This window comes from Polyergus mexicanus, unplaced genomic scaffold (genome assembly GCF_030449975.1).
Source record: "Polyergus mexicanus isolate NDT 795.1 unplaced genomic scaffold, iyPolMexi1.0 SCAF_5, whole genome shotgun sequence".
In the NCBI taxonomy this organism is placed as follows: Eukaryota; Metazoa; Arthropoda; class Insecta; order Hymenoptera; family Formicidae; genus Polyergus; species Polyergus mexicanus.
This window is the reverse complement of record NW_027223325.1, coordinates 10,695,683-10,839,861: the sequence shown is the minus strand read 5'-3', so window position 1 is coordinate 10,839,861 and position 144,179 is coordinate 10,695,683. Positions and strand designations below refer to the sequence as shown.

The following is a 144,179-nucleotide window of genomic DNA, read 5'->3' as shown; positions in this document are numbered from 1 at the left end:
TAGGATCAGGCTTTAATTTTTTTTTTCTTCCAGAGACGAACCGGGTACCATACGAAAGGGTTTAACGAAGACGCGTTTCCATGAAACTCGAACTAGCGACTGTAGGGGAGATTATACAATATGTACTTCGTGCCGGTAACTTGAACTACTTCGTGAATAGGATTAATAAAATCTTACGGAGGAGTCGTTGCCACGAAGACCTTAGGAAATGGTTCGCGATAACTTTTCATTAATTTACGCCTCTCGTAAATTAAGAAAGTAATCCGCGTCGTAACTCTTCCGGAAATTCATACCGCAAGTAGAGGCATCCGACAATGTCAAATTTAATGATAAAGTAGTTTGTCAGTTTCTCTGACAAAAATTTTCGCAAACTTAATCGTGCTCGAAACAGATTAATTAATATTCTTTTTCTTTCATCGGATATAAAAGTCTCTCAAAATCATCATACAAATCTTTCTCTCGTATATACTTATAACTTATGAGATTAGCTGTATTAATCATTAAGTTAGCAATATATAAGAAATTGAAGCAATGTTTTTACAAATTTTTATATAAATGATAAAAGTTCATCTTTCATGTTTCATAATTCTTATAAATATTAATTGTTAAATTAATAATTTGAGTAAGTTTAGCAGTTTTCAAAATTAACGAGTTTGTAAATATAGCTCTGTTTATAAATCACTCCTTTTACATACCGTATTATACTGAATTAATTCCATACAGACAGACGATACTTAATGTGATTGAAATCCTGGACGAATACACGTCGAGACGTTTCAATGGGTGGTGGAAATGGCGAACGCGAAGAAAACAGTCACTCAAAGGCCACAAGAGAAACGGATAGTGAAGGGATAGAGGAGGACGACGTTTGGCCGGCAGACGGATTCCTTCGATTCAGTTCGGTTCGAGTTAGCTGGATTTGGCGAATACGACTCGTTTGTAGTCCGCCGAAGGCCCTCCGGCTACTGACTGTTCTCACTCTCTCCTTCTCTATTTCTCTCTTCCCTTCTTTCTCGAATGATTCGAACCACGGAACAGAACGAAGCAGAACGAAACGAACGAGCTACCTGCCAGTCTCGCCAGACGGATGCTGCGTCTCGGCCGAAGGAGAAACTGAGTGGAAACGAAGCGGTAAGGAAAAGACAAGGAGGACAAGGGGGTGAAAAGGACGTAACGGACCTGTTGTTCGTAACACGTGTTCGCGCGAACTCGTCCTCCGGGTCTGTCCATCTATAAGAGACCAGGCGAAGGCGACGATGTATTATCATCGGTGACAGTCCATCTCCTCTTAACCTCTCTCCTCCCGTCTCACCTTCGTCTTCTTCCTCTATCCGCTTCAAGAAAATAAGAAAATAAAGGCGGCACCGGCGGGCGCGCTCGCCTCGTCGCGTTTGCTCCAGATTTTGGAATGCGGGATTCGAGATCAGGCGAAAAATGTGGGAGACTTTGGCAGGAGTTCGTTTAAACGAAAAATTATAGGTACCGAGAAGAAATCTGAGAAGAAATGCCATTGTCTTCGGTAAACCAGCCAAGATCCTGATTATATGGATCCGAAAAAACTTACAAAGAATTTTGTTTAAAGACGAAGATATATAAAAGAATATAAAAATATTATGCATAATAAAATAAAGCTACAAAAAAGTATCGTAATAATAAAATAATTATATTTATTTTTTTTATATTTATACGATTTATTTATTTTTTAATTAAAGACTGTCTGTAGAATATCTATAGAAAGTAATCTAAGAGATGGAAGAGTTTGGAGTTTTTTGAGAGTTTGTGAGTGCAATTCGAAATCTTGCTTTGTGCAAAAGAAAAAAGATGAGAGCTTCTTAAGAATGTGGATATAGACAATAAGTGCGTCAGATGTGAAGAGAAAAAAAGAGAGAGTTGTAGGACGCAAAAGGAAGGGATGTCTCGGCCAATGAGAAACCTCCGTCACGGCGGCCATTTTAATGATCGGATCCGAGGTAAACAAAGAGAGGAGAAAAGGGGAACCGAATGACTTTCCAGCCCTATCTCTCTCTCTCTCTCTCTCGTGGGGATGCATGTTCGCCCTGAGTACAGTAACCCCTTAACAACGCGTAATGCATACGCATGTGGGCGTGCGAGGGGTGCCGTCGACCAATCATTGGCCCGCGTCTTCTTACTTGAAGCTTGAGAGAACACCATGGTGTTCTTACCTTTCCCCTATGTACACGTGCGAGTATACATATTGCGTATATATATTCGCATACGGGTGCATATGGGGTCTCTCTCTCTACAGGGTGTATCGTAAAAAATAGAAATTGATAGCAGGAATATGCTATTTGATGAATTTCAAGACCGAAGATGTTTCCCGAATAAAAATTTTATTAATATTTTTTTCTGACGTATATTTCTCTTCATTATGCAATTGTTTCAATATATCTTGATACTTACTTAGATACACTTGGTAATAAAATCTTATCACCAATTTTATTTATATGAACAGAAGCTTCTAAATTATGATGTTCAGTCAATTAGCAGATAAGAATGCGCCCTATATTTTATTAGTATTTAGATATTGCAATTTTTGCTGTTTTTTCACATATAATATTCAATAATAAATATCACGCATAGATTTATAGATTTTGCATATAAAATGTTAAGGGAAAAAAAAAAAAACTTATTTTATTGCAAAATTGATTTACGTACGATATACTATTACGACTCGATGCTACTGATATTTTCAGAGTTTACGATACACCTTATATATTCGCGCATCGCAGTATGTGTATGCATCGTCATCGTCACCCTTTCTTCCGTTCTTGGCAGCTCGTTATACATTTTATCCATGCGAGAGGAGGAACGGGGCAGGAAAGTTGTATCGCGGGACAAGTCGCGATTTGCTGATGAGACTCGCGAACGAGGCGAGAAAGAAGTGGGCGGGTTGAAAAAAAGTATCAGGGGAACGGGCGCGGGGCAGGGAATAATTAATGCACGCGTGTCGTTAACGAGTGTGGGACAAAAATCATCGAGCGGCCCATGTCTCGCGATTGAAAGACCCCCGGGCATATATATACATCGACATGGTGATCGGTGCGTGAAAACAATTTCTCGCTCGCCGGGTACATTGTCCCGCCTTCTGCTGAATAATGACTCGCCCGCTCGCTTGTTTCGCGATCAGGAAAGAGAGAAGTCCTGCATGTGTAAATTTTCTAGAGTAGTTTCTTGCAATTTCCAAGAGTCGTACTATTCGCGAGCCGTCGCGGAGGAAAGTAGGTATTTATATTTCGATTGTATGCGGGCATTCATTCCTCGCCGGCTGCTAAATATAATTATAAATATAAATCGTGAAACGCGCATTCATACCTGTCCTTAAACAAAGTTATTTTGAATTAATATGCAACTCTCTCTTCCTCTCTCTTTCATTTCCATTGTCTATATCGAGACAGATTACTTCACAAAAATATTTATCATCGCTGATGGCAATATAGAAACCGATAAAATATTTATTTGTATAACAATAAATTGAATTTATTTATTTTGTATGGCTATAAAAAAACTTTATTTCCACGTATTATTGCATGTGTTTCAAACTCTACGCGATCATATCAAAAATGAAATATTATTTTACATCGAGCTATTTATTCGTGTAATGCAACGAGCAATATTAACGCAACAACTTGACAGATGCGTTTAGCGTTAAATCTGTGGGAATAAAAGCCCTAGAAATATGTATACTGCTTCCAGTTTCGCACTATCCGCAGTTCACTTTCTATGCTTTTGACAGCCTGAAAACGCCACTGGCAAGTCGTCTAAAAAGCGTAAGCTGGGGAACAAAGCGCGATATATTTTACACAACCTACCGGAAGTGCAGCGGTGCGCGCCAGGATGAGCGAGCCGAAAAGCAGGAGCTGCCGGCACACATGGAAGGCTTCGAGATAGAATACGCGCTTCGTGAGAATGGCCGGGAGGGAGAGGGTCGCGTAAGAGAGGAAAAGAGTAGGAAGATTTCCTCGTCTTTTCGCGACTCTTTAATCTTTCATAACGAATATCCGATATAAATTGACCACCTTCACCTATGTCGTTTTTCGGCTCAAATCTTTAGAGATCATGACAAGATGCAATGTATATGTGTGTACATTAGTTATAAGCACGCGAAAACAAGACATAGGTTGCAGAAAGTGGAACGCGTAGAATATCGCACATTATGTGATTATGTGTATATCATTAAAATACTTTCATATACCGGCTATGTGGCTCGACGAGAAATTAGTGAAGGGAAGATGGAAGGGCTGTCGTGGAATTCTTCCTCCGGCCGAGGACGTATCTACACACACGCAAAGGAGCGTGAGGAATAAGGGGTTTCTAAGGAACGCAAGTCAATTTTTTTTAGCATGTTGGCGTGCAGAAGTGGTATCTTGAAGGGGCCGAGAATTTTTACACTTCTGTTATATCCGTATGAAAAATGCTAAAATCAAGAGGTGAATCTATGTTTCGCATTTATATCGAAAAATAAATGTAATTATTACAATTAATTATGAATATTATTTCGCTATTGAAATAATGAAAGGATAGAGAAGAATATTGAAAAATAATGAATGAAATATTCTTATACGAAAGTACCTTCTGTTAATGGAAGTTTTCTTTTCCGAGTATCCAGTTTATTTAGTTATGAATTCTAAACGAGGGGAGAGAGAAGGTCTAATGATACACGTATCCATAATAAATGACGGGATGAGGCCGAGGAAAAGGCCGGTGAAAAAGTAGGTTAATTCTAATCGAAAGAATTCGTCTTGCGCATCTTTCCTCTCGTTTTTTTTAAACCGAGGTCATACCGTTTGGCCTAACGAGATGCGATTACAAATTAGTTGGAAATAATGAGCGATGATATGTCCTTCTATTTCGACCGGTAATAAATTCATATTCCGAATTAATTAACGGGTGATTTAATTATGGCCATTTTTAATTTCTAATCGACATACCAACCGTTAATTCTAATAATTCGAGACTCGATAAAATATATTATACGAAATATTTCGCTGATAAACGAGGATTAAACAGAGTTCTACGCAACTTCTCGCTTGCAATTAAAAGGCCTTCCTCGAAACAAAATTTTTCGAAATTGGATAATGTAGACATATTTCACATGTAACACGTAAACTTTTAAACACATATCAATTTTTAACAGACCGGCCTGCCGGGTGCTGGCCGCATGCTTGTTGCGTAACTTGTCATTTTATTACAAAATTCGATATGAAAAGGATAATTACATCATTCAAATCTTGAAGCATGCGCACGAAATTTCGATATAATAGTATTTGTGTTAATTTGATTAATGTCTAATCGCTTAAATAGAGATCGTTAGAAACCGCAACATTTATATTTATTCATAAATTGGCGAACATTATGAGAATTCATTTTAAATACGGTAGTATCTAATACACAATAAATATCCTTATTGTCATTTTCAGTTTTGAGAATAATAATGTTAATATATCATCTCTTTAAGTATATTACAATACTATTAATAATATTCATTTCATATTCATCATGGACTCGAATCAAAATCCATAAACTAACATGAACAGGAACAAAATGTGCGTAATTTATCGCGGTGGTACTGGGCACCTAATTTGCAATATCTTCGTCCGTGGCTGGATCAACAAAAATATTTACGTTTAAAATTCGTCGCAAAAAAAAAAAGAGAGAGAGGTCGCACATTTAATTAAAATCAATAGAATCGATTCGACTTATTAACTTGTGATTTCTAATCGGTCAGCAATGTCGACGGGGAACTCCCGACCAAAGCGATAGCGATAAAGAATCTCTTCGTGCTCTGTCTTTTCTCCTCGGTTGTACCCTTTCGTACCCAACAAAACCGTCTGCTGTCCGCCTGCTTACCTAATAAATCCCTAATTTATCTCACTAATAAATCCCTATAGATGTGGCCCTCCAAAGAGCCACGAGAGAAAGTTTCGACGGTCGGTGAAGCGAGAAAAGGGAACGAGAGTTGCAAGCTGTACTCTTCGATATACGAGTATTTAAATTTTGGAGTATGTGCGCATGATTCGATTTAATCGCGCATCCGTATGTTATTTTTTATTAATTAATATAAAAAATTTTTTTGAAACTACGGAACAGAAATCATAACTAAACTATATATTAATTAAAAATATACACAATTAATCCGCTTCTCCTAAACATCGGATATATTTGTGAGATCGATCCTAATAAGCTCTCGAGAAGGATAGATATCCCTATTGCTCTAAATCGATGTCTTTCGTGAAAGGGAGCATGATAAGAAAATAGGCATGTCAGCGATATCATATAGAATTTCCGAATGCTGATATATGATCGTACTTATAACTCGCGTTTATCAACCGTATAGACACCTCTCCTAACTGAAATGAAACGGACAATGTTAGATATGTAATATCTAACGTTATCCGGTTTAATATCGCAAGAAAGTATGACGAATTTATATCAGTACCCACATAGCGAATTTCACTGTCCTTAATTTTATTTGTTATTAAACATTAATATATAAAAATTTAGTTATATAGAAAAATGTGGAATAGTACAGTAATATGTTGATCTTGTCTATTATCTGATTATGTCTTCTTCTTCAAACTTTATATCTAATTGTGAATAAGATTGTATGGTATGTTCTCATAATTGAATTTTGAGATGGATTAACGGCATATAACAATAATATCCATTTTAAATGGACGTTTGCCCATATTTTTCAAGAGATCGCGAAGTAGGATAAATACTTTATAAAAAAAAGTATGTCTTTCATAGATTGGCAGAATCGCTGATTCAGAAACGAGGTGTTGAATGGGAATCGATTTCAAGATCATCTATTTAATCATCGCTTAACATCTCTGCACTGAGAAAAGAAAGTAGCGTAAATCTCTGTGTTTTCTTGTAAGTGTTCACCGATGCGGATCGTGGCAAATCGATTCTAGTCTCCAATATGGTGTGAACTTGCTCGCGTTGTACGGAGACTCTCACTCTCCTTGTGCCTTCTGTTCGTCGCTTTCCGTTCGCACAGAATGCATCGTTAAGTTTTATTGCGACAAAATCTAGCATTAAATTAAATGTATCGCTGGTTGATCGACACTAGTAAAGAATAATATACGCAATAAAGAAGCACATATTCAAGATAATTACCGAGTAAATGAGACCGAGAAGATATTTATCTCCTTTGCTGAAAAAACCCATTCTTAATGTTATCTCTAAAAAGAACGTGTTAAAGATAAAATAATTGCGAGTTATAATGACGTTTAAAAACTAATGTTTAATTAAAAACAAAAGAAACGTGAATTCATACAAATTATATACGTACTTAGTTGATAAATTTTCATGAGAAACTCGCGAGAGAAACTTTAATAAAAATTACTTTAATTGAAATAAAATCTTACAAGCAATCTCGCAAACTTAAATTACAATTTCATAAATAATCACGTATTCATTTGAAAACAATTCTTGATACAATTGTTTAAGGAGTTGAGGCAAGAATGTGGAAATTATTTTATTATTCATAATTGTTTCTATTGTACCTTGGAAAAAGAAAGAATTTAATATTATTTAAATTGTCCATAAAATTGGAAGCAATTCCCCCATAGCGGAGAAAAAACGCCGAGTTCTACATTGCACTTAACGCATCCACGGCCTGGCCGCGCGGCGCCGCGAGACAGGAAGCATGACAAACGAAAAACACCGGAACGGCGATTTCCATCTGGAATGTGGCCGCCCGTGCATCCTGACTTCAACGTCGAGACCACGCCATTTGAAATGAGGAACCTGCCATTTGTGTTATTACGGTGTACTGCGCGATATTCCAGACGAGAAACAACCGACCGCGAGAGCGGGTCGTTACATATGCGTGCTGTAGATCGTGCTTAATAGTCGCGCCGTGAAATTAGTAGATGAATAGAGAATGCGGTAAGAGAACAGAGGGGAGGGGTAGTGACACGGAATTCTCGAAGGGAGCCGCCCGAAAAAAACGCAGCCCGAAACGGAGACGGCTCGTTAATTCCGTCTCATTACCATCTGGCGAATCGACAGAAAATTCGCGGTTCCGCCTCGGTGTGTATTATAATTTGAATCCGACGCGTAGATATTCCGGTCAAAATGAAGCAAAACGGCCGCACCGTATTTTTTTTAATGCACCTGCGAGCATTCGGAAACGAAATCGAGAGAGCGAGCGTTGTTTCGAACGTGCATTTATAACTTCGCGGTCGATATCTTGGGAAATAATAGAGAGCCATTATCGATGGAGAGAGCGCGGTTAATCTCGATCTTTAAAGTCCGAAGAACGGAACGATTTCGATCGGCGCGTAGAAATACGACGCGAAAAAAAGTCCAAGGTGCGCGCGAGACTCGGGCGGCCCTCGTTGGGGGCACCCGGAGGCACACTCGTAGCGATAGCCGACGATTTTCAGTCGTCAAAATATACGTCTATGCCATTTTTATCGGCCGACCATCCTCGTAGCATCCTATCGAGACATCGATACCACAGTTATTGCGCGGGCCGATACCTGTTGCTGCCGATGCAACCGGGTAACCCCTTCCGCCCCTTTGTCCTCTCTTTTTCCTCCGCTCTTCTCTACCTTCCGTCCTTTTTCCGCTTGCTATTGCGTGGCCCGCGGGTCCACCGCGATTAGACACTGGCTCGAGATTAGAGCGTGCCACGCCATGGTCGTTTCTTCCTTTCTTCCCGTCTTTATTTCGTCCGTTTCGTTTGTTCCGCTGTAGCAAAGCCGGGAACAGAGTAAACGGGGATCCACGAATTTCGAATGTCTATTATGAAGCCCCCGAGACGAGTCACTCTCAAGCGATCCGTGAGAATCGACTCGGCGTGCTATGTTTTTCGGATCGCGGCGAGCGAGTTCTGGTTCCCTTTCGAAAAGTATTCTCCGGAGGATCATTAGACGTGGGGGGAAGAATTCTTTCTGAATTTCTAATAACACGTAGCTACTATTTAACTCGGGTGGCGGTAGCAGTGGAATCAACCACTTAACAATATTCGCGAAAGTGGTGCCACCGGATTTTCTTGTAGATTAGAGGAGAGAGAACTCGGGGACAAATAGATACGAATAATTCGCAAAAGCGCTGCCGTTGACGAAAAAAGAAAAAAACCGAAAAAATGTCGATAAAAGAAATATGTAATTATTTTCGCGTGCAATGTTTCATATAAATTATATATTGCGCGAGAGAAATTGCTTTACTTAATTTTTTTTTTTTTTACAAAGTTTCTGTCTAATTTTTAATATAATTATATGCCAGCGATATGTTTCGGGGAAATAAATATGCACATTATTAAAAACATATAAGATATTTCAAAAAAAGATAAATAGATTATATTTGTTCTTGTAAGCCGTTTGTGAAAGTTTAATGTATAATATCCTATTTGATATTTGAAAACATAATTAACTTACATAAATTATTGCTAACAATTGACTTTGAATTTGTGAATTAATGTAAAGTATTAATATACATATAGTACGAAAGAAATGAATAAGAATACACACGGTAATGATTTTACAAAATTTATTTAATATCTGGCGCTTTGATTTCAATAATGCAGCAAATATCCTACGCTATATGTAATATTACAAGCCGTTATTACATTCTTATGTTTCCAAATATTAATTTTTTTAAATATGTCATATAATTTTTACGAGATTTTCAAGAGATTGAGAAACTCGTAAAGAATTAACGAATGCTATGCAAATTCATGTATTCGCTAATTAATAGTGTTGACGTGAAGGTAAAAATTTGTCAACAAATTGCGCGTTGCGTGCGACACAAGGGAAAGTATAATTGAACGTTGCGTAACTGGAATTCAGCAGCGATCATTAAGTTAATCGGTTTCTACCGTATATATATATGATCGAAGGTTACATTCACATCGAGGTGCGGGTGCGGGACAACGAAAGAGAGAGAGAAATACGAAGAGAAAGATAGAGGCTCCCTCGCAATTAGTGTCAACGAGCCGGTGAAGGGAAATTTCTAATTGCATACGTATTGCACGAACGCGAAAAGATATTCCGACGTCGGAAACGGTCTGTATACAGTCGAGTGGGCAAACGATAGTTAAATCGACAATTATCCGTGATCGTGGGTTACGTGGGAAGAACCCGTAGATTACCCCGAGTGCGGAGACAGCTATCAGAAACAAAGCTGCTCCTATCTCCCACATCGATGGAAAATCATTCTTTTCTAGTTCTGCGATCTCCCGACTTCGTATCCGGCGACTATCCCGCACGAGAAACACCACCGACGTCGCGGTATCACGCATCGCGTGTGTCACGAGATAAATTATCGAATAAAAAGATCGCGCGACTTGACTGAAAATTACTAATGCTCCTTATTAAAGTTTTTATAGTGCATTAAGAGACACGCGTTTATCTTATAATAGCGTATTTAATAACTAACCGCAGTACGAAGAAATCAATGAAACGCGGACACGATATAAGGACATATAATTATATTCAAATCTTGGATGATATTTTAAGAATTCAAAGAAAAAATGATAACAAAATCTCGGCGGAAATTTGCAAAATAATTATAGAAAAAAAAAAAAAAAAATCAAAGATACAAAAAAGAAAAATAATTCTATCAGAATTAATAAGACGAACAGAAATACCAAGAAAAGAAGAAACGATTCGAGGTCAGATCGATCTGCATTATTAAAAACGTGTGATTATCGGCTGAATTGTTTATGTGAAGGCGAGTTTTTACGTCAAATAGGTGTGCCATTCGCTCGGCGCGAATTACGTCGAGCGCAGAAAAAGAAATAGCATTCGCGTATTGACAGACAGCCGTATTATTATATCATTTCAGGTGAAAAAAAAAAGAAGTAAATGCCGGATTTATCTGCTGGAACGGAAGATACGATTTAACTAAACGCGCGCGCACACACGGATGTCATTACGCGAATCATAGTTAAACTCAACGTCGTGGAATCTCTGCTGTATCGTGCGAGCGTCTGTAACCATAGGTTTAGTTGTCTGAAATCAATGACTAATCTTATACACGCACATCGTCGCTTATCTTGCCACGTAACAATGGTCAAAACAGCGAAAATGTTATCGCTGAACATAATGTCAGACATTTTAAGATTTATAATATTATACTTAATATAATCCTAATATAAACTCGTAATTATTAAATAAAATAAAATATAATCCCAATATAAACTCATAATCTATTAAATTAAATTAAATATCTTCCATTTAAAAAATAAATCGACAATTTAAGATATATACTTAAAAAAAAAAAAAAAATTATCTTCTTTATATTATTCTATGTTAATTTTTATTTTTCTGTTAATCGACACGATTAAGTTTCATATGTTTTATCATATATTTTTTATAGACAGATTAATCTAGTTTTATCAAATTACATTTCTGAAAGTTTAATTTGGCCGTATCATCCCATGTGATAAATCAGATAAACGTAATGAGTCATGTATTATATAGACATAATAGTGTTCTGTTGAATCATCAATATATACAGCCCACAGCATCTGACAATCATTTAAAAGTATTACGAGTTTACATTAGCAGAATTTGCGTATCAAATGTGCATGTAGCATGGCAAACTGATTAATTATTATGCGTTGACAAACGATGCGTATGCTGCACACCGTAATATAATATAATAATTAATAATCGTCGCATACACAATCATTAATAGACAGAAATTATAAACACACATTGTAAGTTAATATCGTCTTTTATCATCAAACATATGTTTATATAAGCATCTATGACCTACAAAAATAAATAAAATCTATAAAAATAAATTGAAATTTTAAAGAAAAACGTCTCCTTTTCAACCTATTTTGATCTTCTTATTTATCAAATTTTTTAATCTTAAAACGCTCATAATTCAAAAATTTTTGATATTTTAATACCATGAAGGAGAGATATACTTTTTAATTCGTCCTGTAAAATTTATGACTGGGTAAAAACGCGATAGCTTTGCTTTCTACTTTACCACCAAAAAGAGTCTTAAGAATTTACGACATCGTACAAAAGAAATAATCCACGCACACGCACACACACACACATACACATACAGAAGGAGAGGATATATTAAACTGTCCTCGTCTTTACTAGCTTCGAGTATCTGGTCACAGAAAGTGTATTATAGAGCACACGTGTTACAACAATATAAATATATTTAAGTTATGACTTGACTAGCGGACTCTAACCAACACGCATAAACTGTATTAATATTTCGTTGCACATTTTGATTTATGACGGCGAAAGTGAAATTATATTAACGCAACTGTTTCTTACGACGTAAGCGTATTTTTTAATAAGTTGTTTTGTCATTTTATTTTGTTACATTGCGATAAGATCACACGCGCATAAGATTACGCGTTCAGTTATATTACTATTCAGTAAAAAAAAAATACTACAAATTATAAGAAATTAATAAGATATAAATTTCATACACTATTTGTAAAGAAATTTGTTTACAATTTATTTCAGCAAATAATCTCTTATTTTCAACTGTCGAATATTTCGAAAACTGTTTGTGTCTCAATATTATAATTAAAAATCTGTATCAAAAATAAAAATTAAGAAATTAGGAACATTCTGTATACCTTAATGATATTGTGTTATATATATATATATATATATAATATGTTAAATTAAATTTGCTGCATTCTGATGTATACAAAGATAACAATGTCAATCAAGCCCGACGTATATGGCGATACAATCAGCATCTTGTTATCGTGAGGAACATTATCGTTTCGCGGGCGAACAAATATCGTAATCAGGCTCAACCAGCCACGCGGTGGCGAAACGCATTACTTGGCGTATATTGACAAATCAGCCAAACGTCTAGATGTATCTTTGCCGATCTGACCGGTCTCGAAAGTGTAATTATTAATAACTGTCCGATGGACGCTGCGAGCCAGTTTAGCACGTGGTAGGCGTTACTTACAAGTAACGAGACGACATTATCGATTAATTATCGATATCGTTATACGAACTCGCGGATGCACCGAACGTAGAGAATGAAATAGTATCCTGAAAATCGAGTCATGAAAAGTAGAGCGCGTCCAATTTCCTCTAATCGATCAGAAATAAGTTTCAAGTTTTAAAATAAAGAAATAAAAACAATATTTTACATATAAAAGCGAGTATTAATATATATATATTTGCTATTTCATATAGAAAAATGATTAAACTAATAAATAAGTGGAGAAGATTTGAAAAAATTAGAATGCGATTTCTTTAACAATGGCATTTATTAAATCCAATAAGTTAGAAAACAGTTGATTATTCGAAGACGATCAGAACTGAGTTACGGTTAGATCGTGAATCGTTGATAATTAAGAAAATTTGCATAACTGTAATGGCAACTTATTAAAGCAAAACGCCAATATCCATCGATTAGACGCTACAAAATCGGTAGTAACAGCAGTAGTAATCAACATAAAAACAGATCGCCAATTTCAAAAAATTTCAATAGTAATCTAATTTCCCAGTCCTTTCAACGAGTTATCGAGCTCGAGCGTCGATTCTCGATCATGAAAGCGTAATCGCTCGACGACGTTTCCAAGGTATAAACATGCCTGATTATTCGATCATAGAAAATTCATCGCAAAGTCTAATTGCGACTAATGGCACAAGATTAAGATCAAAGATCAAAGAGCAACGCTAGCATACCGAGACAAAGAATTGCGAATTAATAGCTCAATAATGAATCATTTAACTAAGATAAAATGTGTTTTATAACATTTCGGTACTCCAAATAAATATCTTTATCAAAGTTCATTGAATATAAACAAAAATTAATCTGTGATATATTGAAAGTTGCTTACAGACCATAAAGAAGTTATTATCGAAAAATTGGTGATAGTAATTAAAATATTTTTGTAGTAATTTACAAAGAAAGATTTGCAAATAATGCATTTCCTGTAAATTTCATGGAAACTTTTTACATAAATCATATAAATTATCTCAATGATTACTCTCTGATAATACGATACGCGTATTGTGTACAATTAATTAGATACGATAGTTTATTAACGGGAATTATATTAAGGGAAGTCGCGTAACAAATAAAAAATTCAATAATTGAGAGAATTAATTATCGCCACTATTATTTTAACAATTCGTTTAACATATATGTGTTTCATCTCTATTTATATAATTCTATGTAAAATAATTTTACATAAGATTAAAATAATATTTTATATAAATTTAAAATATTTTATAAGAAAAGATAAGAGAATTTTAGAATTTATTTCTTAAAAAATAGTCTTAAAAATATCTTATTAAAACTAAAGATTTGTCTGATTTAGAACAACTAATTAAAACATTGTTTTATTGTCACACACCGATCTGCTAAACATTAGACATTAAAATTAATTCTCGAAATCGTCGAATTAACATCGCGGCATAATAGTTTCCACGAATTAAGCAGAGACACTGTCTCCAATTAACATTTCATTAAGAGTTAACGAGCACTTTCCCCGTCACGATGCGGATTTGTCTCCCTTCTTCGGGAGAAACAAAGCACAGCGGATCCGTCGCGAATGCGGCTTAAACCAGATTCGTTATTACGTATATACATCCTTGTGTAACAAGGGGATTGCGTAATCGGGTCAACCTCCTTAGGTCGAGCACGACATCCATCCAGTTAGCGTTTGGAGAAGAAGAAGAAGAAGAAGAAGAAGGCTATAGAAGTTATCCACAGTAGCGCTTAAATATGGCGCTTGATTGTCGCTCTCTTAATACCAATAGGAAATGACTCACTCCTTAACGCCGTAATGATATCATTCGCCCTAAGGCTGGGAGCGAACGCCGCGATGCAAGATCATGATTCGATCGTACACGAGGTAAATATATATAGGTAGATAGATAGTTGAGAGCGTGGGCTAAATTTCTATACCGATTCGCCGCCGACGTTTCACGTTTCGCTCATTTACAATGTTATCTAATCCCGTTCTCGTGGACTCGTAATTGCCCGACTGTACCATTTGCAAGTACTTACGAGCCTAGGATGCTGGCTTTCTTCGGAAATTTCGACAATTTTTAACGTCAACTACAAATTTACAAGATAAGAGAGAAACAAGCAAATGTCTTTTTTTGTAACTGTTGCATGTTGACAAATTATAGAAGCGAATTAAAACTTATAAACACATAATTCTATTCTATAATTTACGATAATTTCTAACTGGCAAATTATTGTTAGAAGCCAAAATCAAGGGTTATATAAATAATTTAGTAATTATTGGTAATGATATTCGATTTACCGAGTGCAGTGTTTTGAGATATATTATAATATATTTCAAAAAGACAGATATTTTTAATATCATATCTTATGGTTAAATACATTGCAAAAATATATGTAAAATTAAGATTTAGTTTGACAAGCTCTTATATTTTTTTTTCTATGCAAAATGTTTTTTAAAAATTAAATAGATAATAAAATATATCTCGAAAAATGACATATTTCAAGTGAAAATAATCAAAATACAGATATGACTAAAAATTTCATTCTTATAATATACATACCATATCAAAATATAACAAGAATCCGTAAAAATCGATCAAATTATGTGAAATTATGAAACGAAATTTGATAAATCAATATCAATACTATCGATAATATCGATATATATATCGAGTTTTATAGCATAGTCTATTGGTAATCTTTGTCCTCCGTTTTAATATATGCGGTATCAATGACAAGAGATTGTCCCATGAACATAGAGATCCAGACGATTAGGAGCGTATACAAGTCGATGAGCGCAAAATCGTGGCTCTCATAGACGTCTCATTGCCGACGTAGGCGGTTCTTATATAGGCGTCGGAATGTCGATTGTGCACCCAGTATCTATAATTATTTAGGTCGCCGACTGCGTTGAGCAATGAGAAACTAGTCGCGCTGGGCGGTGATACATACGGCAAGATGGTTAAGCGTCGCTGATAGTTTTATTAGCGCATAAGTTATCCCCTATTAACGAGGAGAAGCTTTATTAATCCGACGACGGCAGCGTTCATCAAATTACTACGTACCGAGCTTGTAATCGCACGCGTCTTTTTCCATCGTCAGCGCGTAAAAGTGAATAATTTGCTCGCGCGCGTAAAGTAAACGCTTATTTAAATAACGCATAAATAAAGATCTTTCCTTTTGTTTCCGTCGCGTCGCGACGTCGCGGCGTTCCGAGGCGCCGGAGTTATTGCTGCGGGGGCACGAAGACTGCGGCTCGTCGTCTTAAATTATATTCCGCGATTCTTAACGAGGGGGTCCCGGCGAATATGGCGGGACCAAGACACCGGTGGGCGGATACCGCGCGGTAATAGCGAGTTAATAGCAAGCGCGATTTCGCGCGAGCCCGCCGGGCGTCGATCGTCGTCTCCTACGCCCGGTTACCGATTCGCTATCTCCACGCTGGAGCACTAATATCGGCAACGATGATGGATGTCGTGTCGGGGGATAGACCGTTTGCGAGAAACCGTGCGTTGCGCGGCCCGGTTGCAGACCGGTTTTCTTCGTAGCGGGCACAATTGTGAAGCATGTACAATATTTTACCGCGAGCAGATCAAACCGTCGATATTGTATCCCGCTGTCATTTGCCAAAAAACGGTATGTACAATAAATGCATATGTGTCTACTCCGACTAGTCAAGTACTATCTAAATTATATTCGTCTATTTGCATAGGAAACGTAAATAATTCGGTTGACTCTCAAAATATGCTTTATGCTACTCTTGGGGTTCGAGTAGTATATTATATATAGAAAAACTTCAATTATATAACTTTTTTAAATAAAAAAATTGCATTTATTAAACCCTAACTTTAATACGTAATATTCTTCATATATTTTAATATTTTAAAACTATAACTTATTTTTTCTTTAAATATAATAATTATATATACAGGTATATCTCAGTTTATAGGTGTAAGAGAGTTATTACTAAAGTAACTGTTTCTAGTCTGCTTGTATAGAGTATAACATCGCTATCTAGTCTGCTTGTTAGATTTACGATGCTTCGGAGATACTCGAGAGACCAACATACGTACAACGAGATGCGAGAAAGCGTGTCTTCAAAGATCGCGGGTGTATATCGTAACGAGGTGATAAGGTAAGAGAGCAATACCGGAGCAAAGGCGACCGTAGAGGAACATCGGGAGAAGGTAAAAGAGAAAAGGAAAGTGGAAAAAGTGGATCTACATAAGAGATCACGACTCGAGCCGAGTTTCGCTCGTGCGGAGAATCGGACAGGAGAAAGTTATTTCTCTCAATGTAATCTCCGTTGTTAAAGCATGTTCTCATCATATCGTCAATACGTCAAGATAATCCGTATGATTTACGTGAAAAGAGTCTTCCACCATGACGTTTCTGGAAAATGCATTATTCGAATATGGGAAAGCAAACAGACTTAAATTCGTGTGACATGTTTCAACGTTTACTTAGCGTGACAATTTCTTTTCCAAAATATCGGTGTCTTTGACGTTTTCTGTTATCGACATACGTAAATAAATCTCATTATTACGCACGCACGTTGTAACGTGATATGCGTAAATGTTCTTTCGCGACATGGTTATTTCCACGAGGCAGATATATTACGAAAATTTTCCTCTCTCTTTATTTTAACCGCATTGTAATCCATATGCAAAGCATTTATTCATTACAGCGTAAAGTACCACGCATATGTTTACGATTGTGGGAATTATTATCGCACTCTTACAATTTACATCGCCTTAACGTTCAAACAGTAACTTTAAGTTCGCGTTATGGCGCGTTGTGCTGCAGACATGTGCGCTTACCGTAAATTAACATTATCTCCGCTCATTTTCTGAGCTCCCTTCTTCCTCTCGTTTCTCTCTCTTTCTCTCTATCCACGCATCCGTATAAAACGTAATTAAGTTTCCAGTTAGCCGTGCAACTGGATTGCCATGCATATTACGGTAACGGAGCGCTCGTAAATTTGCGCAATAACTTGGGCAAAAATTAACGGCCGAGGTGCGCGTCGCGACCTTGGGCAAGATAATACGCCGTACGTGCGTGCGAGAAATCAATTATGTCGATGAATATATATTGGCTATTAGATAGTGGGCGTCCTGTCCGTCGCGTACGTTAATAATGTATGACATGTTCTTGCCGTGCTGTACCGCGGGCTCTTAACCCGATCGTTCGAGGCGCTGGCGCTCGGCAACAGCAGCAACAGCAGCAACAGCAGCAACAGCAGCAGCGCTAATGGGATGCACCCCACGAGACCTCACCATTGTTGTTCCGTGGATGCGTGTGTCTTCTCTGACCTGCGACACGAGTTTGTACGCAGTCTTGATTTCCCTCGACAAAAAGTCCACTCAGCGATTACGCGGAACGTGAGAACCGGAAAAGCATCGGAATATGATCGAGAATGACGTTTGTAAAAATTTTCGAAGCTAGACTTTGAGCGATTATCTTCATATTTTGCAAGGAAAAATTAACAATTTATCTATTGTTGCAACATTAAGCGCGAGCGTATAAATGCATGCTGAGCGAGTCCTCTGTACGATCGAAGAACTAAAAATAGTTTTAACGAAAACTCTTTTAAAGAAAAATGCGCGCGATGCGAAATAATCTGTACACATCAAATATTTTTGTCTAAGTAACTAATCGATATCCTCGTCGTAAAAGCGCGCTAGAGCGCTGTTTTATAGTAGACCGAAGACGGGTGTGTCATTCTGGTGATAACTCAAATATCTCTCGAGTCGTCAAACTGTCACAGCCGCGAGTATCTATGTATGTACGTTTCACTCGTCACTATCTGCCCTCGTAACTCAACGGGGAAAGGGGGAAAAAAAAACCACTACGTGAAAGATTTCTATGCGGAAGAGTGAAAGACAACTTGTCTTCTAGTCAACAGACGGTACGCGAACGAGGAAGAATACGCGATAACGGAATAAACCGTCCGACCAAATATCTAAATGAATAATATAAAAGGTATGTAATACAACTAAATTATGTATGCAAGGCATATATCGCATACGTAATAAAGTACATATTATTTATCAACTGATATATATATATGCACTTTATGTGATTTATATGTAAGACCGTAAAAATATTAAATAACTTAATAAATGACGATTTATTTTACTCTTCTAGTATTAATATTACGACAATTAATATTAAAATTGTTTTTCTCTATCTTTTTTCTTAATTAATAAAACACACGCACTCATACATTCAAATATTCTTAACTATATTCAATTTAGTTGCAAGTTTTACATCGATATTATTCATCTAATAATTATTTTTCAGACTAATAATAAGCAGTTTTTTTTTTTTTTTTGGTAACCTATGATCGATTTTGCTACGCCGGCAAGATCTTTGGAGTGCCATTATACGGTTCACGGATGGACTAATAGACGAATGGATAGCTTAAGGATGCCGTTATCGAAGGAAGGGTTTTAGAGCCTAATCTAGGTTCCAGTCGAGGATAAGGAGTATCAGGGCTTTAGACTCTTGGCCACCTAACCTGATATATACGCGCGTATACGCGTCCAGGTATCGAGATAACCAGGTATGTATAACCTTAGGTTCGACCTATGGAGAACCCATTTGTCACTCCCGAATTGATGCTGCTGAGACAACGAGAGATTAGTCTCGATATATATAAGCATTCGTGTCCCGGGTTTCGTGATAATTTATACCGTATTCGTGTAAATCGCGTGTTCTCCATCGCCCCGCATATCGAAAATTAAAGTGCGTGAACAAGAACCAGCACTAGCTCTTTCAAAACTGACGATAGCAGGAATTAAATATGCTAATAAAATATCAAAGTGTGTGGTATTTTATATTATAAGAATCCGTGTAGTACCGCCGTCTCGGCAAGATTGATATTATTATCAAAGTTTAACAAAAAGAAAGCGCAATAATAATTATTGCTTGCAGTTTTTTTGATACTCCATACAATCTTAAAAATATCATATGTCAGAATCTCGAAAAAATTAAAAGACAAGATAGAAAAGATTATAATGTAATTTATCGTGATTCATCTATGATATCGTGTTAGGTTCGATATATAATGATTTATAGATAAAAATAAAAAATTTTATTTTATTCACAATTAAGTATATTGTTAGAATTTGTATGATATCACAAAGCAATATATTATTTCTTTAATTCTATTTTAATAGTTAATATTTTTTAACACTTTAGATCCCGATATTACATTGCTAAAAATTTTGAGAATTAAAATAAAAGTAGGACGTTAAATTTCAATAATTATACGATAGATTTTAAATATTGCAAGGCAACGCGGATATAATCTTTTCTAAAATTAATTTTGTACGAAATTCCACTAGCCTTCAACGAGGTCAGGACGAAAAATCCCACTACAATCGAGAACGAAAGCAGCCGCAGGGGGCTTCAATCGGCTTCGTTCGATGATCTGGAGAGAAAGAACGGTTTGCCTGATTAATTTCGCCTTTCCACGTAGAAGTACGTAATCCGCCTAGTCACGGAAGTCCATTCGTGTTCCCCCGATTTTCCATCCAGGGGCCGATGACGAGAGCATAATAACCCAAATCATAGGGGAACCCGTGCACCCTACTTGAACAGGGAAAAGAAGAGCGTTCCTGAAAAATAGGCTCGCCTGGATGTGTTCCTCGAGGCCGTAAGATCAAGGACAAAGGAAGAGATTTCGCCGGCGGTCGCCATGCGGAAGAAGGGTAAGAGCGGGGCGGAGCGGAAGTCGACCAACAACGACATCGCTCGCTAGGGCGTACCTAAGGATCGAAGGGATAATCCCACGAAATCCACCCGCGGTCGTTCCAAGTGCCGCCCGTAGGTCTCGATGTTTTTCCCGAGAGAAGAAAAAAAGAAAAGGGAAGAGACTCTTGCCAGCCATCTTGAACGTTGTTCAAAACTTTTTCAATGGCCCGGCAGGCAGCGGCGTGGATAAGTCGGGATGCTGTAGCCGGTGTGACGTGTACCGCTCATAACGATGCCTTGTTAATGTCTCGAACGACGTCGGCTTACCCGGAGGGTGGCTTGAGATATTATGGACGCTTGTTTTGAAGCGTGATTGGCCCGCGCGATTCCTAAAATATTTAAGCTCCCGCTGTTGACGATGGGCTCTGGACCGGACTCTCCTTCTTTGTCTTACTGTCGTGCGCTTAGACGAAGGAAGGGTCGGAAAATCTGATAAGGTCTTCCTGATCCTTACCGCGCTGATGCCACCCGCCGGCTATGGCGATCAATCTGACCACAGACAACGTCGGCGACTTAGATTACACGTTGCTCTTGGAAATTACGTACGAAATCAATCATATTTTTTAAAAATAAGATAATAAATTAATTATATTAAATGATAGTTTAAAATTGAGACTCATATGTAAATTTAATTATGATACATAAATTGCAGGAAAAAAAAAAATTAGCAATCATAGTTTAAATTCACTGTTTCTCGCATTACTATAAAAAAGAAAACTTTTCTATGGCTTTTTTACTAAAAATAATAATATCGATATATAATTAAGATTTAAAATAGACTTTTTGAAAAGTATTTCTTTAATGAAATGAATAGAATGAAAAGAATATATATATATATATAGGTATATATAATTTATTAATAAAATGAGTAATTTGGGTTATTTTATGTATAAAAAATGCTACTTAAATAATAAAGCATTGCAACTTTGAACGGTGGGGTATCAGCTGATCGATATTTATCGATCGCTCGAGCGAAAATAAGAAAAGCTCAAAACAAGTGGTTCGTACGCGTTTCACGTGCGTAGACGTGACAACAATCGCGGTACACTCATCTTAATTAATCTCCCTGATATTCTTTTATATATGCACCAGCGTGTTTGGTTTTTGCCAGCGATTCATCTCAAGTAATGGGAACGACTCGAACGTACGCTGAGCGAGTTGGCACAAGGTGATTATCCGCTTCTTACCCGCGGATTTATTAGCCTTACCTATTTGCGAAAGCGAACGATCTGTTGCGCGCGAGGCGAATCCGCGATAAAAAGGATCGCCGCGTCGCGAGTAATGGAAGTAGTTTCTTCCACTTACTTGCGGTTCTGTTTGTTCACGCGGGGTTTCTTGCGACCGCGTCGACGTCTCCTTTGGATCGCCATGGTCGAACGAGCGCTTGAAAAGCGCCAGCGGGATGCGTTTAGTGCGGGGTACGGTTCCGCAGATGCGCTCGTCGTCGGGACGCCTCGCTCTCTTTCTCTCAAATCTTACTCTCTCTCTTTTTTCTCGTTTCTCGTTCAAGGGAATAACTGTTATAGGGAATCGTGATAGAATGCCGCGCGAAGACACAGTAAAGGAGGGAAGTTAATTAGCCGTTACCGATGCGGGGCCGACGCTCATCGAGCGCTTCAGCCGATCTGCGCTCCTACGATCGCACGTAATGGGAACGAAGTAATGAATTGACGCTTTTAAACAATGCATTTTTATGATAATACTTATTGGGTAAGAGAAACTTTGTGTGAAGTATGCTAGAAGATAATCGTGTTAGTAAAGCGAGAGTTGGCTTGCGTATACAATACATATATATGTTAGAGCAGAAAATTTTATATCAAATAGATAAAAATTTAACAATACACGTATGAATAAATCAAACAGTTTTAATAATTAATATATATCATTCTGTGAAAATGTTTTCTTAAACTCGTCACTTTAATATTGTATAATTTGCGACACTTATACTAATATCAACATTTACGTCGGACAACAACACGTTTTAATTCTGATCCCCAGGTAATTAGTTGTAGCAATGTAATTAGTTTCCAGTAATTACATATCATCGTAGATATATATGCAATGAAACGTCGAGTTATAAAATTATCTCAACATATTAACACGAGTACACGCCATCATTTTAATAAACCGTTCGCAACAGATCCCACGGATCGTGAAACTAGCTTAAAATTCCAACCGTTTCGCCAACCGCAAACTCTGACCTGTCATTTCGGTAGAAATTTCCCGAGCGTACTCGTTTCAAGACCTGTTCCAACGAGCAATTCATTAAGACTGGATTTCGTTGCGACGATTATTCCTCGTGTTCAGCGACGATAGCGTCGAATGTACATATAGTCGTATGCTGTAATCCACGCACATAAGCCTCGGAGAAGCTATTCTGCATGTTATTCCCACTCGAATCCAAATGAAATGCCAATGAATGGCCAAGGCATTAGCAGTAATTTTATTATTAGACGTTATATCTTAGAATATAATTATATTCTGTATGCATAAAGATTTTTAATAAATTTGAAAATATAATTAAATGAATATTTCCTTCTTATATTGTATATAAAATTAATATAATACGTAGTTTTTTAAATAAATATTTTCATTGCGCGAGGATTTCAAATACGACTAACTAAGAGTATAAAAAATTCTCAATTTTGATTCCTCTGATATGTAAAAGAATCGTCCTATTTGTTATTACAACTCGGAGATCGCGTTTACTTCACGAGTAACATAAATGCACGAAATCGTTTTTGTATATTTAGATTTATTTATTCTTTTGCCGCTAATGTTCGTATGTAAAATTCACGATAAAAACAGACTAATATAATGCATTATCGAAAAAAATGTGCTGGGAAGAAAGAACGAAAAAGAAGAAGACGTCATGCCACTCGCTAGAAATATTTTACATACGATTAGCAGAGCGAGTGTACACAAACCGATAAATTCTTGCGTACTGGTTTGCATGGAATACAGTTTTCTTACTTCTCATATTTACCTTCCGTTTTATTTCACTTCTAGAGCAATGTGTAGCGTATCGCGGCGCAATCTCTTTTCGCATAAATTCCCACGAGCCTGGCGGCAACTTTGCAGCTGGTCGAGCCAGGACTTCGTTCTGGCTCTTCGAGTCCAGTTAGTCCGAGTTGCTTAGCGCTCCGTTAAATATCGCGTAATGATACTAGAGCAAGCAGGCGGTTTACTTTCGGGATCGCTCGCGCATTGCATGGGACCGTACGCGTACGTTCGTCCAACGATCCGATACAGCCGGCCGCGGATTCCGGTTTCGATTACTGGATTCTCGTACTGTTAATGCTATTAAGTACCGTAAGTAATGCCGACGTCCGGCACTTCACATCGGATTCATTTATAATCGTCGTTTTGAAGAGATTCAGTTATCTATCCTCTGCCAATATAAGTTAATTTATTCTGAATATTAATTCTTAATCATCTATCAAAGCCTGCTAACAATATTGACCAAAGATAAGGATAATCAATATTAATACGTAACGACAATTATAAAGAAAGCATTATATTGTAATAACGTTTTCGTAAAAAAATATTACTTTTTTCGCAAACAAACGCAATATTATTAATTCATATTGCGTAATGCATTTCGATTAACCTTTCTTTATCTCTTATCTTATATTATAATCTCAAATTTTCACCTCTAATTATTTTATTTTAAGACTGCAATAATGCGGCTAATATAGAAATAACCATTTGCTAATTTTGAATCAATGTATAGATTTATTTTTAAAAATCCGTAAAAATAATTTCCGTTCTGTATAAGGCAATTAAGCGTAATAAATTACGATAGGCATTCAGGAAACGATCGGCTGCGTAAATTTTTACATTAGTGGCTTTGCATGCTCATAAATTCCCTAATTAATCTGCGAGTACCGAATTATATATAAAGTCGCTTACACAACCGCGTGGCGCGTGAAAAGAAGAATTTGCCTAACCGGTTAATATCTCGCGCGCAACCTCGTGAAATTAATGCCTGCTCTGGGTGTTAATTCCCTCGGCTGTGGAAAAAGTGCGGCGAGACCGGACTGTCCGGGCTGTCGTCGGGACACGAGCCGGACGCGTGGGTGCGCCCGTATTTGCGCGGTGCTAATTTCGCGTAATGAAGATCATACAAGCCCGGCAACCAGGCTGGAATGTCTCGCGGCGTGAGACCGGCTGGTTACGGGAAAAAAGAAAAAAAGAACCCCCCACCTGGCGGATAGACGTGCGCCGTCCATCGAGGCGTTAATTTGCAGCGGAAAGAGAAGAAAACTTTTTAGTTGTAAGCGCTCCCGCACGATGATGAAAATTATTACATTTCAAAAACATCTGTCGCATTGACATATGAAAATGTGCAAAAAATATTGTCAGAAAATTATCAATTGTCCATTATATCCAGGGTTGGGAAATAACGCGTTACTTGTAACGTCGTTACCGTTAGTTATTTTTTTTTTTTTTCCGGTAACGATCGTTACTTTTTTCTGTTTGTAACGGTAACGGTAACGAATTAGCCGTTTTACTTTTATCGTTATTTTTTGGTTTTTTATTATCTTATATCTATTCAATAGATGTATGTTTTGAAAAATATTTTGTAGCCTTCTATCATAGGCTGCGTTCTGATAAGTCGCTGCCAGTACTGAAAATCTATATTAACGTATAAATTATAGATTTTACAATACCGATAATGAATATTGGAATACACTCTTAATAATATCAATATTTCTCTTATCAATATTTAAAAACAATGTCTGATAAAAATTTTCGACAAAATTGAAATTTGTAAATTACAATTTAAATTCCTATAAAGATAAGTGTAAAAAATAAAGATATTAACATAAAAAATTAGAATCATAAAATAAATTTAATATAAAAAACGCATACTATATAGAAACTAATTTAGAGTTTTCAATTGTAACATAGATTATCACATTTAATATTGATTATTAAATAATTTTATAATATAATAGCTTATTTTAGTATTACAAAAAAACAAAAACATAACGAAAAAGTAACGAGTCGTTACTTTCCAAGTAACGGTAACGCGTTATACTTTTTAAAATCAGTAACGAGTAACGGTAACAAGTTACTTTTATAGAGTAACATTCCCAAACCTAATTATATCTTAACCAAAGACCAAACCTTGAAACCTATTCAACTTGGACGAATATACAGAAATATGTATAATGCAATGTAAAACAAAACCTAGATTCAATCCCGTACTCGAGGAAAAGGATTAGCTTCGCAATGTTTTTCTCTCGGGAGCTTTGATACGCACGACCGCGGGAAATAAAGTTATCCAGACATTCGCGTAGTCGTGCCAGCGGTAAAAGTTCTCGAAGCAAAAAGTCGCCATCGCTATCATCGATGGCGACGGCTGCGGGAAAGTTTACGCGAAAGACGTGCAGGAAATTTCCTATATAACGGATCGCGAAAAGGAAACTCGTTGAAATAGGTCAGAGCGGATTCAGCATGAAATCCACCTGTTGCCCGTTCATCTATCGGTATATCTATATAACCGCGGCCTCGCTGGAAACGATGGAGGAGGTAAATGATCGGAACGTGTGTGCGGGCACGCTTAGACCCGGGCTTCGGATTGCCATCGATCGAACTCTTTATACGATATACGATATACAAGCGAGCTTTGCCTCGTTATCCGTCACCGCATCGCATGAATGCTCGAGGCTCGGGTGTATGAAAATGCGCGTCAAAATTCCTCAACCGAAATGCATAACGAGAATCGTTTTCACTAATATTGATTAGCTCTGTATAATAGTTAAAAGAGATAAACATATAGAGAGTTGTATTTTAATAAAATATTTAAACTAATTTTTATATCCTCAAATCTTATCGCGATGATATCGCGCATCTACGGGAGGCAGAGAAACTTAATAAAGATAGCAGTGGAGTTTAGTATCACTCCGGCTTGTCGCTGATGGATAATTAAATCATGATGCACGAGGAAAAAGGAGAGACGACTTAACGACGTCAACTCCTCAGATCCCGTCGCGTCCACAACGATTCTGATATGTTCCGATGCTCGACGCATATCGTCTGTCGCCTTTGTTGCACGCCGATAGTATCCGAATATCATATACGTGTGACGAATCAATTTTAAGTTCGATCCAATCGTGCATAACGCCGCGTGTGCTCGCACGCGCGACTTAAATAGTTTAATAAATTTATTTCGAAAAAATTAATACGGATTGATGTAAGTAAATCTGTCTTTGTTTGCCTTTTAAACTTTGAAAAAAATTTATAATAAAAAAATGTTATATTATATTTGGTGCGAGAAACAATTATCTCTTATTTAATTTTTACATATTGCATTATTTAAAATTATATTTCAAATTAAATCAAGAAATAAAAAACTCTAATTATTCATCGAATAACGCCCGAATAATCGCTCTCGTTTAACATTTTTTTTTTTTTTTTTACGTTGTTCCATTCTCCAGTAAACAGTAATGTATAAAGTTTTACGGCGTTCGAGAAAAAAATTCAGTCGCGCTTTTAAATCGTTCGTTATAATTTTTCGCCATTAGCGAAAGAGTCGCGATCTCGATGGTCACCACGCGAAAGGATCTTTTTCTTACGTTACAAAATCACGACAAGGCATGGCAAGAGCAAAGGAGGCCCTATGAGTAATTAGAGGTAATTAACGGCGGTTCAGTGGCAGATACGACCGTTTTAATTACTTCGCAAACGCCTAAACTCGCATTTCCTTTCTTTTCGTGGTTGATCCCACGCCATCGCGCCGATACGGTAACGAGAAATTAAGGGACCGACCGACTTGGCGCGGCGGTTCGACTTGATCTCTCAAGTACGCAACGACTTTCGACGTGTGGCGACCGAAGCCTCTCATTAATGGCGGCCTGGGTAATTTGCGTGGATGACTTCGGTGTGCTTCGCCGCTTCGTTCGACTCTTTTTCACGTCGGCCGCGCGACTCGCTCGCCGATATTATACGCGGCAACGGGATTTCTGACGCCCACGTTGACGTGCACGATGTGACGCGCGCGACTGACCGATCATTAGTTTACGTCTCTCCGACAGCCTACACACGATGCCATTCAATTCGCGATCATCCGATCTATGACTCGGTCCTCGTGGATCAACGTACCACTCCACGAAAAGTTGTTATATGACAATTATCTTTCGTCAGCATATATAAAGTTACGAAAGAAAATGATACAGAATATTTAATTTTATAGTTTCTATTATAGAAACAATAATAGTGATATCAAATATACGTTTGAAAATAGTAATGCACTAGAAAGAAACCGGGAATATTTTATTTCTATACTTTTTCTCTTCTACGAAAAGCCGATTTAGATAAAGCAAAACTATGTGAAAAGAAAGAATCAAGGAGTGAAAAGGGAAACGTGTAGTTTACGATATCGTAGCTAAAAAGATAATGTATGCAATACCATAAGACATGTTAGTGACATGAATGCGATAAAGGAGCGCTTTTTTCATCGCTGCGAATTACACGGGTGAGAAAGTTACGCGGCACGTCATTTGTCGAAGGAACGATTCTTTAACGGAACGAGAAATTCTCGCGGATTACCAGACGTCGACGTTCTGTCACCAGCGGCTACGCGTCGATGATAAATCACCTCCTCGTAGGTAACTCGTTCACGAAATTCGCGCGGCAACTCGCCGCGAGACGGAAGACGGAGAAGAGGTTGAGAGGCGCTTGCGAGCCGTGAGTTTAATACCGTTAGTATAACGAGAGAGAGGCCCCCGATTATCAAGCCTGCGATCGGCCAATACTGCCGGCGAATAAATGAAGAGGCGCAGATCCGAGGCGAAACATTACAGTAACGAGACATTAAGCAGATAAGAGAACAGACGCCGGCCTTCGGCTCGTATCTATCGCGCGCTGCAAAAATATATATATATATATGTGTGTGTGTGTGTGTGTTTATGTTTAAATGCACATACGGCTGCGCGCATCCACATATGAGTTTGTAACTTACGGCGAGGTATGCGAACGGCCGCGAAATGGAATTTTCGTTATTAAAATACGATTCTCCCTTTCGGCCAAGTGGATCGGGGAGTAAAATTGTTCGTTAAGATGTAACAGCCGCTCGCACGATTAGATCCATCTTCCATGCGTATCGCGGCGATTCTTCGACATATTCGATGCTGCAAACTGCTCGTGTGTATCCGCGATACGCTATTAAACCGTATTAGCATGCCGTTAGATCCGCGATTACATTGTACGTCGCACGATCGCGATCGCATTTAATGATTTAGAGAGCGACAGGACTTTGACGGGGCGAAGGAAATCCTTGATGTTGAGTCAGGGAGGCTGCTGTCGTGATCCGGTTCCTATAGTAGATAATGCCCGCAGATATTACGAGGCGATGTAAACTCTGTGATTAGCTGCGAGCAATTATCGACTGTTTCGCCACTCATCATGACTTGTAAATCATTTTATCGCACGCTGTTATTAGCGCCTGATATTAATGCAATCGTATATGTAGTCTCATACTATGACTATATATATTATATTAATTATCGACAGCTTGCGCGCTCGCGGAAAGTAATCGCGCAGAATGAATTAAATTCTATTAGACTCGACGTGCTACTAGAAATGTATATATTTCTAATAATATACCGACAATGATTTCAAAGTATAGCTAGCATTTTCATTCAAAGTATTAATAGCGTGATTAATAACGTTAATAGCTTTTCGTCAACAACCTCGCTATCTGATCTCATATTACGATATAATGACTCTTTTATTATTCAAAGAGAAATCTATTTGTCATCTTAGATTTTCCTTCACTTAGAAATTTACTACGCAAATATTAGCGAACGTGCTTCATTTATTAACAAAGATTCGTTCAACGTGAATAAAATGACTATTAATAAATTGCCTATATCGAGAGGTATTCGTGTGAGTTAACATTAACAATCCGGCAATCAATTCTCGATCTGTGAGTTTTCGATGCTAGAGCACACTCGTGCCGCTGGTTTATCACCGATTTACAGAGGTAGAGGTTTAAGAACGAAGGAGGAAGGGGGAGGAGAGAGAGGAGGGGGAGGGGGGGGGGAAGATCGGTAAGAGGGCCGTGGAAAGAGCGGAAGGGTCAGGCAGGTGATCTTGTTTGCTAATGGCGTACTCGTGTTCGAATGTAGTTGCCCCGCCATGTCCATACGTCTTCTGATTAAGATTAAAGAAACCGCGTATCTCGACGAGCCGCGAGCTTAATGTATTCACGCGCCCATGTAAAAGTTAAGAGTCGCCCCGGTGCGGCGCGCACACGATAGAACGCACGAAACCCTTTCCCTTCGTCGACCGTGTACGTACCGTCGTATATCGATCCGGCTGCGTTCACTCACCGGAGTGCGGCGCGAAGGCGGAAGGTAAAATCGTTGTCCCGCTTTTCGCGTAATTGCGATCTATGTTGCGGCCAGCGCGCGAGAGCGCGCGCTTTCATTAAGATTGCGGCGCCTCGGGTGTAATTGGCGGCGATCACGACAAAGAATAATTAATTCGTTTATGTATGCAAAGCGCGCGCGCGTGTGTTATACGTTCGAGTCTCTTCATTGTCAGGCAATACGTGCACTTAGGGCGAGGGAAACCAATACGCTTCCCTCAAAGTAGATAGAGGAAGCCTTAAGTATGTCGAGTATCATTGTCACTTACTGACGGAGGAATTGAGATATACAGCCTGAATAACGATTTTTCATCTTCGATTGGAGAGAATATAATTTCTTGTCAAAATTAAATTATAATTGCGTCGATTTAAAAAAAAAAAAAAAATTTCTTGAAATAGACGATAAAAAGTTAAAAATTCGATTTAATAAAAAATTTAGAGATCAGAAAATAAGCTACATTTTAGTTGCTTCTAGAAAATTGTTTGAGAAAATTACGAGCAAATGCGCAGAAGAAATGTATATTGAAACAAACGCGTTTCTCTCTCTCTCTCTCTTTTTAGTAGCGGATATAAACTTGGTAGCAAAGTGGACGCGGATGAATATGCTAGGTGTGCCCGCGGGAATGCTTACAGCTCTTACAGTCGAGTGTATGCGTCTCTTTCTCTCTCTTTTCGTATTCCCATGCCGCAATAAACCGACATAATGACAATTAGCGTTGCGCGCCACGGAGCACCGCGATTATCGTGCCATATTGAGAAAACGCGGCTAAAATTCCTTTGCGTGCGCAACAGAAGAGTTCTCGGTAATTGACAATAAAGGTACACTCTACACGGTCACGCTTATTTTCCGCTTTCTGAAGAAAACGCCTCGTCTTCGCAACGATTCATTTGCCTCTACAGCTAGACGCTATTTTTAGAGCTACATTAACCAGACGATGAAAAACATTCGGCAACGAAACTGCTTGCGTGCTACGTTCAATTTTTATGACATGGAATATCTTAGAATATCTAAAGAAACCTTATCAATTAATCTTTTATTGAATTTTTGAGACACATTTTAGAAAAAAAAAATATATATATAACTTCATATTAATTAAAAATGTGTGACATATTTTTATATTACAAGATAAGTATTAAGTTTGAGTTTCCAGCTATTTTCAGCATACCTTAACATTTTCCAAATTTAATCATTTTATGGAGAAAAAAAAAACTCATAATTATATATTATAGTAAAATTTTTTATAAAATAAAAAAAAACGTAAAATTTTTTAATAAAATTTAATCAAAAGTGTCTATATATAAAATTATCTTTAAAACATTGCAAATAACATATTCATTAAAAAAGAGAGATATATAAAGGTAAAAATATTTATTAAATTACCCCACTATGTAAATTGAGTCACATTTTTCGCTTAATGAGGAAACCCACTATAAATCAGAGCTGAAATGATCTTTTGTAATAATGTATTCGCAAAGACGCGTATCACATGCATTCGAAGCAATCCGTGAATAATATTTAATTACGTTTTATATGCGCCTATATATATATATATATATATATATATATATATACCATATATGGTGAATATGTCGGCTTTGATAATATGCGAAGAAAATGACGCACGGGACCCGCATGACATATATTAAGAATAGATGTTACTGTTTTCGAGGCATCAATTGCAAATGATGACGAGCAACAATTGCGACAATAGTAATCTCTAGGCAATTGGGCAATTTAATGAACCGACGATGATTCGTCGATAGAGCTGAAAAAAGTTTCGTGCGCCAGATTTGAAACTCGAAATAACCCGCCGCGCGGTTATTAAGTTCACTCAAAGGATACGACCGGGGATAAAGTATAACGGGAAATATATATAACAAACGCGCGCGCAACTTATTAAAAATCGAGCAGGGCAAATAAAACAGAATGGAATTGATACAAATATCGTTGGCGCGAGATCGGGATTTGACATAGTTTTTAGAATCAGCGAGCGCGCCGTTAAGATTATTCTGTAATAACGGGAGCTCTCGTTTACACCACGGTGGTTATTTCCCGATATCGATCATAAAAATTGAAACGACATTCGAACATGGATTCTCGTATCGGCAGTCGCCCTCGCCGTCTATCTCGAACGTAGAGAATGGATTTGGATTAAAAAAATAAAATAAATATTAATCGAATTCGACTTTCTCTCTCCATGTCTCACGGCGCGTTACCCGAGTGGAAAAATGATTAACGGGGAGAATGGAATGGAGATGCAAAAATGTATTAACGGCGCCGGACAAAATCGAACTCGTTAAACGAGTTTCGCTTACGAGCGCGTACGCGCCTTTGCTCGTTCGCGTATAGTATATTAATCACCGGCGCGATGGCGACGACGACGAAGACGAGAAAACATTCCCACATAGGTCGCGCGCGCCGCGCAATCATGAATCGGCATAACGTCGTGACTGCGTAAATACCGCGCCAGTAATAAGACAAGCTCTAAATTGTAAGAATAATTAGTCGCTCCCTCGTACACCAGCCGAGAAGAGGGCGAATGAGAGACAGAGAGAGAGAGAGAGAGAGAGAGAGAGAGAGAGAGAGAGAAAGGAGGTAAGGCTCTTGTCTCGGTATAAGATACGCACGAACCGTCGTCTCGAGAGCCGATATCGATTGCAGACGATGACCAGCAACAATTCTCTAGACGGATCGATGCATGCGAGCGCATCGCCGTGCGTAATGATCTAGCGATGATTCGCCAACGTATGTGAAATCATCGCGCATCCTGACTGCGAATGGATGGATAGATGGAGTGAGAAAGGAAGGATGAAAGGTGGCAGAAGAAAGGTATAGGTGAGAGGAGAGAGCTCCTCTCTCCGAGCGAGAACGCGACTTGAAAGTGACGTATATCGAGCGGGCCGGCTCCACGACTCTAATTACCGCTATTAGTAAATCCCCACCATCATACCAGTGTCGGTGAACATTAACATAAGAGACAATGACAAATGACAATGACGCTACGGGGTTAACACGCCGTCGGTGCCTTCCTAAATTGCGCGTCGCCGTAATCTCTCTCTTTGCGTCTTCTCCATGTTAAATGGATATATATTTTCCTTTTTTTTATTTTTTATTTTTTTTTTTTATTTTGGGGACTCTTATATATACTTCGCAAAATATAACTGCATAGTAATTGTGTGATCATGTGAATCTTAAGATATCAAAGCTTATTTGATGGCATAAAGAGATTTTTTATTCATATGAGAATATTATACGAGAGAAAAGTAACATAATTTTTATAAAAATCACTGTGATCAAATGAGAAAAAAAAAAAAGAACACTTCGCAATATTTTTTAATAACGTACTTATGCAATAAATCCAAGCAAAATTGTATTAAGATATACCATATATGTAATCAATGTGTGAATAATTACGAAATACCTATTATATAATAATTGTATCCTACAACGCCCGCTCGTTTACACGACACATATAATCCACAATGTTATCGATGTTTTACGAACTATCGCTTTTATGGTACTTGGTAACGAAATTGCCCATTAAATCACGATCGGTTTTGCCGTTTTTTGTCCAGCCATGGTATCCCCTTCACCTTATCCTTCTTGTTTCGTCACTCGCGCGATCTCTCGACCCACGAATCTCGCCGTCCGTCGGATCGTAAGTCTGCGGGAGGGAAACGTGGCATGTCGAAGCGATTTCCGCGTGTTCCGACAAACAATTTGTTTGTCGCAAGGAGCGGACAGAAGCGGACGAAATTCGGAGAAAGGAACGGAGAACTCCCCTTGCGTTCTTCTCTTGTCGGACGGGCTTCTTTTCGATACCTTTCGTCGCGCGGAGACTTAACGAGACCGCGAAATAAATCAGTTCTCCGACGAGAATGCGCTCTTTCCTCCCCCCTCTCCCTCTCCCCCTCCCCCCTCTCGTCTCTTCTCACCGCGTACATTTCGTTTCCTGCCTCCTTTCTAGTCCATGGCGCACAGAAGCAATCTGTTGCCGGAGTAACTTGTGCACGAGGATTAAGAATCTTTTTGGCTGTTTCGCCGACGAAAATGCATTATAGTATTCGCTATTTTCTTTTCTCAAAAATGAATAAAATTATAATAATAGATACAAGTAATTGTTAAATAGTTTTGTGTTATTAACTGAGAATTATTAGTTTCATAAACAAGCGTTCTATCGAGAAAGAGTTCTTAAACAAGAATGATTCCGAAACATTCCTTCATCTATGTACGCTGACAAAAAAGTTTTGCTGTTGTTCCGGAAGTTCCATGTTTGTTTCCACTTTTAGAGTTTAGACCATTACATTGTACGATTTATCGTTATTATGAGAAATTCGCAAGAACCTTGAAACCTCAACAGGATGCGATCGGCATAGCTAGTTGAGCCTGTTCGAATAAAAAAAACTCGGCGAGTATAAAAGTTGCTTTATATTATATATATATATATAGAAACCCGCCAAGAATCTAGCAAAGCTCCAGTCACGTTCAATCGCTATTGATAAGCCCGGCGGGTGCTCGCGTCACCGTTGGGTTACGCTCGCAAATTGATTCGTCCCCGATACTATAGACGGCGATCATAATATTCACGCGTGTAAATCACTTGAACGATATCGCGAACGTCGACTTCTCAAACGCGATTAAGCCGCTCGATGGAGGAAATGCGCGCACAAAGGAGCGTCACGTACAATCGCGAAAGAAATGCGTGACCATTAAAAACACAACCGGGCAGAGTTTTAATTAATGCTGTAACGAGGAAAACAAGCGGAACGCGAGCGATATCGCGGAGGACGAGTGCCACGACGAGCGAGAATAAGATGGAAAATACACTTCGTATCGCAGCGTGCCGTGAAAAAGACTATGAGCACCATCATCGCGTCCACCAACGCTATTGATTAGGATGACTCGGGCCTCTTCGAGATAAACCGTTCTCGCTCTTTCTTTCTCTTTCTCGTCTACGCTCGTCTCTACAAAAGCCCTTGCTTATCTTTAGCTTCGCGTTGATTGAGTTCCGATGGGTGTGGCGTATTTCAAACGCCTCCGCATTAATTATTAGGTGGATCGCGGGTTTCTCGCACACTGCGTGCATCAAAAAACGAGTTCGTAGTTGCTTATTCTTCCCCCGACATTACGTCGTCTCTTAGACATTGATAATCCTTTTACGTCTTGACGCGTATTGGCGTCGGAAATATCTAACTACAGGGTGAGATCGCTCCTTCAGAGCTTTGAAAGACAAATATATAATTACAATCGAGTATTTTATTTTAAAAAAGATGTATCAATAATAAAGGTATTTTGAAAAAAGTATTTTTATATCAAGAATCTTTTTATACGTTGTTATTTTTAGTATGTTATATCTTTCGATGTTGATAAAAGTATTTATTTATTCTGTTTTCAGAAAGTTTATCAGAAATTTTAGAAATGTAAAAAAGCTTCTTAAGAGTAGATTATGTTTCGTATTAACTGTATAATATTTATATGGAGATATTATTCGGAATAATTAGAGGTTTACTATGAATTATTAATTGGTATTCTCTTCTCCGCGTGTTCCCTTTAAAGCGGATGCTTTTTTCCAATCAATCGCGGAGATACTAATGGCGATTCGGAGTGCCATGGTAAGACGTGCCAGAGGTGGAAGAAAAAGACGATGGCTCCCGGACGGCAGGTGGAGGACCTTCCACCGCCTTCCCTCTTCTTCTTACCGTTTCCTTCTACCGCGGTCCTTTACCTATATTCTTGCGGACACAGCACGTTATTTCTGCTTTTATCATTATTGTTATTATAATTTCAGTGGATGGATCTCTGATGAAGCGAAGACTCGGGCGGCCAGGCGAGATTCAAGAGGTAAGGGAAGAAGGAGGAAGAGTCGATCTCGCGGCACAGAAAAAACAGCAAGAAGCATAAGTTGGGACCATACGGAGAGGATAAGACGAAGAGGTAAAAGAGGAGGAAGAAAAAATGATTACCAAGCGAAGGAGAAATCGCGAGGAAAGAAGAGGGCTCCCATCGCGAGTTTCGTGGTTGGCCTCCTGGTAATTTGTAGCTTCGATATCATCGCTTCCAAGTTATTCGGAGGCGCATGAATATACGTATGAGCGAGCTGACTACCTACTATCCACCGATAGCACCTACCCGATCCCTTTCGCTCGAGGTATCCTCCTCTCTTGTCCGGATTTTTTCAGAAAATATTATATCGTTGATTTGATTGTTTCATCAAGTTTCATATTAAAATAAAATGTTAAAAAGACAAATGTCTGTATATCAAATGCGTTTAAAAATATGCGAGAAATTAATAGATGATATATTTCGCGCGATAATTTAGTTTCAGAAAATACAATGTGGTTTCTCGCACACGTACAACATAATCACATGCTATTTATAAAAGAAACTATATTTATTTTCAATTCTTTTATTTTCAATCGAAAACTATTTGCCCATTTGCGACCCATTTTTATGTAAAACAATTCCATTTCATATTAGAAATTTCATTATAATTAATCGCAAGTCATTCAGTCGACTACCATCAAATTTTACTGCAAAGTTTACACCATAAAGTTTTCATACGCTCGGTATTCTGCAATCTCGGTATTCGTTTAATTAATTGCAACGTGTAGAAACGCGAACAGCTGTTTTCGCCAAACCTGTCACTCACGATTTATCTGTTTAATCTCAAAGGCATATATCCATCCAGGAATTTTCATAATACGAAAAGTGACAATACTAAGAAGCGGATGAAGAAATTCGACCAATCTGCAAAGTACGTAAACTTTGATTTATCCGTAGAACATTCCGAGTCTACTAATGTTTTTCGACAAGGCTCCCTCCTATTTCAATATAAGCGCTAAGAGATCCACTTTCGAGGATCTCGGCGTATCTCTCTGATGTCTATACGCAAGATGGAAAAAAAAAACAAGCGGCCGCCATCTTCAATTTCTCGTATATGCATGTGTATTATTATACAAACACATATACATGTCTTTACACACGACTCCGTCGTTCGGTCGTTGGCCGATTACGCGGCACTCGAGCGTATATCGACGCATTGAATACGCAAATGCACGCTCCAGAATGCACTTCCAATCGGACTGCGGTACTTGGAAATACGAACAACATGAATGCAACGAACCCCACGCACGTACATATTCAGATGTGCGCGCGATTGCGTAAGACGATTGCGAGTGGTTGCGGGATCACACCTCGGGCTCCAATGATCCCGGAGGCTGCTTTGGTTGCGAAACGAGTGGTCGCGGCCGCGTAATTGTGAAGGACAGGCAGAATTTCTCGCCTCGCTAACAAAGACGCGAAGGAACCTGTACTCGAGCGAATGCGTTTGACAAAGCGGGCCCCGTGAAATATAAAGGAGACCAGATCCCCGCCGTCTCTCTTTTCCTCTTCTCTGTCTCTCCATCCCGCTCTCGGTGCTGTGCGGGCCTATCAAGAGGGCACAAAAAGAAAGGAGGGGCGCGGGGAAGAAAAAGCAGGGAGGCTCGATGGCCTCATAGGTGTGCTTATGCGTCGAAAACGCCGCGGGACAGAGCCATGAAAAGAAACCCCGTTCCGTCTCCGCTTCGGCAGCGTTGTGCGTGACATCAATGGACCGATGCCCGCGCGAGAGGAAATGTCCCACTAACCGATGTTGACAAGCATTGCGACAGCATTGCAAGGAAAAAGCCGATTCATAATCCACGACTCGAGCGAAAACGGAACGGACACGAGGAAGCGAGAAAGACATTACCAAGTGTGACATTACAGGTATGTGAAGAGAGGTATTGTTTTTTCATAGACGGACAAAGTGAATTCCTCTTCAGCATCGAAGATTCGCAATAGGTTCCTTGTATTCTTGTTGTCGACGTATTATAGGCACCTCTCTCGACATTTCGAGAGGGTCGAGACGGATTATAAAGCCGCGATCGCGTTCCATTTTGACGATTCGCGTACAGTCGCTCATTCGCCGAGATTATTAATGGAACGGAACGCGGGAAAAAAATTTAAATTTAGGCCATTGAATTAATCGTCGCAAGCATTATTGTTCATCGACAATTGGATCGACAGCGTGTGATTGTTAGCGCTCGATTTATCCTAATTTTATGAATTTTTCTTGGAAGAAAAAATTCTGCAGTTCTCTCTTACCAGTAATGTTCTCGCGTTACGCAGATTGCGCGAACAAAAACGACCAACGGAAACGAGAAAACAATAGAGGAAAAGAAAAAGGTGCGTTTTGATAGCGATGGGCGTGCGATCACAAACTTCACTACGCAATCCATAGTGCCGTTTTATCAGATGGCCGTTTTACTCCGATGACCGATCGCTAACACCTTCTGACGGAAGGGACCCCATCTGCTTCATGTTTCTTCCGGCTGTTGCGCGAGTGCGTGTCTACGCACATTTCCGCGTTCAATGCTGCGATCTTGTTACGATTAATTATTATCCAAATCGTACAGTACCGAGAAATAATTATGTCAAATAGACATGTTAATTTGAGACAATATGTAATCTAAATTATACATTATCTAAATTAATGCCAGTTTTAAATTATTTTTGACAATATCACAATTGTACTTTATTCTGATGATTGATTTCAATTTCCGTGAGTTAAGTATATGTATATTCGTTATTTTGTAATATTTTTTGGAATATAATTTTCATTGTGAATTCATAAATTTTATTGTAAATTATAAAATTAAATAAATTAATACATATCAGTCGGTCTTATGATAAGAAAATTAATGTTATTTAGATAAAATCCATTATCAAAAATCTTCGAAAAATTGATATGTAACTACGCGTGCGTCATGTATATTTCCAGCTATACTTTATCACGGCCGCGTATTCTTTGAATAGATTTAATAAAGACGCGGTGGGATATTTCAAGTTCTAAATCTGGCGCATAAAAAATTTTCCGATCTATCGTCGAATCATCGTCGGTTCATTAGATGGCCCAGCTCGTCCCAGCTGCTTGGAGATTACTATTGTCGCGATTGTTGCCGGTCATCATTTGCAATCGATGCCTCGAAAATAGTATAGGCTCTTTCATTAATGTATACAAGCCCCGTGCGTCATTTTATCGCACGATACCAAAAGCCAATAAATTCGCCTTATATACATGTATTGTATATATTCGCATTCAGTCCGTAATTAAATATTTCTCCCGTGACGGATCGCTTCAAATGCATGCAGTATATGTATATGTGTCTGTATGTGAATATGTGGGTGTTCAAAAGATCCTTTCAGTTCCGTTTAATAATGGGTTCCTCATTAAACGAAAAGTGACTCAAATTACACGCTTTCGGGTAATTCAATAAATATTTTATCTTTCATTCTCTTTCTTTCAATGAATATTTAGCTCATAATCTTTTGGAGAGAATTTACACGCTTTTAATATATAAAGATCTTGAATATGACAAAATGCCAGATGTACAATATGTACGTTAAATTCAATCTATTATAAATTCAAAATATTGAATTTTCTTTCGCCTTCTATCTAATATCGATATCCGTTTGTTCAATATTCAGTATTATATCCGTAATTAAATATTTTTCCCGTGACGGATCGCTTCAAATGCATGAATTTTATTATACGCGTACACGTTCGTTTAACGTAGTTTTTCTCCGCAAAAGAATGTCGCAAAAAATAGCGAATTACTCGCGATCCTCCGGATACCCATGTGAGGAGAGGTCAACGGATAATATGTATGTGGGCGAATATGTCGGCAAACTGAGTCGGCGCAATTAACGTCTGAAAGAGAGCTCGGTAGTAAAATTTCAGACCTCCCTCTACTACGTTTATTACATTTTACGGTACGGACGATGGGGATGATGTCGGTGTACTGCTCTCTTCGCGCACGTAAGTGGCGATTTTCCATCATTATGGCCGACTAAGTGGATCTCGAAGGAGCGATTTCGACGGTCGAAAGTATTGCGCATAACAAACAAATATAGGGATGACCGTGTCTTTTTTTTGTCGGTGCGCCGCTGCGCGCGAATCGTTTAAACCAATCGAGTGGCTCGTAAAAGAAACGTAAAAAAAATATAGCAAGAAAACGAGAGAGAAAGAGATGTTAATGACCATTCACCGCCGCGACGGATACAATTACAATGTTATATTTTACGTGCGGCGCGTATCATGAATTCTTTAAATTGTTTTCTTTATCTTGACATATGATATCGAGCAAACCACGATGTATAATATGTATATTCGCAAAAGTAAATTTTGCACCATATAAAGTTACGATATGATATAAAAAGCTTCATTTTCTTCTATTAATAGAGAATTAATAAAAGTTAAGAATATTATAATAATCATAGATAATTTTTAAAGAAATGTGCAAAATTACATGAGATTGACGACGAATTTCGAAATTACGCGAATCAAGAAAATGCATGAGCATGCGAGGACTCACACTGACAAATAGGCGAATAACGATGTTTCGTTGTATAATACATATGATTCTTCTTAGATACAGTTAACATCGTACTCCTCCAGTTACCTATATCTTCGTCATACGTCATATCTCGAGTCGTGCCCGTGCGATTTTTTTCATTATTATTTTTCTTTCCCCACCAAATACAAATGTTATATTTCGAATGTAATTATCAAATTAATAATGTTATATGATTTGATTATTCAATAATTAAAACATCATTCAAGCAAAACCTATTGCCTGACGATTTCATTATGTCACAATTCGTAATGTCTCTATCAGGAAAGCAATGTTTCCGAGTTTCTTCGAGATAGACGCCATGTAAATTCGTCACGAGTATGTAACAAGCAGAGCCATAAGAATCTATCTTCGAAAATATCCCGAGAGCTTAGTTTTTTTGAAATGGCGATGCGATATTTCCTCGTGATTGATGACGCGCGTATAAGAAACACTTTCCAATATTTTATGAAGCGTGCATTAAGCGCGTCAGAGACTGGCTTATCTGCCGTATAAAGCATATACAAAAGGGCGCGATCGCGCATATCGCACGGGACTTTCAAAGGTACATCTCATATGCCGAATGAAAACTCAATGACGACCACGAGATTTTCTTTCGCGCGGAAAGGATGGGATGGGATGGCGAGCAGGCCGGTCGTTAAGTAAGACGGTTACATTGAGAGACGGCCAATGTAAATTGTGACGGCGCGGTACGTATGTGTCGTGCGGCTCGTGTAACGATACATCAACGTCAGCAAATTGTGATAAATAAAGCGCAATTGAAGGCGCGAGGACGGGCGGACAGGCAAGACAGCCACGGCGTGCGCGCGGCTGGACGATGGTGAATTTACTTTTCAGCGGATGTTAAAGCCGTTCGCGAATCCTTATCTCATCGGAGCGGCGCGCGCGGATGCACGCGCTAACGACATAATGAGTTGTTATTAATTAACGAGGCTCATTGGCGTAACGTGCGTAATACGAATCATCGGATATAATGGACGCGAGACAGCGACGAGACAAGTCGTCGACGGACAAAGGAGAAAGCCAACTCTTGCAGGACATTATCGCTTTTACGTTCGCTATTCTCAAGGACGTTTTGATGCAATGACAGAATAATATATATCACGTATAGTGTATAAATAGATATTATTATATTAATTAAAGACATTTAATAATTTTTTTATTTATATTTAAAGTTTACAACACTTTAAGAGATCTGTGCCTAAAATTTATTTATTAATGAATCTGCTATTACTTCGATATAATTATCAATGCATACGATGACGTTGTCTTAAATAATGATTCGATACGAGCGATGAAATCCAAGTGCTTCTATTATACAATTCGGCAAATGTTAAAGAATCGTGACAATCGAAATTTTCAAGTTGATCCGTAATCCATCGTCAATCTGTTAAACTCGCCACAAACCGTCATTAAATTATTACGCGGTAGCGGGTTCCTAAGGAGAAAAAAAAAGAGAGAAAGAAACGCGCGATTATCAGAATTATTCGGCTGTATATCGTTATTAGAACTAGAGAAGCGTGGGGAACTCTCCACGTATGTCGAAATGCGACAACGAGCGTATGAGCCTGTCGAGAGCCCCGCTCGTTATCGTAATTGGATAATGCTTATACTAGACCTGCTTTTTTCTTCGTCAAAACGCGCCGTCATAACGGTAACAGTAAACGCAAATGAATAAATATGAAGCCGCGTAAGTTTCTTCGATTTTCTATCATATTTTATTCGTCTTTTCTATTTTTAGAGACAAATAATGAGATTTTTCGTGTTCTGATAATAATTTTTAATACACACCTCCGATTTTTTGAGCGAAACAAAGTATTAAAAAATCATGTCCACATATTCTATGCAATTCTTAATTTTTGAAGATAAAAAATATTTTACGATTCATTCATCAATAATTAGAGATTTCAAATCCAAGTTATATGTATATTTTTAATTTCTCTAAATACCCTTGGGTATTTAGGGAAAGCATCTTGCGTTATATCCATGCATAAATGGATCGGCAAAGAAGTATTTAGAGTCCACAAAGATTCTCGATATCCCTGAACGTAAAAACGGATAGGGCATGAAAAGTAAAGAAAAAAAGGAAAAAAGCAGAGGAAGAGGCCACTGCCACCGTACCACGTCTTGGCCGCATGGCGAGCATTATCGTGGGCACTATAGAAGCAATCGGCAAGCGATGGAGAAGGGATGGAGAAGGAGAATCGTCGGCGCTATCTACGTAATATATCGTGGATTAATTAATCGTTTAATGAAACAGTAGTTAGCCGTGATGATTGTGATATTTTATTATTATCCCTCGGCAAGGGAGAGGCACTCGACGAGAGGATCCCGAGGTTCGATGGGACCGACGACCTTAAGGAACGCATGGACGAAGGCCTGGGATAAATAAGGAAGAAGAAAGAGAACGTGGAAAAAAAAAGAGAGAATTTTGCTGGCTGATGATAAAGAAAGAGACAGAGAAAGGGAGAGAAAGAAGGAGAGCGAAAGAGGTTTGAAGACGTGGACCAAGAAGCAATTTGCGAGGAAATCTTTGCTGCCTGCCAGAGCAGCGATTGTTTGTGCTTGATGTATGGAATGTTCACGAATAGTTTTCGTTCCGTTATCATGTGTGCTGTTGCGCGTAACGAGATTTATGCCGCAGTTTCGCAAAATTACTTTCTCAGGATGGTGGAGCCAATTTTCTATTACATTTCGCCGGAATTGTTCTCGCGGTGCAATTAAAAACGATTAAGTCCGACTAATTGCATGATATGAAATTTCGGAGAAAGTAATAGAAAGTTGATTTTTTCAAGATTAGCGCTGACAAGTACCGATTTAATTATATGCAACGTGTGATGTACAAACATCGTTATATTTTGTTATATTTTCTGTAAACAGCATATCTCTAAATTTCTATTATCACATATTATACGCGTGTCATTTATTCAATTAATCAAATATTACGCAAGATTATCTGCGATTTCTCTCCGTCTACGAAATCTTTGATCGATTCTGAGTCATGCTCAAATGCGAAATCACAAGTTTTGATAAACATCCTTAGATAAAAGAAAATTATAGAAAGACCGATATATTACGCTCGATATATGGCTTTCAGTTTAGTTCTAAAAAAAAATTAGATGTTTACCGCGCTTGATGAGACTATCTAACGCAAAAAATCGCTTCTCACCGCATCGCAAAGCTATCATTGGGCGCTCTCGTTGGGTGATAAATCAACGCTGTAAAGGGCCGAGCGATCGCCGTGAAATAAATGCAGGCGGCGGCAGCGGTGTTTTTCTTTTCTTACGCACATCGTTTCGCGAACGTAGAAATTCCGCGCAGACGACGACACGAGTCAAGAATTCGTGTCGGTGGCCGCCGAACGCCGAACTGCGCGCTCGTTATAATACACGGGAGCGCTCAACGAAGCGTTTAATAACGATGATTTCGTAACCGAAGATCTCGTCGGTTAATTTCTATCTCCTTTCAATTTTTCCCTGCTCTCTTCATCCCCATTATAACCTGACCCTCTTCGTCATCGAAATAAGACCGCGCCTATCGGGAAATGTAATTTTATATATGTATTAATTTGTTCCTTTAATCCAGATTTTGTTACTCGAACCCGTTTAGCAAGATAGCTCCTTCGCCACTTTGAACGTGAATTCCTGCTAAACGATTCAATCGACGATATCCGGATTAATGCAACAAATTAACACATAAATAGCACTACGTTTTTCGATAGGGGTGCGATCTTACTTGACGATAAGATTATTTTCACACGAACGCTGCAAGCGAGAGAGAATCGCGACTATAATAAAAAAGAAGGAAGAGTTAAACGAAATCCCATCGAATCTTACTCGACCGCGGCTTTGTTCTTTCATTCTTACTATTTAGACCGCGTCATTACATTGATGGATAATACTTTGATCGAGTCGAATCGCTGTGTCGTGTCCTGACTTTGAGAATGGGTAATTAATTAAAAATAAATTAAATGTATTTATATAATTCATATTTATATTATACTCGTGTGTAACAGTATGCCTTTATAATGGCTATGCTTTACAATATAAAATAATCTAAAGTTTTTATTAGCGATATTACTCGCGTGAAATAAATAACGCGGTTATCCGGAATAAATAATGCATCGCTTGATTCAAATTCGATCGAATAGTCGCGTGCTCGAAATAGAGCTGTACTCATCGCGAAAACCTCCGCACCCATACAACCCGCGTGGCGATCTGGATAGATAGTTTCTAATTAGCGAACTTCCAACCCAAGCACGAAATTAACATTTAACTGTGCGGACACCTGGACGCAGATGGACAGCTAACTAATGCGCGAGCCCGAGGAAGCCACGTCGAGTTGTATCCGTTGCACGCATGTCGTGTGTATGCGTTTTACACACACATATATGTTCATAATATTAATAATTATATATATATATATATATATACACACTCGTCCGTAGGAGCTTGTCGCAACGCGCATTGCGCCTAACCATCGAATGTTTTTCCTCGTGTGTGTGGTACTAGACACATACGGGATCAAGAGAGAAACCAATACACATACATTCATAGGCGTACATTCGCGAGACAACGAGAGAATAAAGAAGGAGAGAAGATGCTCGCAGGAACAGAAGGCGGCGCGGTCCAGGACTTTGATTTACATTCTCCCTAATTACAAATGAAACGAGCGCGCTTATTGGCGCGTCAGTAGCCTCAAGAAGAATGAGACTTTAGTCCTTTAGTGAATGCGTGCGTGCGTGCGTGCACGTGTAGCATACGCGCGCGCGTGTGTGTGTGTGTGTGTGTGTGCGCGCGACAACTCTTCTCGATATGTCAGCAAGCGCGCACGTAAGTACGATGCACGTGTGTAAGTGTGCGATATACACGCGACGCGTGCAGGAGGTAACGAGCGATCCGCAGCTTCGGAAGGAGCTTGCAGCATGAAGAAGGGAGAAGGAGAGAAGACGAGCGATGTCGGCGTGCGAATCCTCTTCCCTCCGGCATTTATCACCCGGCAGCCGCGCCAGTTTACGCGCTTTTAGATCGTGCATGTATAAGTCGTGCTGTCGAAAGACAAATGAGGAAGAGATGGAGGAAGGGGGGAGATGACGAAGGATACAAACGGGAGTACGCGAGGTAGATTGCGACTGTCTTGAGATTCATTCGTCGTCAATCGTTGCCTTGCGAGATACGTCAGTTATATTGATAGCCGAAATTTGTTCGGATCCGGATATATCGATTCGAGGTAACGAGAATTTCGAGGAAAACAATTTAGCAAATTACAGGGCACTGACTTTATCTTCACGAAACATATCAAGACCATATATTTTTATCAATTGATAGACGAATCGTGCAAACATTGATCCCCAAATCTTTTCCCTCGCTGTACAAAATCGTCGCCGCGATTTTATCCTATCTCGCGACGCGTAAAATAATAATCTTCCACCACACGGCAAATGAATCGACGAGTCTCCGCAATAATGCATGATGAATAATACATAACCAACGGGCAAAGCAACTTTTTAAACGACATCGATCGGAGAAACGCAGATCCTCCTCTCTCTCTCTCTCTCTCACCGAGAAGGGAAAGGAGAGGAGAGGGCGAATCGACTCTCGAAGACGAGGTGCGCGAATTCTTTTTCTCTTCGGCATTTATCGCTCAGCTACAGTGCCAGTTTACGCGCTTTTAGGCTGCGCCTGTGTGTGCGTGAAGACGAATGAAAGAGGAGGAGAAGAGAGAAGCATCGCGCACGACCGCGAGCGTTTAATACTCGCGCAGGAACGCGCGAACGGACGCGAGAGATGAAATGCAACGTGCAAGCGGTCGATCGGGCTAATGAATGTAGATTTCGCGCCACGGCGAGCAACAGGTATCGATAGTCGGAAATTTGTCTCTGCGCCGCAATATTAAGTTACCAGCGCCGCGTGTATGGGTAAAACATCGTACGTATAATCGAATCTGCGATTACGCAACACACGTATACGAGCCTTCGATCACGCGGCCTTTAACAGAGTATAAGGTTCTCTTGAACATCCGAAATACGACATTTACTTTATTCGAAATGACGATTCACGGCGATATCACATGCGTTGTATACTTTTATTTAAAGATGTGTAATTTGGATCTATCCGCGATTACGGTCATTCTGTTATAGATAATTTTGTTTTAATCTGTTTTGAGAATTATTGCATCATAAAATTACAACGAAAGGTGACAAGAAATTAATGAGTAAATTTTGTCGGATTAACTTCATTAATTTTAGATTAAAGAAAGAAAAAAGAAATACGTTCGTACACATACGGTCATGTACATGTAAATAGATAACACCGTATACGTATACACAGAAATCAGTTAGACACTTCCTTGATTAGCTGCTATTGTACCAAATTAAGGTGAAAGTTATGTCAAACTTAATGGGGATGTGTGCGAAAATGTCACTCTCGCGACGGCGATAAACATGTGCGGGAATCGGTCCAACAGGACAGACGAATGGAAGACCATTCCTCGCGCGTAACGCGAAAGGTGGAGACGGCGAGAGCCAAGGGGGATCGGACAGGAGACAAAAGACGTGGGGTGAAAAGCAAGGAGAAACAAGAGGAGAGAGACGGAGGACGTTTCTCGAAACCGGGTGCGATTCGCGCGCGTCCCGCGCTTCTCATGAAGCGCGCATACTTGGCCGCGGAATGCGTGCTCGCAGAAAACGAGGGGGAACAGCTATTGTCTTGTCAGCGGTGGCCGTTAAATCTACCCGCGGATCTCTTCACGATCGTACCCTGTCCGCCGGTCCTCTACACCCAGCCCCATCGATTCCGCCTTCTTGTCCCGTGTCCTTCTTGGTCGTTTTCGCCGCGTTATTTTGTTATTTCGCCCCGATTTTTCGCGGCTTCTTCTAAAATGATAATCGTCCGAGGGCGAAGAAGAGACGACGAGATAGATATCGCTATTATATTTATCGAAAGTTAAAATAAAACAAATCGTTTTTTTTTTTATAAGCGATATTGTCGTTTTAATTTTTTTTTAATCGATTTTTTTGATCGACTTTTTTTATTTAAAATCTTCACATATAAATGCATCAGCAGATAAAATTAAAATATAGAATTTAAAAATATCTGCATTTTTAGCATACATAAAATTAAAATAAAACAAAATAATTAGAACATTATATTAATTTACGGCAAATGTATTAAGTGGCGAGTAAAGAAAAATTATTAATTCAGAAAATTGAATTGTGAATATAAATAATCTCTTGATTTATATAGGTTCAAATTTTTCATATGAAGTCTCTCATGTAAAAATATTTTTCCTGAAAGTTTTCATATAGAATTTAAATTGTTTCAAAACTACAAAACAATCAATTCCCATTCAGAAGTTTATTAAAAAATCCAATAATATTCTTGTATTCTGCTTTATCAAATATTTCTCTCAATAATTAATTTATTGAGTAAAAATCAGATAGAAAATTATTAAAGAATTCTTATGTACAAATTCATAAGATATCTATTTTTCTTTCAATAAATAATAATGTGAAGAGGATGGTTATATATATAACCGACGAAATATGCGAATAGGTCGATTACGATTCAACAAACTGTCGAGGACGTGGCTAAAATTCGGAAGGACGTTTCCCTAAACGCAAAATTATAATCGATGCTAAACGAAACTTTATTGCGCTGGTGCTTTGACGTAATTGTGGAGTAGCATGAACAATTTGACAACGCGTAATCGTTGATAACGTTTATTGATTATTCCGAGTTTTTAATATCCGGATACTCAAAGTCCCCGGGAAAACCTGCGACAGCGACTATGATGATGTCGTGTTCTATACACCTGGTGTACAGCAGAAGTAAACGCAAAGTTATTGCATCCGTTTTTGTACGTGTACGAAATATAAAGGCCGATTACCAACGCAACTCGCAAAGCTTATAGAAAATATTGAAACACAGTAGGAGAGCTCGTAATGACCGCGCATCCGTCGACTTTACCGCCGAAGGATTAGCTTGTGGCTCGTAAGAACTTTAGACTCGGTAAAAGTACGTCAAGTAACGTCAATCATATTGGTTACGTACGTACTAAGGTGCCACGTAGATAAGAAAGCGTGAGAGTAGCGGCGAGCGCGAGCGCGGGAAAGAGATAGCTCTAGAGATAATAAAACGATCCGAGTCTCCGGAAAAAGCGTTACACGTGCTCTCGTATCATATTACTGTACACGTGCGCGCAAACATTCTGCTCTCTAAGTCGCCGACTACTTTCTCGTTAATGTTCGACGATTATAAAGCGATCTTTCAATTTTATCTAAATTATCACGTATCTCTTTTTTAATTGATTTTGAAACGTACATAGAGATCGCAGATGCATCTTTAATCGACTTTAAGAATATGTGCGGACTTTATTCGATTTTTTTTTTCCAACAAATCAAATTTTATACCGTTCCGTGACTTTACATAATGATTAAAGTAAAAAGAATAAAACGCGTCCATTGTAATTCAAATGTAATTAATATAAAAAAGGCTATTTACATCGATATTATGTAGTTAATCAAGTAAAGATTTCAATATTAATGTTTTTTTTTTTTTTTTTTCAAATTAATAGATCATTATCGAATATTAACAACATCAATAAATCATAATCATATCAATAAACAATAATAGTCGATATTGCTTAAATTAATGTAGAAATTATCCTTTAAACAATAATCAAATTATAATTAAAAATAACAATTATTACAATTATTATTATTTAAATAGAATTTTAATTTTTTCAGAGATGCTTTACTTTGCTTTTCTGCTCTCCGCACTTTTACATATGAAAATGAGGATAATATATGCGTTCTCTATAATTACAATGTTATCCAAAATCAATTATTGATCGAATAAGTAATACTATAAGCATAATAGTATTAACTCCAATCTGTTTATAAACGGATTATATAGAGTAACCGTAATAAACATCGGCGAGCAATTAACGTTTACTACATTACTATTGATTAGATCAAGTTAACACACACTTATATATTAGCATTTGATAATAATACTATTTTTTAATGTGCGATTTATAAAATGTAAAAATAAATTTTGCATATTTTTTTTACAATATAAAATTTAATGTGTCGATACAAGCTAGTTATTTTTTTAATAAAAAATAACGTAATATCAAAATTATGAAAATTTACACATAAACATATACGTCTCACTCTCGACGGATATTTTTAAAATAATTTGTTGTCGCATATTATTCATAAATAATTTTTACTAATGTATCTATCTCTAAAGAAATTAAATACAGAATTTATTATTATGCAATTGTATCACTCGTTGCGTATGGATTAAATATGACCTAATTAATTATGATCATAATTATAGACTCACCAGTCGTCCCGCTGTTCCCTTCTCGTCATCTGATCAATTCATCTTTCTCCCAAGCTTCGATCATCGACGATTGATGATTCATCGCACATGTAACTAGATCGGTCAATTACTATTGTATATCACTCTCACGGTAGTTGCGATATTTAAAATTTGATGATCGCGCGATGTTTTTTTTCGACACTCCCTGATATCGACCATTATCGAAAAAAAAAATTCATGATATATTTTTTCTCGACATTCACGCGCGGCGATATACTTTCGATTAAATATTGCTCACACGGTATATATTTACGCATTCGCGCGTTCACGTAACTGTCCGAGACTTTTATTCGATCCTTCCAATATCATGCGTGCGATACTCCTTTTCCGGTACTCTCGAAATTCATGTATACATATAGGATTATCATTCGACGACCAACGAATGCGTAAACGTTCATATTCGTGACACTTCGCGTATATAATCATGCGAGACGATTATCATTCGGTGACTAGCGGACACGCAAACGTGTAATGGATTTACACGCTGATAATCGAGACGTCGAAAAATATCGAGGAGAGATGCTCGACGAAGAGAATCGCGATTTTGTATAACGGTCACTATATTCGCCAAGTAGTTAACCTCAAAATCATCGCTCGATACTTTACTCGAGACGCCCGAAATTCAACTATCGTCATCGTTTATCGTGTATCGTCAACTTCGTTACGTACAGAGTCGCGACGGCGCCAGCGGCAGTCGCGTTTCCCCCTCCACCGATTCCGGGAATCGTCCCGGCTACCCGGCGAGAGTTCGTGCGTTTATTTTTCAGAGATCGCTTCGCGCGATAAATATGTCCTTGGAAAATAAGAAATATAATGTTTATGTTATCTTCCTTCGCTTATTGTTAGCGTTTTAGCAGTGATCAAAAATATGGATATATTGAATATCGCGTAAAACGATTCTCTCTAGTTCTAATATAATAGTAATTAATAATAACCCGTTGATCTATGACGCATAATTAATTCGCGCATTCAACGAATATTCAATGTATCGGAAATAAATGTACCACCGGCCAAGATGTTTGTCGAAATCTCTGTAATTCGCTATTCACGTGCGAATTAATATCTATTATTATTATTATTATTCGCGATTATTTTCGATAATTATAATTGTCGATAATTTTTTTCTCGGCACTCCCGAAATCTGTCTAAGCGTCATGGCGGCCGTTCGGCGACTAGCGAAGACGCGCGCGACTGCATTAAAGGGGCGCACACGCGCCACTCATTAAAGCGTCCGTCGCGGAATCTCTCTCGCGCCTGTTAATCGCGATACACGCGTCGATTAAGTTGACATCGCTATCAATCGCGAGAGGCTTTTCGTCTCAACGTAATCACGACGATATTTGTTCGATAGTCCCGAAATTCAACTGCTCGTTGCACATTCCGGCGACCAACGGAAAAGTGGTAACTTCAGTGGTTTACGCATCAATCGTCACGGCCGGCGTAATCTCGACAACGCGTCCGATTGATTGCGCATGCGCGACTACGTTCGTTCGCGCGCATCATCCGATCAAATATTAATTCTATTAAATTCAAAATTTCCATAATTACGACCTAATCGGAGTGCGCGATATTTTATTTCAGTGATTAATTTCTCAACTCGACGCGTCTCTCGTATATTCGTGGCGGTTAATATTGTGAGATTAAAAAAGACGCGAGATGTCTTTTCGCGAGGTTCACATATTTACCCGAGATTGCGTTCGAAAATTTACTCCTTCAAGTAGAGTTGCATTTGATTGACCAATCAGGACGAAGAAATTTTTATTTCCTTTGTCTTGATTGGTCAATTGATTTTTACTCCAAGAAGTAAATTTTCGAACGCATCCCGACAGCAGTGCTAGTTGCTTACAATCGTGCCAAACTTCTCGTCGGTATCTAGTGACACGACGCAACGACACGTCCGTTAAACGCGGTTCCAATATCACAATTCTTCGTCGATCGTGAAAGGTAATTGCTAATTAATATCGCGTCTTTTCATTTAGCTGTAAGTATGCGTAATTAGATTTCTATACAGATAAGTAAAATATAAACGAGTAGCTACAGACAAGTCGAATATCACGCGCGTTCGATAGGCTCGTCCAATTCGACATATTTGAACGACGTGAACTTGGTTGCAATTTCGCAAATCGTCCATCGAGTCTGTGTTTTTCGAATAGTACGCTTCGCGATTTTCCTTTAAATAAGAAAAGTATATCTATATTGCGTATCCTCGCATCGGAATAATTAATTCCAGTAATGTTTCCGCGTATTTTTCTCATCATTTGCCTCCGAAAACGGATGCCCATGGACGGTGAACGAAATATTTGCGTAACCTTTCCCCCTCTCTTCCTCAATATGATAGTAATTAGTAATTATTCATTGATCGACGAAGTCTAATTAGCCGCGTAAAGTATAAATATCGCTGACAGTTTTTTCGCGACGATCCGGAAATTATCGGTGCGTTTCCCGCGTACTTTCCGCGTCGAGAATGAATACGTAAATGTGTGCAAATTGAAAGTAAATACATTTCGAAAGTGTAATATTGAAATCGTATAAATATTCGTGTAAATATTTACGCGCAGTCGTAATCGAGGGTGTTTTCGCAATTTATCCATACGTGCATGATGCGAATAATCTTCATCGTGGAACTTCAAAGCAAATGGAAATTGGCATCGATGAAGCATCGAATATGCCACGCATCGAGTATCAACAATTGGTGAGTAAATTACTCCATAATTATTACACAATTGTTTCGATAACTCGAATAAAAACGTCACAGAACGCATTGATATAATTTCGAACTGATATTCGAAACATTCAAAATGTGTGCGTTTTATTTTTTAAACAAATCGTATCGAGAGAGATTTCATGAACATATCGAGAGAGGGAAAGAGAGGGGGAAAAAAAGTCAAAAGATTCGCGTCATTCGACATTTCGATACTTCACTTTTAATTCTCATTTATGAACAATATATTCATTCGTCTAATCCGTTTGCCGCGCGTGTTTCCGGCACAAGATCCTTTCCTATTTCCGTTGCATTTACGAGTCGGTTATAGACGATCGAACTTGTACCGATCGATCGTGCACAGTTCGACGATCAGTTAATCTGACAAAGCTCGAAGATGGAAGTGTCCCGGGGAGACGAACGAAGTGCGGGACGTCAAGGAGGAGACACGTACTACGAAGAACAGACGTGGACATGGACGTGGAGCAGGACGAGGACAATGAGCGTTGAAGAGTAAGAAATCGTTCGGCAAAGACGTATCTCTTCGACGTACGAATGGAATATTTTACCTAGGTGATCATGCGGCGTCTAATGGGGGCCCGGATGTCTTCGTCACGGATGTATCAGGGCACCGCGAGGTCTCGCATTTCTCGCATCGATGGAGTACCGTATCGTGTCGTGTACGAGAGAGCGAGAAAGAGAGAGAGAGAGACAGAGAGAAAGAGACGAGTTTGCTTGGCAGCCTACGCCTCGCTGAAGAACGTGCTCTCTCTTTCGTTTCGTTAAAAATCCCGCTCTACCTCTTTATCGGTCCGGCTCTCTTTGCTCGTTGTTACGGTACAGCACCGCGAGCTATATTAATTTCTACACCGAGCATTGATTAATGCCGGTGTCCCGCGATCGTGCCGACCATTCTCGAGCGATGAACGAGGGAAAGGGGAGGGGGCATATATTCGCGGATGCCGGGACCGAGGGGCGACGCGAGATCGCGTGACGGCCAGATATTTGTGGGACACAAAACGTGAAATAATAGAGGCACGCTGTGCCGTGATAAGTCGGCATCCCGAATCGTTCAACAAATCTTGGAAATACGGCGGGAGCGGGCAGTATCGCGAAAGGGACACGAACGGGCTCGTTGCGAACTGGTTTCGTCTCATTCGGCGATTAACGTTAATTAATCGCGGCTTGGGACGCTCGCAACCGGCGCGCAGTATCGTCGATTATTTCGCGCCAGAGTGCTTTTGCGTGCCTGCGAAGTATTAGCGACGATCGGACGAATCCTGGAATAAGAGCCGGTGCAAATATGATATGGGTATATATATATATATAAGTTCATTATTTAATTATCGTGAGTGAATAATATTACAGAAAAAATGTTAGATAATACGTTACATACACAAGTTTCGAAAGAAATTCTTTTTTCACATTTTAAAAATACATTAGGTAAATGATTTTTTAAATATTAATATATGCTTCTATTTTAGTGGGAAAAATATTTATAATGTTTTCATAAATCGTGCACATCTTCAAGGTCTGGTTCTGACAATCGTTACAAGTTCTATCATTTGTAATTAATTTGCAAATACAATGGAAAAAGAGAGGGATTCGTCGTTTTGTGTATGTTAACATATTAGACAGATGAATGTATTTGATCGCGAATGAAAAAAAATGAATGAAATATCAAGGTTGATATCTGTCTTATAATAAAAAAATTCGTTTGTTTAATTATGTATATATATAATATATAAAATGAGGGGAACGTTTTTTTGCGTGGATTCCAATATATTGTATCCCGAATTAAACTGGCGCACCCATACAGAGCGCTGGTGTACCTGTGATTACGACACGGTACGTTTTTGCCAAAGTCAGTCGGATTTCACGCTTAGAATAAGTTAACTTTTTTCGCGCGCGGCTGTCAGAAGACAACAGAGAAACGAACCGTACCGCCAAGTCGTGAAGTCGTCGGATGAATAATCGATCGATCGTTTTGAATCCCGTTCGCGGCAACGCAAAAGTTGCGGTTCTGTATATTGATGAATGAATGTGTGAAACTGATTTTTTACCAATTTCGCTTTCTTAACTTTGATCTATATTTTTAAGCTTTTTATAAATTTTCAAACTTGCCACTTGTAGAATAAACTTAATACATCCATCAGATGAATTAATATATATTTTCTTGTTTAAAATAAATCGTATCTATTCTTTCACACTTAATAGTCTCAAAATAAAAATTAATCAAATTAATTTAATTCAAACCAAATCTGAAATTAATAAATGATATAATTGTTTAAGGATATTTAATAAGAGTTTTATAAAGAGAAGTCGTAGCTTAATAAATGAATCTCTCTTTCTCGATCTCGTAAATCCGATGCTTTGAGCGGCTGTATCTACGATCTCGTGTTAAACCAGAGATTATACGCTAGCTCATATATACACATAGTTTTACACCAAAGTACATAATGTTTCACAACTATAAAATCGATTTAATGAATAACAATCTATATTATTATTTTGATTTCTTGATATTCTCGAAACTTTTTTGAAATATTAAACATATATCTTTTTATAAGGGAGCACTTACTAATTTAATATAACATATAGCTTTTTAAAAATGTTTAAATATATAGAATGAAAGAATATTATACGATATTATTAAAAATAATAATATGATACAATTGGAAAAGGATATTTTTTTCGCAGAATTTCGATTGGACCTCAATTAATCGTTCAATCGGTCAATTAATCGAGAATCGTACCGCTAATATTTTCGCACCGGCAACTTGCCCATGACGGATCTATCGTTAAGCGCGCCTTGCTTTTATCCTACATATACATTGACGCATGTACGCGTGCGTCGGTGGCGAGAGCTCGCGAAAGATAAAGGATAGAGAACAGTAGCTGGCAATCAAGCCAGACATCGGACAGTGACGAATGCCCGCGTATCATCGCGTATCATTAGCCTCGACTTAAGGCATTCCCTCTTTCTCTCCCTCTCTCCCTCTCTGCACATCCCCCTTTCATGTTCGCGCACCTACGTCTCTCGTTGGCATTGAAATTCGCCGAGAGAAAAAGAGAGAGAGAGCACGAACGCGCATTGGTCGGCAGGCGAACGTATATGCGCTCTCCTTCGAGGACGATGATATAAGCGCTCGTTCCAGCCTGAGCATGAAACGATACCGTAACAAACGTACACAATGTATGTACACGGGGCGCAGGTTCCGTGTACGTTGCCGGTAACACGGGCGACAAGTAAGCCAGAGGGACGATATAATCTCTGCATATACGACTTTACTCTCGATTATTTCGCGAAAGTACGCGCGCGCCTTTTCCCTCTCTCCCTATAAAAAAAATTTAATCTTTCGCCGAGCGTGCTCTGTCACTTGACGGTCCGCAATTTACTATCCGCACGTCACGATTTACCATTCGCAGAGGCCTCGGAGGACTTTCGGCTCTCCCGATCTCTCCGACAGAGGTATTATTAATTATCATCGCGGCCGATGCACTCGCTTTGTCCGTGCGAGACAAACGAGCGTGCGAACTCGCTCAATTACAGCGGTATCGTCACGTTTCGTAACTATTCCGCGGTAGCGGCATGCATAAGATTCTTTCGGGAAAAACCGTTCGCAATTATGATCTTAATACTGCTACTTTTATCAACGGGTATGCCGTAAATGGCCCGTAGAACTAATTATAAGACGATATGAGTCGCAAACGCATTAAGAACTTGTGGACCTAATTTGTAAATTTATATTTTATAGCTCTCTATAAAAATTTCTCTCTAAAATCATAATGGAAATGTCGTAGAAACTATGCATCATGGATCATGCAACATCTTTCGTACAATTTATAAAGTTTATTTCAGGAATCTCATTATAAAAAAAAAGAGAGAGAGAGAGAGAGAGAGAGAAAAGATAAAACAAAAGTATTATTTAACAGAAACTCGCGATTTGAAACATCTTATATATAGGTATATGCAGATAGGAATACGATGATGTTTCAAAATATCTTTGCAGCTCCAGCTTCTTACAAGGATATACAGATCGCCCTTTAAATCCGCTCATCATGAACGCGAAGGATATAACACGGTATTAAATTTAATTGTTATTTCGCGGTTTACGCGCGGCCGGACTTAAGTATCGTTTCGTGTTAAGGGCCCGACGGACGAATGACGTGCTCTCGGAGTCTCCCTTCTCTCTTTTTCTCTCTCGTCGACGCATCGCACGATAGCGCGAGAGTCTCGGATAGGAGCCGGCGGGCGCATCCGGACGGGAATGCGGCAGGAATTCAGGATGCGTCTCCCTCGTGAACGGTAGCCGAAGGGCGTTGATACGTCGAATCGGTAGTAAATGAAACGGGAGGACCGGGGCACGTGGAAACACGGATGGAGACGCGTGTGCGAAGAGTGTATGTGCGCGATAGTGTACGCATGTACGGGTGAGGCAGCCACCCAAGAAGTTTTCGGTTCTTGGTTAATAGCGCGCGATACAGAGAACGGCGGGGCCTCTAAAACTTTGCCGGTCGTGGAGATAAGAGCGCCGGCGGGAAGAGAGTGCTTCGCGCATTCTCGGTCGCTTTCATCGCGACACCGGGATTCCTCCAAGATTTAGCTAATTTAATATTTAAAAAGTGCCCATAACGCTTGAATCTAATAAACTTCCATCATATATCTGTCGTTTGAATTTTTCTCCGTCGGCATTCGTCGTATTAAAAAGACTGGTTTGATCCTCGATTATGTCCTACCCTACGCGAATACGCCTACGGTATATTAATTGTTTGTGAATATATATAATGTTATATATAAATATATCTGGTATTATATACCATATAAGTTATATCAATTTTATTGTATAGAAAAAGAAACATCGATTACAGAGTAATATAAACGAATTAAAATATATCGTAATGGATTTCTTTTTCTATACAATAAAATTAAATATTCTACAAAATATTCCACAAAATTAATCTCTTGGAAAATTTGAAAATTAATTCTTAAACATATAAAATAAATTTCTTTTTATTCTATTTTTGCAAAAACTACTGAGATGTAGCACAAACTGCTGAGCATCGTGTAAATATTTATGATCTCGATGCAAGGATATTCGTCATAAATCCTGTTCGTTGAAGACATCACCGAGCAGTCCTTGAGGTCGTGAGAATGCGAGCAGCGTCTCTTCGAGCTCGAGGAGGCGTTGTCCAAAATCATTCTCGAAGACTCGTTCCATCAACTTGGCTGACACCTTCTCACACACAGTTTAACGCGACTTTTTCAACGAGATGCCGTGTAATAGTATGCATGACCGGGCCAATTACCGCCGAGGTCGCTTCCGTGTCCTCGGCGAGAAATTTCGAGATCTTGCGTCAGGTAGACCGTAACTCTCCCGTGAGTATATTGCGTTCGCGCACGAACGCTCTTAACTTGACACTTCGTTGAGTAACGATATGCCATGCGCGATCATTACTGTTAGCATTTTTCATTTTGACTCGGATCGTTTGTGGAAATAAGTTTCCAAACATTACTCGATTTGTTAACGCGCGTCAAACAATTTTGTAAATTTTCATAATTCACGACAGTATCGAATGGAATTTTTATAAATCACACATAGGATATATATTAAATTATCTGCAAAAAGATTATAATAATTTTATTTCGGTCAATGTTGACATTAAAGTGTTAGATATCACAGAGAAGAGAGATATGCCCATATACATATACACAACTGTGAACGCGCATACAATCAAAAGATTATTATATATCGGCTCAAAATATGCCGTGCTAGTGCTTATGAATTTGTATAAGTCCATGTTTTTGGCTCGTTACAAGCGTCACTCTTAAGCACCGCCGATTTCACGAGCGGAATTACAGCAGCGCCAATCCGGCATGGTTGCGCGCGAAATGAACGCTCGTCAATGCCAATCATTAAATGCGAATTAATGATCCGACCATTGTGCGCGTTTATGCGTCATTTTATCCGTTCGAGCAACGATTAGTGGCGGATTACGAGGCACCGCGATGTCGGAGATAATGCTCGCGCTCTATTCAACGTCCGCCACCGGCTAATTTAAATTCGAACCGCGAAAAAGGACTCTACCGTACTATAATCGAGCCAACAGGATTTGCGAGTGCAGCCGGCACGGCGGAGCCAATTTTCGATTTAATCCAACGACGTATGTTGCGCGATCTATACCAGCGTTATTATTCAGATATCGACTGTATCTCGGCTGTATGCGAGAGAGAGAGAGAGAGAGAGAGAGAGAGAGAGAGAGAGAGAGAGAGAGAGTACTCGTTATGCTAAATTATACTTCATGAAATGAATATGACATTGTCATATGTCCAATAAACTGGGTTACGCTTTAGATTGAAAAAATGACGAGTTTATTCGCGTTACATATGTATGTTTTATTATTACATGTGTAGGTTTTGAAATTTTAATTTAGAAATCTTATCGGTCATTAATATTCGCATCGTTTTATCGAATTAATCATATTCGTATTATATATAAATTTTATTAATGAAACATGATTCTCTCTCTTTAAATATTTTATTATATTGAGAGAAATAGTTATATATTAATCCTATTTGAATTTTCTATTTATGGTAATTCAAATTCCGCAAAAATATACTGTAACAATAAGTTTCGATCAATTGCAAATTTTTATCTCAAAAATCATAGTAAAACATTCGTGACAGAAAAGAATAGCGACGTATGTTTATTTTCGATATAAACGAAAAAATGCAGAAAGTCTAACTCCCGAGCTCATCTTTCTCTCCTCTTCCCTTTCTCTCCCGAACCTCCCAAGTCTCGATTTATTATAGTGGCACGAGGATGATTTTCAAGAGAAGAGTTGAGCTTTCTCGCGAAGAGCGTTCCAAGCTCCGAAGAGATTTATCGCGGAACGTGGATGTTCCGTTAAGGATGCGGGTTAAAAATCAAACGTTGGTCGGATAGACCTTTCCTCTCTCTCTCTCTCTCTCTCTCTCTCTCTCTCTTTCTCTTTCTCCCTGCTTGTACTGTTTCGAACTTGTACATTTGCGTATATACACAACACTGACCGATGTAAGGAGAAGTCGGGGCGAACAGAGTGGCATTGACGACAGCGTGTTCTCATGAGCAACGGTATCGTCGGGGCCGAAAGAAAGGTTGCCTTGTCCTCCCTGCTTTCCTATCGGCAAGAAGAGGATCCGTATACATCGTACCCGTATACGCTAATCGTCATCGAGGATATAGCCCCGGGTTACGATTCGTACCGTACTTCTCTCATTGTCCTAATTTTCGGGCCCGATAATCGCGGCGCGTCATTCATCAGCATCTACTTGTAATAAATACCCTCGGGTCAGGATTGCGCGTTTCTGTAACGATGTGCTACGTCGACGGGTCGAATATATATCACGGTCTCGTCAAAAATTCGGCCTCGCGCGCATATTCGACGAGCTAGATGAGCGAGGAAAGAGAAATTTCCCCAAAGCAGGCCGCCATCGACGAAGATTGACAATGCTATCTATTTTCTGCGCGAATTAAGTCGCTGAGATATTTAATTTTTTGAAACGTAATCGTATTTATTTATTGGGGGGGGGGGGAAGGGATTTATGTAAATTTGTTGACGTAGCAGCTTATATTATAATTGAAAAGAATGAGCAATAATATTTGTGAGATATTAATTTTATCAGCGACTTTGAGAATCGTATTTTGTCTCGTAATATCAGTTAAATTTCTAATTACAAATTGTACATAAATTATTATAAGTAGTACTCTTGAGTTGCCAAGTATATGCAAGCACGCAAACTCTTAAAAGTTAAATTAATAGTTTGAGATACTGTTAAACATTGCAGCACGTGTTTGACTCGTGGAAAATAACGTTGCTTTGATGAACATCCACTGAAGTTTACGTTGTATTTAAATTTGAACTTACTGTCGATAAATATAAGATATTTCGTTCGTCGTTACACAATACTGAAAAGAAAATTTTCTTTTGAAGGGAATGCAATGATTAATAGTAATTGCAATCCGATTGTAGCATCGGTTGTAGATAACTACAGATAACGTTATGCGCAAAAATGTGTGATAAAGTCAAAGGAAATAAATTTCGAAATACCTAAAAGTTTGATTTATAATATTAATAAAAAAAACATGTTCCATTAATCTACACGTTATAAATGTTGAGATAATTTATCAATTGTATTAAAAATTTTTAAAGATTATTGTCAATAAATAGATACAAAGAATTCATTAAATATCAAGAATCTAATTTAGGATTAGTAAGATGACATAAAACATTCGATCAAAGTATACATTCGCAGTTACGCGAATCGTCGATTTAGTCTTTCTTTTAAACCGCAAACTCGGCGTATTATCTGCTATTACAAAAAAAAAAAAAAACGAGAACCGCGCGCAGGTAAACTTTCCCATATTACTCACGGATACGAAACGCAACCCGGATAATCTATAGGGGGTCGTTGCGAGAAAAACGTCCCGCGTAGGAATAATTATAAGCATCTACACCGGAGAAAGTATCTTCAGGGGAGTCCCGGTGAGCGGATGACGACGATCAACGATGCGACGACCGAGCACGATGTACTCCGCGATCGTAAATCCTACCGGTTGTATTAGCGATCCGCGCGAGTACGTACGCGGCTACGTACATTATGCGCGACAGGGCCACAGTAAGTCACCTACCTTTAGGAAAGAAAGAAAGAGAGAGAGAGAGAGAGAGAGAGATGGTCCTCCTTCTCCTCCTGCAGTTAGGAAGCGAGAATAATATGCGCTCGGCGCACGAGCAAAGCGACCGCACGTGAGGAGATTGAGAAGGAAGATGAGAGAAAGAAAGAATAAGAGAGGGGGTGGAGGAAGGAGTCACGTCGCGTGGAGGCCACAGGCTCATTGATCATTTCGATCACTTATGCTAATGTTGTCGGTGAAACTGGTTTGGATGCCATTCGAAGTAATTATTTCACACTTGCAAAACGGTTATGCTGTTATTAGTAGCAGGAAGCTGTTGGGCGCAAAAATGCAGGAGACACGAACGCGAAGAAAAGGCGATGCAATAAAATCTCGGATGCGGATACGTATGTGCTTCCTTTGCATAGATCATCCTTTCCATAACTAGAGATCGATCCCGCCGTTATTTCGATCCCAAACGCAACGGCTTTAATGCAAAAACTCACTTATTACGAAACAAGCTTCTGTTCAATCAGTACAAGTATCATCATTAGAACGTTTTATAGCAATAATTTTATACAGTCATGCCAAATTTTGACATTGTAGGCGAATCTTTAATTTATAGCAGCAGGTTTTGTTTTTTTTATACAATATATTTCTTTCTAGATATACTTTTTTAAATAGACTATATAGTATTTTTTGATATTATATATTTTCACAAAATAATATAACGAATAAATATGTGACAATGTTAACAGATTTGTCGGGAAGAAAGAGGGCAGGAGGTGAGAGGGGGGGGGGAGGGAGGAGAGGCTAATTATGTTGATCTCGTAAATATACCATCTAAATAATTATATCGAGCAATATGTTTCCGCTTGACTAGAAAGAGTATTATCATCTCGAGTGCTCGGAAAATAGCAACGGTTTCCGCGCCATTAGATTAAGGTAGGGTAGTGAATCGAGATTATATATACCGTCAATCAATCACTCTTATGTCTCCCGTAGGAAATGAAAGTGAGAGCTTTTTTCATTATTCTCTAATGTATAATATTGACCTATTATCACCAACTTTATGTCGTAGTCGTTAAGTATCAATATTTTTCACGCCAGTAAAGCAAAATGTTTATGGACATTTTGATGAATTTGCGGAAAATTCTTAGCAAAACTTTTTAAGATATATTTTCCCTCAAGTCTATAACTAAATTAATCTCTTTCGGTTTTTGTTCTCCGGTTTATCTCTTTAATCTCGTGTTTCTCTTCCAATCATAATCATTCCGAGAAGAGAAAGGGTAAGAAAAAAATATGCCGATCAACACCGTGGCCCACGGATGATTTAACGACTCCTTCGAAATTTCGATCGGATCGCAAGGAGGCAAGAGAAACGGTCGATGATGAAGAAGAAACGGAGAAGTTGAAAGATGAGAGTTTATAACGAGCAGTAGCGCACTCGTTGATTTACGGGTCGGTTCCTACGCATGAATCACGCATACTGGATAAAGAAATAGAAGGAACGGTGTGCTCGATTCGAGGAACCGATGTAATGTTCAGAAAACTCCCGGAGCTGTGTAATTGCGCGATGCTGTACCGTGATTAACGTCCAAGAAATCACTCTCCGATCAACGAAAAATGACATTTTTAATGGAAAGAGCTTTTATCGTATAAATTAAAATTGGTATTTCATATATTATACAATCAACGTTATATTGTACATATTTTTAACGCCGAGAATCGCGATATATTTTAATCATGAATAAGTCAATTAAATAAATTACGCAATTGTGCAAAAATCTATTTAAATATAATAACAAAGAAACAGTTTTAACGCAAGAAATATATATATAATACCTTTCTGCATTTATTCTGCATTCTCTTAAAATGCAATTATATTGTCTATTTTTAATTATCTATATCTCAAAGTTACAAACGTACATAATATATTGGGTTGAACGGAAAGTTCGTGCCGTTTTTTCGGTCTTCATCTTTTATGTTAGTAAAAAAGGGAACAAACTTTCCGTTCAACCCAATAGTTCGTTCCATAGGTTCTCGAATAACCGTCAACAGCCGAAAAAACACTTTTCGGTAAATTTGAAATTGGTTTATTTCAAAATCTATGGAGCGAACTACAATCACTTTGATTTCATTTGAAAGATAATTTAATACCGAACAAAAAGCTTCCCACAACCATGGGTCGCAAAATGCTTCCTTAAAAAGTTAGCGCCCAAAAATCTCTAAAATCACGGTTATTTTTTACATTTTTACAAATATTAGGGAAAATATACGTCTTTTAAGAAAAAGTACTTAAACAAAAGTTGTAGAGAATTAAATTATCTTTCAAATGATATCAAATTTATTCTACAATATATAATGATCTTCTTATTGTATTTTATCATTTTAATCTTCTTCTTTAACAGAGAAAGGCCACTCTTTCAAGTCTCACGACAGACTGCGATTTTCCATACCGACTCTGAGAGGCAAAGCAGAAAGCTCAAGGGCCGTTCGAACAGCGCCAATGGCGTATTTCTGCGGGACAAAGCTATCTTCGTGTCTACGCCCATATCGTACAAGGTATGTATGTATTCGTATTTGTATACAATAGGGCATCATAATACGTAATCCGCCTAACGTATTCGCGGTTCGGGAACCTGAACAATCTCCCACGTTCAAGGCGATTCGCGCGTGTATCACCTCTCTTGCACTTGTTCGTACATTCTGCGAAGGTGTGTATAAAGTCGATGCGTCCAATCTCGTGCATCGCAGCATCACATGTGCAAACGCATTTCGCTCACTGTAAATTCATAATGCGCAGGCTCGCATGCCTCTCGCATACCGATTTAATGTGAATTAAAGTGCGAAAGAAAGAAAAGATCGCAACGAGCCGGCTAAATTTACGATTCAGTAAGATACGTTTCAAGATTTTTTAATTTTTATATAAGTGTGTGTATATATATATATATATATATATATATATATATATATATATATATATATTATATTTTAAAGAATTATGTATCTTAAACAATGCTGAAAAGGTTTTACATTAATATGAATATATTAATTATAAATATTTTATTAAATATTTTGAGTATATTTTAAAATATATATATAAGATCGATTAACAGGTATCTATTAATTATTAATCTATAGAATATTATATATATATATATATATATATTATTATATTACGAAACGTAAAATAGGCTATTATCGCCAGAATAAAAAAGCAATTAATTTTTTGAATAAAAAATAATAAATTAACTAAATTATAATTTACTTATAATTGCTTCGTTGTCGGCTGATGCTTCCTCAGCTTCTCTCTTCCCGTCTTGTTTGTTCTTTATTACTCTTTTATAGCACTCATATTCGCTCGTGAAGACACGGTTAATTATGATCGGGCACACATTAATCACCGGAATAAGACGTGCAGCATTTTACATAATACTTCCGACGTTAATCGTACATGTCGCGTATTATATTCTGGAGTATTATATTATATTAAATATAGTAAATGTAAGAAAAATAACGATGTGTAAGAAATAAAGACGCGTCCTTGTATTGTGATGTTTTTGTTGATGTCCATGTTGTAGTCGTATTAATTTCTCGAAGTACGACTTTGAAAAATATTAAAATATATTAAACACGATCATTCCCTATAATTATTACAATAAGTGATACATACAATTAGTTCATCTTTTGTGATATTTTTGGCCGCCCAATTTTTCAATACCGAGTGGATCGTAGCTTCGTAATTTTCACTTTTTTTTATCGCGATATGAAATAAAGTGCGCGTCATATGCAATTAATATCGGGAGTGCTAAATAAAGTCCAGCGCGATCGTCGTATTCCGGTGATTAATGCACGTGCAATCGTAATTAATCGTGTTTTCGCGAGTGAGTGTAGTGTGAGTGCCATGAAGAAGTAGTGAAGAACAAACAAGAGAAGAGGAGAATATTTGAGGAGACATTCGGCGACAGTAACTATACGGTGAGTAATTCATATAATTTAATTAATTAATTATTTATTATTCTAATCTCATCTATTATATCTTGATTTATAACAACACAGAAATAGCATATGTAAGATATTGATTTAGCCGCATATTTCGTATACGATATGTTCGAAATGTCTTGTGTTAACATTGAGCCATATTTCTAACAAGATTCTGATATCCAAGCGCATCTCTCTGTCTGGTGTCAGATGCAACGTAGAGTAAATGTACGAAAATATCTCAACAGTATGCTCGAGGCATGCTCTACAGCGATCATGTAATATCGTTACATATCGCACATTAAAGGTTTACATTCTCGCTGCAGGTATAATTTGCATTTCGAGGACATAATTTATTTGCAATGCGCTTCTCTATAACTTTCGAAACATGCGAAATTCTTGAAAAGTTATAATTATTAAGACAGACTTTTACAATATGAATCCAATGGGATTATTTTTCATCCAAGATAATATCCAAAATCTAAAAATATATTATCTGACAGGGTCACCATTTGAATTTCTATGGCGTTAGATTCCGCTAGTGTTCTAGCTTGGATGCTTGCGCGGTGCGGAACGGAACGGCTCGGAATAATATCATTGAAATGTGGCGAAATAAATATTGCGAAACGTGAGTTGGCGAAGGGCCTCGACTAGTCCTTCGCATCCATGGCTGATCCTGGCGCCGATGAACCGCGCTCGCCCCCTTTATTCTTCCTTTGCATCGAAAATACACCTTCGGCCGAATCACGAAATCCGCGATGTCGTGTGTGCTGTTGTTAGCATGATTCTCGCGTTACCGTCAAATAAGTATCGGTTTATTAAATAGCAAAAGTGGCAAGAAAACAACGAGCTATCGCAAGTACGCATAATATTTAGCTTTCAAATATAACGAGAATAATGTCAAAATTTTAAAAAATATAAACATTTATATACAAATATGAGAAATTTCCGAAAATTGTTTTTGTGTATGCTAAAGCAAAAAAAAATGTGATTTCTATTAAAATTGAATCATTAACTTCGTTATGAAGGCGATTTCGACGAGCGATGATTATATACGTGTAATTCCTAACAGGAATGATGCCTATCGTCGGCTGATAATTATTATTATCACTCGTTTCGCGGATGACCGTACAAAAAAACCAAAGTATTAATTTGCCGAGCGGTTTTGATGCTCTCCCTTCATTACTCGACCGTAGAAATATCTGTCGGGCGTGCAGAGATCGGAAGCCAATTGGAAATCATATAACTATGTTAGCCGTCCATTTAATGCAGGGTATTGCTGGCCCTGCAATTAAAGCGGGCTCAGTTTTAGACGCGTCGATGCGTTTCAATTAAAAGATAATCGACGCGTAAATGTTAATTCAAGTTTGCCGATCGTAATACAAGCGTGCTTCCGATCCCCTGGTAAAATATGATTGAGCAACTAGTTACTCGCGAATGTTGTAAATTAATCTCTAAACGTGACACGTATTCCGTGGAGAACGAAAAGCCGCGATGCACCAAGCACGTCTCGAATCTGCGAATTAAGTTATTCCCGCTAATCGGCTTCCGGACAGCGCGAGCATGATATATATTCGATCGTAAAATCGAAGTTCATTCCGCATTCCCATCTGACTTTCCCTTTAAACACTCTTCTATATATAAAGCAGTCTGCTAGCTTGCCTTTTACGACTCTGCCGCGATGTGACAACGGGGTTAAGAGTCGAGGATGAACTTGAACGCGGCTGGCTACCGCGCGTTAAGATGGACACGACTTGGGACGACTTTATGCTTGCGGTAAGCCGGTATTAGGTCTTAAGCTGGGATTAGTTCCTTCACGTGCGCCGAAAAGTCAAGGAGTTCCCAACGGTAATACCTCGTTTTGTGCTCGGAAGCGATCTGGAAGCGGTCAGAAATTCGAAATAAGATTTATTGATTCTGCAGAAAAAAATAGAACTATTCACAAAATTATTACGGAGATTATCATGAAAATGTCTCTATATATATTATTCTTTTTGATCACGAAGAAACTTTTTTTTTATTTCGAATAAATCAAATTCAATAAAACGTGCCCGCCTTATAAATAATTATGTGAATATTTTTATATGATATTGATTGATCGCACATTTGTATATTTAACGATAATAACCAAACAAATGAAAAAAATTGCATCATTAGATTTTCACTCTATCATTCGAATTGTGATTTTCCAATATCTAATATAACGAGTCGAGATGATACTATGTAATGATGCTTTGAGATATACTTTGAGAATATCTATGCCAGTAATCGATGAGATTAATAGCTATGTGTGATACACGCCAATATCCGCGCTTGCAAAAAGTAATCAATTAAAATCATTATTTTTTTTCATTATATGAATAGTAAAATATTTTAATATTAATTTCACTCTCTCTATTTCTTTCTCGTTTATGATTTAAATATTTTAGACATTCATTTTTGTTGATATATTTTATTAACTCAATGCTCTGCTTTTATTAAACGCTGCAATAAATGTTTATTATAATAATAATTAACATACGCAAGCAATAACGGTAAAGGCATCAATCGTGAGGCAAATAACAAAAGCAACTTTCCGTGACGATGATATATAAGCTTTAATATCTTTTGCACTTGAATCTAGAAACGACACATTTAAAAATCAACTCGGCCTTTCCGCGTCAGGAACGGCTATTAACGTCGTTGTCATAGGATATCAGTCGCGCATTCTCTCTCTTTCTCTCGAGCGCATTCGATGTATCAGTCTCCTCGGTCTCGTAATTTCCTCCACGATATTACCCTACGCCCACCATTTCCTTCGCTGCGATCAGACGGTACTTATCTTCCTTATCCTCGTTTATTTTCTTTCGCTCCTCACCTGCCGTTGTCGTCCGTAATCGTCCGGCTTGGATGCCGATGGTGTCCATGTAGATTTCTATTTAACGGTGTGTCTGGAATAAGAAAGGGATTTCTCGTGGATAGTTCGTAGCGTTTTTATCGTATTGCAGTAAGAACGTCCTGTGTATATCCGTCCTGCGTTGTGTGTATATCCGTGCACATAGCGGTATATACACGTCGTTGAATGCACCGTGCAGATGCTTACCGGTTGAAGACCTTCCTTCTCGTCGGAGAGAACGATCTGCTAGGGATGGGTCAATGATCTCTGACATATGATGCCTATTTATGGGCGAATAAGCTAAGATCGATTCTCGTCGAAGGATATGTTACGAGACGTTTCAACGTAACAACGGTGGCAAGATTTTTATATGGAAAGTGTGGCTTTATATCGTTTCCATTTGACAATATTATATCAAAATTTTGCGCGCAGAAAACCTCACGACCGTCTATCATCTATATATCAGTTATAAACATAAATTATGAAGGAATTAAAGTATTTATATGTTATTTTTTTATTTCAATCATATTCATTTTTCTCAGCAATGATATCCGCTATCCTGGATAGATGATAAATGACCCAAAGTATTTAAAAGTGATTCCCGTTACGACGGACGAAAAGTATCAGATATATTGGGAGAAACGGTCTATTTTGAGGATCATTATTTCCGGATCGGTTTACCACTATTCATTAACGTCAAGCTTTCCAACCTGAGCCGACGCGTACAAACCGCTGAAGCCGCCAGTTGCGTGTTTACACGCGTAAAGGTACCCACGGATAATTATTTTTCCTAGACGCTTCAACCCATCGTATTAATTAACTTTACGGTGCCTGTAAAGCCAGTGATCCGACTCAAATTCGGCATTATTATGTCCTAAATGTATGCGAATATGTCAATGCTAATTGATTACTAGACAGGCATGATTATCTTTAACAGTTGTAATATAAATTTAAGAAATTTAAGAAACTATTCGAATAAATAACATTCTCAGGTTGAAAAAATATATTATTAAATTAATAACAAATATTTTCACAAAGTATTTTTATACAATTTAAAAGTATCTTCCATATTTATTTCGTTCGATTTAAGTGTATATTAAAAAATATAATATGTTTAGAATTAACGCGTTATATGATTTTTCAAATGGATTCTCTTTGTAAGAGATTGGAAAGAACATTCTTTTTAGACTAAAAAAGAAACACGTTTGACATAATTCGAGCCATTTCTCCTTGAATATGTCGATTCGAGAAAGAGTACTCGCCATTGGGAATCATTTCCCATCGATCCAGCAACTATCGATTCTCGTTCATGTCGAAGATCGGGCGTGGCTATAATGAAAAGAAAGATATCTCGGCCACACCGCGGCCACTAAAACGAAGGTGTTGCTACGGCTGCGGCGGCAACGGCGGCCACAGGGACTTTCACGGCTGCCATAATGGATGAGCGTTCTTAATGATTTTTTCGCCGGCGGAGGCATTCGTCATTGAGTAATGATACGCGTACGAGATAAGAGCCGCCGTATGTGCTGGCCAAGAGAAACGAAGGGAAGAGGAGATACATGTTGCTTCAGGCGTCATCGTAAGAAAAAAACAGCCATCGTACGTAGAATGCGCTTGAAAAAATGCGGATCAGTAGCAGAAGCGTGTTCCTTGATGAAATTTTGAGTCTTGCGTGACAAAAATTGATTGCGAATTTAATTACAGGATATTTACGGGGACATAATTGCTAAGAGTTACAAAATTCTGACACAGCCAACCTCGAAAATTAAATTTAAATAAATTTTAATAAATTTTAAATTTTTTTAAAAATTATCGAAAACTAGAGGGGATAATCTTTTAAATGCTAAGTAGATTTATAATCCTTGATAACCGTCGCGTAAGTGAATTCTTTTTAAATGTAGTTCCCCACTTTATTTTGTACAGGGACAATGTATATTCTACAAGCCGCTGACGTTCAAAGAGTTCGTTCTAAGACAGCAAGTCTTTGCCTTTTGTCATATTTCATTAAGCCTCTCGAGGCGAGCACGTCGCAAAGTGCGGGCAAAATAAACGAGGAAAACAGGCGAAAAGAGAAAAAAGGAATCGCGGATGCAAGCGCGACGCTTCGGGCGTCTTCGCTTTGCCGGAGAAAAGCATTCGTTGCACAGCGTCGGTTCAGTTTTCACGTTGACAGTTTATTTCAAGAAATTGTGAGACAGGCTTTGTCATACGTTCACGAGCGCGTTCCGCGTGCCTATGTCGCGCATAACTTCGCATTAATTAATAATCGCGAAGCTATGCGGTGACAAGAATTTTTGATACCACATCTGTGTCTTTCCGCGAGATACGATCGCCGATGATCCCGTTTTGTCGCTGATAAAATCTGCGCTCTTTTCTGTACTTCTAATCACTTTACACGGCTCTTTTCATAATCGGAATGCTGTAGTACTTCGCGATAAAAGAGAAGAAGAAAATAATTTTCGACGATAAATACAATAAGCGTCGTGGGCACTCTCGCCGGTCAAGACTCGTAGAAATTAAATATTTGCGTTGTACAGCTGTACCCAACTGAATTCATCAAGAAGATCAAGAAGACTATCTTCTACTGAGTATGTTTGAATATCTCTAGGACTAATAAATATCAAAGAGATAGAACGTGAGAAGAAGCATAGAAAGGGAAGAGATTTCTTTCTTTTAAGATAATACTTTCTAATATTTTTTGATCGTAATAACACTTGTCATTCGATAAAAATTACTTAATTTTTTACCAAGACAATGTTATTGATCTTTTACATTATTTTACGCATATATATCAGCATTATTTCGGTACAACTATTAAAATCAAACACAGACTGCAATAATATTATAACACCAGATTTTTACAGATTTTACAGATTTTATCAATTAAATATATTATTGACACAAAGTAAATAATGTCAAATTAAGTAACGTTAAATTAATATCTTGTATTTATGATTAACCGTGCTGGACATTCCGGGTCGCTGAGCGGTTTTGCAATTATTATTAATTATATCATATACGAGCATGAAATACCTTCCTATACCGTCAACATATCTATAATAATGACCCAAGTACCTAGGATGCCGAGAGCGATGATTACCGGTGTGGAAGGTCTCATCAGAGATGTCGATAAATTAATCGTGCACGCGCTTATATTAATTAAGCATAGGATGGACAAATCATTAATTAATTCGCGACGTATTAACGTTTACCGCTGTATCCCTCGTTCCCTCCCTAAGGACGTTTCCACATGTTCTCGACATTCTTTCACGAATACGTGCCACAAGGGGAAATGAAAAAAAAAAAAACTCGATCGGCCATTGATTATTAATGAAGACGACTTATTGAGACGGCGTGATTCAATTTCGACAAGCGAGCGGGCAAAATTCCGGTTTAATCGGTTTCGACAAAGATGTTTTTTTCTCGAGCGAAATTTTATTTAAATGCACATCATACTTTCGGTATCGTCGCGTAAATATATGCTAATGCCACTGTAAATGCCAGATAATTACGATTGCACTGTTAATGACAGAAATATTGAAACTGCATCATATCACGCGTTTTGACCTCCGCGGAGAGAGAAATTCGTGGAAAGAACATCGATTGGTGCGCGTTCACGTAGAGAAAAACCGCCACGGTCATAAAATAAGCGCGTGGTTAGAATTATATGAAGGTACATGTCGTATTTATGCTTTATATCCGACTAGAATTATAACTCAACATATCGCGCCTATGTTCGAGGTCGGCTGTAAATGATTGCTAGGGTCAAAATCGACGACGATTTACGGTTGCTTTAGCGGAATTTTTCGATCGGTACGTGGATCAGTCTATCTCGCCATCGACGATAAGCAAAATTTAATTAAGAAAAAGACAGAGAGGGAGAGACATTGAAGAGAGAGGCTATTCACTGATTGGTCATTGAAGTATCGCCGACTGAGCTTGGATGCGCGAAGAAGTTTGAAATTCTCGTCCGGGCGTCTGTGCACAAAGAGCTTCGAGTTAGAAACGGTTGATCACGTGGCATTTCACATTAATCCGCAGATACGTCATACACGTGACTATAATCCCGTCGCGAAACGACACAGGTATTGTGCTGTCGGCGGACTAGAGAAATAAATGCATCGAAGAATATCTCGCATTTGAAGCATTTGCGCCTTTCAAGCGACCTCTTCACTGACGGATAATCAAGGATGCGATTCTCGGCGTTTCTCGCTTCGGCGGAATTCTATGCGACGTTCGCGATGGGTTTAAGCCATTTCGGATATGTGGAACGATTGCGTCATGTAAGGTATTAGACCTCGTCACCGCTCCTCGTTATACGGAGGAACGCCTATTCAAATACACTGTCGCAAAACTATATTGTCACGAATTCTACTTTAACTCTATAATAAAAATTATGTGCAAAACTTCGCAAATATTTAATCCAACATTTATTTTTTTTTATCTACTTTATATATATCAACGCGTAAGTTGTTTATTAATATTTAAAAATTGACAATGCAAATAGATATAAATTAATCTTTATCTTGTATTATGTGGAAAATTTGAATTGGCATTTATTCTATATATAACGTAGCAATGGTTAACTGTTGGAAATTATCTCGTCGAACTGTGTAAAGACGGAATAAGGGATCCGATTGGATGTACGTTGATTGAGTACCGAAGACGGCATTGTTGTCACTGTGCGCGGAACTTTCAGACACTAGTTTCGCGAAACTAGTTCAAGAACTTTGGGCGCGAGAGGTACGACTCGAGAGCGTACAAAAGGCTGGAACTAGTAATACAATCTTATCTCGTGCTTCGCCTTAATTATGTGACACATACGACGGCGCTTTTAAGTGACAATTGAATTGTCGAAAGCTTCAACGCCCTTCTCGCGACTGAATACTAAGACGAAATCCGACAAGAGTATATTCTGTTGAATCGATCGAGGCTTTACTCGCTAATTTTTTCTTTCTCTTCTCAATTTTATTCTTAGATATTATACGTGATGAAATGCCACAAGTGTACCCGATCTATGATGTCATTCTTTGTAACATCTTACCATAATGCAAGAAGATGCGACAATACCTCTTGTTTGCTAATTGGACATTGAAGCATCTTTATCGTAGGTGTTTCAGTTCTATGACTAGTAACTTTAGGTATTAATACTAGCAAGCGCGAAACCACCCACGTTTTATAGAAACAAAATTCTCCACTATAGTGTAGTCGGTTCATAATTTTAAGTTATTATTTCCTTTCTCTCCCTCCCTCCCTCCCTCGTCGACCAAGAAAGCACCGTAAAAGATCGAATACTTCCTGCTCGTCCCGCCTTTGAAGGTGCAGCTGGTCCGCACTAAGTTATCGAACGATTCAATATCTCGCTGATACCTTGCTTAAGCCGGCTCTAATCGCAATCACGCGTGAGCGTCCGAAGGAACCGACGAGCCATCGTCACTGAAGCTAATTGAAAACGCGAAGACTTCAAGCCGCCGACTATTATCCTCGGAAGATACACTAAAGACTAAAGGATATTTCACGATCAGCTACGCGCGAAGCAGGAATTAAAACGTGAGATGAAAATGTCATAATTGAATATTTAATCGAATAAAAATGACAATAAATGCAATTATTTTTTATTTACAATTAATTTGCACAAAATATAATTATATCTTTATCATAAATTTTTTTTATATAAATCATAATTTTAATCCCGAGAGAGATATCAATATTTTTTAGTCTCTTATAATATTATTAACGCCAATATCGCGGATAATAGAAATGGCAATAGTTTTTTACCCTCTTGGACAAAAATATATGTTGTGCAAGTATAACAGTTATTCCTTTAAGAGGAGCGTTAAAGGATAAGCTGCGTAGACGACACGCGGTTACAATGGATACGTCGTCGTTGTGCCGTCTTCCGTGAACGCTGGACAATGAAATGTCGCAAAGGTCGAGATTAACAATATTCTGCAAAAATCGGGCACGGCTAAAAAGAAAAATCACTTTTTTTCGTATATTCGCTCTCCCGCAGCTCGTCACAAGCCTTATTCTCTTCCGGAGATTAAAAGTATAAAATCATATCATTCTTTTAAAAAAATTTCGATAGAATTTTGATTTTATATTATATGTATATATTTGCCGCGCAAGTGTAATAATTTATAAAGAATAATAATTGAAGATGAATGAAAGGACACGCATTCTCTTGCGAAATACACTGACAGTCGAACAACAAGAATCAGAGTCGAATGCAAATCATTCGACGCCCCTGCCTTCCTTTTGACCACCATATAACAACGGGCGTATTGTTCTTTTCGAGGTGTTATTACCATCCATGGCAGGTATGGCTCAGAAGGAGGCGAATTAACAATAAATAATAATGATAATAAAATGTCAGAGAATACTGCAGCCTCATTATTAACCTAAGTATTGATTGTGAGACCGGAGTTGGCGATCACAAACGATAAGGCTTCTCTCCCGCTTATTTTTTCCTGGAAGAGCCCTCTCGTATCTCGGGCTATTCCCTTATGATATTTCCTCAGGGCCTTGGCCGGATCCAGCCACCCAACGGTGGCTCGGACAAGACCGAAATCTCGATTCCTCTACGTCAAGCCGCGCAGTCGGGGTTAACGTGGCGGATCTGCCGCCACCTTTCTTCAGCTTTATTAATACTCGGTAGGTGGCCACTGGGACAATAATCGCCCGTGATTACCGTCGAAGATCTTAAAAATAATGCCGCATTATAGTGATATATAATGAAAAAGAATCCGGTAATATCCTAACGAAACGGGAATGTAATTTTCCGTTATAGCATCGAGGAACAACGGGAAGACACGCGAAAGGTTTTCAATGGCAAACGAAATTTTTTGTCGAAGAAATATGTAATAAAATTTGGCGACATTTAACGAGTTTAACATCGCAACAAGGGTAAAATATACAAGAATACTTTAGTATTATTATTTATCATTTCGTTATTTAAAGCAAGGAGCATTACATAACACGGCACATATTATACATTTATATTTATATTTTCTTTTTATTAAATTCATTGCCGGTGAAAGATTAATTGGATGGAATATAGATTGTTTCTTCGTGCATAATCACGGTGTAATCGTGGAGAATAAGAGAATCGGAATAATAGACGATTCTAACGATCGATTTTCCACGCTGTCGGATCGCGAACATTCTCTTCTTATGTGCAACAAAGCGTGCAAATGTTTGGTCCAGTCCAATGTTTCGGTAGCTCCCTTTTCGGACATCGTCGTGCGCCTTTCTTTCGCAAATTCCCTTCCCCTGAGGTAGCCAGAAATAAAAAAGTACGTTGGACTAAACGAAACGGCACTGGAGAACAAATTCGCATCCGCGTATCTGCGTAGGATGGAATGAAAGGAAGAAGGAAAGAAAGAGCCGGAAGACTCGCGGAAAGAAAAGAAGAAGAAGAAGAAGAAGAAGAAAAAGATGAATAAAGAAAGGACGAATGAGGCATTCGAAAGAGAGGCCCCGAAAGAAACCAATTGGAGTCGAAGGGTTTAAAAAAGAAAGACGCGTCGAGGAAGAACAGACTGATAGAAAAGAAGAAGCGGCGGAGGAAGAGGTGATAAATAGGAATGAGGATTGCTTGGCAAAGTGCGAATGGCCCGCGAGCGAGAATATAGATGGTTGGATGGACGGATGGACCGGCAGCAGTGTACCATATATATAGACAAACAGACATCGGACGCCGTTATTGCGTTACATTGGACGAAATTCGAATACGATATAATATAAAGTATTCGATACGAAGCAAAATTTCTTTTTCTTCTTTCTTTTCTCTTATCCGATATACTAATCCTCTCACTTGTATTTTTACTACTACACTTGCTTTTTCATATTACGCATCTTCTTCTCCTCGTTACTTGAGGTTTATTTGTGCTGTGAATATTTGACGTCTATAAGATTGTTTTTTCAGACAATTGTTGGAAATCACATTTAATCATCATTTTATTTCAAACGTGAAACAATATTTTGAGAAACTATAAATTTCAGTACCAGAAAAAAAAAATCAGTATATTTTCTTATTTATTTTAGAAATCTTTGTGGTTAAGGATTTTTTTTTATTCGCGTTGCTTATAAAATATAAATACGATCATCCTTTGTACGTATTTGTGACATAAGCGAAAAGAATAGCAAGAAAAAATTAGAAAAATATAATCATGCATCATCTTAAAAGCTTAAACAGGGGTGACAGATTGTCGATCCGACTATTAAAAATGTATTTGAAAATTTATGCTAATCTCTCTTTGTGAGAGACGGTGCATGTTACATTTAAATATCTACAGCTTCTCGCAACAAATACGGGACATTAATAATACGCGTATGTCTTACTTGTCGCGTGAACACAAGGCACCGGCGAAATATCACGCCGCGGGCAATCTGCATACATTTAAGGCGTCCACACCCGAGTTGTCAGAGGCGGTGCGCGCCAACATACCCCGAGTAAATCGACGGCCATTCAATACCACGCGAGGGGCCCGATGGCCGACATAATCGATTCCTTTATTCGTGCATGCGGGAAACAAATGGCCGACGCCATTCAGACACAAAATAGTCCGTGGCCGCAAAATGGCTTCTCCTTCTCCTCGAGGTGCAACTGTCGAGAGATATTAAAATTATGTAAAACGCGGAAGGCCACCTCACATTGGCACGCAAACGAGGCCCGACGAGAGAGGCAAGGAGAGAAAGAGAGAGAATAGAAGAGACCCGCGCGAAGGACCTTCGAAATTGCTTCGTTACCTTAACGAAGCGACTTTTCAACCTTGACATCATTAACCGATTGTTCGTCTAAATCCTCAACCGGGTGCTCGCTCCGATATTTATCTTCCTGGCGCAAGATGTATCGGTCGACCGGGTCACGTAGTAGGCCCCGTGTCTATCATCCGATGCCACGACAGAGAGATAGATAGAGGCGAGGAGAACGAGAGAAAGAAGCTACCGGAGGAAAAGAGAGAGAGAAAAAGAGAGGGGTTTCTCTCGAATAGAAACGGACGGGGAATTTTCCCCCGGTTCCTTCATCGATCCGAGATTCTGTAGATGCGCTTTCGCTCACCGGAGCGAGATATAACCGCGAGCGTTGATTGGTAAAACGAATAATCGTACGAGTCGGGCAATAAGAGACGTATTTATATCTCTCAGGGACGAACGAGAAGACGAACGAAAAGACCGACAGACAGACAGAACTGATGGACGAACGGAGCGGAGAAGACCACGTCACGGGTACTAATGAATCCGATTGTTCCCCGTGAATCGAATTGTTAATGAATTATGTCGTTATACGCGCGTCTCTGTTCTCTGAGCGATATACGCACGTTACTTTCGCGTTACTTGTGTGTGAGAACGTGTCTCTCGTATCAGTCTCTGTCGGCTGCCTCTTGATTCTCGGTGATCGCGCGCGTCACTTTACCTGCCCCCGCCTATTTTCCTGCTTTAGAACCGGCTCGCTCGAAACAATGCACTGAAATCTTTTGCCGGTTGTGAATAATATCTGCTCGGCGATAAATCACATACGTTTACATAAATGTATAAGTTCTGAATTTGCATCGCGATCCAAGCGAATCGTGTCACACGAAAGATTTTTGCTGATTGAATAAATTTGAAAAGCTAAGAAAAAAAATATATTTCCTAAAATGTAATGTATATTTAACAATTCTCTCTCAAAGATAAAAGTACATTGTGGCACGAGCGTTTAACAAATTGCAACATTACCGGAGCTTCCTTGTCGCTCCCAGCAAAGAGCTCATTACGAACCGCCGTTAAAATGCGAAGCTAATTAATGACGATTATCGCGATGCGCGTTAACTCTCGAGCTGGAAATAAACCTATGAAACTTACGGTTCGCGATTTAGAAGTGGTTCACAGATACAATGGGAACAATCGAGCTCCGCTACAGTCATCGTCACAAATCGCGGAAAACAGGATAGTATTTCTCGTAGCGAAAAAATTCCACGTGGTTTACGGGAGCACACGAAAGTAGTTTATTATTTAAAGAGACGATATATGGAGGCTCGAGACGCGTGAGACGCAGCTTTTAGCCGCTCCAATTATATAGGTGTCTTGATTACTATTGTCTCGAGTCTTTATAAACAGTATGTACACACATGTGCAGCGAGTCAGCGTGCGGAGAAGCGCGTGACAAAAAATTACAAGCCGATGACCCCTCGCGATTGGGACACGCCGTTAATTAGGCAGCCGTAAGGCCGCTTTGAACGGTCGGACGCGGAAGGCGGGTAAACGAAGAAGCGAACGGGCAAAAGGACAAGAAGAAAGTGATAAAGAATGTAAGAAAGGCGCGCGAGCCAAGTCCTGCGAAAGGAAAAAGGGCGGTCACCCGGGAAGCGAGTTTTGCGCAAGGGGCGGCCGATGGACGCACGGGTCCGTTTCGCGCAGTTACCATAAACCATAAATAACTGGACGGGGGCATAAAAGTGCACGTCTACCCTCTCATTAATTTGATTAAAAAGGCTGTAAATTAGCAATTTCGCTAATTGCGACGTCACGGTTTCTTTCGTTCGCCGCTTTCGATATAACGTACGGAGCGATGGAAAGAAAGGAAGATAGTGGACAAGAAAGAACAGCGTGGCGAAGAATGAAGCGAAAAGGGATTGAAATCGAGGATGTAGGAGGAGAAGCGAAAGATAAGAAGAGCGAAAGAATTACGGAAACGATAATGAAACGCCGAAAAAAGATATTGCATCGCTGCGTTCATCATGAGTGATGAAGTTTCGAGGAAACTCATTCGAGCATTTTAAATCATATCGATTAATCTGCGGATACATCCTTATTATACGATAGTACGTCGTTAGATCTTTTTATACGCATTGCGTTAGAAAGAAAAACGCATTGTTAAGACAAAAGCGTCAGAGAAATATCAATAGTCCGACTTGGCTAATATAACGATGGGTCATAAAATCTTGTCTACATATGTTTGCACATATCGCGAGCATTTCACGCAACTAGGTAGGAATCGTGCTCTCGCAGATGATAACGCATAATCCACGCGTACAGGCCGCTTCAGAATTTCTCAGAAATTACATCAGCGCTAGAAAAGCCGACGTTGAAAATTAAACCTGGCGCGTTGGTGAAATACCGAGCGAAATATGTAGCACTAGCCCCGTCGGCTGGAAACAGCGGGAGGGCAAAGGTCCGGATATGTACGAGAGCAGGTGATCACGCCCACACCTGCGCACCGACGACGCTTCATACGCGTGCTATCGCTCGGAATAAAAGAATGCGCGCGCTTTGTGCGAGTGTATGTATACGCGTTTAGAACCGTCAGTGGAAACCCGCACGTTCGAGTTGCGTCTGTGTGGGAATAATTACGCGCATGCCACCGTTTCCCCCTCATGTCGCTAAGAAACAAAGTAGATGCATTTCACGTTCAAATAGATTCACGACAATGGGATAAAGTATAGTTATATTAATTTATCGTTTCTTATATATATATATAGTTATTATGATTCAAAGAGAAAAACACAACAAGAAAAGAAAAAATTACTCAACAACGATGAAGCGTTATTATTTTATTCCGAATTAATTATTGTAAGCAACTTGTGATTAAAATTCAACAATATTATGCAATCAATATGCAGTTTTATAACTGCATAAGGTTAATAGAATGTAATAATTTATCTTTTATTTTTACGGCTAATTATACATAAACGGTCGTTGTGTGTACAGCATGGATTTTTTAATTTATCGTTGCATTTCTTTCTCGAGGCGTAAGCTTATCCCATTAAAAGTAATTTTTTTCCATTCGTACCGGTACTTTTATTTACATACACAGTTTGTAGCATTAAAAAATCTCGCACGTATGAACATGCGATACCTTCGAGAAAATTTACAGGCGTAAAAAATCCGTATTACGAGCGCAGTAGCAAGCGAAGCGACGCAAGAGATAAAAGTTAAAGGACCGTGTGCAGATACACTCACTAGGAAGCAAACCGGTTTCAGGACGATAACAACAATTTCACGGCCATCGATGAAAATTGCGCGAAAGAAAAATGCCGTACGGTCGTAAAAGATGTAAAGATCTCAAGAGGAGTCCCAAAGAGACGCTCGCTTATAGTATAGGCTTTGAAATCGTCTTAGACTCTGCGGATTCCTTTATATTTCTATCGTCTTTTGCTTCTAGAGAATTTCTTCCTCGCTTATATAATATTAGGAAATCGCATTGACATAATAATTAATTAGCGTGATAATTAATTAGTATAGCTATATGTCTTTCAAACGCAAGGCTAAAAAGTATACAATTTCTGTCTTTAATTAGTGACGTCTCGGATACAATCTTTCTTAATTGATATCCATGATACACACAGATACAAATTTGAACGATAAAAAGGTTTCGCGCAAACTACTTGTACGACATTCTTAGAGATTCTATCATTTATACGATATAATATAAAAACAAGTAAAGACAAATGCTTGTAAAGCGTCTGCAAGATGTCTTCTGCGCGAATGTGCGAGGTAACGTCCGGGAAAATCACGGTAAAGAATTGAGAAAGAGAAGAATAATGTCGGAAGATACACATAGAAAAGAAACGAGTTAAATTCTGAACTGACGATAAAAATGTCTTCTCGCTCTGATATCGAGGGGTGGGAGAAGAAAAAAGAGAAAAATCATGGCTGACGCGTATTTATAGGGTTACTTTGTTCGGGTTATTCCAGTACCCCTCGGTCGAAAAAAGAGAGAAACAGAAAGCACCGAATTGGTAATGTCGTCATCTTACTCGTCGCGATCTTTTATCAGAATCTTCTCGCGCCCGCTTAATTTATATTTTTTTCTCGTATCCACTTAAGATTTTTTAAAGCGTTGTCACATTACTCTGCGAGATATGAAGTTATTTAGAACGCGGGTGTAAAAGCGGTTTATTTCATTCGTGTAATAAACGCCACGTGAGGATAGTCCTGCCGAAAGGTATAACGGATTATTGTACTCCGGCGATTGTCTGCGGATGTTTAATGGTACGGCGTGAAATCTTGAACGTTGTGCAATTTACCTCTTCAACTTCCGATGTCATTTACTCAGGATTATTAGAATTTATATATAATATGCGTGCGAAAATTTATAGTACTTTAACAATCTATTTATATTTCAAGATTTATAAAAAAATTATTTAACACGAGAAAATATAAATACGTACAATTTTTAAATTGAATATAGCCTGGCATGCAAAATTTAACCATACGCTAAAAGTAACGTATTTATATTATAATCTCTTCTAATAATTATCATCGTATTTGTAGTTATCTCATATACTTTCGCAACTTTTCTCAGCGAGAAAACACACGCGCACGGTAACTGCATGTTTCCTTCGATTTTTTTTATTTCGCAAACGTTCAGAAAAAGAAATAAGCGAATGTGCTGGGTTAGCGAATGTTTGTGGCTAAAATCGTGGAGAAAGAACACATTTGAGGTATAAGACGTAACAGTTCTCGACCGACCTCGTTCATCCATCGAGTACCGGAGCAAGAAAGAAATAAGTGAATAGCTAAGACATAGCTGAGAGCACAGACAGTTAAGCAAGGAAAAGTCGAAGAAAAGGGAAAAGAGAGACTGCGTGAAAAAAAAAGAGAAAAGTAACTATAACATCTCTCGCCGCACTTTTCGTCGTCGTCGCGTTTTTCTTCTTTCTCTTTCTTCTCTTCGTCGTCGTCGTCATCCTCATTGGAGGAGAAGACGGAGACATCAAAGAAAGCGGCATATCCATTCACACTCGACACTCATATATGTTCCGTCCTGTTCCTGGGTTGTCCGTTCGTGGACCGTATCGTTGCATCGGTATGCGTGCGCACGTTCGTGGACACGTGCGTGCGCACGCACACATTTTCGTTTCGCGGAGGATATGGGTAACTCCAGTCGGCTGCGGGTTCGCGAATAACACGTGACGACCATAATGCAGCTGAAGGCGTCTTAATAAAATGAACTTGTCATTCTGAAACAGCTAACCAGCCTTCGGTCCAACCACTTCTATCTCGCCGCCAAGCTCCGAAGCGCGTCCTTCCCCCTTCGTCATCTTTCTCCTCCTCCTCCTCCTTATGAACCCTACTCAAAGTCTTTCCAGCTTCCTCCGTCTCGGGCCTTCCACGCCCTCCAGCTGTATTTATACCTCGTTAAATTAGCGCCAATCGTTGATCCGAGGATATACGAGGAGTAGTGTCCTGTTCGTCTTCTTCATCCTGAGATGTCCTTGGAGACACTTTGTCGCGTTTCGCATGTCTCATCTCATTGCAGATAGTGTCATCGTATAGATGTGGTAAACGGCACTTCAAGTTGCTATATATCTTTGAAATACCGTCATAGCGCGTTCTTAATGTGTTGATCGTGTTATTTAAATAACTAATGAAACATAATTAAATTAATTAGAATAGAAATGACAATTTTTACCGAATTTTCGATCGAAGAAGTAATTTTCTCGACGAAAAAGAATGAGATTTATTGGATAAAATTCAGATAAGAGAGCTTCATAAAGGAAATATAAAAAATAAATGAATCGAATTATCTATTCGATTAAATCGGAAAATGTATTAGCAGAGCTATAAGATTCGTAAGAATTCATTGCCGATAAAATTCAAGATAGATTGTTAGATGCTTGCAAAATTCTCACGCGTGTGAAAAATTTAAGTCATATAAATCACAAGTTATAAGGCTCATAAACCAAACAAGATAAGAAGAGAAAGGGTAGAAAAAATGATAGATACGGCGATAGTTGCGGAGAAAGGGCAGCCACCCAGAAAAGGGCAGCGGACTGCTTGAAATGAAAGAGCGAATGGATGCGCCTAGGTAAGCGCGCGCAAGAGACACGTAAAGGCATTCATCTCATTCAAAGTAACCTTAAGTCTCTGATCAGATAACTAAGAATATGTACACTTCTCTCTCCGTCCAGCCGGCCTTCTCTCTTTCCGTGCGTCGGCGTCCCTCCTTTTCTCACTCTCATCGTTTTCTATCGTCTTCTGCCCGCTTCGCTCTTTTTCGAAAATGGTACATGTATCGATACCTACTTCTTCGACATTATATCCTTGAAATGTTTTGTCGAACAACTCGGTTTCATCACGCGTTCGACAAAAACGAATGTATTTACAGAAAGTATTCAATTCCGGAAACTAAAGAAATTGCGGGATAATCTTTTTCCGAACGCGGTGATTAAATGAAACCATTTCTATCGCCGCATTTATTCGAGAGATTAAAGAGACACTCGAGCGTGGTTCGAATGTACTGCAAAGTTCATTGTCTCCAGAACGCGTTGGTAGTAAAATTCCTGCCAACGTACTAATTGCGAACTTCTATTATGCAGCGACAGCGAAGAACGACGACGCGTAGTGACGGTCGACGACATCGTGACACGCGCGCTCGCGCGGGAGTCTATTTATCAGCTGATTTATAGCGTAATTATCTGGTCGGCGATTGCGCGAGCTCTGGGCGATGAGAAAGATAATCACGTCAACGAGATTCCGAACATTTCTATCGTGGCGAGCCTCGTCCGGGAATACCCCTCGACCATCGAATCGGATCTCAACTTCAAAGCGCATTTTATAAATTTTGCATTCGCGCATAAGATTGTTCCGAATTGTTTGTCTTTTGACGACGACGACGGTGGGGGGATAAAGTCGTCGCAAGATTAAGCATGCCGCGTTTGCGATTCCTTACTTCAGGATTACTGTTATCGCGATTAGCCGAATAGAGTTCTTTCCCATCGCTTAAATTGGAAATTATTACCGTCTCTGCTATCTCTTCTCGCTATGTTGTTTATTATCTATAAAAGAATGTAATACGATAAGATCACGACAGTTATTATTAATTTATCACCAAACACAGAAGGATAAACGAGGATTGAACAAGCGCGTCTCTATTTTTACAAATAGCTGACGTTCGCCACATGGGAAGACGTATTAATTATCTGGAAAATACGATCCCCGAAACGCACGGTGGATTATACGTTGACAAATCGGTTACTCGTCGGCCCGCGGAGGAATGATGAAACCCTCAAAGCGACGATATACCGTGTCCCATGTTCCCGTGAGATAATCGATCTGCCGGCGGAATATCAGACACGGAAGGGAAAAGGACGGAGGTCTTTAGGGCCGTGTAGATAAGGTCTCAGTCCCGAGAGGTCGTGTCTGCCGGATCCACGCTGCATCGTCTATGATTAATACAATCGTGAATGTACTATCTCGTCGGGGATAATAAGGGGACGCGGAGAGTGACACGATGCGCTGTGTCGCGTCCGGTGTGCCACATAGTCAAGTCCGATTCAAAACGAATTCTGACACGAACAAAACAATCGACAAAATTCGCTGTTCGTATCCTGCCTCCTCCGTCGTTCTCCTCCAATCGTTCGAATGTAATCGAATTTTTAAAATTTATTCAGATCAAAGTTTTGAAGATATCATTAAATCGCGCGATTTTTATCTCTTCATTTACGAAAGAGAAATGAGAGCGATGAGAGACGCGCGTTTCACGATTGCGCGTCGTTGATCGACGATGTGAACTGCGCAGATGCATCTTGAGCCGCAAAATTTCACGACGAGAAGACCGAGCGCGAGATGCCGGATATGAAATGAGATGGTTCCTCGGAGAAGCACATAAAATTAAGCCGCAAATAAAGTAAGCCCGCGCGCGGCCCTTCGGAGGAGCTCTCGCGCCGACTTATGCCCACGGCGTCATGAATCACGACGCCTAAACTAGCGACATTTATTATCGGGGATAACATTTGTCATACTAGAGTGAGGTCATCGATTCACACGCAACAAGCGCAGGGCGCGAGAGAAGGAAGGTGTCGGGGAATCGACTAAGGTGCCAGCTGAAGAGAACGAAGTTGGTAAAAGAGGAAGACGGATAGCGAGCTCGAGTTCATAGGCACGTCCACACGCGGGACAGGACTCTCCGAAGCACCACTGTAAATCTCTTGGTCGAGCACTGCCTCGGGACTGCTGAATTAACGGGTTGCGATCGTAAAACAGACTGCGCGACCGGGCCTCTTTGCTCCGCATGATGCGCGAGGCGCAAAGCGAACAACGCGAAGGGCAGAAAAGGGACATTTCCCGTAAGTGAGGAAATGATTCACGGCGCAAAAGAAATCCGATTGAAAAGCCGTTGCGATTCTCTGGCTTAGTCGATTGGAATAAGAGCTCTTCGTCAAATAAATAGTTTATATACAATACTTTACATATAAGTTACACTCAAAATGGATACAGTTAGAAATCATTGATTAATTAACAAAGTATAGGAAATATTTAGAAACAAATTATAATATATGTATGATATATGATATAAAGATTAAAAGAGATTTTATATAAACATATGATTAATATTATATATGTATCGTATATAATCGTATTTTTTTTTTTTTAATATTTACAAAGACAAAAAATTCAGAAAATTAGATTAATCGAAGATGTGCTCCGAGAACACGGTCAGATCGGTACCTTTTACGCCGGAATGCTGTCAATTATCAGTACATAAACATTCGTTTTCCACGCCGGTACATCCCGATGTTGTTCACGTCGCGAGTTATATGCGTAGTCTTGCTGCGTCGAGAGGGGACACCGAAACGTATAAAGAGCAAAAAATTAAGAAAGAAAATAAAAGGTCATCGCGGACGAAGAAGAAGGCAGAAGAAGGAGAAGAAGTTGCAGCAGGCGAAGAAGGCGGAGCGACGCGACACTCGGGAACGCACGACGGACGGAAGGAATGGAATATGATATAATGCAAAGGCAAAAAAGAACAATGAAGAAAAAAAGGAACCACCGCTACGACCCGGCCCGCGCGACAGAGGAAGGCAAAGAGAGAGAGAGAGAGAGAGAGAGAGATTTAAAGCCGCGTGGACATTGTCATCGGACATGCAGCTATAAACCAAACTGTGCGCTGCTAACTCAGACCGACTCTTTCTTTTTCTCTCAGTTTCTTAGCTCGAAATCCGAAAGTTCGCGTTCTTGTTTCGTCTAAGAACAATCTCTTCGGTCATCTGTGACAAACCGTAAATCTCAATTCTAATGTTAGCACTCGTTAACAATTACAGTTGCCGATGCTCATATTCAAATGATTTTCGCTCAACTTTATTCAATCCTAATTTCAATATTATTTTTATAATATTATCCTTTTTAATCGTAAGCATAAATAATTTCATGTTTATTACAACATTCTTAAATTCTTCTGGATTTGCCATAGGATATATAATACTATATTATAGCAAACGTTTTCTCTCTGTATTTATCTCTTTCCCGTTTGTTTTCGCCGTGTGCAATCCGTTTACGAGACGCTGGAATATATATCTCGTGTTATATGCTCCCCGTCGCTCTGCCATAGATCCACAGGACTCGGTACTTTCTTACACGCTATATATTCGCGGTGCGTTTACGATCTTGGCAGTCTCGAACCAGGACAGGTGTTATTTTTCATCGATTCGTTCGAGCGCGCGTTTGGCCGTACCGGCACCTTGCCTTGCAAAGTCCCGTGCCGATTTTCAGATTGCCCGCGAGAAAAGACGGGACGAATGAGAGAAAAGGGACGGACCAAGAGAATAAAGTGAGTACACGCGCTGGAAGATCAAGGACGGCGGCAATCTGATTGAGATTGTACCGATAATAATGCATTCGGGAGCGGCGGAGACTTGAGAAAGGATAAACTTGCGCGGGTGATAGATAGGAAAAAATCAACTACTCGCAGTGATAAGAATCGCATAGTCCGGTCGTGTGTGCGACCGCGAATAAATCGTACGCGGCGCGCGATATTTAACCCCTTCTTTTAAATCCTGCCACTTTTACATTCGCGAATCGTTCTCACACGAAAGTTCGTCTTTGAACAAAGTTCGGTTTCGGAAGCAACTGGGATTGAATCGTATACACGCTGGGACTTCAAAAGGAAGGAAGGATCCACGAAACTATCTGTTCGAAATCCTTTTTCGATCGAAAGATAGCAACGCGCTACACAAAGCAGAACTTCAAACGCGCGCGGCCACGGTCTCGACGATGAAACTGTCGAGCCCTAGAGGGTTAACTGTTTGTCAGACTCAATCGTCGACGTCGTGTGTCGTGTCTTCTCGCATATCATAGCTTCCCGTAGAGCACCATTTCGTGGCCACGATTCCGACGAGGAGGTCGACGAGAAGGTACCGTAACGTCCCGCGAGTGCATTTCCATATCCATGACCGTGCCGTAATGTTGGTTCGTCGACCACGTTGGAGTTCGCAACGGCACTATGACGTCCCGAGTGGTTTCCTCAACTGCCTGAGTTGCCGAGCAGAAATTTCTCTCTCTCTCTCTCCCTTCGTCACTCTTTCCCTCAGATTTTCTCCGCGAGGCTCTCGGGGCTGCGTTTCGCATTCCTCGAGTGCTCTAAGCGTCTCGATTCGAGTCATTGCCGAGAAACGCCGTGACCCTGGCCGAGACTGCATTTCCATACCGGCGCGGCGCCGTGCGGGACGTCGATTCAAGTCCGCGATGAATCGCGACATACCGAACACGCATACACACAACGGCATTAAGATATCCATCGGGACGGGCGTCTTTTTTTCGCGGCCGAGAGCGGCTCCGACGGTGGGGTCACGGTCTGTTCGCGGTCGTGAGACACCCCACAAAGACTGCGGACCCGTCTCTCTCCGTCGAGCCTCGGTACGCTCGTGACGGCTCGCTATCATCAATTGTTCCGTTTTGCCTGCCTTCCTTCGGCCCGTTCCTTCACCCTGTTCCTTCCCCCAGTCCCCGTCCCTCTCTCGCTCGCACCGACGACTCCGGGAGGAGACTTCGACGCGAGATTTCAATGGGCATTTCTCAGCCGGGGTGCGTCACAGACGTGAGTAAATATAATACGTGGTTCGTATACAATCTCCCACGTTTTCTGCGGCACGGACGGAGGAGAGGGGACGGAAATCGCAGGATCATCGCAGTTTTTCTTTCTAATCTCGTGAATACGCCGCCGTTCGGAGTCTCCTCCTATCGTCGAATTCCATCTGCGTTCTTTAACGCGCGCGCATCTATGATAATTCGCACAAGCGCCGCCGCAACCGACCGGGAAATGGACCGCGCGGATGCAAGTAAATAATGAGGACAAGTAGATAGAGAGATTTGTTATTTGACTTTGTACACACGATTATTTCTCATGCTGCCACGCGCGCGATTTTATTACCTACTTCTGCGATGATCGCAGTATAAAAATTTCTGGCCAATTAAACGATATTTCATCATTTAATCGCCGCATTGTCGAAGCGACGATGTTAACGATTCACATACGTTTCCTTTTTCTCTCTTTCTCTCTCTCTCTCTCATATACTGCTGTCACAAAATATTTATATAAAATATGAAATAAAAATATAATAATTTATAAATATTTAAGGATCATTCCACACAGTCGTATTTTATATTGTATAAAATATTTAGAACGAAACTAAGCGGGGTCTGTCAAAAAGTTGTCAATGATTTTTAATGTAAAACGGATTTATTTCGATATGGCAAAACACAGTAGCACACACATAATAGCGTTTAGCGATAAAAATAAATCGGTAGCTCAACGATTGTAATAATAATTTTCGCAGTAACGATATCGGCTCTTTTGCCACGATTTCGCATTATTAACGCGCATCCATTTTGCGAGCTCGTAATCTCTGGAGCAATACACTGCGACCAGATGATGCAAGATAACAGAGTATCATAGATAACGGAGCCGCCACAACGAGAGATCTATGGCAGGAAAGCGGAGATAATCGCGGGACTGTAGCAACGGAGAAGATCCGCTTGGTATCCGTTTACCGAATCTGTCGGATTCAAGTATCGCGGGGAGGAAGTTCTCCAAACGACTTTGGAACATCCTCGTAGCAAATTTATGAACGCGATTTCGACGTCATTAAATATACCAGATACCAGTCAACCAAAGTTAATTACAATTATCTACGACTTGTCAATCCCAATGCTATAAATTGAAGAAAAATTTATGGTTTGTTTTCTCGCTGAAATACAATAATTTTAATTCAAGAAAGAAACACATTCTCTCTCTCTCTCTCGAATTACTCTTACATAAACGATTCTTGTAATAATCGGCAATGCTTCGAAAGTGTATTGTGTCGGTTTTTAATCTCGAGTGCGACGAATTACGTGTGCGAGGAAATAATTTAATGTTCATAAAATTGAAAGTATTTCACGATTCTATTAAAATAGAGATGTAAAACGTGTTTCATCTTCTGACAATTGCTAATAATCATCAATAAATGTATTATATATCATGTTATATAGGTTTAACATCGTGAAACTAATTGAAAATTGTCATCTTGAAGCAGTTATTATCTTGACGCACAAGATATTAAAAGACAAAACCTGATTAAGATTCCTAAATTATTCTCGATAATTATTATTAAATTGTTTCAATGAGCATATCGCGAATAAAGCTAAAAAAAAAAAAAAAAATTTACCTGCAAGATCGAAACGACAGAATTATTCGCGCAAAATTCGCCGATTGAAATGTCTCGGGACATGCATACGGTAGTCCTTCGCGAAAAAAGGCGTGACAGGCACGATTACTCTATAGTGGGCGGGAAAAGCAGTATAAGTCATATTATCCATTACGTAGATGCTGGTGCGGAAAGATCTCAAGTCCGCGGCTGGAGGGGCTCGGACCCGCGATGTCCGTCGGCTTCCTTTTCGAGAAGAGCGCCCTTAGAGAGGAAGGGGATGGAAACGGAGAAATTATCCAGCGACGATGCTTCTCGGTTGACGACCGACATCCCTCCCTCTCTCGTCTTCGCGTCGGTTTCGTCAGTACTTACACGCACGAAATATATACGTACGCGTGCCTGACATCTGAGTTCTCGCACCATTCCGTATCCCGTGGTTACTCGAGGTGGCAACATCTAATTATCCCGCGAAAAGTTCATCCTACAATTATAGAAGCCCGCCGCAGCCGCCGTTGCCGCCACCATCACCTCGGCATTGTTACGGATCCTTCGTTGTTACGTTATTATTACGGGCGACTCGCGCCGTTTCTTGACTCACACGTTACGCGCGCATTTATTCCCTTCGATAACGCCGTTGTACTTACACGATGAAAAGCAAGGCGATTTTATTGCGCGCTTATCGCATCACACACGGAGCATTTCTGATTCTCTATAGAATTATTAGGTTCGCTTAACACCTCCGACAAATCCCACTCTTCACGCGTGGGTAAGGAAAATGGAATTGTCACGTCTGCTTGTTTGACGGAGGGTAGAACCCCATTATTACAGCCTGTAAAGATCATTCAACGAAGCGTATTTAAACAGCGTAGAGGCAAAAATGATTAATATGTCAAAATTTATAAGATTCGTATGTAAAAAATATGAAATAATTTTCGATATAAAACTTATGGATTATTTCAATTTGGCTAAATTTGTGCGATAAATTATAATTAAAAAGGAAAAAAAACGAATATATATCTGCGTCGAGAATATAGTACTATCTAATTATCTCATCTATTTTCCTATCTAGGCTACAATGTATACTGCGTATGAAGAACGTTATTGACTGTTGATAGATACACGATACTCGTTAAGAAAGCAATCTCAACTGTTAATCGGTATCTAAATTGGAACGCATCGGGCACTTTGAGTCGCAGCTTTGCGCGAATAATGCGGCAACATTACTCGCTGATCGCCACGCTTTTTCGCGATTCTCGCCGGATTAAATTCGTATCGCGATCGTCGCCGACACGCCGATTAAGGCACGATCGTTTTCGCACGATTAGCGCTCGCGCGGCCTCGCGTCTGTCGCTCGGACGCGATCGATTCTATCTCGATTTCGCGATCTCCTGCCGTCATTAACCGAGAACGACGAGTGAATTAGGTCCAGGAGAAGCAAAACCTCTCCTTTTACATTACTCAACGATACAAATACAACGTACTGACAAGAAGGAGCCTATCCAGATGCAGTCATCGGTCGAACATGGTCAGTAGAAAACGGACGCGCGAGTACACGACGTAAGTGTATCAATAAAATGTAATTAATTGACATTTACATTTCTTCATTCGGCCCAACAAGATCGCGATACGGATCTTTCGTTCGCTTTCTCGGGCAGCCTCCCGTCTTCCACCGTACGCACTTCGACTTGAATGTCAGCGTGTCGAGCTAGTAACCGAACGGCGTAAGAAACGCAGGGCGGCGAGGAGAAGTTGGTAAAGGCGAATTTTATACGGTTTCATTTCGGCGAATGTATGATTCATTGAAGAAAAAGTAGGATATTGTATATTTACAAAAAATGCAAAATCTCACAAGTAAAAATTTTCACATAAATGATAATTCGCGCTTAACAAAAACAGTGTAATCTAAAATTTTTACCTTTGGCATTTAGCCCTTTCTAAGTCTCACGTTTTTATTATTTAGGGGAGTATCTTCTCTCCTTTCAGTAATCTATTTCTGCTGATACGTCATTTTGCATGAGTCATCCAAGATAATCATTAGCGAACTGTGAACAAATTTGTCTTAAAGATAGATCAGATGGGCGACCAGGTGGTATATGTATGTATATATTCCGTTGACGTGGACAACGGAACGACGTTCGGTATCTTTTATATTAGGCGCTACCAGCGAAAGGCTCCATGTTTTCGCATGTCTGCGTGTGTATAAGCGCGTGCTCGCTTGACTGACGGATCGTTTGAAGTGCCACGACGGTCTTCCTCTTACAGGTTTGCGATCAAACGGCGCGGGCGACACGGTAATGAATGCATTTGGTACCTCCGAACACGGACCGTTCGTCGATAAGGAGCTGGGGCGGAATTTCGAAGCGACACGATGTCGCCCGTTATTTGTTCTTATTTACGCGTGCGAGGCGTATTGAATAAATAAAGGAGAACAAGATCGGTGGCGATTAATATTTTTAATCGGCGGTAGAAAATTGGAAGATTATAGGATGATGCGGGATGAGGGGCGGGATATTTGCGTGTGTGTATGCGTTTGCGTGAGTGTATCGCTCATTAGGTTACGCAAAAACAACTTTATGCGAGATTTATTAATCGAGATAACGCGTAGCGTTTGTGACCGTTTGAGATATTCAAATACTAAGAGGGAACCGCGTCCACTGGGAGCGAAATTTTTTTAACCGCGATCATGCGGGTTCGAGAAATGTGGGCTATACCCTCCTTCAGTTTTAAATGCAGCTCGCCGGCCGAAATTCCACAACTCACACGGATCTGATCTGATATCCACGAACGATCGCACCCATTCGTCGCCGGTTTCGTTCCTTAAAGGAATCCGGCCGATCTCATCGCATCGCGTTTACATCCCGAAGAAAGATCGCTCCAATTATTTTTTATGCCACGCGACATATTTCTCAATTTAATCCGGATGGGACTTGCGGCCTCGAAGGACAGAGAGCAGCGGACTCCCGCGCGATATTTCACGCCGAAAACAAACTCCGCGAGAGTGATGCAATCGCTTAATTAACGAGCCGAGCTACTTAACGCATCCGACATGTTCGTCTTGTCTTAGCATCCATCGCTTCTCTCCTTCTCGAAGAAGAAACAGTACACGTGTAAACACTGCGGCCGAGCTTGCGTATACGAGCGGACACGCATGTATACGTATGAATCGAGATACCACAGGTGCCGAAATTTCGTTCATTTATCCTCCGCTCCCGGCCAGTTTGTTGACCGTTTACCCGCAACACCTTATACATCACGATCGTATATAGTCATGTATGCGCAGGCGTGCATACCGAGCTGATGGCAACGATATGCTTTCCTGTTTTTGTGCCGATGAATTTTTCAAAAGGAAATACCGCGTGCAAATATCAACGGAATGCAAATTTCGTTGTTCGTTTCTTTCATTAGAAATGACTATCCGCATTTCGCACTCATTAAACGTGCGCTCGCTGAGCGAGTGTCAATTATACGAACGAAACGCGATGTATAAATACCTCGCATAATGATTTTTTAACTTACATTTGCAGGTAGAAGATGATTAATGTTTGTAAAACTGTTACGAATCGAATGTACGAATTGTAATTATTTATTCGCTCGATTATTTATTCTGCTCTTATATTAGCTGACATTGTGTGAGTTATGAGTTTCATCTCTTTGCTTATAACTTTTTCAGATTAATTGATTCAGAATAATTGAATTCAGAATGTGTGATATCCAATTCCTTCATTCGATAAGTTCATAAGCAGTGTCTGGATCAAGAAATAATCTTGATTGATATCAAGAAAAGCATTTATTAACAGGATGGGCGCTAATGATGTAACAATTATTATTATTCGTATTACAGTTTGGTATTATAATATTAATCATGCCATGCAATTGCAAATTTTATCTGCGTTCAATTATTTGGCTAGGGAAAGCGCGCAAATTACTTTCATCATCACTCATCTGCGATTGCAGATAAAAAGATTATTTTCGCTCGACAAAACTCCACCTTGGGACTAAGCCCTTAATAAGGAAAAATAAGCGGAAAGACGAAAGTTCGAAGATACGAGAAAAGAGGCCCGTTAATGATTTACCGCGGCTTTATAACCGCGAATTCATTGCGCACTGCTGCCGCGGATGCGAGAGAGAATCTTGCCGAAAGAAAAGGAAAAAATAAAGGGGGAGAGAGAGAGAGAGAGAAAGGGAGACCACTGAGCGCCACGCCCCCGACTTCTCATCTTTTACGCGTCTCATCTCATGACGTTAGTACGCGAAGGCCCTTTCGAGCTGGGCCCCAGACTCCCCATACGACGACGACGAGGAGCGTTTTGGGGAACCCTTTTTCCCTTTTTGTTCCTTGGAATGTGTTAACCCTGAAGCAAGGCTCGCGTTCGGCGCCCGATGTATCTGTCGGATGTGTGTATCGGAGGGATTTAACTTTGGTACTATCCCGAGAATTTTTTAGAATAAAGAAAAATGCGTTATCCTTTCACAGCAATAATTTTGCATTCATAATACTTTTATTACAGTTAATACTTTTATAACAGTTTAATTGTATTAATCGTAAATGTCTCGCAAAATTTTCTCTTTCTCTTGTGTAAAGATAGACATAATGAGAATAAATCGCCTACTGCTTTAATGATAAAATCAGAATAGGTAAAGAAAGAAAATAATGGCCACATATTTTCTCTTTTATTCATGTCTGTTGAATAATAACTTCTTATTTAAAAAAAAAAAAAAAATTATTAATAATAACTAAATAATTTTTAACAATTTAAAAATGTTAGAAGAGAAGAGTTTACGATTTAAAAAACCTAAAAAGCCATTATATATCATATACTATATACGTTATAATTGTAATAATCTGACATTACTGCAGAGCGAATATTATTATTCCACTTGGTTTATGCAAGTAATAAAATCTTTTATCTTTCGAGACAGATCCGTCGTAATGTCGGCTTAACACTAACGCGTAATACCGCGCTTTCAAAGGATAATTTTCGGAAACTATGACCTTTGACGGTCTCAAGCCAAGGGGACGTAACGCGCTCGATAATAACGCGTGGAAGAACATATCGGGTTGAACGCGGGACAGTTGATGACGCAGGGAGAGAGAGAAAGAAGGACCAGACAGAGGAAGATGAAACGTGACAGAGGGAGAGATGGTGAGATAGAGAGAGAGTGAGAGAGAGAGAGAGAGAGAGAAAGAGAAAGAGTTGCTTGGAACCGAGAGCTTGGACTTTGATGTACTGTCAGGCAGACATCGTAAACGCATTAGTTCCCGGTATATACCACGTTCGTGTATGTTCCTACCCCCCGTGCGATTCCGTTATAGACATTACCTTCCTATCCATCTCGCTCGTCGGTGTCCGTCTTTGTGTGCATAGAAATACACACACACACGAGTTCGTGGGAGCCGTGCACGGAGATGAAGAACGGACATGCGGTTTTGATTCCACACACAACAAGACCTCGATACACACGGTGCGCGAATAGGCGGTGCACGGAGCGAGAATGAAGTCAGACACGAAAGATGATCGATGTTAGATTATAATGCGGATAGTACCGAGAATGATAAAGAATGTCCCCGGCTAATAAGACTAATATTGGTTCGGTCGGTTGATGGTCGGTATGGTTACGCAAAACAACGTAATTAATACATGGACGTGTAAATTTACATTGAAATCAATAAAACTCGAGTTTTTCCATTCGTTGAAGAAATCGTAGAGCGTATTCAAAATTTTTTTTTTTTTAATTAAATTTTATTAAAATTTAGATTTTTTAAAAATATTCCAGACTCTGAGAGATAGAGAGAGAGAGAGAGAAAAAAGAGAGAATATATATTTATAATCTCTAAACGAAGGCGAGAATTCTCGCGTAAATCTCGATTCTTGTTATCGCATTTATCGCAGTCGAGACGGCAAAGTATGTATACGGAGGTTAATCACGATAGTAGATTTTTTAGCGTAGCTCCCAATGGTTGTATACTGTATTATTGCTCTCTTCTCTTATGAAGTCGATGTTTAGACACGATACGCAGGCAGACACCTCTTACATGAAACGTAGCGAGATTCGGTTCCTTGTATCGTAGATCCACCGAAAACACGCGATACCATCGAAGATAGGAAAAAATTGTTTGTTAGCTTATATTCGATGATTATCGGTTTCACGACAATTAGATGGTTCAGTACTAAACATTTTACATCCGTGTTCTACTGCGTGTTGCGAAATTGCCAAGAGTAGCCTCGTAATAAGATAGAACGGACATAATGGCCACAAAGATGTATGTACCATGTAACGTAAGTGGGAGATATAACGCAATCTCGCCACATATCATGTAGACGAACGGATGTGAAGAAAGCGAAGGCATATTTGGATATGAGAGAGAGAGAGAGAGAGAGAAGCGATCGATGATAGATTATAAACGCGACCGCTACGAACTGCGCTACGGGAATCGTTAAAGAATGTTCGGCTAACAAGGCTAACACGGGCCTACTTCTCGCACAACGATAGAGATACGCGCGCGCGACGTATCATTCGGGAAATAACAACGCGATTGTACGTATAATAGATATCGAAAAAGATGTTTCTGGCGCAACCCCCGCGTGACTTTCCACCTGGGCGCGCGAGGTCACGTCAATCAGAGTGGATGCTGATCTCCGTCCACGATCGCTAAAGGTGATTTGATAAAGTGCTTGTTACTTATACGTGACGTTACTCGCTGGTCACCATACATTTATTCAATACAGAATGGATCGATCAATACCGATATCAGTTGTATATTTCAAATACGAACTATCAAAGATAATCAAATTTTCATTTCAATATTATCTGAAAATTTATTTTATATTATTTATTTAAAATGCACAATTATTAAAATTTTATTAATTAAAATAATAGTTAAAAAAAAAACACCATTATCAATTTTTATTTATGAAATAATATTTGAAGTATTTAAATTTGTATTGATCATTTCAAATGTTATTTCAAAAATCATATGTGTACAAGAAGAGAAATAATTAAAAAATGTAACATAAAATTACGCATTTATTTTTAATACAGTTATCGTTTATTATAATGTTAATTTTTTAAAATAGCTAACACGATTTAATAAAATATTATTAAATGTTTAAATATTATATAACGATGTAAATAAAATTAATAGACTAAACGCTTATAAAATTCGCGAAAATTATTATTCACAGAATGTATTATTCACAGACGCGGTCAGAATCCAAATGACGTGAAGCCTCGCTGAGGCCGCCAAAGATTTTTTTCGCGCGCTATAACGGAAGATATATACATATATATGTATATATAATAAAATACTCTTTATAATTAGTTTAGCGAATCTTTATGATTAGCGATATCCTCAAAGTTTGTGTTAAACGCTCATACAGCGAAGTATCCTTTATAATCATTATATTGAGCACGCCATAACGCTGGGAAACGTATCGTACCGTACGTTGAATTGTGGCGTGATAAGGTCAGCGTTTAATTGGAGAATCTTCTGACCTCACTTGCGACTTCGAACTTTGTGCGCAGTCACGCACATCAATCAATGATGATGGACAACGACGATTCGATCCATCCGCGTTCCGCAAAGGCGAGTCTCTATCATCAGTATTTCCTATATGTCACATAACTATGAGACACCGGCGTATTGTGGCATCGTGATTTATCGCTCGAAGCTTCTTAGAACTAACGAAACCACGCTATAATATTACGCTATTATTTTAAAAGCGTTTAAATAAATAGATTTTTTAAGCGCGCGATTATAAAACAGAATTAATAGTTCGTTTTTTAATTTTATTTAAAATTAATAGTTTAATCTCTTCAAAAATATATATTAAATTGCCAATCAATGAAATGACAGAAAGGTTTGTATTAATGTCTGAGAGATTTATACAATAATTCGCAACTATATATGACACATCGATTTGGAACGAAGCGTTTTGTAATCCGTTCGTGAGTTCGTCGCGAAGATTGCGCATTGATCAATGACCGTAGACTATGACGCGATTTATTCGAGTTCAACGGAGCCACATTCGTCGACTCCTCTCTGATTATTAATTTATCTGTGTTACAAAGTTTCAAAAATATCGAAATCGAATAGAAATGACCTGACATACATCGCCGACTGAACGAGCGAGCCATTTCGTGAGCTACGCGAGAACGAGAAGTCGTCAGAGATCGATCAACGATCATGAACGATGAAGACGTGATCTACGTGATTTCGATATGGCCGATATTGACTCTTCGATTCGTTAACAGTTAACTATCCAAGCATTTGTACGGGGTTCTGTGTTGCGTTATTACGACGTGTAAATCATCGCGAGACGAAGATTTATTCGCCTGCACGGCGGCGAGATTTAAACGTGTATCTATAAAAGGTAAAGACCAATAACGGTAACTAGCTGCATTATATTATTTTCAAGTAATGTGAAAATCCGACAGAATTATATCCGAAATAGCATTCGCGTCAGAACGCGACGCCACTTTCGCGTGACTGCGCCTGAGAAGCGCAAGGATCACTCGTCGATCAATGATCATAAATGACAGCGTGATATATTAGTGATCAGCGTATTATCTTCATCTCTGATCTCTCTTGAATCTCTCTTGTTGCCGTTATTTTGTGACACACATAATCGCGCTACGATTAAGTGAATGAATGCAAAACGTATTGCTATTTCAAAACGTCGACGGATATCCAATCCATTTTCATTCAGACAAGACTAAAGGTGAATTCTATTATACCGTATTCTATTGCATAATGTCAATACGCAGAATATAATAGATGAAATATTAAATATTATTGGCAACAATAGCAGCAGAATTATTATATCATTAGAGACAAATTTCATCGATAATAGTTTACATTTTTGTTATTTAGTTTGTTACATTTTTGTTGTTTAGTTTACATTATTGTCATGGAGTTTTAGTAACATTTTCTGCTGCATCAGCAGGCTAACAACTTGAAAGGTGGCTAACGAGCCGCCCATTACCATCAAAAATCATCTCTACTGTAAACACCGTATATTAAATTACCGACATTACATACGCCGCGGTACAACTGACAGGGTAGTGAATGGGCTAACAAATCGGGTGTCAGGCATCAGCTCTCTCCACTTCTCTCAAGTAGCAGACGTCGCTCACGTATCGTCGAGAATACGTCCGAGTTCGGTATCATCGGCATTGGGTTCCACTCGACTCGTTAGCTGTTAACCTTCATGAGGCACGTATCCAAATGCGAGACGAGGCAAAGAGCGGTGTACGTGTCGTTGTAGCGCGACATGATCCATCGCGAGGAACTCGAAATAGTAGAGGACTATGCGAAACCGGTAGCATTCGCGGTGGTCGTCGGAGGAATTTCATCGCTTTCGTACAGCGAGGGGAGATCCTTATTGTTGGAAAACCCGAAGAAACCCGTTGCTGACGACAGAGTCGCCGATGTTTGCTCGTCGTCGTAAAAATCGCGACGCGACCGTTACCGGCCGCTGCCGGCCGATGCGATGCGATGCGATGCGATGCGATGCGATACCGTCACGATGGACCGTTCAAAGCTCTGTCGCTGGGTGCTGAGCGAAAGCCAAGGGGCGAAGGGGGAAAAAGAGGTAAAGAACACGATACGAATCATCTCGTATCTGAGTTACGGCCGACCTGGTGCGACCTCGGATTATGAGGGTTATTGCCTGTATGCGCGCGAGTATACTAATTAGCGTGTAGATATATATATATATATATATATATACTCTCTGCGCTTATATTATATAATGAATGCCGCTGAGCATTTTCGCGTGATTCCCGACTATTGCTTTGAATACGAATGTATCAAAAAACACGTGTCTCGCGCCAAGTTTATGTAGCGAACAGTGAGGCGGATCTGTATTCGTATACGTGTGGCCATTTAATTAAGAAGATCTTAAATTATATTGTATTTTGAGAACGTCTAAAGCGATCGATTTAATTGACTTAATCCTTATAGATAAGAAGAATTTCGTCTTCTAAATTTATTAAATAGCGAAAGAATATATCTAGATTTTTATTGCACATTCTTTGTAGATGAAGTTACTATGACATAAAATATACCGAAACAAAAGATCAAGAATAAGAACGCGAAAAACAAGGCTACATTGAAAAATAATATTTTTTTTTTTTTTGTATAACAATCAACGGTAAAAATAATTGTGCGATCTTTCGCACGTTGCAATTTTTCGGCATTTAAGCGAATGCTGGACGACTCTTATCGCAACATGTGCGGCGAAGGAAGAAACGACGAGTCGACGGAATTACACGAGAGAATCACTGTCTGCGCTTCCGTACAGTTTTCTACGTGTCGCGATGCTAATTACCATCAAGAATATACCGTTATCGTTGACAATTATGATCGTTTCTCAAAGGTGTTATATCTTGTTTCCCTTTTTTTTTCCACATTAATTGATAGCAAAAGATTTTACGCTCTTATATGAGTAGCCCGTTAGATAATCTTGCGGGAACAAACGTGGATTTTTACGATGTTTCGAGAAGAAAGAAAAACGCAGATGCCAAAGAGTTAATAACGTCCACATTTGCGTAGATGAAATCTTACCGCTACTTCCATTGCGCCGCCACTTCGCGACGAGTCGAAGAACGCGTCGCGCGGTGAGTTTGCCCGATTAGAATCGAGAAATTCCTCTCGATAGACGTACATGGAAAGATGGCGTGGATCCGTTGGTTCGTATCTACAGGTGGTTAGTACAGTCAGGGTCGTCCTAGCGGACCGGTTCTCGAGATCTCTGCTCTCCTCCCGCTTCTCCGCTCCATGCGGGAACCTTCCCTGTGTTACGCCACAACGGGCGCTAACCACGACTCTCGTCGTGCACCACGAGGAAATGTAATATCCAGAAGGAGCCCCGCGGTTGCGGGCCTCTCGACGTTCGCGACCACCGATTGTTGGCGGGCACAACCGACCGGACTCGTCGTTCTGGCCGAGAGCTGGCCACCGCGCGCCGGTCGGTTTCGGTCGACAGTACGGTCATTTAATATGGCAGTGCGCTCGCCGGAGACACTGACAGATCTCGGCAATTAATAAAACGTTTCCCTGTTTATTGTCGTGGGCTACTTGGTTATGCTCCGCGGGCTACCCTTTTCAGTGCGGTGAGCAAGTATTCGAGGCTTTCCTTTCTCTATCATTCTCTTTCTGTCTCTTTCTCTTTGCTCTTCTCTCTATCGCATCTCGCAGCTTCTTTCCATCATCCTCGCTATCTCTCGACTCGGCTCTGGGCTTCCGTGCCGCACGACCGACACGATGTACCGGGTGTATCTTCGCGGAAAGGCAAAGCGCATACGGAGGCGCGGCCGCGTTTTAAACGGACGTATATTAATTGACTCGCGGCCGAAAGCTGGCACTAGTGGATGTCGTCGTGTCGAGTTTCCATCGTAGCGATTGTTGCCGCGCTAAGACTTCTGCCGGTCGTTGGCAAGATAACGAACAGCGCCTGTTGGTGCTGCATATTCGAGGGATGTTCCGGACCTCCTAGGTTCGCGAGATCCACCGATTATATAAATTCTCCCTGACGCTTTTGACGCAAGACAACTCTGACCTGGACGAGAATGTGTCGAAATTAGAAAGACGCTAGTTTGAATGTTACTTGAACATGGAGTAGAAGCATCCTATATATTTTAAAATTATTCTCCGGAAATATATTCTTCCATATCTATACAAATCTCAAAAATCTGCTGTTGTGATTTCGCGTTAAAAATAATAAAATAAGCAATTTCCTATATTATAAATTATCTACAAGTGAAAGAAAAATTTAAAAAAATATTTCAGTATTAACAGCAAATTTATAAAGAAATAGATGCTGTCATTCGTCATAGTTAATCAAGGAAATTACTTTCATGGCTGAGGAATTAATACCGTCGTGGAAAACAACATGACGCAGCGGCAAAAACTGCTGTAAGAATCGCTCGTTAGTTTTCATCGGAAAAACACGTGGATACTTTTAAGAGAGGAAATTGCGCCAGACTTTGCGATGTACCGCTAGATCTTGCAGTTACAAGCGCTCGTTCTACGCTTTTCAAAGCGAGAGATTATTGCGAGTGTTCCACGACTATGTTCCAATTTTCGCGATTTTAGTCTCGAACGACGTTAAAATGTTTCGTCAAATTTCCGGCTCCACTCGAGTTATTCTCCAATCTAATTTCACTTATTGCTATTATATCTTTTTCATGATCTTTTTCTAAGGAAGTTCTCAAAATTACATTTTCCCATTTTCTCATTCGAAAACCTACGCGTTTTTTATCTTAACAAAGATATTTCAGATAATAATAAAAAGTCAAATAAATCATATTGACATTTTCTTAATTAAGTCGTGAGTCGGCGGCATGTTTCTTTCTCTTTCTCTCCAGAGGAATTGTTATATCAGATTTTCTCCTGCCGTAGCCAATAATAAACCCAGAAAAGAAGGATAAAAGCGACCACGGCCGAATATAGATCAAAGATATGATGTATTTTACGATTGCTGTCAGCTGGCGTACTTTGACGTACTTTGCGTCCAAGAGCCTCGAGTGTTCCGCCTTCTCGCATAGTCAAACGGCGAGTAAACGCTATTAGCTATTAGAAGCTCACGCATTCACTTCGTCGGTGCCTATGTCGTCAATGTTTTTTATCAAGTTCGCATTTTCTCGGTCTGTATATTCGTCGAGGAAGGTATTAAACGTCAGCTCGCGTCCTCGCTACGACTATATTCACGCCGAACCGTTGCATTGGTCGCAAAAGAGACGTATGTATATTTGTAGAACGTACCTAATGGCTGCATCTGGCGAATAGGAATGAGAGGATCGTGTAATCGTAAAGAGAAATTTTTTCAAAGAGAAATCAAAGTGTGGGTTAATTCTCTCTAAAAATTGTACTCTACATTTAAATAATTAAAAACCTACTCGTTATATTATATTATTTAATAACTTTAATTTCAAAATTATATAATTAATAATTTTAATTTCAAAGACTATCTCTTTCCATTATATTCTTGTAGCAGTTTGCATAAAGTTATGTGGTGTATTTCGCAATTACGCGTGTACAAATGTTGATTATTCCAAGATGCGCATCGTGTGAAATGAATATGCTCGTTGCAACAGGGTTCTATTGCCGCAGATGACAATGGTACAAATAGTCATTGTCACTTTGAATATTGAGAATTCACAGTTTCGTCTTTTATGTTTTACGTATCGGTGATTCTGGCAAATAAGACATCGTGTCATTAGCAAAGACATTTGCATTACGCTTTCACACCAAGTTGTAAATAGGCGATGAAAAACGCCAATATATTATAACGCCTTGATTATAAATTAAGAGAAAGAAAGAAAGAGAGAGAGAGAGAGAGAGAGAGAGAGAGACTTTAAACAAAAATATTAAGAACGATAAGAGAAATCAAGTCATCCTTGCCGATCGTTATTTTATATCTTTTCTGCTCGCACGTTAATGTAGCCAGACAACGTGAATCATAATCTGTCGTTAAAATCTTGCACATTAATTCACTCTCCGATATATTTTTCGCTATAGATGCATCTTCTTGTCTGTTAATATTATATCGGATTGTCGTGTAGATTGTCGCAAGTAATCTCGTTACAAGCGATATTAGTATTCCGTCGCGATATGTATTACCAAGATTGTGTTTGAAAATGTTGACACGAGAGTGGCCACAGTTCCAGAAAAAAAAAAAAATCTCGATCGAGATAACGAATACGTCGAAAGCGACGAAAAAACGGTGGAAAAATAAATTTAAATTGGTTCGTTTCAGATCGCTCACACACAACGAAGTGGATGAAAATTTTTTTTTACATATGTGATATATATTTGAGAATTCGCGGTCTTCTTATCGTTTTTATATCTTATATTATATTATCGATTGAAAAGGGGAGGAAAGAGTGGAGATGGGAAACGAGAAACGAAATTGAAAAAAAATAAAGAAAAGAACGGATGATAGAAAGAGACGGCAAAGGGTGGAGGAAGAGTAGGAAGTTGACCTGGATGCTGATTCATTTTGAGTTCAGGATTCGGGAATTGGTTTATGAATAATGCAAGCGCTCTTCTCAAGCCGTCCATAGCTAACCAGCTGGTGATCGAATCCGCGCTGGTCGAACGATGGTTCCGGTGATTAGTCCCCCGGTTTTAAACGCTAAACAGCGATGACGAAGAAGAGACTCGTTTCAGTCTTGTTTCGGTTATTTTTACGCGGCCTCTCTGTCGTCTCAGCGTTCATCGCGAATGACGAGCTTGCGAAATCATTCCGGAAAGGGAATCAGCTGACATAGCATTTCCGTCACGATCAAAGATACTCCTCGTTTTAGTTCAATTGATGGACTCGCAAAAAATTGTTAGTCCGACAAACAAACCGGTACGCGTCACTAGGATTTCAAGTTATTATTTGCCGATGATAATGACAACTATCCATTTGACGCATGTCTCTTTTTTCGAATATTTTATGGAAGATATTCTTGTTTGTAGATTTGTATGTTTTATGAATACCATTTGGCTTTTTAAACAGATACTTTGCGCATATTCGCATCGATCATTTTATCGATATACCGTACGTATAAAAATAAATGTGATATTTGCAATAAAAAAGAGAGAGAACATTTTTTTTTTTTTTTGTTTTTTTGATGCACTAGTCTTGTAACACTATCTACACACAATGGGAATAATTATATACTTTTTCAATGAAAAAATTTCGATAAAAAAAATATGAGTATGTAGATATTTTGTAAAAATGATTATATATGAATGTGAATAAATAAATATAAAAATATTATACACATATAAAATATTTTATAATACAGACTAAATTAGATAAAAAGAAATGATTTGTTTCTTCTCTTTACACTAAATTTAATTACATTAGCATTTTTAAGACGGAAAAATATTAATATAGTAACGTGTGACATTATATATACAGATAATATATGCAGCTCGTGAAGCAGTTTTAATTTGCATGTAAAATAGAGTTTAAACGTAAATAAAAAAAGGAAACAATTCTATTTTAATATGCGGTGAAATCCATCGGTAAATGCTTGAATGGCTTAAGAAACGCTTCTATCAATATTCCATCGTGAGCAGCTCAGTCATCGGTTAATCTAATTGACTCTGAATAGAGTTCATTTGCGGTTTTCACGCTCGTAGATTTTATATTGTATATGTGTGACTGTGCGCGTGTACATGCGTGTATGTGGCCGTGGGCGAAGTGCGGAAGCTGCAAAATTACGGAACTGGACACGAGAATCCTCCGAATATACTTGACGTGTGTCCTTCCGCTTCTCGAGCGCCGTATATGTCATCTTTTTCTAACTTTCTCTTATTCTCCAACAGGCAATTCTATCGCTCATTCTGGCGTCCAAGCTGCATCTTCTAGAAGCTCTTCTAAAATTTTGCGATGCGGAAAAGCCGACAACGCAGGGATAAGTCTTGTCATGCCATTTTCAAGGTAAGATGTGAAAACTGTTGGGCTCGCTGTTGGAATCCTGACACGCGTCAGGATATAATGGTCGAAGACTGAACAAGGCAAGTTTGCCAATAGAGAGAAAAATATTGGAAAATCGATAATGTTAAAACGGTTTTTCAAAAGACGGTATTGTTTTCTGTCAGGTCGAAAATATTGCCGGCTCTTCTTTCTTTCACAGACATTTCTTATGGCTGGACAAATGGCCGTTAAAAGATCGAATAAGAACTTTTTTTCAAACGGTCGTAAGTTAAGAATCGTATATACGCATAAGCATACGATATATTTAAACGTAATTCAAATGACTTGAAAAGCGATGCTGACAAGCTCATGAATTTGACTTCTTCTTCCGCATACTCTGACTTGCCATGTAAATGCATTCGCTTACAACTGTCGGAATGAAAAAGGCGGTATGGGTGTATTACAGAGACGCGGCAAATTTGTGCGCCAAGAGACGAAGTGCTACGATAATGTCTACTTTTATGATACTTCGTTCCTTTCGAGTAAAAAAACCATCATAAATAATCGCCGCGCCGTGCTCTATGCGTTTGATCGCGCTTGAATTCTCTTTTGCGTTGCAACATATCAAGTAGATATACGACACCATTAATGGAGCGACCAGCGACTGCGAAAATGCCATTTCTGCGGATCGTCATCTGAACGATCTCGAAATCTAGCTTATGCGAAAGTGAATTCTTCCGTGAATTGCCTTGTACGATTCCGAATACATTGAGGCACGATATAGTTTATTCCATTCCACGCATTATATAATGCAAGCGGGTCGATTCGAAAGATGCTCGCGACGTCCGCTTGCGCAAAACCAGAACTCATTTCTACGAATCGTCATTTCTTTCTTCTTTCATCCTTTGAGTTCGTTCGAGGTCAAATCGATTTCGGTCAGAATTGAAGAACAGTTTACGTATGCTACGGTCCTGATAGAGCGGAGTACGCGGAGGATATTGCGGCATCTTTTTAGCGAGTACTCTACACGAGTCAGCTGGCAGCTTTCTCTCTTCGGAGTCTTTGAGCGCGCGTGCACGAGGATCGGAGTCAAAGCATGAGGATCTCGGTATAGTCCGGCCGACGCATTTCACACATGTCAATCGCGGCAAGATTTACCATCGTCCTCGCTCCCTTCGTTCCGTTTCGTTCACGCGTCGTATACGCAGAGAGGGCTCTTGCCTGCCTCCGTTCGTTCGTTCATTCTTCTTCCTCTTCTCCTTTACTAGATTGCCGTCCTCTTCAGAACGCAGTACCACGATTATTCCGTTCGTTCGCCTTTCCCTCTCTCGATCCGTAAATCATCCCGTGAGCTTTGCCTCGTGGACGACGGCGCGACATTTACGGGTCCTACGCTTATTGGATCGGTCTGAGGCGCGTTGCGTCGCGTTACGGATTTTTGCAGGATTAGTCGCGACTGAAATAGCCGCGTAACGAGCGGGTATGTGAAATTATACGCGAAGACCGGACGCAAGCCGATTGAAACGGACGTTTCGAGAGGTATGATTATTTCGCAGCACGTGCGATACGAGTGTATGTAAGAACACAAATTTTTATTTACATTTAAAAGAATACATATCTATATATAATTGCACATGTGCGAAGCGGTAGTATGAGATCATTTTAGAATGCCGATTAAAAATAATTTTGACATTATATATAGAAAATCAATTGATAAAATGCATAAGCGTAGAAGGCGATAAATAAAATTAATTGCGAACTCTTGATTTTATATGCGCATTGATATTATTGAAAAAATAATATTTATATATTCTTTATATTTATAAATGGTATGAGAAAAAAGATATTTTTCATTTTCTTGAATAATCAACGAATTCCATATTTACGTAAAAAAAAACTTGGTTATTCTTCGCATTGCGAATTGAGTACCGTAATATTTCCTCGCTCAAAGCACGAGAATAAATACGATGGATCATCAGAGATGGGCAATAAATTTTCGAAGTACGTGGTTTGGGTAAAGAATAAAAGATGTAAACTTGCAAGAGAAGGGTGACGACGATATTTTTACAGAATAGACTAATGACAAAAAGTAAAAATTACAGAACCTTTATGGCCTAATTCGCGAAGCTGCGTGCTCCAGAGTCTATTTACATAGATGATTAACGTAAACGTGAATCGTACTCGTGTTATATTAGTTGATCGATGTTGAGTCGAGACAGACATGATAATTAGGTTTAAGTAAACTTGTCAAGATATGATAAGTTGGAGCAAATATGCAATTTTCGAAGATTCATAGAAGCTCAGTACATATATCTCAATCATACGCTGGCATTTGCACACATCATAGTTCCGTTAGGAATTTCATCCGCGTTCCCACAGAAATATATGCACGCGAATCTTGTTTTCTTCTTCTTTTCGTATATCTTCCTCTTTTCGTCGAGCTATGACTCGATACTAATGTTTCGGCTGAAGATAAAAAGTAAGAAATCTAATGATTCTTGAAAACGAGAGAAATTAAGGAGAAAAAAGCAAGATTGAGCAAAGATGTAAAGTAAGGATAATGTTGGAATTTTTTAAGAATCAAGATCGATTTAAAAACTAATTAGAAATTTCTCGTCTATATCTAATACTAATGTTTTAATATTAGATATTGTAATTTAACATCCCTCCAGTTCTCTCTCTTTCAGTTTCCAATATCACATTTTCAGATTTTATTATTACAAGCTGCACATAGGCTATTTTAGAACTTTGGAGTCATGTTGGAACTTGGTTAAAAAATTTGATGCGCCGATAACGCTCCCCAAGTAACATCTCGAGATGGTCCCGATAAATTTCCCCGAGCATAATGATCTTTCCCTACCAGCGTCAGCCGCTATCGCGCGCGTCTTAACGTAAAAGAATCTCAGCCACGTCCGCCGCGAGGTGAACGCGACTCATCGCTCTCTGTGGTTCAGCTATTCATACGAGGCTTTACAGCGTGTTAATGAAAAATGCGGCTAGTCAGCTGGTGCTCGTTCTTAAATGTACCGGGTGGCCGTTTTCGCCTTCATCATTCCCGTCTCCTTTTCTCTCGTACGAGAACTTTCCGTCAATCAATGCGCGAAATACATATATTCGTCTGGCGAAAGTTTGTTTTTATTCGAAATATTTAGTGCAATTTCACCAACCAAACTCGCGACACACATGATACTTTCCTCGCTCTTCTTTCGCGTTCGTCATTGTTATCGTTCCGGAAAGAAAATCGCAAGAAAGTGTGGGGATGAGGAGCGAGCCGCGGATACCGGGTGTAAAGAGTATAATTGCGCGCGCGTTCCTTTTTGCAGGTGGCCGAGCCTCTGTAGTATCGGAGAGATGCGGCGCTTAAGAACATGTCTTTAAGCGCCGTAAAATAATCCGCCAGCGGTAAATAGACATCGTACGCGGATGTCGGGATGAAGGAGTCGGATGCGTTCGCCGAACGTGCCGCGCACGTGCAGAGCGCGAATCTTGATCCCGCGTAGAGATTTCGATTTCTTGCGAGCGCCGGAATCGTGCCTCATACTTTATTATAACGGGCGCGATGATAGCTCAATTGTGTGAAACGTTAGATAAATTACCGTTTCGAATCGCTACGGCGAATCGTACGAACGGGTAGGGAAGGATAATAAATCGTACGGCGGAACGGGGTGCGATCGATGTAAGTACAATCGTGTTAGCTGTTTCAAGCGAAGAAAAATAACAGCAAGATCGGTGTAACGATAACGTATATATATATTTGTACACTTATTCAGATTATATATATATAATATTGTGTGCGTGTGTTCAAATATTTTATCGATGAAATCGAAACAAATCGACGAAAATAATATTTCGTTACGTAAAACATTAGAGGATACTGAAAATTTTCGGTGTCACCCGGTGTACACTCGAACGAATCTACTATAGACGGCATATACTAAATGTCTATATATAGATGCCTAAGATAGATACTTAGGATCCATGTAGTGATACATAAAAGTGCACGAGAGATACCTATCACCAGCGCATAGACACCTGCATTGTAAGCTCTTGCTTTCCACCACAGTGAAACATCCATTAATTGCTAGCTTTTCACGCTCGACCCGTGTTTTGAAATTTCGGGTTTTGTACTTCCGGTATTATGTATCAGAGCAGAGCTGCGTACATACACGAAATTAAATCTTCAAAAGCTTTCAAAAATATGTTATATAATTTTTCTCTTGTATTTTTATAATAATATCAAATTAATTTTGATAATAATTACAATGGTTTTACTAAATATAAAAATTTTCAAATATTTTACATTTCTTTCTGCATGAATGAAAAAAAAAAAAAAAGATATAATAATTTTAATTTTTTCAGTTTTGTGTGCAGTTAATAAACGCTGTGAAAAATTCAGAGAGAATATTCATAAAAAGTGGTTGTGTCAAACACAATATACCACATTAGATCGTAATATAAATTTTTAATTATATGAATAATTATATTTTCTATCTTTGAGATATATTTATATATAAAATAAGTTTAATAAATTGATCGAGAATACATGCATCCACCGATCAACATCGACAATTAATAACTACATTAATTCAAGAACAGCGAAAAAGTCAGGGGAAAGATAATATAGAGAATCCCATTTATTTAAATAAAAAAATTGGCGCACAAAATGATCGATAATTAATATTTTAGATGATTAATATTTTAAACAGCGCGTCTTGCACTATTTTTGACGTCCCCAACGCGCTTCTCTCTTCAAGACATAACAATGTCATCCTAAAAGATGTAAAAATTATTACAGGAAATTGGTCGTTATAAGCAAGATTTAATAGTCAAAGAAATAATAATCACAGAACGATGTGAAATAGTGAAGATAATTATATGAAAAATGATCGTTCAAATAGGAGAAAGAATAGAAAGGAGAAGAACACATTCCCCTCTCTTAATCCTCTAAGAAGTTCTTGCTGCGCGTTCGCACCGTTTCTCTCGTTTCCTCTTCTTTCTACGATCTAAGCGAGTCTCCCTTATTTTCCAGTTGGTTAACATCCGTAAACTATGAGCAAGTCCTTATAACTGGGACGCGAGAACAGGCAAGGGGATGTTATCAATGGATCTACCGTCTATGTTCGTTTACGAGAGTACTTAGTATGGCTGGCACATGCTTTAACGCGATTTCTGCTTTCTTTAAAGAGCGTCTCGCGTCTTTAAGCAAACTTCCTTTCTTTCATTTTTCCACTTATTAACTCGGATGATTTTCCGCCTGACAGCGGAAGCCTGCCTGATCGCAGGAATCGTTTATAACACTCGAAGCGGAAGTCTTTTAAATGTTTTTGAAATATATCATATATCTGGTTTCCTCGATTAACTATTAAATTAAAAATGTATAAATAATATCAAGGGTCTCAAATAGATTGGTTTGGATGAATTAGTTTTGAATGAACAATATTTTATATATATAAAATAATTCAAAACAAACATGTAATACACGATAGAATTTTATGACAAAATAGATTCAATATTAAGTATTAGAATTAACATCAGGTCCTGAATTTTATCATCTAAATTTTAGCAATTAATATGTCAATACTTTGATGAAGCCTTTGTATTTCATATCCATTGCCAATGACAGTAAAACATCAATCACATTCGTTGTGAAATCGACATCTAGTTCATAATACTTCTGTGTATGTGTGTGTGTGTGTGTGTGTATGAAAAATTCGATCGATGATTTCAATCGACGGGCTTGTCGATAATTAATCGAAAAATGCATTATACGACGCTCGGTCGTCATTTTTTTATCGTTCTGTCCGCGCGTCGGCGTGACATCATTCTCACTACCGTATTAGTCTGTCTGTATTACTTTATTTTCAGATGTCTGCTTACGTTTACGAGCGCTAAACAGTCGGGTCGACGCGCACAATGAGGCGCGGCCGCCTTTGATCACTTCTGACATTCGGTATTTTCATAATTTATTCCACGCTCCATAGGTTTTCCCTCTCTCTCTCCGCATAACCCCCTACGGCTATAGGATAAAACCTATTCGTTAGAACCGTCTGTTCGAGAAGCGGCGTATATAGAAGCGCATTAACACCGGGTATCCTTCATAAATTAGGAGTCGAAATGCGTACGCGTGGGCAACGCTTAATAAGGCATTTAGATAAAAGACTAGTTCTCTCCAGACTTTTCCGATTTATCACACTCACGGCCGGGGTCCTTGTTCGCGGACATGTGGAGGTATTAATTTATCGGATACACAGTCGAGAATTTAAATCGATCTGGACACTCGTAGCTATCTTAGTAGCTCACAATTTAAAAAAAATAAGCATCGTGATATATTTTACAAATTACGAGAAAAAAATATATGTACAGTTATAGGTAAAGACGTCTCCTTCTTCTCTTAAATTTGCCTATAAAATGACATTAATTATTTTTATTCCAACGTATTGAATTATAATAAGGTACCTATAATATGTAGTTACTTTATTAAATATATAACAGGGATTATATGAGGTTACATATTTGTAATCAACAAAAATAAATTGATTCTTTAATATGTTAATGAAAGTGATTTAATTTATATTACGCTTGTTGTGGAAGTTAATAGTTAATTAGTGTCTCCAATCATGTGGACTATCAATTATAGCACGGGATATGTTATAATACGATGGAAATTTCCAATTCGATTTTAATTAAATTTATATTTTCAAATATATTATATGCACATACATGTGTGTGCGTGTGTGTGTGTGTGTGTGTCTCGAATGTAACAATAAATGAATATAATTGTACGATACATTTTATGAAATAGATAAAATAATGGTTTTAATTAAAACTTATGTAAAAATATCTCGCAAGACAACTCGCGCAATATATGTATATTCAATATATATGTATGTATATATATATATATATATATATATATATATATATATATATATACTATGCTAGCAAAATTATTAATAAGTGGAAGGGATATGTAAAATTTATGCGGTATTTTTTTAATCATTTCGGATGAAAATTCTACGAGGGGCCTTTAAAACTTTAAATATTTCGCTTCCAATTTTGGGATACAAATTGCACTGGTTCCTCTTGCCTGTGCTGATGATTCACATTCCAGATGTATAGCTTCCAATAACACGTCTGACTTCTCGCGTATGTTCGCCTTATGGCCTCGTTAAAGCAGAAGCTCATTACGTCGCCTAATGTCTACGGAAATTAGAATTCTCTGGCTTCACTTAGGACACGCCAAATTGGAGCAAAGCCCGATTTTCCGCTCGAAAATTTTTGGGCGCTTTAATATGACTTTTAAATATATTGGTATAATAAAAATAATTTTTCTTAATGTGTCAAATGAAAATCACGCATTCCTAATTATAATAATATATATGGTATTTTAGTTAGCAGTATTTTCTTCGAAAATAAAGTTGCGTTAAATGTTGTTTCCTGTCGAGGACTATGAAGAATTCAAGACTAATGCGTGTTTATTGTGAGAAAACTCTACTCGGCATGTAATGTATTATTTTAATTAATAGTTATGTAACCTCCTTCCAGAGATGATAATTACGAGTACGTTGTAATTAGCCTCGTTGCGCAACGGCGTTAATATCTGCCTCTGAGGGTTGCTTCAGAGGCAGCGAAAAAATCTATAATATCAAGCACTCTACTGAACTTTCAAGATGTTAACTATTTTTTCGCGCGTGCTTTCTGAACGTGACCGAAATTCTCGTGTCTGATTTCTCTTACCTGAGTCCATCCTCTCCACGATGCAACGGCGACCGAGACAGCGAGAATGAGAGACGAGAAAGGGGTGAGGTGGAATCCTCGTTAAGACACCGTTAACTCCGCAGAGTATGAGCCAGAAATTGCGCGGTGGATAATTAATTGGATGACATGTCGTGCGCTAGATACGCCGTCGGCATCAAGCCATTATACCCATTCTACGGTGCGTTATAAATAACGCGGCGCATCCGCGTGTATTTGCATATTAATTTCGTGTGATGAAGGCGATTAGGCTAATGAACGTCGAATGTGCCGCCGTGTGGCGGTGACTCTGTACGCGATTCTCGTATCTGCCCAATGAACTCCCGTTTCCTTTGTCGCCCACCTGCGCGAGTGATCGAGCGATTGATCTGAGATTCAATTAATCCTGAACGCAAAATAAAACGTCATCGCGATTCAAATCTACATTCGCGTTCGATGGTTGCCCGGTCGCGAGAACGCGCATGCTCTAATTATACGACGAATTATATGGGGAAGAGTTTGTAGTCCCTCATGAATTATACTATCGCTTACGGCTACGATTAAGCTCGCCGCAAAGTATGCACTTCGAATATTTTGTTGATTCGAGAGAGACCGAATGAAGCAAATTGAGAGGATGCGCTACCGACTACCGACCATTCGAAAACGATACCCGTCCAGCGGCGTACTCGAGATGGGTTATTAAACAAATGCGATAAGAGCGATTTTGATTAACTGCTGTTTCGACTCGAGCGGTTTTCGACGCCCGACCCTTGGATCTTTAGCTCCGATTAGTCCGAGGATACGTAACTACTAATTTGCATAATGCAGTGAGTCGCGCTTTTACCGTTCAGAAGTTACACGATGCGTGAAGAAAGGGTGCAAGTGTGAGAAGCATTTCATTAAAGAGCACGGCTTATTAAAGGCTTCAATGATATGCTTCTTTTACTTGAGAAAATTCCTAGAATACAGTCACATTCGTTCTAAGATTACCTTCGTCTTTAAAATAAATATATTTCTCATATATATGCGCGCGTTAACACAATTCATTATATAAATTCTTTAATATATATATTTTTATAATCTGTGAGAGAAAAGGTTACAAATTACGCATTTAAATATTTCCGCAAAATAAATGTTTTGAGAATGTGTTTTTTAATATCAATATTCCTATGTAGATTTTTTTGTGAAAGATATAAAAACGCATGATTTATGTGAATTTAGGCAAAGACGGTTTGTCTTTGGCGCTATTTATCTACCTTGCATCTAGTTTCCAGTCACGCGCATCTACGCTAAATTAACGTCTCCCGATGTAAATACAAGGGAGAATAAATTTCGATTAAAAGAAAAATTTCCAGTTGGCGCGGATTGAAAGTAATGATTTGCGCGGCGGTGATTATTAGGGTCGATAAATTTTAGTTAAAACTAATGACAAAAACCACAACTTCCACGCGAGCGGAACTCGACTCGAATGTCCGGCGTGTCGTAAGTGGGAATTTATCGGCGCGGATAGCTCATACGCTTGCATGATTTACTGGCGCGAGTAAATTAGCGGCCGGCTAATTAGTATGCGACCAACAAAACCAAAACGAAACGAAGCTTGAAAACCGGTGTGTTTTTGAGTGGCGCGATCGAGTGACCAATGACATGTGTCAACAGCGCGTCGACGTGGATAATGTATATGTAATTGCGTAAAAAAAAATATATATAATGGTATCTGTAAATACTTGTGAGAGTTTTGCGCGCGTAAAACATTACTTTCTCGTTTCCCGTATCAACATATCATCAGAAATTAGAATTTTCTAATTTTCAAACTAATTATATATAATATTATTATTTATTATATATACGATAACACACACACACACACACATATATGTATCGCACGTTTCTTTTCCACATTTAATACAAAAAATAAGGAGCGAATATAATACAAACATAAACACACGTGCGATGTGAAAAATAAATATAAATATATATTCGCTATTATTATTATTATTCTTCTCACGACGAAGTATTGTTACCGACATGATACAGTGTATATCCAAGGCTCGACCATTACACATATATAAAACCGATTTATTCTCTCTCATCGGGAACCTACATCTGTGTATTACTAATTGCATGAGCTTATTACGGTAAATCAGCTGTTTCGCTTCCTCTCGGTACGTAGAAACATCTAGCATTTTATATTTATTTATCCGATTCGCGTCGTACGGTGAGAAATCGTATATGAGTATTGAAAAGGGAGAATCGAGAGAGAGTTACATCTGTAGAAGAATCACTAATGAGAATCCCCGCGATCACCTCGCGACGATAGATCGCGCCTCGCCTCGCTTCGTGACCGTTCACGGCAAATACGCCACCTTCGTCGCCGAATATTATTAAAGACGTTTAACAGCTTGTAGCATTAGCATCGGAGAGTTGTGCGTGCATGGACGCACTCACGCGTGTGCTGGCTGCGTAAATCACCGGGCCCGCCCGCGGGCCTGCCGATAGGGCCGTTCGTAGGGAAATTAGACACGCGTGTTGTATAGGAGCCTCTTATTCGCTTTCTCTCTTTCTTTCTCTCTCGTTCTCATCGATCCTCTCACTCGCGCTTCTTTTCGCACTTATCGATCTTGCCTTCTCTTCATCGGAATCTTCTTGGCTCCCTCCGTCCGGCGTCTAATTTATGTAATTACGCGATCTTTTATCGCGACGCTAGAAACTATCCACGCGAGTATTTATTCGAAAATCTCGGTTATCAGACGCATGTTTCGCCGCACGTGCGCACTTTTCTCTCCTCTTTTTCTTCGCGCTTTTTCGTTGCCACTTTATTGTGGTATTCTCCTCACGCAGCTCGTCTCCCATTACATCTTCCAGACAGCTTGCACCGACCGAGATGCATAAATCGTGCGCTCGCATACGCGACAGGTGCATCGGGTCGCGAGCACGGCAAGGGAACATGGAATTTTAGGAAAAGTATACGTAGACCTCTCACAGTCGTGTATTATTACTACGTGGAATGCCTATTCAGCGTTTTATACTTCATTCTGCAAATTATTTCACATCGCGAACAAAAATTCCAATGATTTCTTATTGTCCCATTGAGGCTTACATCATACATTGCGCTGGAATAAAAGCTATTTTTTACTCTCTGAAACTTTTTAGAATAATATTTCTTATTCAAAAAATATCAGTAACTATGCGCCTATTCAAATCAAAACAGAGTTACGAATGACAGGTATCAATTTTTCTATTATCCAAAAACGAAGAAGAACAACGGACCGTTATATGAATCAAATTCGCGAATTCGGTGGAATAAATAATTGGACCGTCCATCGTCTCGTTGTCAGACATATTATTTGTCTTGTATCAATCGCCATTAGTCATTCATCAGAGCTTGTTTGCCGCAGCGAGACGCGTCAGTAATCCCTTCCGCGAGCAGTCCTGTTACCTCGTTACAAGCATGTTCTACACACGTAGTGATTTGTCCCATGTTATCCATGTACGGTGCGTTCGCGAAACACTAACCTGCAGTTCATTAAGTCTCTAGATTTACACACGCGCGTGTCAACTCATTCGCGTTGCGAGTTCCTCTGCGACTTACGCTGCTCGTAAGCTTCATCGTTCATTTGCCCGCATTTAGCGATGCTATCGAGACGATTGGATTGTTTTTACCGCATCGTTCGACGGAGCTGTTCGAATTTATAAATAATGTCTTGTCTCTCGCAATCGTAAAGTGAGCGAGACGCGACCGTTAACACGGGAGTATCGCGGAAAAAGAACTATTACAAGCTGTGCGTTTGCGCGTGATAAAATTGAGAAGCGGTCATAAACAGCGTGAATAACGAACCGAGAAACTTCTCCATGAGGAGAGTTGTGAATGTTTATATCTAAATTCTAAATCAATGGATTCCAATAAACAGCATATTAGCATTTATCTAATATCGGCTCAGCATATCGAGAAATGAAGAGAAGAAGGCGGAGAGAGTGTTTGCATATATGATCAATTAAAATTATTTTATTTCATACTTTCGTTTCTTTTAATAGCTACTTATATATATATAAATATATTTCTAGAAAATAAATTCGTTAATTTAATTCGTTATGTACAATCCTTCGCAATAATTGCAAGATTTATCTAATTTCACTTCCAATTTTCTGCCGCAATTCAGAACCGATTCAGTCGTAATCGCGTTTTCCCCTCACACTATCTTATTCTCCGCGAATCGTAATATAAGGCCGCAATTTTGTTTGAACGCGTATTAAGAAATTCACTTCGACGGGGTCTTTATTTCACGAAGGGTCGAGACGCAGAATACGATACACAATGCCACGACATGGGAATTGACCGAGTTTTACCTCGCTTCTGTCTCTCAGGCTCATTACCCCATGACTGAATGATGTGAGTTGCATGCCGCGCGTCGTCTCACCGTCTATTAGAATCACGCATATGCGTGTCTGGCACGAGACATCAATTCCATATTGCGTGTGCCAGAAATGCTCGGCATTCGCTGGCAAATGGCTTTTTCGTAGAATTTAGACACTCACTGGAATGAAGTGGCTGACTATTCGATCGAATGTTACGAATACATTGTCATTCAATATTAACTCAAGATTACCACAAGAGTATGTACGTACACACATATATTATATATAGTTTTGCGAAAAATCATTTCTTATTTGAGAATAATGATATAAAATTTTATTTTAGAATTTTTATTTATAATAATTTTATGATACAATCTTAATTTTAATTTTTTTACATAATCGTGCATTATTTCTTTATATATATACAGAAATTCTCAAATAAGAAATGACTTTTCGCAAAACTAAATTCTGCCCGATAAGAGTAAATTGGAATTTGCGATGACATGAAATTTGTGACAACAAAATTTGACAAATGACACGTTTCAATTCCTTTGGATAATGTTGTACATGGACGAGCCGGATTTCCTGCAATGGTCGCGACGCCTCTCTCGAAAGAGAGGAAGACTTTTACGAGTATGATCAGTCACGGGCGTCACGACGCCAACGAGGAGACGAGCCTCTCTCTACGAAGTATCAGAAACCTGGCGCTCCGACGAAACTTTGTCAGTATCCCGCACGATTAGCGGCCAAAGGTCGATCTCTCTGATCTCTCCTGCACCGCGGCCGGTGCTTTCCTCGTTTCTCTTCTCGTCTGGACGTCCACGTAGTGCGGTTAGAAGGATCTCAAAGTTTCTTCCGCACAGCACGAATTATTCCAGTCGTACCTCCGCGGAGCAATTAGTACAGCGCGGTCGCCGCCCACGTTGCATCGAACAATTAATAGGATTGCGAGAGATGGAGGCGGTATTTGTATGAATGTATCTGTGTCTTCACAGAGGAGGAAAGAAATACATAGCGAGCACGCGATCGCATACTACGATCCGCGATATCGTGCGGGAAGTGGACGATTAAGATCTGCCATTTGGAACGATGATTTACATGGTGATAATCCGCTGCTTGAAATAATTTGCTATTTCTTGAACGCAGTGGCGACTTCTCCAGAATATTTCCGTCGTAATGAAAATTCTAGGCATGCGCGACATGCCAGATACGTACGTTGATCCAATTTGTCATTTGTTAAACTTTTCATATAAATATCAATGTAAATAATTAAGAAATTATGAGATATATACTCATTACGGAACATTTTCAGTGATATTAGAGATACAAATATCGACACATTTTCGTGAAAGAAACTAAGTTAATTTGACAAATAATAATCTCAAAAGAGACCAAACGAAAATTTCATATTTAAAAATACATCGAATGAATGATATGTGAAATAGCAAAAGTATTATGAAAGTAGGTCGATTTGAATATTTCGATGTTCCGTCTCTGTCAATATTTTACGCGATCGTATATAAGAACTTTTCGTATATAGATTCCGCAGACATCTCTCGTTACGAATATCTCTAAATTCGTCATTTGCGAGTTTTTTTAAGCAACAATCTTTTTTTTTTAACGCTGGTATCTTCCATAAAAATATCATTTACGCTGTAAGTGTAAATGTAAATCATAAAGAATATAAATTTGGACAGTACAGATTCAAAGTTTCGTATACCTGATTCGCCACAGTTTTTATAATTGTCTCGTAACAAATTTTGTCGGACGGAAGATCGGGTAAAAATGAGACCGGCCAATCGAAATCGTAGAAATCTTTCGCATATCAAATTCCGGCTTCGGATTTCGGACTCCCCGTCGCGCGTATCTTCGTCAGCGTTATTCTTTTTAGTTAGCTAGCGAGAGATATCGTCGGCCGCCGCTTCTAAGAAAAATCGGGATCAGAAGGGATCGGAGATCGCGGCGCTCGTCGGATCGAGTCCGAGCTTTATTTTTACGACTGCTACGAATTTAAGTACGAGTCTCGGGACCTGTTTCTCGTCGGGTCAAGCGAGACGTCCGCGCAACTTCGAGGCCGACAAGCCCTCAACAAAACTCGAACAATTTCGCCGGACGCGGCGCCCCATGACGTCGATTGTGTGTGTGGTCTGTCATCTTGTGGATTCATTTCGAGATCCATTCGGATTGTTTAGGAAATATACCTCTACAATTTTAGACTGAACCATGTTTCGTTTCAAAAATATGTCAAAGTAAACATCATTTGTTGGCCAAGGGGATTTTGACAATTCCTACATATTTTCGTTCTGCGCGCTCGCCACTTGTCATCGTATCCGATTAAAGCGCATCTATTAAAATTAATCTTACGTTTGCTCTATATGTTTCGAGTACTGTTCGATGTATCAAAAAATACGTTATAAAAAATCTTATTTTTTTATTTATATGTAAAAATTTCTCAAGCAATCCACAGTGATATAATATAACATTAACATTTCGCATGTTTAGATTAAGAGATATACATTATTAAAGATATCTTTTGTTTATTTTAAGAACAAGCTAGCAAAACTAAAATTTATCGAAGTTGATGTTTATCGTCTCCCAAATTAAAGGATAGGATAACGAGAGAAATAAGAAATATACAGAAAAATTACTCCAAGGATCGAACCAGTTCGCAGATCACTTTCCTTTTGTCAGCGTCTACATTCTCTGACAAATCTCGAAAGAGAAAAAAATCGACGTAACACATGAAACGGGCACGGAATGAAGAAAAAGAGGTTCTGTCTCGTAGAGAGTTGTATGGGTTGGGCATGGGTCATTCAAAGTGCGCTCAGTGACCTATTGTAACGTAGGACAATATGGTGCCGCTCTTCAATGGCCGGCTGTTCTCGAGGTGTTATATTATGTGTTGGCTGTTATTCAGATGGCTAGAGGCATTCAGCGCCATTGCCATTGCCGTGACGGTTCAGCATCGCGACACGAAGCTCCAAGAGACTGATGTGAGACTCAGCTTCCATCGTCAATCGAGTGACGTTGACGATCGCGAGTTGTTGATAGAGCCGATTAACAAATTGATTCGGTTTGAAAAGAGTATCTCGGTGAATGATAGACATTTCCGGAGAGAAGAAGTTTGGGAGGAGGCTCTTCATTCCTGTTCAATATCGTAAACAAGTTTCTCTAATTACCTGCTCACGTTAAGAAGATTTGTTAATTTACATTGACAAGTCGTGCGTGTACTCCGACATCCACTCCGTTCTTCATACATATAAATACACATACTTTTATAATCTCTTTCTGTATTTAATCGAATTTGAATAGCAATAAGATTATTATATAAATGCATAGAAAAACAATCTGTAAAGAGCAATGTCAGATATCCCGAAATATGTCATTCATTGACAAAACTCTCGCAGGTACAGCAGATAATTAATAATGTCTGAAGATTCCGAGTGATTCATTCTAGCCTGGTGATTCATCGTCAAGATCTTAGGCATGCTGGGAAGGAGGAGCAGAAAGGGCTGACCGTAGTCCAGGATCCGGTGTGCCTAGAGGGTTTAAGTCCACTCACCGCACGTCTCATGCTCGAGAGGGTGGAAACGAGAACGCCCCGGGGTAGGAAAGGACGTCGGTGACTTAGCGGCCGTTTCCATAGGAAAGATATTCTCTCTTTCCTTCAACTTGCAGGACGATGTGATATTTGGATTTATTCCTGTGGCAGGAACAAACTGTGCCCGCGGCCATTCATTTTCCTCAATGGTAGAACTCGATAGACTTCGTAAGAATCTATACTTGTAATTCTGCGGGCATCCCTTGCGTCCTTTTATTTCTCGTTCGATCAAGCTTGCGCGAGTTACAATTTTAATTATAAGATTGGTAGAATAGTGGGCAAAAATAATTTGGGAAAAAAATTTTTAAATGTGACTTTATCTATTCGAAATTTAAAAAACGAAAATACAAAAATTCCACATTATTATTGCGATTTTTAATTATTTAAAAGAATTACGATTATTAAGAAAAAAAATTTGCAAAGATTAAAGAAAAAAGTAATCTCGAGTTATAAACCTGCGTAAAATTTTATAATTCATTTTCTATCATATGCGCGATTAATCTCTAATGACACATAACGAGATGTATAGTAAATTAAAGATTGTACGTTGATTGTGTAAAATTAATCGTACAAGCATCTCAAGAATATCACAGGCAAATAACGCACAATGCAGATTCGTTAAAGTTGACAGTAACTTCTCAATTAATCATACCGTGTCCTTGAAGTCTCGAACTTTATTACCACCTACGGCTGATTCTTCGAAGCATTCCGCCGCGGTGCGTTATGTTCTCGCGATTCTCATTAGTAAATCTCTATCCTACGCAAAGTGGGCGGATGAACGGAGCCGCGGCGCGAAGAGGCAGGCTGTCGCGGAAGCTGTCGGAGAACCGCCTTTTTCAAAGGATACGCGTAAAGCACGATTCTTTTCTCTTTACTGCAGCCTCTCCCGTCAACCTCGTATCCTCGCTCTCCCCTTATGGTCTTTTCATTCTCGACGTCATCATATTTCCACGTACCTACGCAATGCGTTTCGTGTACGAGGCTACTAACGTCGGTACTCTCGACGCGGACGAGAGTGAGGGGGAGAGGGAGAGAGATTCCGGTCGCGGCGAGACTTTATGCATCGGCAACTTTAAATCACAGCCTGGAAATAACTCTTACGTATGTGGATAGATAGTTATTACTATAAAGCTTATGTGGGACGTGCGTGCGGGACCTCACGGGTATGCGTTCCGCATCGCGACCGACTCGCTTGACTGGCCGGCCCCGGCCGACCGTCTGACCTCAACTTCCTTCGATTTTTGCCATCTCTTTATCGCCGCCGCTTCTCGCCGCTCTTTAACGGAAGAGGTACATCTCTCCCGGCTGACCGTTACTAATTCCTAGTTTGCCGCGTATGCCCGATTACTTATTATGTCGCCGGGCGACAAAGCATGGCAGATCGGAGACTTATGGACGTATTTATTTATCAGCAGTGCCGGATAGGGAACGAAAATGACGCGATTATATTTTATGATCGCTGAATAAAAAAATACTCTTTGAATTTTTTTAAAGATAAAGCTAAAACTGTCAATATGCTACAATTGATCGCGAGATGTTTGTTAAGTAAAATTAGAATTTCTCGTGCAGTTATATAGGTCGGCTCTTAATTTAGCGAGAAGATTGTCGATTAATCGATAACTATTTCAGTATTATTAAAGAAAAGTATAACAAAATCGACATTACGTTCTGTTTGCGGGCTCTAGTAACAAGAATATGGTAAAAATAATAATAAATAAAATAAAAACGAAAAGAAAAACAGATTTAGAGACTTGCATAAATATAAAGATAGAATAACGATATAAAAAATAGCGTTTGTGCAATTTCTCGTCTCTGCCTATTGAAAAAGATACTCATTATCGCAATTTAAATTACAACTATGAACCTTTATAGAGTAAATTGATTAAATTGGATAAAATTTGAATCAATTCCGCGATAAAGCACACTGCAATTGCTGAGAATAAAAGTATAAAAATTTACAATTTTATAAAATTCATCTTCCAAGCACATTGAATAAATAAATTTTATTTCCTTTTAAATTTTTTCCGTGCGAGGCGCGATACCACACGATGATTAATGAGAAAAAGAAAGAAAAATACCTGCTTTTTAGCACGCTACGATCACTGTAATTTATAAAACGGCGTTACGCACACTATGTGGTGTTTGGTCGACAACACCAATCTCAGATCTCGGATGCGAAACCACGTCAGGCCGTAGGTATGCGCGGAGGACTTGGGAAAGACGACAGGCTCTAAGTGGCCGAGCGGCAAAAGCGGTCGAAAGTGTCGTAAATTAATGCGATGGAGTAGAAACGCAGTCGCTTCGCCGGCCGATCTCCCACCATCAGAGTCGCCGTACGAGCCGAAACGTTAGTCAGACTCAGTCGAGCGCGACAATTTTTCGTTAAAAAGAAAATAACGAGAATCGATTCGCGCACCGGGAGATGACTCGCGCGGGAAGATCTCCGCGGAAGCGTGCGTGATCGTAAATGAAACATGTCTGATTTATGTGCGATAAAGGGGAAAGAGGGAAGAGGAAGAAAGAGAGGAAGCCGAGCGAGGGGATCGGCTGGCGGCCTGCTGAATATCATTTTTTCCGCTCGAGAAAATTTTTCACTTTTCCGTTCTCCGACTGTCGTTGTTGTTGCCGCTGCCTTTCCTCGGATGATAGATACGGGACGAGACGCGGGAGGAGAGAAAAAAAAGAGTTTCCCTCTTCTCTCAGTTTTCCGTTCCTACGTACCGACTGCGTGCTCTCATAGAACCAGACGCGCCGCGCCGTTATTCGTCTCGTCGTTTGTCAAACTCGATGAGAGATCTTGCTTAGGGGTGCCCCTCCTTGTTTCTCTTTTTTCTTTCTTCCCGCTCTTGTCGCTGTCGACGGCCGATTGAGAGGCTTAAGCGATGATGCTCTTCTCCCTCATCTTCCTCGCCAAACGCGAGAGAGACGACAAGGGAAAATCTGTCGAAAATTGACGCAGGACGTACGAGCGAGGATCCAGCGTGAAATCAGGAGGATTCGAAACTTCCTTTGGCATCAAATTGCGCGGAGAAAGCAAGGGGAGTATTGAGTTTTCGTTATCTCGATTTATAACTGTTTTAATATAATTTTCGAAAAAGTTTCCATGGGTAAAATTTTCTACGATACATTTAATAAATGCTGCTTTAAAAAATTGTTTTCTCGCTAAAACATTATTTAGCATAAATATTCGATTTTATTAGAAAATGATATACGCGCTATGAAGCTTGTTCGATCAAAGTGTTTAATACAGCGTATCGCGATAAAGAGATAAAAACGGTCAGCGCTAACAAAGGTTTGCGAGAAAATTATAGTCGCGGTATTATAAAAAAGAAATCGTAGCTCGAGATATATAGAAGACGGCTCGATTTGCTTTTTTGCCACTCTGGAAGCCGAATTTCGGCCGACGGAGTTTCGGCCATAACCGATAAAGAACGGATCGACCGTAGAAAGTGGGAACCGGTTGCACTTTCGGAATTTATTTCAAGCTGGTTCCTTAAGGATTCGTCGTTATTATATGCACGCGCACGTTCAGACGCGTTTAAACGTCTTATATCGGCATAGGTGGAATCAACGCATTGATACGAACCGACACACGGGCGCGCTCGCGAAACTACAAAACGAATACGCGAAAAATGCGACTTGCAGGGAGGAGCATAAAACATACGGATAAACATACAATATTTAAAGTCGAGTCGTGAGGGGAAAGAAACCGGTATATGTTCTATCGATTCGTACCGACCGGCAATGTGTCCTCAAGGATACGCGATTGGCAAATTCTCGATTGCACTATACTAATGATATACGATAATAATGACGAAAGATTTATCGCGAATAATCTTTTTTTTTTTAATCTACGACATTTAAATCAAATTTTAACGCGCAATTTATTCGTTTGAATAAATTTGAATATATTTGCTTGGATAACTGTTGCTTTGATAAGTTACTCGATGGCATCTCGACGAAATGTCACGAACATAATCGCATGGCCAGTGATTTTTCATGTATTTGGCGTTTGATTTTATAGAACATACGAAACGTTTTATGAAAGAAACTTTTTTATCGAGTCATGAAATCCTGTCAAGCTCGGCGCGTTAACTGATACCGTATGTGAGCATTCTCAGACGCTCTTGAGCACTTTGTGTTCAAGCAAAGTGAGTATAATAATTTCTCAAGTAAATTAGAACCGCGAAAACGTCACATCTCTTATTTGCTTATCAACAAAACGATGTCATCCAGTCGGATGCGCGCAGCGTACAACGCCAATCAACGACGTGCGAGCAGCCGCCTTATTAAAAGCCGCGGCTTGGGAATCTTTCATGTCCACGAGGTCACTAATTCGGGGTTAACAACCGAGGTAAAGGGTCGAGCGGAGGGAAACTGTGAGGGAAGAGAAACGTTTGGTGATAGACGAAAAGATTGAAAGAGACGATGGAAAGAGAGAGCGCGAGAGAAACAGATAAAAGAGTAGGAAAGTGCCAGATAAAGAGCCGGAAAGAAGCGAGACGGAAGAGAGAAGAGAAAAGGAGCCAAGGCGATCCAATAAACATAAGAGTTTATCGAGCTGTTATGCCAGTCGTGGCCGCTTATCTCTTGGACACCCACTTAAACCTCGACCGGAATCGTCCAGGTGAACCGCGTGAAAAACCTCACACGTCGCGCCTGCCCGTGTGCCTGGCCCTTCTTTACGTAAACGCATAGGTACGGATCCCTCTTCTCCGTAACGCTTGTGTGAGTACGAATGAGCTCGGACTCTCATTGCAAACCAGTGTATGCATCAAGCCGCGGGGCACGGTACGCGGCCCCGTTGAATTTATTACGCGCTCACTGGCCCCGAGACGATTTTTCCGACCGTCGACGACGTCCGTGAGGCCGCGTGAACGCGACCTTGTCGAGCAATATGGAACATCGACTTTTATCCATAATAAACGTAACCCTATTGTTCTATTTTTATATATGTGTAGAAAAGAAACGGTAATTCTCTCTTAAACATTTATTTTGTTTAATTCACGATTATTTCTCTCTTTCTCTCTCTCTCTCTCTCTCTCTCTCTCTCTCTCGATATATAATTATTTTAAGTATCTCGAAATAACTAATATATTTTTACATGCTTTATATTATACAATTAATCATAAATAAAACTTCTTATATGTTATAAAGCTGTAACAAATAACAAATATTAAATGAAATAAGTTATAATAAATTATACTTTTTTCACTTCCACCATTAAACATTTTTTATTTAATATCTTTAAAGAATCTTTCGATTTACATTACGTTGACATGTTTCGCAACAATATTCAATTTTTTTCTGTTTCAAGTAAGTGCTAGAGCTGCCACATCCTTTCCCGATTTTCGATAACGATGAGTCACGGGGCAGAGCTCCGGTGCTTTTTCCGACGCTATTGCTTTTATCGCGGCAGATGTTCGCACGGCAATAATGGGGCAGACATTGCGGAGCAATGGAGAGGGGGAGGGAAAGTTGCAGGACGTAATTAAACCTGTCGGTGACTGTGCGAGAGGAGGTCGAGTGGGAGGGAAAAGGGCGCGAAACGCCAAAGAGCGGAGAGTTGCGGATTTTTCCTGAAAATGCATTCAAGAGAGACGGGAGCGCAACATGTTGCCGCTTATTTGGCACGTTGCGATAAAAAAATACGCGAAAAGGGCTAAATCCGGGCGAATTTCGCGGTAGGTAAATACACATTAGAGATTGGTGGATGCCCGCCTCTCACGAAATACTCGAAAAATCGAAGTCGATCGCGCCTAGAGTGACAGTCGGATGCGTTTGTCGGAAGCCGCCTGTTTTGCGACTGCCCGTTGGAAAACAATTCTCGGCGATTTCCGTTTGAACTTTACCTTGCAAATCCTCCGGCTATGAGCGCGACGGTTTTTATTAGCTAGTACGCACGTTCGAAGTAATTTTTCCCGCCGATCTCGAATACGCAGACGAATCAATTTTCCGTACACAGAGATATTATTTTTAATATCTCTGAAAATGGTTTTCGAGGTATTTAAAATATTATTTTTTATATCTCTAAAACTATCAGGTTCGATATGTTTTCGACTTTAATTATCAGGATGTAAAAACTCGTGAGCGATTGGAGATATAATCAATATCAGTTCAACTTGATCGTTTTATCTGAGAGAGAAATAACGTTTGATCGTTTTGTAATGGACCTCCCGGAGAGGGCTCGATGTTCAAACACAAAATAAGCACAATCTTATTTCTCGATTGCGTTACTAGACGATAGTCAAATCGCGCAATAGTCGACCTCCTCTCGAATACGTTCGGAAATGTTTATCGAAATCCTTCGTGTTGCGCGAGGACCGCGGGAGAATCCGGCCTCGGATGGTTCGCGATGTTCCGTTCCGCTCGCCGAGCTGCTCCGCCAGAATCTCTCGGTCGTTAGCTTTGTGATTTTATTACATGCTTACGCTTATGGGTAATGCGCTCATCCCGTGACCTCGGCTTAGACCTCGCTATCTGCACCCTGCAGGGAGCACTTGGACCAAGTCTCGGGACGATGAGTGTAGGCGGATTGGCTAGGTGTCGAAAAGAAGTATATTTTTTAGATATTCGCATATTTTTATTATGTGATGAGAAATCTAAGAAGCGGCAGAGAAATGAAAATTTTAACTGATTGTATCGTGATATTTAGGAGCGGCAATTATTCCGTTCCGAGCCTGGTGATTGACAAATTAAGCGTATATATATATATATCGAAATAATGATTATTCTCATAAAAGCAAATATTTCTCCAGATATATTCATTTAAAGTAGCATTCGCGTAAAGCGTAGCAAGAGATGAGAATTTAAACTATTGTTTTATCGCAACACATGTGATGATTATTTCTTTAAAAGTCATATGTATACATATACTTCATTTGCATTTATTTCGTAGTATGTTAAGTATTTCTCGCGCGTGACAAGCATTAATTATTTTTTAGAAATTTAAAAAATTAAAAGATCATCTTAGGAAAGAAATATATCTACATAATATATTGAAACATGTTGTAATGGTGTGAAATTATGTTTCCAATGTCTATTAATATTTTGAATTAATTATCTTCAATTCATATGACGATTTCGTTTAATTTCTCTTATCCCTGCTTTATACCGTGCTGTCTCTTTGATGTGGAACACAAAGCTACAAACTGAAAAAGATAAATATTGCATGAAAAAGGGGCAAGTTACGAACACGCCGAGCGGGACATGCGACACAAACCGGTATTTCAACACGGTATTTACACTCACATCACGGATGTATCCGCCGTATTTTATTGTGAAATGATTCTCGATATTATTACATACGCGAAATGTTTACTGACGTTTTCAATATTTGATTAATCTCTTGCAATTAACATGCACAATTACCTTCAAAGCAACAAACTTGATATGAATCATATTCCAATTTGCATTTAAATACTCCGTTAACATGTTAAATTATTAATCTTCATGTGTAAAAAATAGAGAATGAAATATCTCGCATGTAGAGTGAGCGTCAAGATAACAATGTGCGCATATTACTTATAATATCTCGAGTATATATTTGACTATATGATAATATTTATCCGCAAAACTACTAATATATCGTGGCTTATGATGCGATGCGGAAAAAATATTTTTAGCTTCTAAAGTCGCATCGAAAAGGAAGAGACGTGAACGATGACAAAGGAAACGAGGAGAAATAGTAGAAAGCGGATTGAGATGACGCCGGACAATACGTAGCGTTACAAAGACCGAATGCATAGTAGGATTTTGATTGAATTTGCCACGCAGCACCCACGTATAACGCGTATTAGCATTCACGATTGGTCACCGAGGACCGGGTCTATTACTATCGTAAAACGCTCTTAACAATACCGAACTCGCTAGATAGTTTGCTTGCACCGGAATACCAATCGTTCGCCTTATGTCTCTGAAACGCGTGTCTTCTTCTTCCCCTCGACGATGACACGACGACAACGACGTCCAGACTAACCGAGCTCGCACGACGAATTTCAATTCACGCCTTTTTGCCGTTAGCGTTCAATTCTTTGATACTTTCTCTTATCTTTGTTCGCTTCTGTCGGTTTCAAATATTCGTAGACGAAGTAACAATTCTCTCGACCGTTCGTAAAAGCTAGAAAATTTTTTTTTCCGTAGCTAAAAATATTCGTTTAAAATAATAATTTATTATTATACCTTTTCGCGTCACATTGGTTTAAAGAGAAAAATATATTTCGCTATTTGAATTTGATACGTTGTTGTAGAACCTTGTGACTTGTGACATATAATAAAAATTCACTCGGGAGCAAAAATATTATTTTAAACAACTTACATGTTGATTTACACTATGACATATGAATAATTTTCGTGAAAGGACCATCCATGTTAATCACTTGGAACACAAGAAATCCGCATGACTTGTTTACTCGGAGAAAATTCACATTCGGCCCGTACACGAAATAATAAAAAGATGCGAATGTTTTTTGTCATTCTTTATCCCTTTACCAGGTCCCGCTTCCTGGCCGTCTATCTGGTCTTTCACACACACACGCGCATGTCGGCGTGTTTGGCACAGCGAAACATCGCCCGCGAGAGATCAGATTATCAAACCATTGTTTATGTTTTTATACATCGGTCTAAGTTGGTGCGGCGAGTCTTAAATTTTCACGATATATATATATACGCGTGCGATCAATCGACGCGTACGGAGCTTGTGCGCGAGCAAGCTTTCTGCGCTCTCTCGCATGCGAAATTGCGAAGCACACCCGGGGAGATGTCTTTGTCTTTACGCCGAAGCTCGTTGATTTATAAATCGGCGTATGCCAGTGTCAACGGTTCATAGAACCCTATTCACGGAATGATCCTGTGCCGATTTTACGACACTCTCTCGCGCGAGAAACGGCGAGTTGTTCGCCGGTAGATATTTTTTTACCGTCGACCCTATGTTGCCTATAAGATCGTTGAGAATGTTACCATTAATATGGAGGTTGGGAAAAAGTGAAACGTAAGCTTGCAACCGAAGAGAATGTATCGGTGCATTCATATGTCGGAAACTATCGCGCGTTAGTAGCTCAATGTCGAAGCGCAAGAACGACGAGATGACATTAGAGATGTATCGATTTTCGAATGAATACAAAGCGATACTTTATTGATTTTTCATTCTTTCATCTTCAAACGGTATAGTCAACGATTTCAATGCTAGCACGAGAACGCATTTCGTTTTTGAGAAAAATAGCGCTGAATTTAACGATTTTACGATAATCGAGCGAGATTTGTCGCGAGTGTTTCCGTGAATCACAGTGTAGACAGTCGCAATAAAAGAAAGTGCTTAGATAAAGGCCGGTAATTTTCATGCGTGCGGGCTTAGTCTCGGATTTTACGGGACGAACGATTGTTACCGAATGAACGAAGATAGTGCAAATTCCTTATACGGTGGAAAAGCCAATGAGAAGGACCAGCGACGCTCGTAAAAATAACGCAGTTCCGTCGTTCATCGTCGCCCTTTTCCCACCCCGTCGGGTCTCGTAAATCCTTATCGTCACTCTCGTCACGCAAACGTTCCTCCTTTCCATCGGGCCCCGAGAATATTACACCGCACTATCGCATTATCTTTACTTCTCGCTTTGGAATGCGAGGCGTACGCTATTCCATACTGTCGTCCATTGCTTAACCCTTTCAACGGGCGCGAGATAAACGTGTGTCGCTCGACACCTTCCATGAAATTGAATAATTCCGAGCCGTAGTCATACCCACCCAAGTGAATACTTATCTTTACTTCTTTCGTGACTCGAGATGGTCGCCAATGTACGGTGACATCGAACGTTGGCGAACGGACAGTCGATTGGGCGATCGAATGCTTTTTAAAGACATTTCGTTGTTTCGAAGCCACGACTATATCGTTGGTTGATTAAACGTTCGTGGAACTAAACGTGTAAAAGGGTAGATATCGAAATGGATAGAAATTCGAGGGATTTGAAATCCAATGCCACCATGGAATGAAAAAGATGCGTTTTTGTCCTTTTCGTACGAGTTACGAAAAAAGCAATAGTGAGTACAATCTTATATCTTATATATAGAGAAAGAGAAAGTTGCACTATTCGGAATAATCAATTTTTAAAAAATTTGTATAATCTCTCATAATATAAAAATAATCGTATAAATCAAAATAAAGTATCACATAAAAATCATTTAAGAAGACAAACTTATACAACTAGAAATTTTGATATATATTCATGAAATTCCTATATATATTTTTTTAGAAACTTCTTTTTCTTTTGTTACACGATTTTACATCGCGATATAATATAATCCCATTGAGAAGAGTTCAATAAAATTAAATATTTTTTTAAATATAAAAAGAGATTTAAATCAGAAATTCGACAAAATCAGGTTAACTTGATAATTCCGTTCCGAAGACGTTTCAGCAATTGACAGAGAGCGGCTTGCGCGTTTGCGGAGAATTAAATCAGCGCACGATTTACGGTAAATAGAAAATATAAGTATATCATTTAGAAGCGTTAGCGTGCGCTCACACCCTTTTGAGGAGCGTGAGATAGACACGCTGTCAGATGGATTCTACAAAATTGAACGATTCCGCTTTTGCGGTCATATCCATCCAAGACGTTTTCCCTTTATCGCGTCTCAGGACGCGATCGACTCGAACGAGAAATCGCGATTGGCTACAATCCGTCCCGGGTTTCTTCTCGCGGGATGAGGTAACATCGTTTCCATCGATTGAAAGTATCAATCTCGCTAACCGCACTCATTGCGTGAAACTTCCTCTGTTACATCCCTACGCTTTGAAAATGTTTTTCGTTATTATCAGAAGGGGAAAAAGCGTAAAGAGAGTCCGTTCTATCGCCTATCTACTTTCTGCCAATGCTACCAATCATGACAGCGTGTACTCGCATCCGACAAAGCTCCGTCTGTGTACCACGTACCTTTTCTACGCTTATCATCGGTTTTAATCGCCTACATCGTATCCTTAATTTCTCCGAGCCCGGGAACAACCTTACTCAGCGGAATGTAAGCGTTTTACTAACTGACATATCCGTTTATGGGGATCACGTTGCTCGGCTATCGATTTATACGTATCTCGAGCTTTCTTTCGCTCGCGATTTACGAATGTCGATCGGCGTTCGTACTCGAGCCGACTGCAATTTGCTTTCTAACGATTAATATGCGGTTAGGCTCGCTCTCATAACGATTAAATACGCTGTTCACACCGGGCAAGGCGTGTCGCGATGCCATAGCTGTCACCGTTGTTGGTACAGCGGCGCATAATTGGTAACAACTTGTATACGATACATGATAAATGTGTTTGCGAGCCACGTACAGTCAGGTTTCTCCTGTTTCCTTTCGAAAGATCGACTCGTTTCTCTCGATTAGATCTTTTAAAAGCGCAATTAGACGATTCTCCAGATAGTAGTTTTGGCAAATCACGTTGAATAGAAAATGGCTGATATCGAGTGAGTGATATCGAGCGCAGTTTCACAAATAATATCGAGACGGTTAACGATAGCATAAAAAAGAGACTATTACCCTACATAATTAACGCGTTCGCGCGAGTGTTATCGTCTAATCTCCATCTGTGTATATTACTATTCTCCCTCGTTTCACTTTTTCATAATATCGCGATGTTTGCTGTTATAATCGAGCTTTAATTATTTATGTAACAGGTATAATAACATAAATTATTATTGCGTAATAGAATTTTTATATTATAGATATTATCACTTTAGTATAGCAAATGCAACACGGTTACGCGAGATCCATAATTTCCCGCGATTCACCCATAAATAAAAGATCGCAAAAAAATAAAGGATAGCACGGTGCATAAAAGTACGTTATGTGAATTATGATTTATATAAATTTAAAACGTCGTAAGATTATGCCGCTACGTCTCCTTTCCAACCGCGAACCGCAGACATGCATTGCATGCATGTTTCCATCTTCTAACAGTTACACCAACCCTATCAACCGTTCGATTATTTTTACGCGTCAAGAACTGGATCGTCGTCGGCGAACGCGGCTACGGTCGCACATTTCTCGGATGATCGCGGTCGAATCTAGACGAGAATGGTTAACGGAACACGCCTGAGATTTCTCCCTCTCTCTCTTTCTCTCTTTTACGCTTTGTTATCTATCGTTGGAGAATATCTGGTGTTCGATTTCCCTCGCACCTCTTCGCGCGCTCGTCTTCTATTCCGAAGCCGAAGCTGTCGATCGGCCGTTCCCCCCTTATTCCTCTTCCTTTTCTATCTTTTACCTTATCCTGACCTGGCCGCGGCATGCACCGGCACGCATTCCGATCAATAAGAAGAACACGCCCGGTAGACCGCAGCGGAACGGTAGCTCATTCACACGGTCTCCCTCTTCTCGGCTCCTTGGAGCTCCGATAACACGCGTGAACACGCAACGCGTGTGTGCGTGCGCGCGAACCGCGTTCACCTCCTCCTCTCGCGCCCATCTCTACTTCATATATCCGTGTACAATAAACTTGCGACTCGCGCCAAGATAATGCCTTCCTACTGGAAGTGAAACAGGACTCGGCGCGCCATGGCGAGAAGAGAGAACCTGGAATTGCGGCTCTTGATGGATCCCGGGAATTGCCTCGGCGAATGAGCGCCGCGTCGCGAGGGCAAAGGGGGCCAGGGAATCCTGACGCGATTGCACAAAGGCGTATAGAGCCAGACGAGGAGAGGAGGAGAGGAGAGATGAGTAGAGCGGATCTTACCGCAAGCGACACGAATCTCGAATGGACCTCGGACCAAAGTTTTCGGATGGCGACGTGACGCGACGCGACACGCCGGCACCCGCGGCGGAACTGCGGCAGCAAAAACGCTCTCGACGGAGCTACTCGGAAAGTAGTCCGGATTCCTTTGACGATTATTAAAGAAGAACGACGAGATGAATTGTAGTCTGCGCTCGCTCGCCAACAAGATTCGCCGGAAAATCACCGTCACGAAGAAATTACGGCAATCGCCACACTCGCGTTCATTCGTTAAATCAAATAAAAATCGGAGACGGCGATGCGTTTCCGTAAAAAAAAATATATGTAAGACATTAACTCGATAATGACGAAATTTGTTTCGGAAGACGATCGGTCATTCTACGAGAGATCGTAGAGAGATAAAACTGCGGCAGGAATTTTATTATTTCGACATTTTTGACGATTCGGTTCTTGATAGAACGCGTTACGATCGTGGAAAATTAAACGCCGGGCCACGTAAGGAATTCCTCGTGCTGAAATTTATTCTGACTCATTAAGACGCTCCTAGATAGCCACGTAACGATATCTAATACGGAGAGGACGTAGCAGAGGATTCAGAAAAGAGATAGTATTGAGTTAAACTTTTAATAGATTTCTCTGGATAAGCGTAATTACTTCCGTTTACCGGGATTCCGGCCTTGAACTCGTCGTACCTTCTCAGACTTTAATTAAGAAACTATCTCGCCCGTAACCTCGACACTACGGGGAGAAACGTACGCGGTGGATTATATCCCGGAATTTTTACGAGGTCCTCACGATGAGTGACGATGATCGATGAGGTCCCTCCGTAAACTATCTGGCAATTTTTACATCCCCCTCATTCTCCATAACTCACATGCAGCGTGTCCTCGGTAGTTGCAAATACATAATTACAAAGTTCTTGCGTCATCGAAATTTCGTTTAGATTTTTGATAAATATATATATATGCATCGATATTATTTGTATACGAAAAAGTTACTGCGAGGCTAAAACTATATTATACAAGAATCGAAATGACACGAAGAAAGAAAAATAAACTGTGTGTGACAAAAAATAAAAATTCTATATAATATTTGGAAATATAAATTTTCGATGGAACTGCGCTTGTTGGTGGAGCAAGAATAGCGAGCAACAGTTATACAATATGTCGATACGATATGTCTTTCCATCAATTCTTGCTCAATGTTCAGACGTTCTTTTTCTATTGCAGCAACATCCGTAGCGAACATTGTTCCCGAAATGATCGTTTATTTAACGCAGCCGATACGACTAATACACGTCGAAAACAGAGAAATCCGTTGTACGTGTAGTCTATATCACTAAGAACAAAAAAAAAAAAAAAACCCGCAATTTATCGTTCTAGGATGATTTTATCGTAACAGAGTATCTTTATAAATGTATCTTCTTCAATCTCTATTAAAGCTACATTGTAAATATTCAAGTACACATCTATCGTTAAATAAAAATATCTCTATTATATATTTAAAAAATTCTAATCTATATGCTAATCACAGATTACAATATACATAATTATCTTACAACTTTTACTTAACACTCTCCCAAATTTTCTATTTAAAAATAATGCAATAGTGCAAGAAAAAACATGAAAAAAAGTAAGCGTATAATAAATTCTTGCAATCTATATATTAACGAAGAACAGAGAGAGAGAGAGAGAGAGAGAGAGAGAGAGAGAGAGAGAGAGAAAAGAGTAAAAATAATATTGTATATTCCTAAAATAATAGATTTCTAAATAATCTTTTCAAATCTTGATGAGCTATTGTATGCGAATATGTATATCTATGTTATAGTTGAAGCCTTCATAAGCGTTGCATATTTCCGGGATACAATCTTTTTATCATCTTTTTTGAGTAGGTAGCTCATTGTACTCGGTCGTATACTGTATTGTTAGATGATAATTGCATTACTCTTTCAGTTAAAATGCACAAGTTTACGACTATTACACAAATCTTCCGCACACGTTTCCCTTTCCGTACGCTCATCTCTTTCGCGAGGAGAACACTTACTCTTGCTCGATGCTTAGATCCATGTGTATGATAAATCTTTTCGAACCCCACGATGTATACGTGCGCTTACGTGGTTGTCGTGCTCGCACCAGGAAGAGGCGAAGAAACGTAAGGGCGCTCGCGCGACGAGGAAAAGGATTTCGCGTTGCGCCCGCGGGTCGCGAAGGTGTGGAACGATGGCGGGGCGCGCAAACGAAGCGAAAGGAAGAAGCGAGAAGAAGTCTCGGAAGAGAGGATCATCTCTCTCGGCGCTCCGAGAGAATCGAGCGAGAGGCGATACGCGAATGTTTAATGTCTCGCACTAAATTATGCAATTACCTTTATGTCTGTCCGAAGACCATCTCGCGACTAGCGCGAGTGCATTTGCGCCAAGTGTGCGTGATACGCGTCGCGCACCTGCATACGCACACGCGTAAAAGAGGAAAGATTCGCCTGCATATCCGAACGCGCGAAAAAGCGTGCGATCGCGAATGCGTGTTCATGTGCGCGATCCGATGGTGTACCGTGGTTCGCATCTCCCTCGTCCAAAGCCTACGAGCGGCATATATGCGGCATGCAGACTCGTATCATGCTTTCGCCTACTATAATACTAGCGGCTCCGCAGAGCGAGGCTAAACCGCGCCAGGCTGCACCGCGCGGTTGTTAGAATACAATGACCACTACCACTATTTACTCCCGCGAATAGTATTACAATAGCGCGTGTCATTATAGGCCCACGGCCGCGTTACCACCGTCGCCACCGCGATATATCGAAACGAGGGGGCTGATTTGGTGAGAAAATTGCCTATCAAACGACTACATCGCGCACCATAAGAGAACCGAACGCGCATTCGCGTGTAACTGCAAATTGCGAACAAAGATGCGATATTGCGTGTGGATGTGGATGTAATATCTTCGTTCTGCTAATCAAATGAAAGATTGATCGAACATATGTAAGTTAAACGCGCGTACACGATATTTGTTTTAACTTATTAATAATTATTGTAACGAGAGCGCGCGCATTTACTGTACTTTGCGGGTACATCCTGCACTAACGCGCTCTGCTGCGTGTATTATTTATTCCTGCATAGTTCTCTCGCATTCTAATCAATCGGAGTGCCTGTTACCGCGACTCGTTTCTGTATCGGTATGCGCGTTGCATCGCGCGCTATTCGTATACGTACGCCCCTCGTAGTATCATGCATTGACGAATTGACTATTAACGTGTAACAGCAGATGTTGCCGATGTAACCGGTAATGATGGGTATTCTTCATTCAGTCTCTCGCACGCCGGTTACAAATAACTATGTTGACGACCCGCGAGAACGTCTCGCTCGTTCGTTCAATCGCGATTTATGCGCGCGAAAAGCGCCGATGCGTGAAGGGATCGGTTCGCCGTCAAGTATAGATTAGTTGTCAGTCTCGTTACTGACAATGAGACCGCAACATTGAACATTTTACAAAAATGTTAACGCGCAAAATACCGTTGGTGTGACTAGCGGACAGCTGATCGAACCGGTTCCGTAGTAAGTTCGCTAATTTGCGTGGCAAGAACTGATAAAGAGACGCGGCCAGTGAGAAATAAAACTGTCCGTTAAAGTATAACTTCTCTTAACGCGTTTCTCTACGCGAATATTATGTAAACTCGTCCAAATTATTCTGAAAGCGGCCGCGATATCGCCTCTTGTCCAAAGATCTGTTACCTTTTGATTCGGAAAAAAGGGAAGACGCGTTTTAGCATAAGCAACTCCCATTCGTGTGGCATGCGTTCTCTTAGCGAATTCGCAAAAATGGGGGACAAGAGTAGGCCCCGGATGTTCGAGATGCGCGACGAGGATATATAGATAATGCAATCTCTCTGATTTTCGAATATTCGAGGGACGCGCATCTCCGGGGGACTTTAGGGGGGAGGGGGAGGGGGGATCTATTAGGCCGATATTTTATTATTTAGATATTCACTATCGGATTATATTCGAGAGTATATTTGTATGCGTGTACACGCGCGACATAGACGGCGATGCGGCCGATACGGCGCGAGAGGAAATTGAAATCTCCTGTGCGCGAACCCCGGCTCACACGCCCGCGTGCCGATATTACGTTTACTCGCGCGTAGCCTTGAATTACCAAGAGCCTTCGGATAAAATGTAAAACGTATAATCTTCATCGGGTTTGCGAAATAACTGGGAGATACGTAACGGATACACTGGCGCGCGACCGCGCGGAAGAAACGCGCAAATAACAGAACGTGACATGAAAAATAACATTTGAGAATACCTCTCCAATGTTATTACGAGAAATACGGATTACGGAAAATGTTGAAAGGTTTTACCCTCCCTCCCTCCCTTCTCTCTTCCTCTCCATTTGAGGATTATTTGCAGATTACGCGCGCTGGGTAACGCGCAGCGCGTAATAATTTCGAGGGTAGATTGGAGGTATCATTGAGAGGGGGGGAAAAAGCTGGTATCTACGTAGCATTAATATAAATCAGCGGCTTAATGTGAGAAATATGTTGCGGGGATTTACTATACGTAAGATTGTGTTTGAGATTTACGTTCATTGGGCCGCGAAGAAGCGACGCGATGTCGATGCGGCGAATGGAAGCGTCAAGAATCCGTCATTTATAGGAAATTTCTCGCGTGCGCGCAAACGATTCTGCATAACTTTGAATTGCGAAGAATCTTCGGATAAAAGATGAAATATATATATCCTTTTTTGAGTCTTAAATAAAACGGGGGATACACTGCGCGCGCATACCCGTCCGCATATGTCGTTCTCAAGCGGTAGGGTCAGCGCCGATGCGCGGTCATCCAAGATGATCATCTTAGATGCTATTATCTGGATAATGCGAGATGCATCGCATCGCGTGGAAATACGTACGGCTCGCAGCCAGGAACAATGAATTACGCTCGAAGAGAGCGCACCTTCTTTCCCCCCCTTCGTCCCTCTCCTTCTGTTGTTCTTGCTGTAGCCGGTATGTGGAGGAAAAAACAATCTTTGACCTTCCTTTACTCGGAGACGGGTCAAGCGGAGTATCTAGATCGTAATTCACAAATCGCAGACGTGTATCCTTGTCTACGCGGACTAACGAGACAACCAAAACCGCCACGAATTACGCGACTCGGTTGCTTCAAGGAATAATATCGATAAGGATATTAAAATGTCAATTTCAATTTCAAATTAATTCTACATTGGGATGATTTATGCGAGTTTCTTTTTACGTATTTCTGTTCTTTATAAATGCTAATAATAATTGTTTAAAAATTCTGTGCTTATTAAAAAATTTATTAAGTTTTAACGAGGTCAACGTCTTCTCGCTCTCTATTATATATTCTGTAATATGCATTAATATAATATCGTGGACAATTTTAAATAATTTTATTTTAAGATCAAACATTTAATTAATGAATTTGCTAAATGATGTATCAATCTCATACTTAAAGTTATTGCATATGTACAGTAGATCGCGATGTTAGATAAATGAGTTTCCAAGAAAAAATTTTAAATTCCTAAAAATACTTGTATCAAAATTCTAGTTGATTTTTATAAATAATAATCGCATACATATATCACGCCGTTAATACCCTAATCCGATAGTATATAATGATTAACGCAATTCATAAATCATAGATACGGAATCTTATCTGGGTGATCGGGTAACCGAAGACGTTCGTTATCACCGTAAATTACAAGATCGCGATGTCAGATAAATAAGTTTGGAAATGCACGCAAAAGGTAATACTTGGAAGAAAACATCTTCGCTTCTTGACACGCGTACGATTCAACGTTTCATTAACCACGCGTTAGCGCACAGCGCCGGTTCTTGATACAACGAGACTAATTCGCGGTGTCCCTGTGCGATTGCGTATGCGTAAAGCCGGCCCTGTCAGCGCGGCTTCAAGCCACGCGCATACGTCGCGTAGATAAGCGCGCCGGGTCCACGCGAGAATGTACAACGAGCCCCGGCAGATAAGTGCAAGGAGATACGCGACGGGTAAGTTACGATATATTCTCTGATGCGAAATGCGCTAGTGGGACGAGGATTATAAACTGCCAAAACCGGCGTGGCGCGGATGAGGGATCTCGGATCGAGAAAAAGTAATCGAACGCGAAACGACGATGAGATGGTTTAAATCTTACAGCGCGCACGATGATATATAGAAGAATATTTCTCGTGTAAAAAATGAATATCGATTATTGAATAAATAAAGATTGAAGTACAATTACAGCACAATATATAATTAACATCAGCAATTGTTGTAATAAGGTACAGCTAGTCTTCTTTTTTATCTGCACGTGTTATGTAAAATATATTGTGGTCATTTTATGATAATGATTTCATAATAATATACCTGCACACCGATATTACAAGAACACAATGTTGCAACCGTTTTTACGTCGTGCAAGTGATGTAGGATCGAAATAAAAATTGGAGATGACTAAAATCAACTTACGAAGTAGGTTAAGGCAATTCGAGAGCCGATCTCTCGAGAGCCTCGATAGCGCTACTCGATAGATTTATTTCCATTCGTAAATATATATCGCGGAACGCGTTCGGAACTTCGGCCGCCCTGTTTATCTCATTCTTGAAGCGCGCGAGCCACTTTCGAAAAGTCGGCGAAGTATGTATGGTTTACATACTTTGGGATATTCGATGGAACGTGGGAAAGACCCGTGGTGAAAATTCCACCATGAAAAAAAATGCTTCTCGGCCAGAATAATATGCGAAGATTAGGTTGATGAGTCAGAATAACAGAGAAAAGAGGAGAGGAAAGAAATATAGCTACGGGTATCCGTGCTAAACGAAAGGAAAAGAAGAGTGAGATGAAGAAAGAAAGAGAAGCAGAAAAAAATTACGAGAATGAAAGACTCAAAAGAAGGAAGAAGAGAAATATTGGATGATTGCATAACTTCGTGCCCGATTTTCATAGATGGCATTAAGTTACTGCATGACGGAGTTCTATTGTTTTCGTGTGGTAATTGTTGCTTACACCGAATAGATGACGTTGTCTTATGTCAATTTAGCGTCAGACATTGTTCAGATAAGTCCATTTGTGCATAAGAGAAATCATTAAAAATGGAGAACGAAAGGTGCATTTGCGGCATGTAACGCTATATGAATTTCGGAAAGGCGTGAGTGTTGGGATTGCACAAAAAAATATTCAAAGCGTTTATTTGGACCGCGCTCCTGCTCTCCGAACAGTCAAAAAGTGGTTTGGCAGATTTCGAAATGGTGATTTCAACATGGAGGATCAATCCCGCTCTGGACGGCCTTCTGGCATTGATGATGACATTGTGCATGCCTTAGTGGAAAGAAACCCAAGGATTACAACTGAGGATATTGGTGAGAAGCTGAACATCGATAATTCAACCGCTTTTCGTCATTTAAAAAAGCTTGGATACATTTCCAAGCTTGATACGTGGGTGCCGCGTCTCCTGACTGAAAGGAATAAGCTGCGGGAAAACTGCAGGAGTTGCAATGGGAAATTCTGCAGCACCCGCCATATTCTCCAGATATTGCGCCTTCAGATTTTTATCTGTTCCGGTCTTTGCAGAATAGTTTAAATGGCAAGAATCTCAATTCCGAGGAAGCTGTCGAAAACCACCTTAGAAACTTTTTTCAAGAAAAACCAAGTTCTTTCTTCAAAAATGGAATCGACAAGCTTATAGATCGTTGGAAAACCATTGTAGAAAAGAATGGAGACTATATAATTGATTAATAAAAGTGTTATCTCTAAAATATAATCTATCGAAGTTTATATTTAAATCGGGCACGAACTTATGCAATAACCCAATATGTATCGTAGAAGCTACGATTCCGTTCCCCGCGAATTGGCGGCGAATCGCCCTATCTGGACAAACACTTGCCCGTTGACTATTACGCCTTAACAAGCAGCAAAATAATTATAGTGATCGCGGCGCGGAAAGTGACGCGCCCCTTCCCGGTCGATGTAACGCGGTTGATGCATCCGCGAAATTGTTTCGCGTTACGTCTCGAATCTGATAGCGCTATTGGTCGGACTCCACACGCTCGTTTCACATCGAGCTTAAAGGCTGCGCAACGAGCACACGATCGTTCCGCACCTCGGTAACGTACCGCTCCGATACGGTAAAGCAAGCGTCGGGAAAATCAAGCGGCAAGCGAGGCAACCGATCACGATTCAACCCTTAAAGGTACGTTTGCGCGGTCGCTTCCTGGTGCCGTTAACGGTGAAAACCGCCACGTACTATCATGTTTATGGGCTCGTTACGCGGCAATACCCTGTCTCGCCATGGACGGCTCGAAGTGTGAAAATTCAAAGTATCGAGAACGCACCGGGAAAGGAGATTATCCACGCGCGGCAGCGTTCCTACAATCATAATGCAACGAGATGCGAGGAATCTGTTGACAAGTTCAAGGATAAACGGCTTTCGTCCCAGGGAATCGGCCATGCGCGAATATATCACTCGTTCGCCGTGATTGATTTATTTATGGATTCGATGATATCGATCGCCAAATGCGCGCTAGTGTGAATTAGCGACTGCGGCAAATAAAATTAAATCGTAATTAAATTCATTGATGTCGAAGAATCGGCTGATCTTGTTGATTTACATACTTTTATATGCATCGATTTATATGCCTCTAATGGATCGAATTAATACAACAATGTTTGTTCGAATAATTAATTTTCATAATTTTTTAACAACGGGAAAAAGGGATAAAAGAGTCTTATAATTTTGTTTTTATTGTATAATTTTTTTACATAGAATTAAAAAAAAATTCCACGTATGTGTTTTCGAGAATGATAAATAATTAATATTCACACATTGTGCTCGTATGTTATATTGTACATACATACGAGAGAAAGTTACTCGTATTTGATACCTTAAGATGGATCTATTCGAGCAAGAGAGAACATTTTTCGTTAATCTAATGATTAACGATTGACATTATTAAACAATACGAGAAACATAAATCTTGATTTCGTGATAACTTATCGTTTTATCTGAAGGAAATCTCATCACGTCGATTCTGTTCATAAATAGTATTTATAGGAGCTCGTGCTGTCGTTAAGGTCATTAATAACCTTGTGTTCTATCGATAGAGGATCATATTAGGTGCCGACAAGTTCACGGTCGCGCGCGAAAAACACGCTTTTGACACGGGAGTCGGTGGTCGTCGGTTTCGATCGAACGATCGCTCCAGGCTCGTACGTGTGACGTCAGACGGTGCGATTATTAAAGATCTTCCTTAAACGGAACGTAGAGACGGCGTGTCTATGGCAGCGTCGTTCTCGAACGCACAAGGAGAGACGTCTAGCTTCGGGGCTGATTGGCCGATCCTGTAGAAATGCGCGCCGAACGGTCCGAAACTAATTACGATTGGTATCCCGGGTAGCTCGGTGGGTGCACGAGGTCATTCGTATCGGTGCTCGATCCTATCTGATTCTCTTTTCTTAATTTTTTTTTTCCTTTTCCTTTCTCATCGCGGACACGGAGCGAGGAAAGGCGGACGATTATGAGACGCGCCGGATCACATCGTGCAATTATATCGCGCAAGACTGATCATGTGTAAACAAAAAAGATACGATTGATCGCGCGTCGATCGCTAATGATCTCGCGCGGAATCTCGGACCCTTGTACACTGTGATTATGAAATATATCTCCGGATACGGAGTGAGCCGTCTCACCTCATTGACACTGTAATTCCTTACTTCGAGATTAAGTAGCCGCACGCGTACGTAGTTGTGAATAAGCGTGATTTCAATAACGCCTTTCGATAATAAATAAAACGATAATAAGTATTATTGGGGAAAGAAAAAATTTAATATTTAATTACTGAATCGTAAAGAGATCGAGATAGAGAGAGAAATAATTTATATATTTGTTAACATTATTAATTCACGGAAATTTGATATTTCAACAGATTTGCGAAAGAAGTTTTCGTCGTGCGAATTTTTAAGCGCGATGCAATTCGAAAATATATTCGGTCAAAAACATTCGAAACGATTCACAGCCCGACTCCAAGTCGTGGTCCATTCTTCGGAGTACAGAGGTTAGAGCAAACCATGTTATTAAGGAACCCTCTCTAGGCGGTTTCTCCCGTTGTTTTCTCGTATCCTCGCGATCCCTCAAACCACGTAACGCCCGAGAAATAAACGGAACAGCGAGCGTACCATCTTTGCAGAGACCGCGAAGTCCGAAACCTCGAAGGTATTTCTCGTCCGGCGGGGAGTAGAGCCGATGAAACCACAATGACATAATATTACCGGTGTGGTGCGATAATCATACGTCTTTTCTCTCCGTGGCCTCGCGGCGGATGCGGGGGGGCCTTCCAAATTGTGGTGCCCCCATCTTTCGCGATTCACGCCCTTCTTGCAACGTTGGAATAAAATTGGACACGAATCTCGGTAAGCGCGTTCCGAGATTATGCGCGCGTATAGCCGTGCGAAAAGGGCGCGAAAAGTCCAAAGGGAAAGAGTTAACCGCCGGGACTCACCTCGCGCCGAGAGAGGAGAATAGGACGAGAAATTTAGATGAGGTCGATAAGGATAGAGGGACGGCGGGAACGGAGGAAGGGAGAAAGAAGCGAGGCTGTGCGGCAGACGGGATGGGAAGGAGGTTCGGCGGGAGGTACGTATGCAAGTACTAAGTGAGTTATAGCTCTCGGGCTGATATATCAACTCCTTCATTTCCGCCGCAGACGCGACCGGGCACCCCGGCGGGCCGACGGCAACTTCCACCGGGACCGGTCCCTCTTCTCTTCCTCTCCTTTCCCACCCAGTAAGTCGTCGCGCATACCGGATGGCGCGTGCACTCTTAAGCGTTC

At 39.6% G+C, this 144,179-nt stretch overlaps 1 pseudogene; it reads left to right on the top strand.

Moving 5' to 3' along the window:
* Positions 1-51,833: 51,833 nt before the first annotated feature.
* LOC138933605 (uncharacterized) lies at positions 51,834-125,994 on the top strand (annotated as a pseudogene).
* The last annotated feature ends 18,185 nt before the right edge of the window (positions 125,995-144,179 follow it).